This window comes from Saccopteryx bilineata, chromosome 11, assembly GCF_036850765.1.
Source record: "Saccopteryx bilineata isolate mSacBil1 chromosome 11, mSacBil1_pri_phased_curated, whole genome shotgun sequence".
In the NCBI taxonomy this organism is placed as follows: Eukaryota; Metazoa; Chordata; class Mammalia; order Chiroptera; family Emballonuridae; genus Saccopteryx; species Saccopteryx bilineata.
The window spans coordinates 79,490,463-79,620,324 of NC_089500.1; the positions used below are offsets into that span (position 1 = coordinate 79,490,463).

Here is a 129,862-nt window from a genome sequence, read left to right on the forward strand (position 1 = left end):
ACACAGCGTGCTCTGATTGTTTCCTGTTCTCTGCAGTCCTTTGTCCTTCCTGTTCTGTGTCACTCCTTCCACATTGCCACCTACCCCTGGATTTTATCCTTATCCTTGACGGGATGTGGCCCATCCCCCCTGCACGTCCCCCACAGGGATGCTCTGCTCGGGGATTCTCAGCAGTTGTCAGCAGTGACGGGGAAACAGCAAGACTGGACAAGGAGAACGTGGCCAGAGGCAGGTGAGCAGAGGAAGGTCCACTCAGGTGGACAGAAGGACAGAGGACATTGTGTCCTATGCTCTGGGCCACCGGGACGAGCCGTCCAGTTTGGGGGAAGCACCCAGGACACATATCCCTTGACCTGTTACTGGCTGGACTGGGGAAGAGTTGCCAGTTTGTGTATCACGGGCTTCGTGCGTGTTTAGGGACCCCCCAACAGGGAGGGAACACCCTGAGTCAACTTAGGTGAAGACCAGGGGACCGGAGGTCAAGGTGACTCCTCCCGGGGACAGTGGAGAGGGACTCTTGTCCTTTCACCTGTGGCCCGTCTCCCCCGACAGCTGGGCTGCTATTTTAATTCTGAAGTTCAGCTGTGTCCCTGCCAGGCCTCGCTCAGCCTCTCCGGCGTGTTCCGGAGCGTGACTCATGCTCCTTGCCCTGCGCCGGCAGAACCAGTCCAGGTCCAGCACCGCTTCCCGGGGTCACGGGGTGTTCTGGGACCGAGCGGGAGGCCCGGACCGCGGGCGATCTGAGAAGGCTGGCACTGCGGCCAATGCGCTTGGCAGGAGCCACCGAGACCACACGAGAGGCCCGGGGCACGGAGGGAGGGGGCGAGACACGTAACTGCCCAAGTCTCACCCGGTCTGAAAGGGCCTATTGATCACACTGCACCATTCTGTCCACCAGCAAGCAGGGCTGAAGCGTGGGCTGTGCCTGCGGTCCAGGCCGGGGGCTCTGGACAAAGGAGGGAGGGGAGGGAGAGGGGAGGAGGGGGAGGGGAAGGACAAGGGAGAGGGGAGGAGGGGGAGGGGAATGAGGGAGGGGGAGGGGAGGGGGAGGAGGAGGGAGCAGGGAGAGGGGAGGAGGGGGAGGGGAAGGAGGGAGGGGGAGGGGAGGGGGAGGGAGCAGGGAGAGGGGAGGAGGGGGAGGGGAAGGAGGGAGGGGGAGGGGGAGGGAGCAGGGAGAGGGGAGGAGGGGGAGGGGAAGGAGGGAGGGGGAGGGGAGGGGGAGGGAGCAGGGAGAGGGGAGGAGGGGGAGGGGAAGGAGGGAAGGGGAGGGGAGGGGGAGGGGGAGGGAGCAGGGAGAGGGGAGGAGGGGGAGGGGAAGCAAGGGAGGGGGAGGGGAGGAGGAAGTGAAGAAGAGAGGAGGCAGGAGAGGGGAGGGGGCAGACAGGCTCTAACACTCTTTTTTTCCTTTTTTGTTGTTGTTGTATTTTTCCTAAGTGAGAAGCAGGCAGACAGACTCCTGCACGTGCCCCACCAGGATCCACCTGGCATGCCCACCAGGAGGCAATGCTCTGCCCATCTGGGACATTGTTCTGTTGTGGCCAGAGCCATTCTAGTGCCTGAGGCAGAGGCCATGGAGCCGTTCTCAGTGCCCGGGGCCAACTTTGCTCCAATGGAGCCTTGGCTGTGGAAGGGGAAGAGAGAGACAGAGAGGAAGGAGAAGGGGAGGGGTGGAGAAGCAGATGGGCGCTTCTCCTGTGTGCCCTGGCCGGGAATCGAACCCAGGACTTCCACACGCCGGGCCAATGTTCTATCACTGAGCCAACCAGCCAGGTCTCTAACGCTCTTTAAGAAGAAACCTTAACTTTAGGGTTCAGGTGCTATGAAAGCATAGGATTTGAGGAAAGTAATTTTTATCATCAATCGATGCATGAATTACTATTAAAATGTGCACCATGCAGACTCAAACTTTTGCATGCTAAACACGGTGATTTGATTTGATTTTTTGACAAAGTGCAAGCTTTGCACCATATGAGTGTTCTAACACAGTAAAACTCCAAGGTCCTCATTGGGCAGAGGGGCGATTTAGGTAGAGGATATTGATTTCATACACATTCTTCATATGAATGTGAAGTAGGGTTGCCATGACAAAGCAATGCCGACCTTGTCTAACAACACGCAGTTGAGTACTCTGAGCTTGTGTGTCCTTTAAAACGGCACACGTACCAACAGAGAATACAAACATCTCAAAACATGGAGGGAATTACCTAAAGGTCTCTCTTCACCCCCTTCCCATAAAGGACAACCAGAAACCAAAATAAAGCAAAATGTCACATTGCTGCTTTAATTGCTCATAAATCTGAGCAACATTGATTTCTAAAATACCAAGGCTCGCATTCTTATAAAGAAAGCAGAAGTACTTCAGCCTTCTGGAACTCAAGTAAAAGGTGTGGGCCTCAAAAACGTTCCATTTAATTTGAAAGACTTCCAAAATCTTTATGACAATTAAATATTAACATCATATAAGTCTCAGGGCGGGGTGGGTGGGGGGTAGTCAATCCATCACTCCAGCTATCGCATTGACTTGCAGTTCTTACGTAACTTTTTCAAATGAAACCCTTGCCTAAAATTATTACAAATTCTAATCATCGCCCCGAAATGTCATACCTCATCCTAGTTATAAGTTAGTAAGGGTATTATTATTGGTGCAAAGAAGTTTCCTTCAATGAACAAGTAGACGTCATCAAACTAGGAGCCAACCGAGAGCAAGACATGGAAACAGAGAAGAGCACACTTTATTCAGTTACATTTCCCAGGCTCCATTGCCCAAGACATAAAAAATAAGCTTAACGCACACTTCACTACAATAAGGGATGGCGTAAACATGTCGAGCCATAGATAGATGACAGTAACGAGTTTTCAGCCGGGGGTATTTGTATCTTTTGCGGTTCAGACCTATTCCCCAGGGGTTTTGGTCTTAAACACAGGGACCTGATGTCAAAGCAGCCCAGCCCTCCGAGGACCTCGGTGTCAACATTTTCCACGCAGACCCCCCCCCCCCATCCTCAGCTGCTGCCCCCAGTTCCCCACCTCCATCCAACATGTCTCCAGTGCAGGGTCGACCTCCTCACAACGCTGGGAGAGGCGGTTTTGAGGGCTGGGCTGGGAAGGGCCCGGGCTCACATCGGTGGCCGGGGTACTTTGAAAAGCCCAGGTAAGCCGTTGTGCCGGTGAACAGGAGTGAGTCGGAGGCAGATGAAAAAGCAGGGCTCCCTAACGTGGGTGGGCGCCCACCGGCACCTGTCCTGTCCACACCACACCCTCAGCACCCCAACATGCCCCGGGGGTCCCTGGGTTCCAAGGGAAGGCACGCAGGCAGGTCACTTACAGGCCACGTCCAATGGCTCCCCGGGGAGGCGTGCCACCACGCTCTTATTGCTAAACCAGTTTAAGAACAAAGAGCAGCCATGGGTGTCTCGCTCACGCCGTGACGTTATTAGCTGTGCTTGGGTGTTGTCGACAAGCATTATTACACGCTACACGGCTTCCTACAGCCTCTTAGTAAGTGGTGGTTTGTCTGATCCCTGTTTGAATTCCCTGTTCTTTTCCCTCCAAGGAAAGAACTGTACTTGGAAACTTTCATTTTGCCGCAGGAGGTGGGGGAGATTCAGGGTACGGGGAAGCTCTCTAAAGTTGGCACAGAAAGGTGCTGGTGTCCGGGCGGGCGGTCCTGGTGGCATCGTCAGCCTATCAGGAGGGTGAGGTGGAGGGCGAGAAAGACCCAGAGGAGCGACTCCCAGATCGAGGAAGCAGCATCATCATGGCTTTGGGGGGGGGGGGTGCAGCCACCATGTCTCCCCCAGCTCCAGGGCTCGCCGCCTCGTCACGCTCCTCACACACGTTTCGCGTGGGAATGCACTTTCCGTGGCTCCCGCATGGCCGTGGCTGACCCGGCGTGGCAAAGGCTGTGCTGGCCTGAGGGCCCCGGGGGCCTCCTGACACAGGGGGCCTGCCCCCCCGCACTGGCGGGGACCTGCTGGGAGACACTGCTCCTCAGCTCTGAGGTGCACCTGAGGGCTTCCCGTGGGAGGCAAACACAGACACACGTCCATTGCCTTCCAAGAAGTGTTGCGGGAGGTCAGCAACCACGCGGGCTTTTCAGAGCCGTCCGACGGACGACAGACGAGAGCACTCAAGGCCAGTTCAAGGCCTGTTTGTCCACCCGCGAAGGGAGGAGGAGCCTTGAGACCAAAACCTGTGCAAACATTCATTTTAATCGTGTCTTTTGGGACGTTTGTTGCCCTTAAAAATGAATATACAGGCCCTGGCTGGTTGGCTCAGCGGTAGAGCGTCGGCCTGGCGTGCGGGGGACCCGGGTTCGATTCCCGGCCAGGGCACACAGGAGAAGCGCCCATCTGCTTCTCCACCCCTCCCCCTCTCCTTCCTCTCTGTCTCTCTCTTCCCCTCCCGCAGCCGAGGCTCCATTGGAGCAAAGATGGCCCGGGCGCTGGGGATGGCTCCTTGGCCTCTGCCCCAGGCGCTAGAGTGGCTCTGGTCTCGGCAGAGCGACGCCCCGGAGGGGCAGAGCATCGCCCCCTGGTGGGCAGAGTGTCGCCCCTGGTGGGCGTGCCGGGTGGATCCCGGTCGGGCGCATGCGGGAGTCTGTCTGACTATCTCTCCCCGTTTCCAGCTTCAGAGAAAATACAAAAAAAAAAAAAAAAATGAATATACAAACATGATCTATTATAGCAGTGGTGGTCAACCCGGTTCCTCCCGCCCACTAGGGGGTGCTCCAGCTTTCATGGTGGGCGGTAGCAGAGCAACCAAAGTATAAATAAAAAGATACATTAACTATATAGCAAGTTGTTTTATAAAGATTTATTCTGCCAAACTTAGTGAAAATCTGACATAAAGTACTTGGTAAGTAATTATTATTATATGCTTTAACTTGCTGTAACTCTGCTTTATAAATTTTATAAAGCAAAGTGACTTCTCTACTTTATAAATCACCATGAGTGTGGAACCAGTGGGTGGTCAGAAAATTTTACTAACAGAGATACAGAAGTGGGCGGGAGGTATAAAAAGGTTGACGACCCCTGTATTACAGCAGGCTTTAATATTAATATTGCAGCACGCATCTCCAGGAGAAGATGGTTTCTGAACACGTGACAATGAACGGCATGACCCACATTCAGGCTGGGCCCCCATCCCAGAGAGGAATGGTTCTCTAGAGCAAGTGTAGAACTGGGGGCTAGCCCGTGAAAAATAAAACCCAACAGCAGGAATCAAAATTGCATTTCAACTTACTCTAAGACAGGGGTCCCCAAACTACGGCCCGCGGGCCGCATGCAGCCCCATGAGGCCATTTATCTGGCCCCCGCCACACTTTTGGAAGAGGCACCTCTTTCTTGGTGGTCAGTTAGAGAAGCACACTGACCATCTCATTAGCCAAAAGCAGGCCCATAGTTCCCATTGAAATACTGGTCAGTTTGTTGATTTAAATTTACTTGTTCTTTATTTTAAATATTGTATTTGTTCCCGTTTTGTTTACTTTAAAATAAGATATGTGCAGTGTGCACAGGGATTTGTTCATAGTTTTTTTTTTTTATAGTCCGACCCTCCAACAGTCTGAGGGACAGTGAACTGGCCCCCTGTGTAAAAAGTTTGGGGACCCCTGCTCTAAGGTATCAAGACACGACTTAGGGAGAAGTTAATGTCTATGCGCTGATCTAAGACTCCATTCTGTGTCTTAAATAAATGCAAACAGTACTTATCAAAAGAGACCTTTTTGGACACCAGAATGCAAACCCTAGAAGCTTAGGCTCCCGATGTATCATCTCTCCCAAATAAAATAAAGCCACTAACACGGAATCTATGGTTTCGCATGCCATTCAGGTCATTTTCAACGTTTGGTAAGAATTTTTTTATTTTCTCGACGCCGACACATTCGAAAAGGCTGTGACTCACTCTTTTTCTACAAAAAAAGAAAAAAGAAAAAAATAGAGCCTCTTAAAAACATATACCAATGGGCTTTTATTTTCTATAAATATTTTAACAGAGTTGTGAAAATCAGAATGCCAAATAGAACTGCTGAAGTGCACATCCATGTCGTCAAAATACTTCACAGGTAAAATTCTAGCCGAAGAAAGTCTGTCCCTCCAAAAATGAGAAAAATTCACTGTGTAGCAAATGACATGCTCTTGTGTCTGAGGTGGGTGGACACAGAGAACAGAACTATACCGTTCCGGGGTGGGGTTCAGCGGGCACGGCGGCAGGGGGTGGGTCCTGACTTTAGATATCACAGCAGTCTGTAGCGTTTCTTCTGGTTTGTTCTCTAAAGGGATACATAGAATCCATTTTGGATACAGCACAAATACCAGCTGCCTACTCAGGGAATAACAAACTTGAGTTCAAAGTGTCTATATCTTAACCACACTTATGTAGCAAGTGGCTGTCCTAATAAAAAAAGAGGTCCGGAAACTGAGACTGCTGTCTGGGGACTCACTGGAGCTCATTTGGGGGGTGGGTTGAAAAAAAATCTGTATTCAGGAACTATAGAAATCTTTCTGTATTTCTATATATTTCTCTCTATATTATTGATATATGTATATATGGATTTCTCTGTTGTAGAAAGAGAGTCAAAAATATTTATTTCAAGTTTTGTTTCTTGTTAAAGGGACAAAATTTCCAAAATAGTTCTCTAATATAAATGTTTTCCTTTGAAAAAGGCCGGTTTTCCTGCAAAAGAGCAAGAGAAGAACAAGATAAAACCCCGCTTCCGCGCCCGCTCCGAACGCCCCGTCCGTACCTGAGCACCCACAATGTGAACGGCACGGAGTTTAGCAACAGATTTTCTGTGGGATACGGGCAACTTTAAAAACAAGTTACCTGTATTGTACATGAGTTATAATACGATGACATTGTGAGTCTTTCAAAAATAAGTACACCCAGGATAAGTCAAACCATCCCGTTTCATCACAGGGTCATTGTACGAGGTTCCAGTGACTGTCTCTCAACGTTCTCACACTCGAGCAGGCTCTATCTGCATCAGATAACCACATCGAATCCAATCACGTCAGAGCAGGAGTCTGGAACTAGCCGGCCAGCCTCCCTCCGACCTCATCACATGAGCAGAGAAAATGAGTCAGACTGGGAAAGGGGGGGAGGAGATCTTCTGGTTTGAGTTCAATTAAGTTCAAGTATTTACCACCGTTTAAATCAAATTTCTGTTTTTCTTAAGTAAAGACACTCGTTAAAAGTCAAGTATTGACAGAAATAATAATAATAGTAACTTTTTTTAAAAAGGCAACCGCAGCTAACTGTAGCACCCCGTATCTGGACGGCTAGGGCTAGAGTCAGAGCAGGCGTGTGCCCACAGAGACCCCGCAGCGGTCACCGAGTCCCCAGCCACGGGCCTTCCTGCGGACAGCCGTCTCGGTCCTCAGAACCCTTGGAGTAGATGATCACTGCTCCCCTGTACTTCAGGGGAGACAGAAATTTCAAAGCCCTTAAAATACTAGCTAAGCGAATATGGGTGTGAATTAAACTCTGAGGGAAACGGGAACACTGATTTTTTTTTTTTGTAGTGTTTCACATCAAAATGAGGCTCACCGTAGGAGTAGGATAAATACGTATTATATTAGACTTCGGTGCCCATGGTGCTGGTTCTGAACTCGGGGCAAACAGAAAGAATACATTTTTCATAGAAAAACTGCCGGGGAAGCAGCAACAGGGCAGGTCCACACCGTCCCCAGGGGTCCCCTCCCACCGGGCACAGGGGCCACCGACCATATGCAGCCACATGCGGGTCTCGGAGGAGGAGGGACGCGTCTGTCAGGGAGCTCTCTGAGACCCGTCCGAACCTCAGGACGCGACAGAAAGGCAATAATCTGATAAAATGCTAAAACGAGAAAGAACGTGCAGCCGTTGTCTTCCGGGGCTGAACTGGCCTCACGCGCCCAGGGCGAGAAGCTTCACCGGTTCAGGTGATGGCGCACCTCGGTGGAGGGCACGACACTTGTCACCACCTCCGGAAAAGGGACGTCTCAGCAGCTCAGGAGTCCACCCCGTCCAACACGGCGCTGCGGGCCCCTGACAGGAGCAGTTCCGTTCTTCCCGCAGAACCGCCTCGGTTGACGTGAGCGTGCACACGGCCGGGCATAGGCACCTCCTCCGCTGCAGGCTCCCGGGCTTCCGAAACGATTCACCATGACATTCACAACTTTTTATTTCAACTGTTAAGCTCTTTTGTCCATGCTTATAATGCAGAAGAAAATCAGAAAGGAAATCTTGGGGAAGAAAAGCAAAATTTTAGTTTCTCTTGTCTAAAGATAAAAGTTAAAAAAGAGAGAGAGAGAGAGAGACACTGAAACCCTGGGTAACACGTGTAATTCACAAGGAAGTGGAAGAACATGCCGGAATTCACCGATCGGTCGGCAGACAGGCAGACGGACAGACAGGCAGACGGACAGAGCGCAGCAGGAGCGGGCGGGCCAGCCGGCCGCGCCCCTCAGTCCAGCTTCCCGTTCTGCAGGCTGCCGCGGGGCTTCCCCTCCCGTCTGAGCAGCGAGACGACCTTGAGGCAGCCCTTGGAGATCTTCACCATCCACATGACGTTCAGCACGTCCAGCATCACGCAGGAGCCCAGCCACGTGACCTGGACCACGCGCCCCAGCCGCTCGTAGGGCTCGGTCCCGAGCACGGACAGCATGAAGTAGTACAGGGGCGGGATGGTGGCGATGCGCACCAGGAAGAACACGGCCGTCATCAGCACGCCGTTGGCCACGTTCGCCCGGGAGAACTTGGGGTACCTCAGAGCTTCCAGGAACCACCTGCGGAGAAGTCAAGAGATGCTCTGGTTACTCTGCGCCTCGAACGCCGTTCTCCGACACGAGGAGCCGGGCCCCTCGGCCGGGATGGACAGGACAGGAAGGGACACAAGCCAAAACAGTCCCCAGAGGTAGAAACTGACCACCTCAGCCACCAGCAGACCCCACGGTGTTGACTGGACTCACGGACCCAGAGCCCGGCCCGGCCTCCCCACGCCTCCGCAGACACTGTGGCCCGAGCGCTCCGGGCGAGTTTCTCCTGCCAGCTCAAATCCTGCTGCCCTTCACCCACGCTCCGGGCTCCATCCATCACCCGAGCGCCCCTCCCCTGGCCCCCCCAGCGCCCCCTCACCGGCCCTCCCTCTTCCCTTACCAACAGGCTCAGTCCTTCCTCACTCAGAAATCCCCGCCCTGCTCACGGACACTCCTGCCATGGTCCACCCTGTCCAACACGGCTGCTGTCCCCTCCAGAAGGAGCCCGTCCCCCGTGGCTTCCCCAGAACAAGGTCGGTGGGCTCCTCTCCGCCCACGTCCCAGGTGGCCTTTCTAGAGCACGTGACACTGCCCGTCCCCGACTTCCCTCCGTCCTCCCGGTTTCCTAACTACCTCTCAGTCCCGGCCGCCTCTGCTCGTCCCTGAAACATCGGTGCCTCTCGGGGACCAGTTCCGTCCACAAGCTCAACACCAAGGCCATCCCTCCATGCTCAGGGGCTCAGCACCCTACAGACGTCCGGCTTCACATCCTCTCCTAAGCTCTATGTCTCTATCCATATTTCTTCACCTGACTCGTCACTGACTCTCCAATGTGCCCGACACCGTGCCCGACCCCATGTGGGACCTTCCCTCCCCCACAGCTACACCCACGGAAAACCCCGTTTCTCTTCCGACCCTCCCCACCTCACCCTGTGGGATCACAGTGGACTCCACGTCCAGGTCAGAAACTGAGGGTATCCTGGGCTGCTCCCACAGTCTGGGCCCAGCCCCGTCCGCCACACCTCCTAAAATCCCTCCTAACCCCTCCCTGCCGGCCATGTCCCTGCCGCCATTAGGATTGGGGGTCCTCAGCCTGTCTCCCTCAACAACGGTAAGCCAGCTGGTCTCCCTTGACTGGCTCTTCTCTCCGATGCCACTTGCCCGACACCGTCTTTAGCCCATTCTCCAAGCACCTGACACCCTTTCCCGATCTCTGGCTGTCTGCAGAGGTGGTGATCTACACACCCAGACGTAATGACCGTGGCCTGTCGTGTGCTGTCACCAAGTTCATCCTCTGCCAGCTGCCCCGTGCCCAGGGCCTGGTCCCTTCTGAAGGAGAGACCTCACAGACCAGTGGTTCTCAACCTTTCTAATGCCGTGACCCCGCAATACAGTTCCTCATGTTACGGTGACCCCAAACCAAAAAATAATTTTGGTGGCTACTTCATAACTGTAATTTTGCTACAGTTATGATTCGGAATGTAAACACCTGATATGCATTATGTATTTTCCAATGGCTTTAGGCGACCCCACTGGGGTCGCGACCCACAGGTTGAGAACCACTGTCATAGATCAATCCCAGCTGAAATAACAGTTCTGTCCCTGTCCTGACTCCTCCTCCCATGGCAGAAGGACCCCCTGTTGTATTGGGGTCCGTGTCTTCTCCCCGAACTGGGACACCCTTTCATTCTAACAGAGGCTGACAGCTGGGGCTTTCGGAGCACTGAGGCGGAGAAGGACACACTGCCTGTCCCCCCGCCCCCGTCACCCGGGGCTGGGTACAGAGGGAGGGCGGCAGAGAACGTGTCCGTCACCTCCCTCGCCCCGTGGAGGACTACCCGCCCTGGGTCCCTTCAGCCTTCCTTCCCCTGCTGCCCCCTAAAGGGACTCGGACCTTGCAGTTAGGTTTCCTGGGCGGCGATCTCAGTGTGGCACTCACTGGGCGAAATGATAGAAACACATTTGGGGTTTTTGTTTTGTATTATGCCGTCTACTTTGTTGCTATTATGTTAACTCACATTCGCCAAGCGGTGAGGGCTTCCTTGCAGAAAGAAAAAGTGAGGGGGGAGGCGGGAGAAGGAAACACCCCGCAGGGAGCCTGGGAGCTGGGCAGGGGGGTCAGAGACCCAGCCCCGCCCGGGACGCGGCAGGGCCAAGGGACACTGCAAGCTCCCGAGGAATGAAGAGAATTTTAACAAGTGTCGCTGCGAGCAACAAACCGGACCTTTGTTGACAGCCTTGGAAAAACCCCAGTGAGAATGTGGAGGCTGGGCTGCTCCTGGGCTCCACGAAGAGCCTGGCCGCACCCTGACCCGAGCTTATCTCGGGGGCCAGGGAGAGGCTCCGGGCATGGAAACATTCCTCTTTAATGAACATCAACTCTGGGAATTTAGGAGCTCAGGACCTTGATCTTAGAGAAGTTGCCTTCCACCACAACGTTACTGGTTGAAATGCAGAGACAAATGTGAAACAGAAAAAGAGGGACAGGACTTGACAATGAAACACATTCATCCTAAGGGCTGCCCGTTGCCACCATGGAAACACAGGTGAGGGACCCAGCCCAGCCCGGAAGAGCTGCTTTTCAAACGTGATGGACACAGTCCCCGGGGTGAGGCTTGAAAAACAACTCCGGAGCCAGGAGGCCTTTCCGGCACTCGGGCAAGTTCACGAGAGAAGGGGTTTGGGGGGACATGTGGCAGAGGAGACGAGATGGCCTCCGTGGAAAGCCCCCGAGCGCCCCGTCAGAACAGGGGCCGCGGGAGGACGCCAGCAGGCGCTGTGCCCGGCCCCTCCATGCTCAGGGGCGGCCACGTGGAAGACGACAGAGGAGAGGTGGTGGACGGCTCTCCCACGCTCAGCCAGGGCACGGGGCAGGGGCTCTGGTAGCGCTATGGTCACTGCCCGTAAGTGGCACAACTGTAGCACAGGCATGTTCAATGACGTGCCCAGGGTCACAGCAAGCAAGCGGCCTGGTTGAAGTGCACCTTGAGTTGACCTGCGATTCTAAAGTTCCTGCGAAGTCCAGGACGCCAAAATGAGCAGAGAGCTGAGACCCTGCAAGTGCAGCTCGCCAGGGAGAAGTACGAGGTCAGGGGGCCGGAAGAGCCCGGGAGCCCCGTCCTCCAAGAAGATGCCCCTGACACAGAGGACAGAGGTGGTCAGAGGAAGTCAGGAGGCTGTGGTGTGAAGCAAAGGGGCTCGGGCACGAGGAGGAGGAGGTGACCAACCACGAGTTCACAGACGAACAACACGGACACCGACCAGGAGTACACAGACACTGACCACAAGTACACAGACACACAACGACACGGACACTGACCACGAGTACACAGACACACAACGACACGGACACCGACCAGGAGTACACAGACACTGACCACGAGTACACAGACACACAACGACACGGACACCGACCACGAGTACACAGACACACAACGACACGGACACCGACCACGAGTACACAGACACACAACACAGACACCGACCACGAGTACACAGACACACAACAACACGGACACCGACCACGAGTACACAGACACACAACAACACGGACACCGACCACGAGTACACAGACACACAACAACACGGACACCGACCACGAGTACACAGACACACAACAACACGGACACCGACCACGAGTACACAGACACACAACAACACGGACACCGACCACGAGTACACAGACACACAACGACACGGACACCGACCACGAGTACACAGACACACAACAACACCGACACCGACCACGAGTACACAGACACACAACAACACGGACACCGACCACGAGTACACAGACACACAACACGGACACCGACCACGAGTACACAGACACACAACAACACGGACACCGACCACGAGTACACAGACACACAACAACACGGACACCGACCACGAGTACACAGACACACAACAACACCGACACCGACCACGAGTACACAGACACACAACAACACGGACACCGACCACGAGTACACAGACACACAACGACACGGACCCCGACCACGAGTACACAGACACACAACGACACGGACACTGACCACGAGTACACAGACACACAACACAGACACTGACCACAAGTACACAGACACACAACGACACGGACACCGACCACGAGTACACAGACACACAACGACACGGACCCCGACCACGAGTACACAGACACACAACGACACGGACACCGACCACGAGTACACAGACACACAACGACACGGACCCCGACCACGAGTACACAGACACACAACGACACGGACCCCGACCACGAGTACACAGACACACAACGACACGGACACTGACCACGAGTACACAGACACACAACGACACGGACACCGACCACGAGTACACAGACATACAACGACACGGACACCGACCACGAGTACACAGACACACAACAACACGGACACTGACCACGAGTACACAGACACACAACGACACGGACACCGACCACGAGTACACAGACACACAACAACACGGACACTGACCACGAGTACACAGACACACAACAACATGGACACCGACCACGAGTACACAGACACACAACGACACGGACACCGACCACGAGTACACAGACACACAACGACACGGACACTGACCACGAGTACACAGACACACAACGACACGGACACCGACCACGAGTACACAGACACACAACGACACGGACACTGACCACGAGTACACAGACACACAACGACACGGACACCGACCACGAGTACACAGACACACAACGACACGGACACTGACCACGAGTACACAGACACACAACGACACGGACCCCGACCACGAGTACACAGACACACAACGACACGGACCCCGACCACGAGTACACAGACATACAACGACACGGACACTGACCACGAGTACACAGACACACAACAACACGGACACCGACCACGAGTACACAGACACACAACAACACGGACACCGACCACAAGTACACAGACACACAACAACACGGACCCCGACCACGAGTACACAGACACACAACGACACGGACACTGACCACGAGTACACAGACACACAACAACACGGACACCGACCACGAGTACACAGACATACAACGACACGGACACTGACCACGAGTACACAGACACACAACAACATGGACACCGACCACGAGTACACAGACACACAACAACACGGACACCGACCACGAGTACACAGACACACAACAACACGGACACCGACCACGAGTACACAGACACACAACGACACGGACACCGACCACGAGTACACAGACATACAACAACACGGACACTGACCACGAGTACACAGACACACAACAACACGGACACTGACCACGAGTACACAGACACACAACAACACGGACACCGACCACGAGTACACAGACACACAACACGGACACCGACCACGAGTACACAGACACACAACGACACGGACACTGACCACGAGTACACAGACACACAACAACACGGACATTGACCACGAGTACACAGACACACAACAACATGGACACCGACCACGAGTACACAGACACACAACGACACGGACACTGACCACGAGTACACAGACACACAACAACATGGACACCGACCACGAGTACACAGACACACAACGACACGGACATTGACCACGAGTACACAGACACACAACGACACGGACACCGACCACGAGTACACAGACACACAACAACACGGACACCGACCACGAGTACACAGACACACAACAACACGGACCCCGACCACGAGTACACAGACACACAACAACACGGACACTGACCACGAGTACACAGACACACAACAACACGGACACCGACCACGAGTACACAGACACACAACAACACGGACCCCGACCACGAGTACACAGACACACAACGACACGGACACCGACCACGAGTACACAGACACACAACAACACGGACACTGACCACGAGTACACAGACACACAACAACACGGACATTGACCACGAGTACACAGACACACAACAACACGGACCCCGACCACGAGTACACAGACACACAACACGGACCCCGACCACGAGTACACAGACACACAACAACACGGACACCGACCACGAGTACACAGACACACAACAACACGGACCCCGACCACGAGTACACAGACACACAACGACACGGACACCGACCACGAGTACACAGACACACAACAACACGGACACCGACCACGAGTACACAGACACACAACAACACGGACCCCGACCACGAGTACACAGACACACAACGACACGGACACCGACCACAAGTACACAGACACACAACAACACGGACATTGACCACGAGTACACAGACACACAACAACACGGACCCCGACCACGAGTACACAGACACACAACACGGACCCCGACCACGAGTACACAGACACACAACAACACGGACACCGACCACGAGTACACAGACACACAACAACACGGACCCCGACCACGAGTACACAGACACACAACGACACGGACACCGACCACGAGTACACAGACACACAACAACACGGACACCGACCACGAGTACACAGACACACAACAACACGGACCCCGACCACGAGTACACAGACACACAACGACACGGACACCGACCACGAGTACACAGACACACAACAACACGGACATTGACCACGAGTACACAGACACACAACAACACGGACCCCGACCACGAGTACACAGACACAAAACACGGACCCCGACCACGAGTACACAGACACACAACACGGACCCCGACCACGAGTACACAGACACACAACAACATGGACACCGACCACGAGTACACAGACACACAACGACACGGACACCGACCACGAGTACACACACATGCACAGTGAACCTCTCAGGGAACAACTGCAGCGAGTCGACCGAGGAGGAAGCTGAGGCGAATGCATGGAAGGGCCGGAAGGACACACAGAAGTGGAGAGCACACACCGCCGTGCAGGCTGTATTCACAGCGCTGTGCATGGCGACTGCCACCCCACCACACATGCTCGTCCTGTAGAGCTCCTACTCTCGGGAAAAGATTGTCCCTAGGCTACAAACGGTCCACGTTTACAATAACAAATGACCCGTAACCTACCGCTGGTTCACGAAGGGGCTGGACAGCTCTGCAAGCAGGCGGAAGTTCCCGACGTACGCCAGCTTGCCTTCCACCTGGGGATGGACACGAGACACCATGTCAGGGTGACGCCCTCATCACAACCTCCAAACACCGAGAACAGAGCCGACAGCCCCTCTGTGTAAAATAACCAACATCAAAACAGACCCCGTCCGCAGGGTTGATTTCTTCTTGACGAGAACGCAGAAACGTCATTAGAACGTCAAATTATTTTTAAAAGACAAAGCGTATTGGACGCTTACGTCCCCTTGTGTATATATTAGTCCCGTGTGAGAACAGACTGCAAGCAGCCGCCTCAGTCTCAATGCAAAGGGCCACTAGTGACCTGTAGCACCTTCAGGAGTGTACAAGTCCCGTTCATCGTTCTCTTGGGAGAGTCAGACCTGGAAACCATTATACTTACCAAGCCCTGTACTTCTCTACAAACTCAGATTTCTTTTGTACAAATATCCATATTCAGATCAACAAAATTAATCGAAAGTAACAGTCCCCTTTCCATTCCCTAAATTGTCACAGCATTCCTGACTCAGCACGGGGTGACAGGGGCACTCCTGGCTCAGCACGGGGTGACAGGGGCACTCCTGGCTCAGCACGGGGTGGCAGGGGCACTCCTGGCTCAGCACGGGGTGACAGGGGCATTCCTGACTCACCAAAGGGTGACAGGGGCACTCCTGGCTCAGCACAGGGCAACGTCTGCGTGGACTGTGTGTGTAACAGGCTCCTGCAGGCTGTCACAACCTTCTCCCTTCCCCCACCTCCCAGCGCGCCACATGCCTAAGACCTGAGCTGCGTGGTCTTGCGGCCTGTAGGTCAGTGACTCGTTGCCTGTTCAATCCCGTACGCCTGAGAGTGAGCCTCAGGTGTGGCACACGCTTCCACGGGCACAGGAAGCGGGCCATGTGATGACCTTCGGGTTCTGTGATTCCTCATTATCGTACCCCCCCCCTCAGAAAACCCACTGAAATATCAGTGAGAGAGGTCCTATCACAGGGGTAGGTTTCAGTGGCTGTTATTTTTAAGTAAACACATTATAAACCACGATACTTGACGGTTAGTCACGGCAGAAGCCACGGTTCACCTCCGGTCCCTGTGGTGTCTGCGCACCGGCCGCCTGCCTAGAGGAAGAGTCCCACTTGCTGTGGCGAGGTCTAGTTTCATCGGAAATGCCTCTAGGAAGGCGGCTATCAGTAGTTACACGGTGCAAAAGGTTTCATGGGAGAATTCAAGAAATCTTAGCCGTCTGCCTTCTCAAAGGTGACGAATCCAAACAGAGACCTAACCCAGACACCTGAGGGAAGTCCCTGCGTCTATTAACAGGATGGCCCCGCACCACAGGGACCAAGGGCGCGTCCGGAGCTGGCCAGCATGGACTGAGAACTAAGTGCCCGTCGGCATGTCTGTCCGCCCGCCCGCCCCCGGGTCAGGCCGCTGCGAGTCCGGCGCTCACCAGTATGTAGTAGAAGGCGAGCAGTGAAGCGCAGTGGTGAACAACGAAGTACTTGTCCCCGATCACTCTCCAGTACAGAACGAGGATCAGCAGATCTGTCGGGAGGAGAAGTGGGCGTGAGATTACTACACAGGAGGGAAGCCACACTGTCTTCAAGTGCAGGCACGGCTCCCAGTGGCTCGTCACAATCGGCTCCAAGCCCACAGCGCTTCGCTTGGGCGGCTCAGGGCCCCCTGAGCCGCTTTCCCGTGAACACCGGCTTCTGGAACCCTGTGTCCCTCCCTCCGCTGGGGCAGCCTCAGGCGGAGCCTCCGCGTGGGCATCAAGCCCACGGCAAGATGGACGGCTCAAAGCACAAACAAAAAACGTGTTCCCAGGGTCAGGGTGAAAAGACTATTACTGAGTAAAAAATAACTTCAAAGAGGTTTAAATGACTGATCTCTATCCAGCACAATAACTCAAACAGATGAGACGGCCTCCGAAAAGGTAAAAAGTGACCAACTCATCTGTAACACAAACTCAACAGAACATTTTAAAAATTAACAAAGGATACACACTTGGGCTGTTTCCAGATCTTTGCTATTGTGAACAATGCTGCCATAAACGTGGGGGTGCATTTTTTTTTCAGTTGGTGATATGGTGTCCTTGGGATATAAGTGGGATAGCTGGGTCAAAGGGCAGTTCCATTTCTAATTTTTTGAGGAATCTCCATACTGTTTTCCACAGTGGCTGCACCAGTCTGCATTCCCACCAGCAGTGCAGGAGGGTTCCCTTTTCTCCACATCCTCGCCAGCACTTATTCTGTGTTGTTTTGTTGATGAGTGCCATTCTGACAGGTGTGAGGTGATATCTCATTGTGGTTTTAATTTGCATTTCTCTAATGATTAGTGATATTGAACATTTTTTCATATGTCTATTGGCCATCTGTATGTCCTCTTTGGAGAAGTGTCTATTCATTTCTTGTGTCCATTTTTTGATTGGAATGTTAGTCTTCCTGGTGTTGAGTTTTACAAGTTCTTTATAAATTTTGGTTATTAATCCCTTATCAGATGTATTGTTAAATATGCTCTTCCATTGTGTGGTTTGTCTTTTTATTCTGTTCATATTATCTTTAGTTGTGCAAAAGCTTTTTAGTTTGATATAGTCCCATTTGTTTATCCTGCCTTTTATTTCATTTGCCCATGGAGATAAATCAGCAAATATATTGCTGCGATAAATGTCGGTGAGCTTACTGCCTATGTTTTCTTCTAGGGTGCTTATGGATTAAAAAGCTGTGGTACATATATACAATGGAATACTATGGGGCTATGAAAAAGAAGGAAATATTACCTTTTTGCAACAATATGGAGGGACCTGGAAACTATTATGTTGAGTGAAATAAGCCAGGCAGAGAAAGAAAAATATCATATAACCTCACTCATTTGAGAAATCCAAGGAACAGTGAGAACTGAGGAACGGAATTGAGACAGAGGAGGGATCAAAGGAACCAGAGGAAAAGAGAACAGAGGGAAAGGGGATGAGATGATGGATAAACCTGAAGGGAAGGGGGGAGGGCGCTGTAGGGAGGGGGGCAACGGGGATGTTGAGAGGAATATGGGGGAGGGGGAGGCATTCGGGGTGACCCTAGAATCTATGTAAACACAATTAATTAAATAAAAAAAAACAAAGGATGCAATTAAATATGAACTCAAAACAGCAAAAGGCCACAAATACAGAGGGTCAAGGCATCAATTTTTCTTCAAAACGGTGCTGAATCCCAACACCAGGGTTCAGAAAACAGCGTCCGGTGACGAAACAGAAACTTCCGAGAACGTTGGCAGGACCGTTTCCTTTTCCCGCTGGGCAAACGTCACTCTGAGACGGGGACAAGCGGCTCTCGGGGTGGAAACCGGGGACGGACTCAGGTCCTCCGGGGTCGCAGCTTATACCCTATGGGGACCTCCTTCTGTTACAAGTTCAAGATCCCTAACACCACCTGACGTGGATGCTGATGCAGAGAAGAGAAGCCATCACATGACACGTTTTAAAGGAGGACATCAACGCCGCAGACGCAGAAACACAGCGTGAGTGACCGGCTGCCTGCCTGCCCTCTCCAGAACCCCTGCCCACTCTTTGGTCGCCAGTTCCCAAGACAACGATCTTGTCATATTTTCTATAGGAAGAATAAAAAGAGCTCACTTTTCATTCAGTTTGGTCTGGGAAAGTTTGTTTTGGTTTCTGACTCTTCTTATTTTGTGTTTTGGAGTGTGACCTGCTTTGGGAAAACCCTCACAGAGTTCACTCCATTTGAGACCTCCCAGGCAGGGCTGGCCCTCTGAGTGGACAACACCCATGAACAGCATGCAGGGCACAGGCACGGACGTCATCTTCGCCGGTGACGGCACTTTTGTCCCAAAAGAGCGTAATTATTTTTCACTGGGTTCACTTGGCTCACTCCTCTTTACTTATTTATTTGGTGAGAAGGCAGACAGACTCCTACATGCGTCTGACCGGGATCACCCGGCATGCCCACCAGGAGGTGATGCTTTGCCCATCTGGGACGTTGCTCTGTTGTGACTGGAGCCATTCTAGTGCCTGAGGCAGAGGCCACAGAGCCATCCTCAGCACCCGGGCAAACGCTGCTCCAATGGAGCCTTGGCTGCGGGAGGGGAAGAGAGAGACAGAGAGGAAGGAGAGGGGGAGGGGTGGAGAAGAAGATGGGTGCTTTTCCTGTGTGCCCTGGCCAGGAATCGAACCTGGGACTTCCACACGCCGGGCCAATGCTTTACCACTGAGCCAACCGGCCAGCCTGGCTCACTCTTCTTTTAATTGGGCCATCTGATCACCCAACAGCCTTGCCACTGCATCCGCCGCAGGTTTATGCCTTCCTCTCGAGGACTCACCACTTCGATGGCAAGAAGCCATTGAACCCGCCACTCCCGCCACCATGCCTGCTTCCTGTTCCATTGTTCCTACTTGGGTTTTCTTTCCATTGTTTTTTAAATTTGAAAAGTACAAAATCGGGCTCCCTCTGTAAATGCTCAAACCACGGGTCTGTGATCTCTCTCCTGTTTAATGGGGGCAGCCCAACCTGTCTTTCTACAAAGCAGCTTAAACGGCATAGGCTCGACTTAAGGCCCCCGTCCCCTGCAACCTGTCTCACTGTATCAAAGGCTGCCCCCCCAACACGAGGGCAAATACGACACGGGAAGAGGTGGAGTGGGAAGGTTCTGTGGTCTGAAACAGCTTACTTTTGCAAACTCCCACGAAACAATACGCCAGGGCCGTGGGCACACACTTCCAGGGCCACGCCGAGAGACACCGAGGCTCAGCCTGCAGGAGCTCCTCAGTACCTCTGCCTGAGTGGCTCTTTTGGCCCAAAGGAAGTGAGGAGGGTCCCGGCCGCACCCCGGAGCATGGGCCGTCCACAGGAACCGTGGGGCCGACAGGGAAGCGTGTCCCGTTCTGCCAGCAGGCTCTACTCTCCTGTGTGGGCCCTAAAGTCCACTTCCCAGGTCAGTAAACCAGAGGCACACGTGCCTTCCCCGCAGAAGTGACGAGCTACTTTAGAGGCAAGCGGGAGGAGCCAATCACGTACCAGAAATGAGGTAGCCGGAAGCTATGGCGATGTTTACCTTCACGAGCGATGGGTCACCCCTGTGAACATTTTTGAAAGAAACGTTTTAGATGGGTTACAGACGACAGCTGTTTCTTTTTCTACGGAGATTTAAACGTCATTACAATGCTTTCTGCAGATTCTCGACAGTGAATTGTCACCCACACCGAGCTGTGATGATACTTCCAGCCACATGAATCACTGTAACTTCTTATCCTGATTCGCTAAGAGTTCTAGGAAAATCGTTTTACCAAAAGAAACCTTTTCAAACAATGTGCTCTTATGTGATTTGAGAAAAGATTCAAATGGAATTCAGACGCCCATTTTTTTTTTATTTTTTGATTCCTAATTCTGAATCAGAGATTCAAAACAACCTCAAGAAATCGTCCAGCCGGCCCTGACCCAAGACAGCTCACTGTCGTCATCATCATCACAATTACTGGGGACGGAGGGACCCGCCTGCCATCACACGTGAGGACCGGTCAGGGCAGGACAGTTTAACCCTGCTGTTTCGACCCCTCCACATATTAAGATCCTCCGTGTTTCCCTGTGGATGCTTCTCACTCTGAGGAACAAACACAATGACCAGCCCTCGTCGTCTGAGCGACGCCATGACCCACCCGCTATGTGAGCACGGGTGGGAATGAGAACAGCTAACCCGCCCTCGGGGGAGGACCCGCCACAGTCACGTCCTCTTCCCACACCCGACCTGCAAACACGCGCCCGGAAAGCCACGCCCGGGAGCAGTCAGGGCGTGGGGGAAAGTGCAGAAATACCAAAAACTATAACGGGAAGAGTTTGATAAGGACAAAGATGGACCAACAAATCAAATCTCTGTTATAAAATCCACTTCCCAAAAGAGCTGGCTCTGTGGACCATCGTGTTTGTAAAATAAAAATTTGAGAGGAATGGGGCTAGAAATGGTTTGGGTCAATTACATAAAAACCTGGTCCGGAATGGAAATTTCACTGAAAGGGTTCCCTTTGAAAAAATACCTTCCCGATGAAAATTTATCAAGGGTGGTGTAATTCTGATGGGCATGACTTCATATGGATGAGCAGAAAACAAGGGGTCACACAGAGACGGTCCAGAGGCCGGGCTCGGTCACCACGGTCCTTCGCAGACCTTCCCCAAACACACCTGATCTCCCACACCGAGCCTCAAGAACGTCTTCTCACCAAACGCCAGGAGCCACGGTCTGTGAGGTTTCTGACACTGGCATGACATTTAAATTTTTCAGAAGAAGAGCCGCCTCACGCATGACCGCGGACCCCTGCTGAGCACAGTCACTGCTGGCGCCTCCCAACCCCTGTGGGACTCCCTTCCTCCCACGCGGACATCTGTAGTTCTCATTTTCCTGTCTTTGGTAGCAAATGACGGCTCAAACATACATCGGAAGACTGAGTCTCAAAGCTGACTGTCCTGCCTCAATAATGACTCACTGCTGCTCAGGACAGTGGTTTTACGCATTAGCTCGGTACAGATGCTCACGCCACCGTATTCCGCTTTGGATGCCAGGGGCCATGCTAAGGCGGGTGGTACTCATTATCTGCATTCAGGTCTGAAATGCACCATTCTAATGCACCTTGCTGACGTAAGGCTGCACACAAGCATTTTAATACACCACACACCACCAATTTGTTTTCTGTTTCAAAGCCAAGTTAAGAGATGTCCCGATTGATAACTGATATAAAAAACGCAGATCGCACTGAACTGGAAAGGAATGTCTTACCAAAGCGGGTCTCTGATGGTCGGCTCGTCGTAGAAGTAGTTGTACACGCTGAAGCCCCCCACCACCAGCGAATGGAGAGTAGACACCACCCTGGAGTGGAAGGAAGCACACAGGGAGACTTCAGACTCCTCGAGGGAATGCTAATTCTGGAGAGACGTCTAACATCCTGGGCCAGTCGAGTCTGGAGCCACCTAAGTGCAGGCATGAGCTTCTCTGAGAGTTTGCAGAATAAACGAGACTGTCATTTAGAAATCCCAGGGCTGCGCTTCACCTGGGAATTCGTGAGGGGTCCACAGTCTCCCGCTGGACACCTGGTGACTCGCCTGTTGGTTAGAAGCTCTGTGCAGCAGCACATCTGGGGACGCAGTTGACACTCTTGTGAAAACAGGTGGTGACTGGCGAGCCCCCCACCCCCCACCCCCGGCATTGCTGTGGGGTCCGGCTTCCATCCTTGCACCGAACAGCTAGAAATGAGCTCCACATCTACTGGCCTCAACCACCAGACCCTTGAATCAGAGTGCGAACGGTGTGTGAAATACACATTCACATGCATGACCGCATTCGATTCTCGTAACGTCTGTGAGGAGCAAGCGACCCTCGATATTCTCAACAGTGTACCAAGGATTGTAAACTGACACAGAAAACCCGTTTTTGAAAGAAACACTCAAGTGAAAGCAAAGTGCTCACAAGATCAAGGTTTTCTCTGATGGGAGGAACGAGGTTTAGATGAAAAACAACAGTTCCTATGAGCATATCTCACGAATAATGGAATGACTCAACCAATCTCCAAGCTCTATGATATGCTGATAAATAATAAATTATGTTTTTCTCCTCATTAGAATAAAGAATATAAGGAATAGAAAGTTTTTACCTTAGAAGTAAATGTGCAATAAATTTCTTTCTACAAATATTTAAAAGTGAAAATAATATATCAACCAATATCAATCTTGATATTAGAAAATACTCTTCTAATTTGAAAATCAATATACTTGATCTAAGAGATAATTTAACACACCGCATTCAATGCAATCATATTTTCAATGCTCAAAGATTCACACCAACTTAAGGACAGTGACAAAGAACCCTCTACAATACCAGAGGGCCATTCTGAAGTGAATAACCCAATTTATCTGGTTTACAAGGCAGAATTTTCATGCCAACCACCCCTGTATTCCATTCGAACACAGCAGGACAAACATGTTAAGATTCTTGATGTCAAATGAAACACTCCATCTAAGTAAGCATAAACCCAGCTTTCTGTTACCATTGGAAAACTCTATGGAAAGAAACTAAACAAAACGTAACCTCTCAGAAACCTGTTTTAGTGTTGAGTAACCTTATATTAAAATTTTTCTTTCAGGCCTGACCAGATAGTGGTGCAGTGGATAGAGCGTCAGACTGGGATGCAGAGGACCCAGGTTCCAAATCCTGAGGTCTCCGGCTTGAGTGCGGGCTCATCTGGTTTGAGCAAAGCTCACCGGCTTGGACCCAAGGTCGCTGGCTTGAGCAAGGGGTCACTTGCTCTGCTGTAGCCCCCACACACACACACACAGTCAAGGCACATATGAGAGAGAGAGAGAGAGAGAGAGAGAGAGAGAGAGAGAACCCATCTGAATAGTGTGATGAATCGCATATCGTCCCAGACTCCTCCTTCCGTGGGAACTCACAGGTAAGGAGAAGCGGTTCTCAGTTTCGTCTCCACTGCTGTCTCCCTGTCCCTTCCCTATTCCTTGATTCAAATGCCTCTCACTCCTCCAACCGTGATGACAAGGAAATGGAAACAGTTCGCTATTTACCCCCCCCCCATAACATTCGCCCCCGGCCCCTTCTTTCTCCTTCACCCTAGTCTATCTTCACGTTAGGAAGGGTTTGAAAAGTAATGGCTAATACCTTTTGCATCCCACATTTGGACAGTATCTTTGTGCTGTTCTTAAAGACAAATCATAGCTCTTGTTCTTCAAAACGACATGGAGCAGGAATTCCCACGTTTTGGGTGGACCCGGCGGACCACACATGCTCTGCTTCCCATCCAAAACGTGAGAATTCTCTCTTCACGTATTTTTGGTGATAATCGTGGCAATTTTAGAGACCTGCTGAATTCATTTTTTTAGTTGTTTTTTGTAATATGTGCATATAGTAGTCATTTTAAAGAGCGAGCAAATAACTTATTTACATTTTTAAAATTGATTTTAGAGAAAGGAGAGAGCGAGAGAGAGAGAGAGAGAGAGAGAGAGAGAGGTCAATTTATTTTTCCACATGTTGATGCAGTCTGTTGATTACTGTACGTGCCCTGAGTGGAGATCAAACCCACAGCACTGGCACAGACGGATGACTCTGTAACCTACCGAGACACCCGGCCAGGGCCTGAATTCATTGTATACTTAGCATTAACTGCAACTAAACAACAGTATCAGAAAGTGTCCCTATAGCACACACAAGAAAACTGCAACTAATTAAAACTAACACAACGTCCTGTAGTCTTACAAGCCTTATTCTCTTTCCACTATTCTTGTTAAAAAAAAAAAAATCAACAAAAGCAATTTTTACTTTAGAATTACATAACAAAAAGAATGGATTCTGGAGGGCTCTGAATTGTGATGGAAAGTTCATTGAGACAGAGACACCCTGTCCTCCGTGTGGGGCGGTCAGCTGCCCTGCTCGGGCTAAGCGGCCAATACTATATATAGGCTCCTCACTGCCCAGCTCATGTTTGCCTCTGCTATCATTTCCAGAGAGCATGTGCTGCTTATCATAAATGTTTCAGAGAAGAACGCAGAACAGTCCTCTTCCACAACTGGCTGCAGGCTTCACCTCCCCACACTTCCCCGGGAAGCTGAATACATTCTTCCCACCACTTTCAATTTAAGATCATCTAAAAAGTTTCTTGTATGAGAGCTATCTACTCGTCTTTTATTCCTAAGATCAAATGAAAAACTTTTTCGTGAGCTTAGATTTTTCTTAGATTCCAAATAAAAGACTTTTTGGAAATAGTTAAAATAATTTTATTTCGCCCTCACCGGTTGGCTCAGTGGTAGTGCGTCGGCCCCGTGTGGGGAAGTCCCGGGTTCTATTCCTGGTCAGGGCACACGGGAAAAGCGATCATCTGCTTCTCCACACCTCTGCCTTCTCTCTCTCTCTCTCTCTCCTTTCCTCTCCTGCAGCCAACCTCGATTGATTCAAGCACACTGGCCCCAAGCACTGAAGATGGCTCTGTGGAGACTTGCCTCAGGTGCTAAACATAGCTCAGTTGTGAGCACTGGCCCCAGATGGGCAGAGCATTGGCCCCAGACAGGGTTCATTGGGTAGATCCTGGGTGAGGCGCATGCGGGAGTATCTATCTTCCCTCCTCTCACTTAAAATAATTTCCTTTCCTAAAACTAGCTTTTAAAAAACATCCATTACATTTTCACACGCTTTACCTTGAGTTCCATTCGATCTTCTTCTCGAAGCTGAGACTTTTGAAACCCGGAGAGACTCTTGCTGACAGCCAGTGACTCACGAAGTGGAAGAGAAGCTGGAAGGTGCAGAAGCTGACCAGAATCGTGCCGATGACCACTGAGGCGTTGGTGTCCATAGTGCCCGGCCTGTGAGGGGAGCAAGGGCTGTGACCGGCTCGCAGTGCTCGTGGTAAAGCTAAGTTAAAGGTGGTTTTTTTTTTTAAATTATGTGACTGGGTTTTTAACCACCTATTTTAACATAACACAAATGCAAGACCACAAAGACACTAAGAATTTTAAGCCTGAACCGGCGATCTGGCATGTAGCTTACATTTAAAATAAAGAGGGGGACACCTCTTATCTTAAAGACCTCGATATGACCAACTTGAGGAGACAAATTTAACATCGTGATGTTCAAAATTATCTACGTCTTAGGGTTTAACGTTAAGAAGAAATTTCATGTGCTATACCTGAAGTATTCCTTCAGTAATAGTTTATCTTAAACGTAGGGCAAATTACCTGATTTCTCTACTCCCTAATCTCCTCACTTATAAAATGAAAGCTGGTTAGATAATTCCTCCGAAACAAACCAAAAATCATAATAGAACTAACATTATCTGCAAGAGCGAAACAAAAATAATCACATATTAAGGCCTGATTTTACAATATGACAAATATTTAAAACAAAATTTAAATCTTTTTTTATTTTTCCGAAGTGAGAAAGTGGGAGGCAGACAAACTCCTGCGTGTGCCCGACCGGGATCCACCCGGCATGCCCACCGGAAGCAATGCTCTGCCCATCTGGGGTGTTGCTCCGCTGCTACTGGAGCCATTCTAGCACCTGAGGTGGAGGCCATGGAGCCGTCCTCAGAGCCTGGGGCCAACTTTGCTCCAATGGAGCCTTGGCTGTGGGAGGGGAAGAGAGAGACAGAGAGGAAGGAGAGGGGGAGGGGTGGAGAAGCAGATGGGCGTTTCTCCTGTGTGCCCTGGCCGGGAATTGAACCTGGGATTTCCATTCACCAGGCTGACGCTCAACCGCTGAGCCAACCAGCCAGGGCCTAAAACAAAATTTAAATCTTAAGGAGAATGATACCTTCTGGGAAAGCAACCATAACATTGTTACTGCTTATATTAGTATTTAACTTACAAAAAAAACAAACAAAACTGCAGTCACGCATATCCCTGGACCCGAAATCCTCCATGGCTTTTCATCTCTAAAATAAAAGGAGTTTTTGTTTGTTTGTTTTAAGTGAAAGGGGGGAGATGGAGACTCCCGCATGTCCCCTGACCCGGGATCCACGTGGTGACCCCATCTGGGACCCATGCTCGATGCTCCAATCACCTGAGCTAACTTGAGCACCTGAGGCTGATGCACTCCAACAGAGCTATCCTTAGTGCCCGGGGCCAACGCTCCAACCAATCAAGCCACTGGCTGCAGGAGGAGACAGGGAGAGAAGGGGGAGAGAAGCAGATGGGCGCTTCTCCTGTGTGCCCTGACCTAACCGGGAATTGAACTCAGGACATCCATAAGCCAGGCAGATGCTCTATCCACTCAGCCAATCGGCCACGGCCTAACAAAGAATATTTTTATAAAAGCGCTTCAGGTTTTGAGAACAGTTAGTAAAAAGAATAGCTATGCACAGACACACTTTCAAAGTATGTTTCCTGTCTCGTTGAGCTGAACTTTTTGGTTTCTAAAACTCTTAGGAGCATTGAGACCAGAAAAGGACACTGAAGTGTTTGCAAGCACAGCATCTCCCCAGCTCCTGCGTTGACAGCGGTGACCCTCACTCCTTCCCCTTCCAACCAGGACGTCATCGTGAGAACCAGCCCCTGCAGGCCTTCTGACAGAATTCACGTATCAGTAATGAAGTCTTCCCTCCTTTGTTTGGTGTGCGTTTGGCAAAAATACGGGAGTTACAATTCTTCTCACTGAGACCCATTACGTTATTGCTCATTTAGCTTTTTTTTTCTTTTTTAAATGTGTTTATTGGGCATTAAAGTTTTCATGTGTGGGCTTTTGGTTGAATATGAACCAAATAATACAAAAAAGGCCACGTGAGTAGATAAATAAGACAATGAAACCAGGGACCAGAAGGGAGTGGAGCATCTAACCTTCAGTACGATTAACGTGAACATGAGTTCGGTATGAGTAACGTGAACAGCCTTAAACCTGGGGAAGGTCTGTCCCAGAGTGTCGCTGGTCCTGGACGTGGCAGGGCACTGGATAGTCACTCACTTTGGTTAAAATTCAGCATACGCAACAAGCATGTATTTCATGAGCAGTTGATAAAAGTTGTGCTATAAAACACAGTAGCAATCATGCGACCTTATGCGTTTTATGAATTGATAACTGCACCAGTTCCGTTTTAAACAGCCCTCCATGAAGAAATTCATCATTCCTTTCAAAGCCTGTTGTACTGAATGTGTGTCCCACTGGAGAGCTGGTGTCCTCAGTGGGCCCACCCTCCGCTCACGGGGTCTGCAGGTCACATCTCTGTCGAGTCCCCTTGCAAAACGTGTCTGACTAAAAACAGAGACACTGCGTCCCGTGCACGTGTGGCTCCCACTGGAGGCGGGACAGCACACGTGTGTGAGGTCACGCTGCGTCCCGTCCACGTGTGGCTCCCACTGGAGGCTGAACCGCACACATGTGTGAGGTCACACTGTGTCCGTCCATGTGTGGCTCCCACTGGAGGCGGGACAGCACACGTGTGTGAGGTCACGCTGCGTCCCGTCCACGTGTGGCTCCCACTGGAGGCGGGACAGCACACGTGTGTGAGGTCACGCTGCGTCCCGTCCACGTGTGGCTCCCACTGGAGGCGGGACAGCACACATGTGTGAGGTCACGCTGCGTCTGTCCACGTGTGGCTCCCACTGGAGGTGGACAGCACATGTGTGTGAGGTCACGCTGCGTCCCGTCCACGTGTGGCTCCCACTGGAGGCGGGACAGCACACGTGTGTGAGGTCACGCTCCGGCTCTGCTCCACGTGAGCAGTGCTCGCTTCGCTGCGTGTGCCTCTCAAGGACCGGGACAGGGTGTCTCACATATTTCCCCAGAACTCCCAGGCTCTGGCAGGAAGTGACTGCCCCGTCCACCCACAGGGTCAGGCAAGAACAAACGGACACAACCAAACAGCGCTCAGGACTCAGAGCCCGGCCCTCGGGAGTCTAGTGGTTATCAGGCAGAGGAACACACCGCAGAGGCAGCAACGCGGGAGACGTCACTCACACACCGCCCCGTGGGGGGGGCCTGCAGAAGGTGGGGGACAGAGGGGGGGTGTCTGGGCATGGCCTTCACAACAGAATTAGCCCTCCTCGGCCAGGAGCTGGGTCACCAAAGAGTCTTCCAGAGCCTCCTGGACACAGTGAGGTTTGCATTTTTCCCCCAAGATGGTTTCCACAGACTTGACTTTGAGCTGTTTTCTTAGTACTGAGCGTGACAAGCTTTGAATGACACCTGCCCACCATCGGCTGGTGAGGTGGGCGTACCACCCTCTCCCTGTCCTCACTGGTACCACACTCCAACCTCCCAACACCCAGAGCAACCTCAAGCTGAAATACGTCCCAGATCTCTCCTCTGAGCTCCGGACACAGACAGCCAATGCCAGCTTGTCAGCCCCACTCAGCACTGCAGTGGCTAAAACCACGTTCCTGGAATGCCCCCTGCACCTGACCCCTACACCTGACCCCTGACCCCTACACCTGACCCCTGCACCTGACCGCTGCCCCCTGACCCCTGCACCTGACCCCTGCACCTGACCGCTGCCCCCTGACCCCTGCACCTGACCCCTGTACTTGGTCCCTGCTTGCTGAACTCCAGCTAATGCCTCTCCCTGCTCCTTAGAGGTGCCGTGTTCCCTCCCTCCACGCGGTATCATCTCTTCCTCTTCCATGCCAGCCCCTCCACTCCCGAGGGCCCCTCCACTCCTGAGAGCCCCTCAGGCCCCTTCAGCCCGGAGTCAACCCTCGCTTCCTGGGAGGCCTTCCCTGAGCTCCCACAACAGACAACAGGTCAACCCCCCATCTGCTCACAGGGTCAGTTCAGACGTCTCCTTCCCCCTGTGGAGTGTGAGCCCCACGAGGGTGGGGGACGTGAACACTGCTGTCCCCAGGATGTCCCCAGACCTAACAGAGGGCCTGCCCTCCAGCACGCGCTCAGCACGCGTCTAGTCAGTAAAACAGGACAACAGACTCTCCTGCTCCTCAGTGTGCGTTCCACTTGGCTGGCGTCTCATCCGTGACAGGTCCCAGGTCTGACCCGTATCATCAACGTGTCGGAAAAAAAGAACTTTCTAAGTGGACCATCCTAGCATTACAGTGCTGTGGACAAGAAGGGGTTCCACAGAGAACGACCTCAGAGGGTGGTCTGGTCGTGGTGGGCAGTCACACCCCAGACCGGACCTTCTCTAGTAAAAGGCTACCTTTGCCCTAAGCCAGCCCTGCCACTGTTCTGGGGCACCCAGGTGAGCAGACCTTTGCAGTGAGTGTAACCGGCCCGCACAGAGCACATAACTGGCCTCTCCTGTAAGCCAGGCCCCACCTGCCCTCTCGGGCCCTCAGGGAAGCTCCCTTACTGCCCGTCCGCATTTTAAATGCACGAAAGAAAGTGCAAAGCTGCTATTCCCAGGGTCAAGTTGGCTCAAATAAAATCTTTAAGAAACATGTCAGCAGCAGAAACACAAACTGACTTCAAAAATACTCTCACCTCCAGCGTCCTAAAGCGAAGAGTACTGATGTTATAAACGAACGAGTCCCGAGTGTGTGTCTCAGGCCGACTGTGCTGCTGTAACAAAACACCACAGCCTGGGTGGCAGCGGAGCATAGGAAATCTACTGCCCAGGTCACCACATGGCAGAGGGCTGGGGCGCTCTGTGGGGTCCCTTTTACAAGAGGCACTAGCCCCACTCACGAGCGATCCACCTCATGATGCAGTCACCTCCCAAAGGCCTCACCAACTAATGTCACCACCTCTGGGGGTTAGGAACTCAACACACGAAATTTGAGGGGGGGGTAGTGGGGGCACAAACACCCAAATCACAGCAATGTGATCTATGGTTTGTGGACGAAAAAGGGGTCACATGGTAACCCTGACAAGCTCAGGGGAATCCTGCATGGTGGCCTTACAAACTCAGAGACCTCAAGTAACCACACGGGGTGCTGGGGAATTAAGACTTCCTAACCTAAAGCATTCATGGCAGGTAGTCACATCCCAGGGCGGCATATTTCCCCGACAAAGGTCAGCCTTCACCTTCACTAAGCCTGACTCTTGTCCTTTATGCACCTAAGACAATGGGTCTCAAAGTGTGTGCCAGGGCGCACTGGTGCACCCCAGATTTCCAGGTGCACCCTATGGTATTCCAGAGAAATATGTGCCTGTTAGCCAAAAAACCAACAGGGTTTTTGGAGTTTAGATTTTTAGGGGACAGAGGTGTGGGGAATTAGCTATAAGCTGACAGTCTGCCCAACCCCCCACTTCACTTGCCTGATTAGGTCGCAAAAGGCTGTTGAACTGTGGTGCTGGATTGTTTACACTACCCCCCATGTTCCCTGGAAAGATTGGAGGCAAGTTTCTTCTATCCTTTGTTTGGTGTCAAGTTAAGATGATATGTATGGTGGGGGTTTTCTGCACTCAACACAATTAAGAGTAAAAAGAGAGGAATTCTTCAATGTATTTATTGAGGAAATGAGAGTTTGCCTTCAAATAGATGCCCAAACATTGCAGAAATCACTGGGACACATCAGGCTCATGTTTCTCATAAACACAAGAATGGAGAAACTTAACACATTCATGGTGGGACCTGCTGAATTTACTAAATCTTACTAAGAATGTATCTATAAATATATATATATATAAATAACTTTTTTGTCATTTTTTTTACTTTTTAACTCCTCTTTTTTACAAATTCTAAAAAGCATAACTCAAAAAATGTAACATAAAAATGTTTTTTAACATCAGAATAAATTTAATCTTGTATTTACTTCATCTAATTACTATATATAAAAGTACGCTTAGACTTTATATTATTTTTCTTTAATATTTGACTTAATCGTTATAACATATTTCTCAGAAATTTGTATAGAGTGCACCTACGATTATTTGTAGGATTTTAAATGCACCCCAACTTCAAAGAGTTGGAGAACCACTGACCTAAGATAACAACAGTCCCTGACAGCACACCTCTGGAACATCCAAGCGCAACCGGCTTCAGCCGCGACCACAGGAAAGCCCCTCATTGTTACTATCGTGTTCCGTTACATGGTAACTATCCTCCACCCGGCAATGGAAAAAAAGTATCCATCTGTCACTTGTTACCCAGCCCCAGGGCCCTCCCCTGCTTTGCTCCCTCAACCGCCCCAATCCACCGCCCCAATCCACCGCCACGGGGCTACATGGGACCCCTTAAACCTCTGCCGTGGACTGGGGTGTACAGAATACGGGACCAAACAGTCGCTCCCTGGAGCCTTTTCTCAGTCCATTGAGGTTCTGCTTCCTGGCAAGTGTCGTCGGTTCAGCTCAAATAATCTCTTAAAAATCCCGACAGGTCTGGACGTTTCTCGTGGTGACAGTTCAACTTGTCCAAACTCTTACGACACACCACGCATCCACTCCGTGTTCTCCATACTCTCCTGGCGACAGGAGTATTGATTTCTCTACCACACCCGTAGCCCAAATGCGTGTCCTAAAAATCTCTATTTGAAACTGTAAATCATTTGTAACTGAGCACATGACCGCAGTAGATACTTACCACACACACACACACACACACACACACACACACAAATTCGACCTCCCCAAATGGCTCACCTGCCCACCCCTCATCCATTCTGAATTTTGTCTGCGGTTTTTTTTATATGAGTGGCACATTGCAACTCTTTGTCTGAATGCTCATAAAATGTCAATGATTAACCGGAAGATACTGAAACTTCTCAGTAAAGAATAACAGTCATACCACCCACTGAGGACTTTCCATTCATATAAAGACTGTGAGGCATCTCATCAAACGCAGGCAAAGCTCTTCGCTAGGCATGGTTTGTGTTGCTTTTAATTGTTGGGTGTGTTTTTTTTAATTTTGTATGGAGAGCTATAGTTTTTAAAAAGTTAGGAGAATTACATGCTGAAAATATCCTCTTTCCTTTCTGAGCCTCCAGTTCACAAACCGTTAGCATCAGTGTGGTCTATGGGAAGCCAGGTCCGGAGAAGTCCACCTTCCCTGTGGACACGCTCCAGCAGCCAGGGTGCTGCTTTTTAAAACGAGGCAAACGGGAGGAGAGGAAAGGCTGAACCAGGGGGGTAAGGAGCCCTGCACGAACATGACTGAGCTTCACGCGCTCTCTCTAACAGGGGCCCTCCTGGTGACAGAGAAGGCTTCTCTACAGCCCCTCCCTGTCAGGTAAGACCCTAAGCTTCCCACGTACCAAACTAATACACTATGTATGTCAACTATCATTGAAAAATAATTAATTAAAAAAACTTTAATAATTTATTTTCAATTACCACTGACTAAAAAAAAATTAATGAAAAATTTTTTCATGTCACCCAGCCCCCAGCAAGAGGTATCCATGCTCAGGAGCGGAGGGTGGCTCCTTGTTGCTGTCACACATTATCTTTTTTCTGTTTTCTTCACAACTGTCTTAACAGGGAATTGTACCACTATGGAACTCTTGAACCCAAGATTTCCCTTTTATCTGCCACAACTCGTCTGGCCCTTCATCTCCGATGTTAACTGCTCTCTCGGCATCTTTCTCTGACCCTCTAACTCTGTGCCCTTCTGGCCTGCATGTCCCAGAGCACCCGCCCCCCACCCCCCACACACGCGCCCTCCCCCACACACACACAATACCTGCTCACCACAGATTCTGCTCTTCCCTCTGAAGATGCCTTCCTATAGTCGTCTGATGGCGTGTGTGGGGGGAGGTGTCTTGATATATATTTTATCACTTAGCCCGGAGTCTCCACCACGACAGCCAAGGCGGGGCGATCCCATCTCTTTAACCTACCCCCGCCCCGAGAAGTCCTGTTCGTTCAGGAAACACCGCCCCCCCCCCCGCTGGTTTCTTTCCCAGGACCCCTGCTCAGTCTCCCCCCACTGCAGGCATCGTGAGAATCTGCATGAGACCGCCCCTCTTCCCACCTCCCCTCTAGTGACACATCCACGTGTCTAGCTATGAACTTGAAATACAGTGGAATCTCGTCGGGTTCCCTGGGCTGTGCACATTTTCAGTCTTACTTACAGCTGTTCCCTGCACCGCACGCGACTGTGTGAGCTGGGGCTGCCTGTGTCTGCCCCACGGGAGGCGGGAAGCGCCCCCCTCCCACCCAGCACTCCGTGATGCTCTGCAGGCGCCCCCAACCCCGACCCTCAGGCCAAGAAGATCCCGTCAGGAAAGCAGGAGCTGGTTTCCTGGGACCATGCAGCTCAGTGTACAGAGGACACATTCTATGTCCTTGATAAAAATGTTGCTTCCTAGCTCCTCGCCCCCCCCGAAAACTTTTATAAAGAAGTCTTTGTTTGTGAAACCCCTGAGTTCCCAGGACAGCCAGTGGGTGCTGGATAAACCGGACGCCCTGAGCCGGGGGCGCAGGCACTGGAAGGCCACGTGAAGGCAGAGCCTGGCACAGCGAGAGGTGAGGGCTGGAAGCTGACAGGGCGTGAGAGCCCATCTCCAAGAGAATCCGCGTGTCCGGTTCAGTCCCCGGCCCCGGGGCCTCGGCAGCTCTGCGTCTGTGTGAGCGAGGCCCTGGCCGAGGCACAGTGGGGCCAGGGGACCGGTGGCACCTGGGGAGAGGAGTGAGGACCTGCCACCAGCCTCTCCCGACGCCCGGCGGACTCACGCCCGCACCCTGCTCGGCCCCGGCCGGGGGTCACGCAAGGAGGCGCTCGGCTTGGAACACCCTCTGACTTTGCGCCAACACTGGGAGATCAAGGAAAAACTGGACAGAGCAAGATGTTTCCAAAAGAGGTTTTGTTCTTTTTTTTAAAGGAATCACTGGGACACCTGCCAAGCCACCTGGGAAGTCAGGATCTCAGGGGACAAAGAGGCCTTCTCACCTCCACACTGCCGATCGGACCACCCCCGGGGAAGTCCAGCCGCAGCGACGCGGCTGAGGGCGGGCTCTGCAGACCGCCTCTGTGTGAGTCTCGTCTGCCTCTCCCCCACGGAGCCAGAGGCAGGACTCGTGGGTTCCAGGGACTGAAGAACAGCTGAGCAGATATCCCCTTCCTGTTGGGCTCTTAAGACAAATGCCGTTCAGCCAGAGACCTAGAATCGAACCCTAGTCCCGGTCCTTATCAAGCGACCTTGAGCAGAAGGACGCGGGAGTGAGATGGCCGCCATGCAAGACGGCTGCAAGCTGGAGTGAGATGAGGCCCCTAGCACAGCGGCCGCCGCGATGAGTCATGTAACGGCCACGTCCTTGCAAGAGGACAGTGGCCCCGTGTCACCCACAGGTGAGGTCTATGTCTCTGTCCTCCGGCGTGTGGGCTGGCCCTGACCCCAGCGGACAGTTTGCACACCAGAAGAGAGGCTGGGAGCATTCCGGAGCCCAGGTGGGCCTCGAAAGACCTTTGGCACCTGCCTTTCGCTCCCCTGGGGGTTGCCGGGGAGACTGCCATCTGTCTCGTCCACTGGAGGACGAGAGGCCACGTGGAGAAGGAGGTGGCCCAGCTGACAGGCGACACTCAACACCAACCCCCAGCCCTGCTAACAAGTCATCAGGGCCAACTGCCCAGCTGCCCCTCGCTCCAGCTGGACGCAGCCCCAGCAGCGAGCCCACAACCGGCTGAGGAGCTGCCCAACCCTCCGGAGAGTCATGAGAAATACGAAATCACTATCGTAAGCCTCTAGACTTTGGGGGTGTTTTGCTACTGAGCAAACAGATAGATCAAAACACCACTCAATAGCGGACAGTGCTGATTATTATGCCTTTTCCTGACCAAGAAATGGTCCCTCTCTCCGACAGCACCACTTCTTAGAGGGGTCAGGGGTCAGGTCCGCAGTGACACAATCACTTCTCCCACCTCTTGCTGCGGCCTGGGGCCCACAGCTCTTCTGCGCCCCTGTGCTGCCTGAGGAACCCGATGGCTTCAAGCGCGGATCCCGCCCGACCTCACACCACCTCCAGCGGCACCGTGTCCCCCGCACGCAGGGCCCCTGTACCTGACTCGGCACCGGATCTGACACCCTCAGAGAGCCCCGAAATCTAAACGCACGGCCCGCTTCCTCCAGCCACTCACAGGCTGGCGCGACGTGGGCGATCCCGAGCTGCGTCTTGACTCGAGTCTGTTTCAGGTCCAGGGCGGGGCCGTAACAGCCCCTGAGCCTGGCCCTCAGGCGCGGTCACAGGCACTGTCCACGGCCCGTTCCCGAGGCCAGACGCAAGACTGAGCAACGCGGTCCTGGAGGCTCCGCCCCATGGGGCTCGCTTCCCCGACTTCCCGAAATCGGGCCAAGCTACCCAGCCTGTGGACGGATCCGAGATCTGCGGACACGCTCACGCCCACAGCCTAGGGACACGCTCATGCCCACAGCCTAGGGACACGCTCACGCCTACAGCCTAGGGACACGCTCACGCCCACAGCCTAGGGACACGCTCATGCCCGCAGCCTAGGGACAGCTCACGCCCGCAGCCTAGGGACAGCTCACGCCCGCAGCCTAGGGACACGCTCACGCCTACAACCTAGGGACACGCTCACGCCCACAGCCTAGGGTCACGCTCACGCCCACAGCCTAGGGTCACGCTCACGCCCGCAGCCTAGGGTCATGCTCACGCCTACAGCCTAGGGACAGCTCACGCCCGCAGCCTAGGGACACGCTCACGCCTGCAGCCTAGGGACACGCTCACGCAGGTGCTCTGGACACTCCCGGGAAGGGCAGCTCTGGTCCCTTCCTGATTTGCAGAGTTGACCCCTGTGAACAAGTGCCACGCTTTCTGCAGGACCAAGCGTGGAAGTGTTTTATTCTTTTAAAAGGAGAGTATTTCCTTCAGTCATGCACCCGTGCCAGCCAGAGCACCCCCACTTCCAGGTGTGCTAGTTGCAAGCCTGGTGTTCTTGGGTGAGTGATTCTACTCACAGACGTCCCCCTAGAACGGTGCGTTCTGTACGACCTGCTGGAGAGTGTGTCCGGGTACAGTATCAGATGGCTGCTGTCCCCGCTCGTGTCCCTGCAGGTCCTCGTAGAGTCGTGTCTGGGTGAAGCCCATGGGCTCACACTTCCGCCTGGGACCTCTCGGTGAGCGGCCGAGGCCGGCACCGGGTGAGCAGCAGGGAGCACGTGATGTGAGGGTCCCGGGAGCAGCAGCACCAGGTGTCACCGCACGGCGTGGGGGGTGTCACCGGGAGCGCTGGCCCTTGCAAATGCAGTGTTTTCTCGATGAAAACGCCAAGGAATACTTCTCTCACCTCCTTGGAATCGGGTCCAGACAGGCCCCTCTAATTGGGCTTCTCCCCGGGGTTGCGTGAGCCAGCGATGGCCGCCGGCCTCCCTCCGCCCCATGGCTGCTGGGGGGCTGAGCGCAGCGCTCCCGGGATGCAGCCGGTGCCCTGACCAGCCCCACGCTGCCCCATCTTCTTCTCCTGGGACGTACTTTCCTCCTTCTTACCCAGGTTCACGATCGTGCGGGGGTCTTTGTGAGGCGTGCCGACCCGGCTCTGGAACGAGGCAGGCTGTCAATAAAACTGAAGGCGGGTGGTCGGCACGGATGCCCCGCCCCTGCTCTGAAAGGGGCCCCCTTACACGCAAGGACTGCACAGGGCCCGCTCTGAAGTCCCCGAGTCTCTCACTGCGCTCATCCCTGTCAGGCGAATACTCGGGGACTTCAATGGCAGAAGATGCGAATTTTGATAGCACTAAGTTACCCGAATTATGAAACACGCAGTATTCCTGTTTTACCTCTTGCCCCCAAAACGGAGTCACGTCAGCGCGGCAGGATGAACGTGCCCATGCCAGGAGCTTCCGACCGCATTACTGGACACCGCCACGGAGGAATGGTGAAAGTTGTGGGTGGGGCCACGCTGCCCTGGTGAGCAGGGCACAGGACGCCCGCCACTGGGACAGGCAGCGAAATGTTACGTGTTTCATTAACGCCTAACTGGGCACGTTTTGGCCTGAGCAGAGAGAAAAATCGGGACCCCTGCCCCCCACACTGGCACCTGGTCGTGACTGGGAGTGAAAACAGCGGTGGGCGCTGGGGAAATGCGTTTTCTATAATGAGCAAGTTTCACTTCTGTAATTTAAAACTGAAAACCAGTCAAGGAAACATTCAGAGGCTGGAGGCGATAAAGCATCGTCAGTCCTGGTCCTCTTAAACGCCTACTGCCTTCAGGGTCTGGTTTGAAGACAGGGAACCGGGAGGCTCCAGGCACCTTGCCTCTGCACAGGTGACAGGCCTTCCCGGCCCCCAGCCCCCCCCCCAGGACCGGGCTCCTGTCCCCCCCCCCCACCCCCTCGGGCAGCTCTCTCCTCCCCGGTCCTTCCTGCAAGGCGGTGTAAAAGACCGATCTGCTCAGTAACACTCGTGCAGGTTTTTACATTGGAAAAGGTCAAGAATCTTTCTCAAACGGAGCACAGCTGTAGTCTTTGTAAGTCCTTAAAATAGCATGTGGCAAGTCACAAAGCATCTCAATTCCTACTCGTCCACTATTTTTACACGTCTCCGAGCAAACCATGTTAACTGAGCGGGACTCGTTTGGGGGAATTATGTCCCTAAAATGGAACATTTTGTCAAGAGGGTTTATTAATTTGTTCTAAATGTTTCATCAAATGAAAATTCCTCCTTCCTCCTATCCCACTAAGTAAATATATACCAACTAGGGAGACGTTTTCTATGCCTTCAAACTAGATTCTCTCAGGGTTTCCAAAGCCTGTCTGGAGAAAGCTAATTCAATTACCTTGACAAGATCGTTTCTCCATGTCATCAAAATTAAAAAGTTAGATAAAAACCGACAGATAAACCCATCAGTGTATGTTTATTTCCAGGGTGGCCACGGCAGGACACAGCAGACACCAGCACAGTGCAGGCCAGGACCCACGCCAGGCCTCCCTGGGGCTAGACAGGTGGACGCCGTGAGTCCAGGGCTCGATAACATCAGAGAAACTCGACAGACACTAGACAGCTGAGGAGAGCTGAAGTCAAACTCCGAGAACATATCAACTCAGGAAAGACAACGGGACCAGGCAGGGACGGGCCAGGGGGAGGAGCCAGTGGGGTGGCTCTGGGTGGCAGAAGCAGGCAGTAACCAAGCAACCGGGGACCTCTGGTAACCTGCACATCTTCGGCCGGCTTGGCTGCTCTTGCCCACTGGTGAGCGTGCTCAGTGTGGGAGTTGACGTGGACTGTTATGAGAAGGAAATCAGAGGCCCGCAGAGGCACTCTGCCATTGATTAATAAGCCCTGTGAGCAGACATCACAACCCGCTCGGGGCTGCTGGGTGCCGGCCACCTCGTCTGTTTCTCCAAAAAGCTTTTTTGGCAACCCCACAGACTGAGCGATGATTCCCGTTTGATTGTCAATCTCAAGACGGATGTCTAAGGAAGTCTTGATCGCCCAGCCCTTGTATAAAGTGCAATGAGGATGCTTTTCCAATGCTCGGCGAGGCAAGCAGCCAACTTCCTAATGAGTTTGATCAGCAAATGGGCTTTGGAAACCACACCTTCCATCAGCGTCTCCTGCGCTAACTTCTCAAAGCTGGAGGGGAGGTGCGGGCCACCCGCCACCACTCCGCTCCCGATCTGATGACTCGCCTGTGAGGGTGCTTGGGGCCTCCAGCCACCAGCCACCTGGTTCTGGACGGACCATCTGCACGCTCACGGGGCGGACAGGAAAAGCCTGCTCTCTGAAGAGCTGCTTTCCATTCCGAGTGTGCTGCTTCTGACCTCCTCTTCCCTTCACACGACGGCTTTGCTTTGGAGTGGAGGCGACCGGTAGGAGGTCCCCTTTCTGCACCTGTTGGGCGCTACTGCCTTTCACAAATGTGGGTCCTGCACCTCCAGACACCAGATGAAACTCACCCACGGGGGGTGCAGGCAACTCCCGACCAATCCACACTTTCCCTACGCCCCCCAGAACCCCTGGCCGCCACGCCCAAGCCTGCTCCCCACAACCTGGGGTTCCATCCACTGGACACATGGTCTCCAGCTAACGGGCTGCAGCCCCTAAACAGCTTGGTGAGTCTTCAGAACACAGAAGAGAAGGGGACACAGCAAGGACACGCCCCACCTCCTGAGACGCGTGAGCCGATTCCTGCCCTGGGCCCCACGTCAGGACGCACGGACCCAGAACGCCTGCCACACTACTCCGCCCACCGCCCAGCCCACCGGCCCCGGGCCAGGCCTCCCGCTGCTCAGACGCCCTTCGTCTGATCCGACATCAGCTGTCTTCACAGGCCGCGGCCCTTTATCAGCGGTTCACAGGCTTCATGTGGCCGCGGACGAAGCCCCCTCCTGGAACAGAGCACTGTTCTAAGCTAAAGAGAAAAACCAAAGCTCTGCCACTCCGGCCTCCTGTCCAGGTTGGGACCGCGGGAAGCACACCGCCTGTCTGCGAGAGTCCTCAGAACAGGAGGACTCGGTTCCCTGTGAGTTGGCTGCCTTTCATCTGCAACCAGGAAAAACACCAGCCAGGTGCCTCTGCAGACACCTCGGACTTCCTTACGGAATTCAGCTCCCTCGCCCGATGTAACATGTTCTTGGCGTGGCACAGGGGGTGCCCGACCCCAGGCCAGCTGGACACAGCTCAGCCGTTCCCTCCCCGGCCCTGAGACAGATGGCCTCTCCGCCTCCACACGGCTACCTCTTCCTCTCACGATGTACATGGAACGGGGTCAGTGCCGCAGTGACCCCGCGAGCCCTCCTGAGGCCGTGGGCACACGGGCACATGCTTCCAGGGCAGCCCTGCCCGGCCCTGACCTCCTGTCCATAGCCCACAGGTCTCACCCAGACAATTAATTCATTATCTTCTGCTGCACAAACACTAGTTTTCTGTATCCTCTTGTAGCCTGTGCAGTGGACTTTTTTCCCAGCTGAGCTGAAGATATCAGACGAAATGAATCCTTCATCTGCAGGTTGGAGACAGTCATTTGAGAAGAGGGTGTGAGGAGACACCGAGGTCTGAAGGTTTCTTAGGTCAGCTGCTCAGCTTCCTCTCCTTCAGGGAAGGTGGCCTTGGGGGGAGGCGCAACACTAGGTTCCTTGTGAGCCCCAGGGAGGAGGTGGGCAGGTCTAGAATGTAGGCCAGCTGCACGAGGCTCTGAAGGGCAGGTCACACCAGGGCACCCTGCTCCGCAATGCCCAGGGGTCTTCACTGCCCCTCTGGTCACTCGTCTGGTCACCTGGTCACTGGGAGGCCCTCCCTCCATCCCCTCCCAAGTCACACTTGCTCATCCCCACCCCTATGCGGGGGCCACTCCTAATTAGTCCAGCACTGAGCCACACACAGCCCCTTGCTCACAAGGCCTCTGTTAACCTTGGTAAGCAAAGGAACTAAACCTCTCTGCAATGGAGATTCCAGAGAACGGACGAAAAAGCAGGCTTAGCTCTTGCATCCATATTCTGGGGGGGGGGGGATTCAGAAGACCCCGCTTCTTTGGAGTTTGCTATAAAGTTTCAGCCCCATGACCACAGCCATCCCTAGGCACCTCCGAGTCTACGGCACTAGTTACATAGAGCACTTATTCTTCCCAACGCGGTAAAGAAGGCTTAGAGAGAAAGGAATGCCTCACAGCATAAACAGTTGTGACGGGCTGAGCAGCTGGGGTGACCGCACTCTGGACAGGTCAAACACGTGCCAGGCCACACGGGACAGATTCGAACTCTGGAGGGAGGGAGCGTGGCCAATGGAGACGCAGGGGTGGGAGAAAGCGCCCTCCACAGAGAGTCCTCAGATCGTCTGAGGGCAAATACACTAAATCCGTGGCTCCGATTCTCTAGCACGGCAGGAACACACTTCCCCAGTTTGGTGGCACCCACACAACTGAAGGAAAAGACAAACAAGGAGGAAATGCTCTACTTCACACACAGCACCCTCCAAAAAGAAACGGGAGTTTTCAACACGTCACCTTGACGACCTACTCACGGAGGAAGCCGCACTCTGACCATAGCTGTCACTTGAAGACATACAGAGCTCGAGACCCATGGCTACGTATGGCTGAGCGGAGCGTCCACTAAAATCACAGTTCTCTTACTACTTCACACATCAACTCCTCACGTCCACACAAACTTTTCTGTCTCGTCCCCCAACAGGTCTCTGACTCACTCACACACTGTCACAGACCATCCTGACGCAAGCACTCTGTAATCCACATGAAAACGTGCACCGTGTCCACGCTCCGGTGTGTGTAAGACAACCCTGGTCAGCACAGCGACCCTTTCCTGAACTTGGCCAACAACTGGGTGTTCTCCCTGAGGCGACCCCAGGGCCAAGGGCCGGCAGGGAAAGGCTGGCATTGTGGACCCCATTTCTCAACTGGGAAAACCGAGGGGCTCAGCTTAACTAACCTACCTGCCAGGCTAGCAATGGTGGAGCTGCAAACAGAAGCCCGGGGTCTGCCTCTGGCTCTGCGTCCAGCCCCTCCACAGGCACTAGATCCTCCAGGCTGGGTGGCTGAAGACCCGACCCACCTGAGCGCCACCAGGGTGAGCAGCAGCTTCTGGTTTCCTTTAGTGGGGTCTGCAGGGGGGCACTTACCCACTTGATGCGCCCGACATGTGCCAGCCTCCAACAAGGCTTTCCCTGATGCCCAAAGCGCCCGTCCCTGCCTCTGAGACCCCAGGGCACCCAGGCAGCCCCGGGAGCGTGAGCGTGAGCGGGAGGCGTGGGGACGGGGCCCGCGGGCCGGGATGTTGTGCCGCTCACACGCACCTGCTGGAGCCGCCGCCTGGCTCCCGGGACGCCCGGCCTCTGGAGTCCTGGCCACCCTCCCCCCCACCCTCCGCGAGCCCTGCAAACCACGTCACCTGTGCCGCGTCCGGAGTCACTCGCGTCGCGCGGCGTCTGCGCGCGGCTGGGTTCCGGACGCCGGGAGCTCCGGCGCGGCCCCGGGCTGGCGCCGGCCACAGCGGCCCGCAAGATGCTCGGCTGCCCCGGGAGCCGTCCCCGGGGTGCAGCTGCCGCCGCCGCCTCCCGCCCGCCTGGACTGCGGGCTCGGGTTACCGCAGCGCCGCTCCTTAAAGGGGCCGCGGCCGCGCGCGCCGCGCTCCGCTCCCCGCGGTCCGACCACGGGCACAGGGGGCGGGGCCGACCTCCGCGGGCTGGAACCCGGGTCCCGGGAAGGGCTCAGGAGCAGGAGCCGCCGGGGCGGGCACGGCGTCTGCCTGTCCAAGGCGAGGAACCGAGCCCGCCAGTGGGGACCAGCGCGAGTCCGCTTCCGCAGCGGCCGTACCTGGGCTCGCCACGTCACCAAAATTCCGCTCAGGTTATGAGTTTACATTCTGCCTCCAATGCCCAAATTCTGCCCAAATGAAGCGCTGGGGTTCACCATCAGGGCGCAGAGGACAGCTCATGGATGGATTTTCAGGCCACGTCAGCCTCGGGGCTCCAGCCCGGGGCTGCAGGTACCCCGGTAGTGGCATGTGCGCCACAAGCACTGTCTCTCCTCCAGGGAAACACCCCACAAGCGCACTCCACCCGCGCCCTGACCCCGAGGATTGCAGAGAGGGGGCTGGGGGCGAGACGGGAATTGGCGGTGCTCGCTCAGGATTCCAAGCTGCCCAGTGAGTCAAGTTTGCCCTTAAAGTAGCTCTCCTGACCTGCTACATGTATACTCAGAAAGTTCCGAGTGTTCCTGATATCCAGAGGGAGTCCCTTTGAATAAAACAAAACAGAGGTACACTTAGGCTGTGATAAATCGCAAAAGACAGTTACAAGTCCTTCTTGGAAAGAAGTAAGTTCTAAAGTAATTAGTAAACACCACCGTGAATAACGTCAGAAAGTTCCTGGTAAGAAATGTCTACCCACAAAACCGTGCGCGCGCACACACACACACACACACACACAGAGGGCAACAAGCTGGACCTCGCTGGGCTCAATTTTGTCATCTGTAAAATGGAGAGGCTAATGAGTCTTGACTTCTGAAGACCCCAGTCCTGGCAGATGGACCTCAGAGCGACTTAGAAAAGGCGACACCTGCCCCACCCACCCTGAAAGGACAGAAGCAGCCTGCGCTCAAGCAGGGAGGAAGACTCTGTAGCCCCACCCCCCCAAAGGCATCTCCCAAGATGCTCCCCAAGATGCTCAGGACACCGCAGGGCGCCCCGTGCCCCTGGAGCACACGCTTCACCATGTGCAGAGCCCTCGACAACTCTGGCTGGCCCCATGCCTGCCTTATGCTCTCAGGTGGCAGGGCGGTTGTACGGGCTCACGTGGGGTCAGCCCTGCACATGGGACCTCGGGACTCTGCATCAAAACCACCTCCTCCAGACAGACTCACTGCTGTGCTTGACCCGGGGCCGACTGTACCAGCATTATTTTATCTGACACGCGTGTTCTTAACACCCACAGCCGTGGCCTAGGCCCAGTGAACCCACAGAAATCCACTGTGCTCTAGGTCCTTCAGGCTGGGGCCCCGGGAAATGTACCACCAGACCCTCAGATTGTACAGAACAGGCGTGTGAAGGACAGGAGGACCCCAGGGACAGGAGAGGAATCCAGTCTGTGTTAGTAGAACCTTAAAACTTTTAAGTGAATCAAAACTCAGTGACCTTAGGAGGCAGAACATATCAAGTGCGTATTTTCCCTCAACATTTTAAGGCAGCTTAATTTCTTTAAAAATATCTATTTCACTCTTCACATTCTGAATCTTTCGTTAGTCTTAACCTTCCACTTAACCAGTACTGCCTTTCCAAGGACGGTCGCCACCCCCCCTCCCCCACCCCCCGCCGCCCCGTGCTGTACTTACTGTCTGAAGCTTTTCTGCATTTTAAATATGAAGTACCCCAATGAACTGCACTTTTTATATTTTTTGTTCAGGAAAACAGTTCAAAGGAACAATTCATAGAAAATGAAATTATTCATCCAGACTTAAAAAGAAAAAAACCCATGAAAAGTCAAAAATTTTTCTGATAAATTTTGGTTTCCACAAACTCCTAAACTTCTCAACAGTGTCAATTGTTCGGAAAGCTGAGACCAAAAGCTGCTTCTTTCTAAAATAACAAGATAAATGAAGCGAAACTATTCTGGAAAACCGCCTTAATTATCCACTGTTGTCTGTCCATCAGTGAAGGTATCTCATCAAAATGACAACAAACATTTTGATAAGAAAGGCCGATTCAGTCAAAAACTCAGGCACAACTCTTTTATTTATGGGTTGTTTCAGTGTATCAATAATTGCAAGGTATTCTGAGTATTTAAAAGTACTATCATTTGTTTTTCAGAATTTTCAAGAAGAAACTATTTTGAGATATTAACAGTGACTGTCTCTGGGCAGATGAGATTCTAGTCTTGTGTTCTTTTTGCTTATTTTATGTGATTTTTCCTATAATACAATTTACTATAAATTATAAATAAATCACAATCATGATTAATAAAAATTATGATAATGTGAATCATAATTGACATAAATTTAAAACATAATTTTTATTTATTTATTTTTTTAGTGACAGGGAGAAAGAAAGAAAGAAACAGGGACAGACAGGAAGGGAGAGCAACGAGGAGCATCAACTCATAGCTGCAGCACCGTAGTTGCTCATTGACTGCTTTCTCGTGTGTGCCTGACTGGGGGGACAAGGGGGCCTCCAGCTGAGCCAGTAACCCCTTGCTCAAAGCAGCGACCTTGGGCTTCAAGCCAGGGACCTTTGGGCTCAAGCCAGCAACCATGGAGTCATGTCTTATCTATGAACCCGTAATCAAGCTGGTGACCTCGGGGTTTCAAACTTGGGTCCTCAGCATCCCAAGTCAACACTCTATTCATTGCACCATTGCCTAGTCAGGCATATAATTTTTAATTTTTTTAAAGACTTTATTCATTTTAGACAGGAGAGAGAGAGAGAGAAAATGAGAGAGAGAGAGAGAGAGAAAATGAGAGAGAGAGAGAGAGAGAAGGGAGGAGCAGGAAGCATCAACTCCCATATGTGCCTTGACCAGGCAAGCCCAGGGTTTTGAACTGGCGACCTCAGCATTCCAGGTCGACGCTTTATCCACTGCGCCATCACAGGTCTAATTTTTAATTTTTAATAAAAGTAATACATATGAGTGAAAATTCAAATGGGCATATGAACTAATTTAGAATAACTTTTAAAAAAGTAATTTTTTATATTTCTTTCATATGCAAATATATTATCTCTCTAACATTCTCCAATCACACTGATCCGCTAACGTCATTACAACTATTGTTCATGCAACAGTGTTACTATAATCAACCCTCTCCGTCTCAATCATGTGCATCACCAACTGAAGTTCCCGTTGGAGACACTCTATATGGGAAGTCATAAGCATCAAAAATTTTAAGAATTATTCATATAGAAGTAATAAGTTGTTAGCATTATTTATATAGAAAATGCATATGCTGCCTCCAGATCTCCTACTTAAGACCTGTATTCTTGCATTTTAGTAAAAACAAAATATTTTTCCCTCCAGAAAGTAAGTTTTGAAAAAGTTCCCATTGCCATCTCGTCAATGTATTTTTGTTACATTTTTACAATATTCTAAGACGTTTTTATTTTAAAAAGAAGTCAACCTAGTTTTAATTTTTAAAAATCATCTGGTGAGGATTTGCTTTCCACAAGGAAAAGTATGGTTCTCCTCTAAGACTTTAAAATTCTCCTTGATAGAAAATACCAGGTTAAAAAAAAAAAAAAAAGTTTGAAAGACTGTTACAATTAAATGCCTTCAAGCTTTGTCAAATAAATATATTCCATATTAAACTGTGAAGTATCTCAAAATGCTAACAATGCGTAATAGCCAAGAACTAGGGAGAAAGGGAGTGTGGGATAAAGAAAATTTTAACTATTAATACTATATGTACATAACATATTAAAAACTATAACACTGCAATATCCAAGACGAAAAGATCATCGGAATAAGTAAATTTAACTTAATCTATGAAGTCTTCCTGCAATCAAATACAAATTCAGCATTTCACAAAAAACAATATATACCAAATTAAAATAAAATGTCAGAACTTTTTTTAGCACAGCATTCCTTTTCTTTGGATGTAGATAGGAAACTCACTTGTCCTCTAAACATTTAGAGACAGACGCTCTGGTCTTCAGAGTCTGGATGTTTGGCGATACCCAGCGTGTGGATGAAACATTTTCTGCGGTGGCTCTCTCTCTGCAAGGCTGCAGGTCCCCTGGGCCCCTGCGAGGACTGGAGCCGCCTGGGATCCCGCTGCCCCACAGTGGCACTCGCATTGCATCAGAGCCACCGCCCCCAGCCAGTCTTCTCTGTCCCGTCTTGTTCTCCCGCCTTCTAATTTACCTCTCTGATGCCGTTGGTTAGAAAACAGTACAGAGTTTCTGAATTCAGAAATAAATGAGATACATGGTCAGCCAAAGTCCAGCTTTCTGGGACAAGGGATGGGCTCACTATCAAAGCCCATCACCGGCGGAAGAGGCAGCATTATGGTCCCTCAGAGGCACCGCTGAGAGGCCCACAACCATGTCCTGGGAGCGTGACCTCTGACCGTGACGGTGTTCAGTTGCTGGGGACAAGGCTGCTGTCACACACACCGCTGCACCTCGCCCTGCACCGTGCAAGGGGGTGCTCTGCGGGGGTTCTCCCCACACAGTCTTCCCACTCCTCCGGCTTGCCAAGGAACCCATGCAGGAGATCAAGATTCTACGGCCGGGGGCGAATCCCAACTGATGACCTACGTGCTAGCCAGGAAAAGGGCGAAAGAAGGAAGCTTCCCTCATGTTGGACCCTGGGCTCCGACCTGACGTTAATAAAAGGGAACAAGTGATAGAAAAGACGGCCTTGCCTTCCTTGCAGAGCTCCGAGAGGGAACCCGCCCCGGTCGGGACAGAACAGCTGCAGCAGGTGAGGCTGTAACAGATTACTGCACCCAGCGTTCCCCTGGTACAGAGAGGGAAAGCGGTCCTAACAGTGAGGTTTCATTCACTCTTACTCCGAATGATTAACTCTTTCCACAAAGAATGCAAATTATGCCCTGGCCAGTTGGCTCAGCTGTAAAGCATCGGCCTGGCCTGTGAAAGTCCTGGGTTCAATTCCCGACCCAGGGCACACAGGAGAAACATCCATCTGCTTCTCCACCCCCCCCCCTCCTTCTTCTCTGTCTCTCTCTTCCCCTCCTGCAGCCAAGGCTCCACTGGAGCAAAGTTGGCCTGGGCACTGAGGATGGCTCTATGGCCTCTGCCTCAGGTGCTAGAATGGCTCTGGTTGCAACAGAGCGATGCCTCAGATGGGCAGAGCATCACCCCCTGGTGGGCATGCCGGGTGGATCTCGGTCAGGCGCATGCAGGAGTCTGTCTCTCGGCCTCCCCGCTTCGCAGTTCAGAAAAATACAAAAAACAGAAAAAAAAAAAAGGAATGCAAATTTAAAAGTGTTGTGGGAAACTTGGAAGGCAATTGTGTAAATTCTGGTGGAGAGCCATACAAGTTGTTCTTGGAAAATAAGTAACCATAACCAACAGCTACAAACACCAACTGTCTGGGTTCTGCATCCATTATATTGACGTGTAAAGGGGGGGGCAGATAAACACGTATAGTACCCCCCCATCTTCCCTCCATTTCAGTTACCCACAGTCACCGTGGTCCAAAGTTATCAAATGAAAAGCTCCAGAAATAGACAATTCAGAGGTTATAAGTCGCATGTCACTCTGAGGAGCCTGATGAGACCCGCTGGCGGCCCACTCTGCCCCGCCTCTGGGTGGACACACTGCCCACCTGTCGGTCACTGGGTCTCAGCTGCTCTGTTGAGGTTTCACGGTGCTTGTGTCCCAGTGACCCTTATTCTGCCTGCTCGTGTCTCTCTCACTTCACGTCACCCTGCAGACACCGTGTCCTCTCACGTCATCCTGGGAAGGAGGGTGAGTCCAGTGCGGTCATATTTTGAGGGAGAGACTACATTCACTAACTTCTATGCCAGCCTATTGTTATAACGGTTCTATTTTATTATCATTGTTGTTCATCTCCTCTGGGCCTCATTTATAAATTAAGCTCTAGCACAGGTGTGCACATACAGGAAAAGAACATAGTATTTATAGGGTTCAGTGCTACCTGTGGCTTCAGGTATGCCCTGGGGGCCCTTCAAATGTACCCCCATGAATAAGGGGGCAGCTACAGAGCTCAGGGGGCCCTTCAAATGTAACCCCGTGAATAAGGGAGCAGCTACAGAGCTCAGGGGGCTCTTCAAATGTATCCCCGTGAATAAGGGGGCAGCCACAGAGCTCAAGTTCAAAACCCCACGTTTCCTGAACAGTTCAGGTGGCTCTTCTTTGTAGATCTGCCCTGCACAGGTGGGTCGTGACCACCGCAACAATCAAAACCAGTCTCGGGATTGGGAAATTCGTATAAAAATACTGAGCTACCTCGCAGACACCATTACTGTGTCCTCACCCTGACCCAGACTCCTCCCTTCCTCTGCTTTCCACAGAGACATTATCTGCAAGCACTTCATGGTGTTCCCCTGCTCAACGTGGCATCAAAGGGTCCCTGAGGCGTGGGCCGGCCTCCCACCAGCCCTGTGTTCTCTCTCTCTTCCTCCCTGCATGGGAGCGCACGGGCGGCTTCCGTCACTTCATGTCCTCGGGGTCTCAGCGCTCGCCCACGCTCGTCCTTGCAGACAGGCACGGCGCTGGCTCTCACGGACGTCCTAGGGAAGGGTCCTTGCACGGGACCTGCGTCCTCTGCTCTCCTTTCTCAACAAGCTCTTGCGTCCTCCTATCCTTGATCTCTCCGCCTCTGAGCCTGGTGATGGCTCGCACCCAGTAACACAGGGGACTTCCTGCTTCCACTGGGACCTCTGCCTTCTTTAGTGTTCCGCCCACTCCAGCCGATGCCCTCGTCCAATCTGGACCGGATCTCAGCCATGGCTTACCTCTGTCCTCCCTACCACCCCGATCCGCGGAGGTGTATCTGATGTCAACGCCTCTTACGCAACAGCGGCCTGAACCTCCTGATCTCGAGCTCTAGGGCTCTACTCCGAACATCCTATGGTGTGCTCCCGGGTTCTCCGAATGCAGTTAACTACGACTCATCACCTGCACACACTCTTCCCTCTCCTTTTTCTCCGTGTGGGGTGTCTCCTGCCCCTAATCACCCAGCTGGGAAACCTCTATTTTCCCAGGCGCCTCCCTTTCGCTTGGCCCTCAGTATCCAAGTAGACATGAAATTCCATCAGTTCTGCTCCCTAAAGGTCTTCCGCCTATTTTCCTCCTGTCCTTCCTCCCTCCAAGCTTAGGCCCACAGACCTGCCCTCACCTCTGCTATCTCTCCTGCATCTTCCCTCTTTGAGGCTTTTTTTTAAAGTGAGAGGAGGGGAGATAGAGACTCCGCATGCGCCCCAACCAGGATCCACCCGACAACCCCATCTGGGGCCACTGCTCACAATGGAGCCATTTTTAGTGCTTGAGGCAAAGGCTTCAGGGAGCCATCCTCAGCCCCGGGGCTGACGTGCTCAAATCAATTGAGCCATGCTGGCAGGAGGAGAAGAGGGAGAGAGAGAGAGAGAGAGAAGGGAGAGGGGGAGGGGTACAGAAGCAGATGGGTCATCTCTCCTGTGTGCCCTGACCAGGAATCAAACCTGGGACATCCACACAATGGGCTAACACACTACCACTGAGCAACCAGCCAGGGTCATGCTCTTTGCGTCTCCATACATAGTCTACGAGGCTACCAAGTCCGTCCCACCTTCCAAAGCACAGGACCATGTCTCATAATAAACACTCATTCATTACAGAAGAAACTGCAAATCCTTGCGACCACACGTGTTTCTTTCCTGGTCATCCATGGACTGCCTCTCCCCTCAGCCTCACATTTCTCAGCGGGCTTCTACCTACCTCTGACCCTCCCTCCTCTGACAGAAGCTGCATGCCTGCCTCCTAGCTCAGACTGACCTTTCCGGTTTTACCATTTCCTCTCCTCTCAGGTTCTTCGCCGGATCCAGCCAAATCCAAGCATGAGTCTCTCCCGAGAAACGCTAACGCGCCTTCCTGCCTCCCCGCTTCTGCCCGTGCCGCTTCCAAAGCACAGCTCGTCTTCCCTGCACATCTCCCTGTCCAAAGCCCTCCTGTCTGGAGGCCCAGATCAAACGCCACGTTCTTGCATGGGTCACACAGTCCACCAGACAGACTATCTCTCTTCTTCTTCTCTCCTTCTTTGAGACTGACTTCCTAACTTGCTCCGTGGCAAGTGTTTTCCTTCTCCTACTGAAAGAGCAGAGGCATTGAGTCGTTCACAGCGGTGCTTCTCAGACCACCTGCTACAGAACAGCTGCAGCCCCGTCCAACACAGGACAGAGCCCCCTGGACCAGTGTCTAGAGGCGGTGTGCAGATCTCCGCAGTGGAAAAGCCAGCTTCCCATGAGGTGCACAGGAAGCCAGAGACCTGGGCGGGGGGCGGCGGGGCCTCAAGTTAGACCAGGAGCAGCATTTCGGTTCTGTCCGTTAAAAGATAATGTTCAGAAAGAGCTAAAATCGGGACTCTGATACAGATAGAAGACAAGAGAAAGTCAAGTTTTGTTTCACTCATTCAACGAGGGAGGCAGGCAGATGTTACGACCTGATCGAAAGAGAATCTGGAAAAGGCAGTGACATCGAGTTGTAAAGTAGCTGAAAGATGGTGAGAGGTGACAATCAGACCCAGACGGTGAGAGGTGACAATCAGACAATCCAGAGGATGCAGGGTGGCTCAGAGAGAGTGAGAGGCCGGAGCCAGGTGACCTGGAAGGCGTCCTCGAGGCAACCTGGAGTTTTCTACTAAAGCACGAATATCTTCCTACGCCTCTTACGAGCTGTGTGACTTGGAGCACGTTACTTAACTTCTCTGAGCCTCAATTACTTTATATGGAAAACGGTAACAAGATTTCATAAAGTTTAAAAAGTTTTCAGGGGGATACTATTCGCCTAGCAGAGCTCTTGTGACAACTAAGTGAGGTCACAAGTGCCAGGAGCTGGGGACAGTGCTAAGCCCGTGATCCTTGCTGAACCACGAACTATATATAAGCGCCCGACGCTGCATTCTCGTTTACTAATGAGCGTGTTCATTCCATCAGCCAGCCAGTGTGTGTTGAAGACCTACTCGTGCCCGGTGTAGGTGGGTCACGGAGCAGCCCTGTCCCCTCCTCCCGGAGCCCAGGCTCGCAGAGGGGATGCGGACTGGGGCTCCACTCCACTCTCCCTGTGACGCCCCTCTGCCCCGGGTGTAAGTGGGGAGCCTGTAAACAGTGAGTCCTCGCGGAGGGCAGGGACAGGTGGGGTGGGGACACGGCCATCCACCCTTGTCTCGCTGCTACAAGGCATAGGCCAGGGTCCTAGAATTCTCCCCTTCTGACCCAGAGAAGCAGGCGCTCTCGGCAGGGAACGGAGCCACACGCTGGATGCCAGAGGTCTTTTCACTGTCTTCATTTTATTTTTCCTGTTACTTAACTACAGGCTGTAGGTCTCTTCGTTCTCACAGAATTTCCATCATTTTAAACTGACTTGTATGTTAAAAAAAAAAGGTAAGAAAAAAAAGAAAGATCTTCGAGTAGCCTGTCTCGTGCTGTTGCTCCCAGACCTTCTTCTGTGATGAGTAATACCTTCGACTGTTCGAGATTTGTTTTCAAAGAAAGTAGCACTTGACTTAATAAAAGAAATATTATCCCAGAGTGGGGGGGACAGGGGTGAAAACAGAGGGGTGTGAGCCCAGGGTCAGGTGGCTCACCACGCGCAGGACGCAGAGGGCAGCGCTGTGCTGGCGAGCCCGGCTGAATCCTCAGGTGAGCAAGAACTCACGCAGGACGCGGAGGGCAGCGCTGTGCTGGCGAGCCCGGCTGAATCCTCAGGTGAGCAAGAACTCACGCAGGACGCGGAGGGCAGCGCTGTGCCGGGCCTCACGCGTGTTCATCTCACGCAACACGCACAAGGGCTGTGCAATCAGCACCTGCACTTCCTGTGCTGTCAGGCGCTATGTTAAATAAGCACTATTGTCTTATTTTATGAAGAAAATATCATCGCTTGGAGAAGCCGAGTGACCCTCCCAAGACGACACAGCCAGCGAGGGGCACAGGCACACCTCACCCCACGTAACCGCTTCCCAAAGTACCGGACATTCCATCTCACGTGAGGAACAGGAGACTCAGGACCCAGAGAGATGACGGGACCTCCTGGGAAAGAACAGCTAGGAATGGGTCCCGGGATCCCACGCCCAGGCAGACAGGGAGGAAAGAGAGAGCACTCCAGGAAAAAAGCATGACAAACCCAGGAGCAGGGAGTAGCTTGGCGTGTCCCCAGGAACTGGTAACGCTCCAAACACCATAGGCATTTATGCAAATGGAAGACCGGGCCGCTGAAGTCGGCAGGAATTGTGAAAAGTAAGTTGTGCAAACTGAATACTGCGGAGTGCGCAGGAGGAGATGAGAACAGAGGCCCGGCTTGAGCAAGGGAAGGAGATGAAAGGTTTAGGAGCCAGGGGCCAAGGCCGGCGTGGTTGAGATGGAGAGTCTGGGAGTCAGACAACCTGCCACTTATGGCAACCTAAGGAAAGAGCCTCCCTAAGCCAGAGCCTTCTCGTCTATAAAGTGGATATAATAACATGGTCATGGTGAGGCTTAAAGGAAGCAGGTCTGCAGGTGCCTCCTCCTGAGCGTCGGGTCCAGGAGGCACTCAGTCAAGGACGGTGCCAGTGTTAACAGTGGCATGTTGCAATTATGGTCGTGATGCGAGTACACTGAGACCCAGTTTGGGTCCTTTCGAAGGACGAGGGCGTTAAATACACTGACTGGTGCCTTTCTTGCCAAGGTTGTTTAGAAATAAGCAAGGCTGCTCTATCTGTTCAGACGCAGAGAACGGAGCAGTGTGAGAATGGCCCAGGCCCGGACCCCAGGGGGAAGCAGGTGTCAGGAACACGGTGAGGCTGAGGCTTCCTCCGATGTTTCCTGTGTCCCCGCCACCCCCGTGTCTGACACTGAGCTACAGGGTACATATTCCAAAGTAATGGGGGCCCAGCCTCCTTTCACGAGGAGTCCAGTTCTTGCGGATGATCCTGGCTGGTCCGGACCCCCGGCCTCCTCTCCTAGGTATGGCTTCACGCTTGCCCTCGGTCTGACGCTGACACTGCTCCTGCGGAAGTGACCTTGGCCTCCCGGCTCCATTCCCTGTGCCCCCGAGCTCCTCCCCCTTGCCTCTGGATGACTTCCTTCTCTGGCCGCTGGAGCCCCCATGAAACAGATGATACCCTGTTCGATCCAAGCCTATCCTTGGTACCCTAGCCAGGTCCCAACCCCCCTTGCTGCTCTAGTGAAGTTCCACCGACCCCGTCCACAGCTGGTGGTGCTGGTGTGCTTGAGAAACTCGGTCAGCAAGAAGCGGGATAAGGAGAGACTGCCCCACGTTAGAAACCTACCTGGGCTGTGGAAGGAGGCGGTGTGGGGGAGGGGGAAAGAAGAGGCAGGGCCCCTCACAGCACACCTGAACGCCTGTATGAGGTATGACTCGCCAAGTTATCTGCGTTTCTTCAGCTCCCTCCTGTCTTCCACCTCCCCGGTGAGCCTCACTCCCACTGACCCGGTCCAGAACACACGCAGTGTGAGTGGAGGTGGGGGGCACGTGACCTCAGGCAGCCAGGTCCCGAGTGGAGGTGGGGAGCACGTGACCTCAGGCAGCCAGGTCCCGCTGTGAGCAAGGACAGAGACAGCACGCCCAGGACGGGGAGACAGTCCAGAAACTGAGGCCATCGGGCAGAGCAGGGCCCCAGGTCATGCCCAAACCAAGGCCATCCAGGAAACTGGCAGACACTCGGGACGCACTGAACTCTTGAGTTGTGCAACAGGGGCTTGCACAAACAACCTTATCTAGATGAAAACAAACCCGTGATCCCCACCTACACGTGGGGCGGCACAAACCCTACAGGTCTCTTTCCAGTGCTCCGAACTTGGCCCGGCTGTCTTGCCCTAGGTCACTGCCACAGCCTCTTCATGGTGGACCAACTTGTTCTTGCAGGGCCAGAGGATAAGTGCTTCGGGCCCTGTGGGTCAGGGGGTCACTCACTCACCTCTGCACTCAGGCCTGGAAGCAGCTATAAACAACACGAAAGTGAACGGGCAAGTTTGTTTATAACATCGGGGGCTGGGCTTGTGCTCTGCTCCTGGAACTGTCCACGTTCTAGTCGAGTACACTTTCTAAACACCACTCTCCTGTCTGATCACCGAATGGCTTCCCACCGGGCTCAGGATAAAGTCCAAATTCCTTACCGGAGCGAACAGGTTTCATCCCTGTGGCCTCCTCTCTGGTCATCTTTGCTCCGGGCTCAATTTCTCAGCACTGCTGGCTTGCTTTAAATCACCCAGGCCCCCGTTCTCTCTTCCTCCCACGCATCTGCGTGTGTCATTGGAATAGCCCCCTCCCCACCCCCAGCCTCTGCGCCTACTCATCTATATTTCAAGTTTCCCATCAAATGCCACCTCCTCCAGGAAGCGTTCCCTGAGCCCTAAGGTCTCACACATGTTGAGGTTGCTGACTTAATTGTCCGCCTGACGCTCTGTGGGGAGAGGAAACTGGTCCGAGGGCTCCACAGTCCTCAATAAAGAACCAGTGAGTAAATGGGTTCCTGAAGACAGGAACCGATTCCAAAATGGAGGGACCCTCACAGGCTAACTGGTAGAGAACGGGCTGAGGCTTGTTTGAGCCGTGCCCTCTCACCCAGGTCTGCTCCTGCCCCGTGCGCTGCAGCGTGCAGACAGGCTGAAACACACAGCTCCCACCCCCCCACCCAGCAGCCAAAGTCCCGAGTGCTTTCTGTCTGCCTCGGTCTCGAAACCCAGCGTGCTCACCCCCTCGGGCTCCCGATCGCTCAGCTCACGTCCCGTCTACCATCCTGCATAGCCTGTCCCTCGCAGTCGGTCACGTCCACTCGGGGTGACCCGGCGTGCCTTTCTGCACAGCCTGTCCCTCGCAGTCGGTCACGTCCACTCGGGGTGACCCGGCGTGCCTTTCTGCACAGCCTGTCCCTCACAGTCGGTGATGTCCACTCGGGGTGACCCGGCGTGCCTTTCTGTACAGCCTGTCCCTCGCAGTCGGTGATGTCCACTCAGGGTGACCCGGCGTGCCTTTCTGTACAGCCTGTCCCTCGCAGTCAGTGATGTCCACTCGGGGTGACCCGGCGTGCCTTTCTGTACAGCCTGTCCCTCGCAGTCGGTCATGTCCACTCGGGGTGACCCGGCGTGCCTTTCTGTACAGCCTGTCCCTCGCAGTCGGTCATGTCCACTCGGGGTGACCCGGCGTGCCTTTCTGTACAGCCTGTCCCTCGCAGTCGGTCATGTCCACTCGGGGTGACCGGCGTGCCTTTCTGCACAGCCTGTCCCTCACAGTCGGTCATGTCTACTCGGGGTGACCGGCGTGCCTTTCTGCACAGCCTGTCCCTCACAGTCGGTAATGTCCACTCGGGGTGACCGGCGTGCCTTTCTGGCCCGTGCTCAGCACACTGCCTGCGCCATGTGGCGGCGGGCCTGCTCCACACACCAGGCTCACGGGACTTACCGTTAGCCTGGCCTGCGGGACTTAATCGCTTTGTCTGCGTTCAAACCTCACCAACAACGTCGTGAGAGGTTTCCTTCCATTCTTCCCACTGGACGGTTAAGGAAATGACCTAACGGAGTGAAGCCATGTGCCTAAGAAACAGAGCCAACGGCAGAGCCGAGCTGACAGGGACGAGGGTCCGACTCCCAGCTCTGCAGTCTCTCTGGGGCTGGGCTGGACCTGCCCCTCCCACGACTGTTCCCTTGTGCGCACGTGGAAGCCCCCCTCAGCCCCCGCGGCCTGCCCGCCAGGTGCGTCCTGGGTCAGCCACAGGAGGGCTGAGTCCAAGGAGGTCCCAGTGGCAGCCCCCGCGAGGGCAGGCGCCATGCTCAGCGCTGCTGGTGTGCTCCCTCCCGTAACGCCCCTGCCCCCTCCCCCGCCCGCCACACGGGAACAGAGGCACGAGGAGGTGCGCCAGGCCGCAGTGCGGGGTTGGGAACCTAAACCTAAGCTGCTCCGGGGAAGAAGAGGCCACCCCGGGACGCGGAAGGCGTTGTGGACTTCCTCAGGCCTCGTGGGACGGGGTGGGAAGCGTGGGTGAGGTTCCGTGATGTGATCGCCACCGCCCGGGACAGGAGATTACAGCTACGCGATGTGGTGGCTGCTCACTGCCGCTGAATGGTCACAAAGCTTCGTGTCTTCACACAGCCGTTGCTCCCCAGCTGCCGATCCTGCGCTTGGCTGTTCGGCCTGAACTCGGCTGGGAGGTTCTGCTGGTTTTTCTCGGTCGTTTCTTGTGTGCTGCTATTTCTGTCTTGAAATCCTTAATATCAATAGTTATGAAACGCGGGGCCTGGGGCCACGCGGGCTGGTGACAGGTGCTGTCGCCGCGTGTCATTCTCCACCCGCCTCTCATCCACCCGGAGGCTGGGCCGGGCTGCTGCACGCGACGAGAGAGGCTCCCAGCCTCCTGAGGCCGAGGCTCCTCACCCCGCTCATCACTCGGGCTGCGTGTTCCTGACCAAAGCAAGTCCCGAGGCAAGCGCAGATACGAGGAGGCCGAGTTCTGAAGTTCACCACCCGGCGTGAGGAAGAGGAGGAGGAAGTCACCGGGCAAAGACGTACGTGGCGGGGGGGGGGTGTAGGATGAGTTTGTGACCCTTTATTGCAACCTGTCACAGAGGACAAACGTGTTTAGGGGGGACATGAAACCGTTTCCGTCTGGGACACGTTGGGATTAAGGTTTCTCCCAGGGTCAATCCATGCAAAGGGACCCGGTACCTGCACACGGCTGGTCTAGAACATAAAAGCAGACCCCGCTGGACATACAAATCTGAGAGCTGTCAGCATGCAGGCAGCAGGGTTCTGAACAAATGCATCAAGTTTATTCCAGAGGTGACAGTGACCCAGGAGATCCCGTCAACTCCAGACCACCGCACTCGCGAAGGACCGCCCCACCACGCTCACTGTCAGCGACCGCCCCACCACGCCCGTCCACCACGCTCACTGTCAGCGACCGCCCCACCACACTCGCTGTCAGCGACCGCCCCACCACGCCCGCCCACCACGCTCACTGTCCGCGACAGCCCCTTCTACATGAGATGGACAGCGCGTCCCCTGAACAGGCGGGTGACCCAAGCTGGGTGCAGGTATGAAGCAGGGGCCAAGGTACCTCCGGCACCGTGAGTTCGGGCAGAGCCCCCCCTTTAGAATCTCAGTGGTGGGCGGGGCCATCCGTGTGAACAGAGAAGAGGGATGTGACTCCAACAGAGAAACAGGCACCTCAGGCACTCTGCTTGGCAGACTTTTAACTGGAAACAGGACCCCTTTCCATCCCACACCCCCAAAAAGAAGAGACCCAGGATCCACAAATTCCAAACTAAAATGGGTGCTTGTTTCTTCAAAGTGTCCGAGAAAGCAGCAACCTCTCGTTCTTGCACAAAATGGCCAAAAGTCCTTTAAGAAGCCGAGTCACTCCGTGGAGGTGGGACTGAACTGTGTCTTCTCCAAGGGAAACCAATGCTTCTTACTGACACCTGTGCTTATGTTCTGGGCGACACAGATCACTGTGGTGGAGTGTCACCTTCTGCCTCGCTCGTGAGACTGGAACCCCTTAACCCCTGGAGTCCCCCCCCAAGAAAGAGAATGCCCACTCCCTCAAACGAGGCCTGAGGCACTGCGATATGGAGGAAGAGACCGAAGGGGACACCCTGGAAGGACGGACGAGGCCACCAGTGGGAGAGGTTTGGAAGAAAGGTAAGAGGGTGGGTGGGAGGAGGCACTCGTGAGGTGTTCTCCTCACGAGTCTCAGTCTGAGGGCTCCCTGTTGGGTGGTTTGTGAGACCCTTTCAGATGGGTTCTTGGAGAGACGTGTGGTGGAGGCCGACTGGGAAGGTTCGCTAAGACGGGACAAACCTAGCAGCCCATTCATCTGCCAGCTTTGCCTGAGAAAGGGTCTGTTTGTATTTGCAGAAGCAAGTTGGGTCAGCATGAACTCAACCACGCTCCTGGACGCTCCACCCAGAGCGTCAGCACAGAGTCAGCCCAGGGCAAGGCCTGTGCCCACCAATCCTGACCCTTACAGCTCGGACAGGGCCATGCCCCTCTCCCATATGCCCACAGACCTCCCCGTGTACCTGGTCACATGTTCAGGACGACCACCTCGTCACGTCTGAAATGTCACTATGCTCTGTGCTCAGCAGAAGCCTTCAGTTCCATGGCACAGCCCGATGGCATAAAAACATCCTCGGAGTGGAAAAACACCCTGGCACAGGGACAAAGGTGTGGTTCAAGACCGGAGTGCATTTCTCTGCGGCCGGGCTGAGCCTGGCTGGGCGCTGACAGGCATTATGCTGAGCCAGACCGACTGAGGGAGGTCTCATCGCTCTCCTTACTACTTTCTTTTTTTTTTTTTTTTTTTTTTTTTTTAACGGGGAGACCAGAGCTTTACAGGCTGAGGGTAAAGACACAAGAGGAGTCTGTGATTCAAGATTCAGAAAGAGGGGCCAGGACTGACGGAGGAAACTGACCATGAAAGGTTTTGTGGAGTTTATAGCACCTCTCAGAAAGGGATATTTAGAGATTCTTTTATATTTCTAAGTTAAAAACAGGTATTTTGCCGTGGCCGTACAGCTCGGTTGGTTAGGGCATCGTCCCGAAGCACAGAGGTTGCCGGTTTGATCCCCAAAACAGATCGATGCTCCTGTCTCTCTCCCTCCCTTCCTCTCTCACTAAAATCAATAAATAAAAATATTTAACAAACACAGCTCTTTCACAGCCCCCTGGTAAATACTAATCCAGAATTACAGTGTTGCCTTGCTCAGGGTCTTTTCAGCGGGCTTTTAACTCACTCCAAAACCCACGCTAGGAGCAAAGGCCCCCGGAGCTCTAGACAAAGGACGACTTGCAAGTTGGGCTGTCTCCCCTGAGATCTCCAGCAAACGCGCTCGTCAGTGAGCGAGCAAGCCTGTGTGTGGGTCACACACCGCGACAGGGCTAGCGATGAACAGAGGGCGCCTCGTGACGAGCGGGACGTGAACTAGACCGCGGAGACACCGAGAAGAAACCAGGTGTCGGGCAGGGCAAGAGCTCCAGGCCCGCGGCCAGACCCTGCGCTCCCGGGCGGGTCGCCCACCCCTCCCGCAGACGCAGACCCTGCGCTCCCATGCGGGTCGCCCACTCCTCCCACAGACGCAGACCCTGCGCTCCCAGGTGGGTCGCCCACTCCTCCCGCAGACGCAGACCCTGCGCTCCCATGCGGGTCGCCCACCCCTCCCGCAGACGCAGACCCTGCGCTCCCGGGCGGGTCGCCCACCCCTCCCCCACCCCTCCCGCAGACGCAGACCCTGCGCTCCCGGGTGGGTCGCCCAGACCTCCCGCAGACGCAGACCCTGCGCTCCCGGGCGGGTCGCCCAGACCTCCCGCAGACGCAGACCCTGCGCTCCCGGGTGGGTCGCCCACCCCTCCCGCCCACCCCTCCCGCAGACGCAGACCCTGCACTCCCGGGTGGGTCGCCCAGACCTCCCGCAGACGCAGACCCTGCGCTCCCGGGTGGGTCGCCCACCCCTCCCGCAGACACAGACCCTGCGCTCCCGGGCGCGTCACCCACCCCTCTCGCAGACGCAGACCCTGCGCTCCCGGGCAGGTCGCCCACCCCTCCCGCAGACGCAGACGTGGGCACTGACCTGGAGGTGGCTCATCCACAAGCGTCCCCTCTCTCGTCCCCTCCTTCTCGCTGTCTTTTCCACGTGAAGTTCCTTCTTCCCGAAGTAACATCACCAGGCCCCCAACGCCACGAGACGGCCACAGTGCGTCCACGGGGTGTCCCGTCAGAGCCCCAGCGGCGTGGCGTGAGCGCAGCAAAGCCTCAGTCTCCTCGCCTGCAAGACGGGGACGATGACAGCACGTAAGTCCGCCGGACGGTGGTGGAAGCAGTCCAGAAAGGACCCGAACGTCCCCTGAGTGGCGGACGGGGCGCGTTCCCACGCACGCGAATTTCACAGGCGGTTTGCCACGTCCTCTCATCATGTCAAGCCAAGGAATCACGTCGAGTCGGAGAAGGGTGACAACACCATTTCTGTGTCTCTGTCGAGGACAGAAAGCTCTGAGGCAGCCGCCAAGGGACCAAGGGACAAAGAGGAAGAACGGGGACAAAGAGGAAGAACGGACAGACTTGATGGACGTTCTGGGCAGGGGCTTCGGGGGCGGGGGGCTGGGATGAGAAGGAAATCAACCCAGTGGATTTCAAAGACATGCAGTTTTAGTGTGGAAACGGAGTTGTTTCTTACTTTGTTCACAGGTCTAACACTGAAAACACAGAACAATCCCTGTGAAAGTAGAGGGGCGACGACTGGTGTGGGTCACTAACCAGCAGGGTGACGGGCTGTGACACTTGCCACCAGGATCTGGGAATCTTTTCCAATAAGACTTGAACATCTCGGCCCTGGCTGGTTGGCTCAGCGGTAGAGCGTCAGCCTGGCGTGCGGGGGACCCGGGTTCGATTCCCGGCCAGGGCACATAGGAGAAGCGCCCATTTGCTTCTCCACCCCTCCCCCTCTCCTTCCTCTCTGTCTCTCTCTTCCCCTCCCGCAGCCGAGGCTCCATTGGAGCAAAGATGGCCCGGGCACTGGGGATGGCTCCTTGGCCTCTGCCCCAGGCGCTAGAGTGGCTCTGGTCGCGGCAGAGCGACCCCCCGGAGGGGCAGAGCATGCCCCCTGGTGGGCAGAGCATCGCCCCTGGTGGGCGTGCCGGGTGGATCCCGGTCGGGCGCATGCGGGAGTCTGTCTGACTGTCTCTCCCCGTTTCCAGCTTCAGAAAAATACAAAAAAAAAAAAAAAAGACTTGAACGTCTCGTTCAAGCAGAAAATGATAAGGTATTTGTAGTTTACTGGTCTGGGACGAGGCGTCTGGACACATGTCTGAAAAGGTGTAGCTGAGACAAATGGACATGAAGTGAAAATAAAATTTGTATCTAGTAATTTCACTGTACACTCATCTCACGCAAGGCTTGACTCAAGACGGTTACGTGTATATATATATAGAGAGAGAGAGAGACACGCACATGCGTATGTCCGCCTACGTATCTAGACCAGTAAGTATCCTTTTTGAGTGCACTTGGAGGAAAAAGTTAGAAAACAGAAAAAGCCGTTCTTGACTAGCATGGGGGAAAAGTCACTTTTTCAAAATCCCTTCCCTCCTATTTGGTTTTAGTGTTTATAAATAAAACGTCAGGAAGTGACTATGACATCACTGTCTTGCTTCCGTTACACACACAGCGTGGTAGCCCACGTCCATGTACACTCTATTAGCACTTTTAATGATACCGTAGACGGTGAGAATGGGAACGTCTCCGAGTCCTGACTCCCGTTCCCTGGCCTTGTGACCAGAGCAAACGACCTCTCTGCGTCTTCCTGTTTTCATTTATGAAATGCGGGTCAGTCCAACGCCTCCCTCCCAGGTTGCTGTCAGAATTAAGTGACTTAATTCGTGTTCTGAGCGCCTGGCGCACAGTAAACACACAGTAAACGCCAGTTGCGTAGTCAACAGCTGCCTCAGCCTTCAGGGTTCGCGCTCCGAGTCCTAGGACGTGGCTGCACCCAGGGTCAGGCTGCGACTGACGCACACATCAGTGCCTCTGACAAGGAAGGAAGAAGTCTCGGCTGTCACGACGAGGGCTTCCTGGCACCCACCCTGCCCAGCCCTGAGCAGTGCTGAGGGACACACGGGCAGTCCTGGGGGCCACGGCTTCCGTCTCTGGCCGAAGAACCCCTTTCAGCTTTCCCTACCTGGTCAGCGGCGATCATGATGCTGACCGGAGGGCGTGGCCTCCTGGGCTCTGGCAGAAAGTCTTCCGTCTCCCTTGGTCATAGGTCACCACCCTCATGAAGACCGAAGATTGCTGGGGTCCGGTGGGAAGGGGCCCGGCTGTCGGGACCCCCAAGCAGCTCCCACTCCAAGGCTGCTCCCCAAGGTGAGGCTGGGTGCTCTCCTCTAGGAGGCCTGGCTGAGAGGCTCATTGTTAAGTCACTGTCTGGGTGGGAGCCGCCTCACCCTGCCCCCAGGGCCCAGCCCAGCAGGACTGAATGCTCGGCGGGTAGAACTGAAGGGAAATGAATGGATGGACGTTTCAGTTGCAGCCGTTCCTGGATAGAGCCACGTCCTAGGACTCCTGGAACGCTAACCCTCATCCTAGCGCTTCAGTCCCCAGCAGCCGGCAGACCAGCCATTATCGCCCCGACTCTTATCTCTGTAGTGACTGGTAACCACCCCCCCAGTCTGGCCCAACTCCCATCCTCCCCACCCCTCACCCGCTTCCACTGCGCTCCCTGGACCTCCCGCTCCGTGACCTATGACCTTCCCTGCGTCCTCAGTTTTGAACTTCTCTCCACTTCCCTGCACGAGCTGGAGCCTCTTGATCCTTATCACTGTGTCCAGACCGTTTCTTTTTCTTTCCAAAAAACCCTCCAGCTCCTCGGCAGGTCCTGCCGTGTGGCGGTGCCACTCTGCACCAGCGTCCCAACAGGACACAGACGGCACGCACGCTCGTGTTAGGTTAACTAGACAGACTACTTTCGAGGGTGTGAATGGGGCAGGACAGGCAGGAGGGCAGTGTGGTAACTCAGGGCCCGTTATTGTGGAACTGTCACACCACCCCCGGGCCTGACAGAACCAGGACCAGGAGCCCCAGGACCCAGGGGAAGAGAGACACATAGAGAAGGCCACGTAGAGGAGCAGGGACCTTCCTTTCAGGGATACAGCCTCCCTCCAGAGGATCTGCTGAGGGTCCTCATTGGCCAAACTCAACTAGAACCAGCGAGCAAGGAGACCTGTCGGTTTCATCTGCAGGTGTCGGCTCCCACGGCACCGAGTGGGGCTGAGGAGCGTGGACCAGGGGACGGTGTCGGCCCCCACGGCACCGAGTGGGGCAGAGGAGCGTGGACCAGGGGACGGTGTCGGCCCCCACGGCACCGAGTGGGGCAGAGGAGTGTGGACCAGGGGACGGTGTCGGCCCCCACGGCACCGAGTGGGGCAGAGGAGCGTGGACCAGGGGACGGTGTCAGCCCCCACGGCACCGAGTGGGGCAGAGGAGCGTGGCCCAGGGGACGGTGTCGGCCCCCACGGCACCGAGTGGGGCTGAGGAGCGTGGACCAGGGGACGGTGTCGGCCCCCACGGCACCGAGTGGGGCAGAGGAGCGTGGCCCAGGGGACGGTGTCGGCCCCCACGGCACTGAGTGGGGCTGAGGAGCGTGGCCCAGGGGACGGTGTCGGCCCCCATGGCACCGAGTGGGGCTGAGGAGCGTGGCCCAGGGGACGGTGTCGGCCCCCACGGCACCGAGTGGGGCTGAGGAGCGTGGCCCAGGGGACGGTGTCGGCCCCCACGGCACCGAGTGGGGCTGAGGAGCGTGGACCAGGGGACGGTGTCGGCTCCCACGGCACCGAGTGGGGCAGAGGAGCGTGGCCCAGGAGACGGTGTCGGCCCCCACGGCACCGAAGTGGGGCAGAGGAGCGTGGACCAGGGGACGGTGTCGGCCCCCACGGCACCGAGTGGGGCTGAGGAGCGTGGACCAGGGGACGGTGTCGGCCCCCACGGCACCGAGTGGGGCAGAGGAGCGTGGACCAGGGGACGAACGATGCCCAGCCGTACCCAGCGCCCTTTCAGGCTGCTGTCACCTCCCACCCTCTGGCTCTGGGCAGACTAGGGCTCCTGGCTCACTACCTCCCTCTGGATACCCTCTAGCTTGAACATCCACGTGTTTGCCCTGCCCCTCTGTGACCGTTTCATCCCTTCTTCTCACTCCTAACGACTATCAGCAACAACACAACGTTGGCTTCAAGCATCCCACTCTGAGTACGTCTCTTTTCATTTTTTCTTCATTTATTGATTTTAGAAAAAGAGAGAGAGAGAAGCATCAACTCATTGTTCCACTTAGTTGTTCCACTTAGTCTTGTACTCGTTGATTGCTTCGGGGTATGTGCCTGACCGGGGACTGAACCAGGGACCTCGCTGCACCTAGCTGACGCTTTATCCACGGAGCCACCAGCCAGCGCTGAGCACATCTTTTATCTCTGTAGTTCACTGACTAATTTTTTCACTGCATTTTTTTCAACCTTCTTCAGACCTCCAGTCCACTGACCCCACACTCTTCCACTCTCCCCTCTCCACCCCTCTCCCACCTCCTCTCTCCTGTCTCCACTTGCCACAACGTCCAGAGGAAACTCCACGGACCCCACTCCCTTAAAAACAACCATCTCTTTCTAACATATCCACCTGTCAAACGTCTAACTCTGCTTAAAGCCAATTATCTATCTGCCTTTTCCTGTGGAGGGAAAAGATACAAAATTCTACTGACAGGTTTTCGCTCCATATCTGTTACCACAGGTCAGATGGGCATTCCAGCCTACGCTGCTCCTGGATTTTACGCCAATCCCTCTTCCAGATGACTGGAAGATCCCTCCCTGCTCCTCGGGCACCTGCTCTCTGTCCTGTCAGCCCATCTCGTCCGCCCACCAGCAACTCTGCAACCTTCCTGGGATCTGCTCCCAAACCTCTCCCCGGGGTCTGCTCCCGGACCTCTCCCTCCCCGGGGTCTGCTCCCGGACCTCTCCCTCCCCGGGGTCTGCTCCCGGACCTCTCCCTCCCCGGGGTCTGCTCCCGGACCTCTCCCTCCCCGGGGTCTGCTCCCGGACCTCTCTCTCCCCGGGGTCTGCTCCCGGACCTCTCTCTCCGGGATCTGCTCCCAGACCTCTCCCCGGGATCTGCTCCCAGACCTCTCCCTTCCATCCTCTCACCACAGAACAGGGGCCCCTCCTCCTATCAGAGCCCACCTGACCCACCTGGGCCCTTGATTCCAAACCTTTCCAGTTTTTGAAGAGATGTGTCCTGTTCTCGTCCCCTTTCTCCCCTGCATCAACCTCCCTCTACTGGATCACTTTTAACATCAAACAATGATCTGAAATGACTCACCTCTTAAAAAAATAGGTTTCCTCAATTCCAAATTCCCCCTCCCTCATTTCCCACCTAATTCATCCATTTGCCTTGGAAGGAACACTTGCAATGACTATCTGTACAGACGGCTTTCTCTCTTTCCTGTTCTCTCCCTGCCTGTTTCCACCCCTTCCCACAACCACCCTCCCATAGAAATATTGCTTTTATTAGGTCCCCCCCTGTGACGTATCTGTCCCCAAGTCACCTGCTCCCACCCTGCCGGCAGCATGTGACGCAGCTGACTGCACCCCCGCTCTTGAGTCGTGCTCCTCTCTGGGTTTCTAGGGACCCCATTCCTTCCCGGTTTCCCTCTTATTATTTCCCTGGCTTTTCCTTCTCCAACTTCTTTGCTGGCTCAACCTTTAAATGTTGATGACCCCAACATATTCTCTATCCTGAGCTGTCCAACACAGTAGCCAACAGGTGCCGTCTAAATTGAAAATAATTTAAACGGAATAACATTTAAAATCCGGTTCCTCACTCTCACTAGTCACGTTCCAAGTGCTCAGCAGGCACAGGCGGAGGCCTGGCCACACGGACCTAAAACATTCCCCTCATTGCACAACACAGATCTAGAACATTCCCACCGCAGAAAGTTCTATTGGACAGAACTGACTTAGACTCCCTCCCCAGGTGACCTCACCCCAGTGCCCTGGCTTTAAATACCGTCTATATGCTGAGATCTAAATCTATACCTCCAGCTCTGACCCACGCTTCAGCTTCGGACATGAAACTCCCTATTGGACATGACCACCTGGCTGTCTAACAGACTATTCAAACTAATTTCCGAAACAGAATGCTTCGTTTTCATCCTCTCCTCCCCTTTCTCGACCAACAAGAGCTTGTTTTCCTTCCTATCTGTCTGTTCTTAGCAAATTTAACATCATCCAACCAGTTTTGAAGCCAAAAATCTAGGCACCATCTTGACTCCCAAAACCTAACCCATCCATAAGTCTTATTGACTGTGAATATAAAATGCAGCTCAAAGTCCCCCTTCTACCATCACTGTCCTCTTCCTCATGTGAGGTCCTTGTCTGGGCGGCTGACCTCCTCACAGGACACCCTGCGTCCACACCTAGCACACGGTGGGTACTCATTCTATGCACGGGCTAAATTAAGAACCACAATCTTACTGAATAGCGTCAAATCATCTTACCTTTAAAATATTCATGAGATATATATATATATATATATATATGCCATAGAAGCTTTAAGAAATAGGTTTTAAAAGATAAAAATCACTTCCCAGACAGACTTTACTTATGACTGGCTATGGATTCAATACCATTATTCATCTTTTCAGTTGTTAATTCACTTTTCATGCATTTCACAGCAAGACCCTCAACCCCCGCGCGCGTATGACCTGCATGGCCAGCGACACTTACCTCCCCAGGGGAAGCTGGAGTCCTTGCTTCTTCCCACTCAGTCTTCCTTGCCTTTCCAGTATAGCTTCTTGACCTCTTGATCAGCCAGAGCCCAGGGCTCGGCTCACCTCCTCGGCATGTATCTTGCTCAGGAGTTTCCCAGCTCTGTTCCTGCCCCTGACTGCCTGCCACCTCCCTCCTCCCTGTAGTCCTCAACTTCCTTGTCAGAGCACTGAACAGTTTGACCCCAAGCCGAATCCAAAACAACTCAGTCCATAAGTGCAAACATCGCCTGCTACTCCACCCTCTCTGACTCCCCGGGTTCACGGGCAGGCAGCCTCTAGACGGAGGCTTGGTTGGTCCCAGCCACGTGCAGGCCACGTCTGGTCCAACTGATCTTCCGTACACACACAGGTAATGACGGTGGTAAGGGGATGGGGCAACGGAGAACGCCACGCAAGGTGTCTTCCGGAACCTGGAGCCTAGTCATTTCTAATATGCCTGTCATCGGTATTGCCTGTGCTAGTTTACGAAGCCATCTCTGACACATCGTCTCCACAGCTATCCAAACACTATTATTTGCCTACCCAGCAATCATCTCTCCTCCACCCTCCTCAACTTCCTCCTCTCTGAGAGGAGGAAACGACCAGATACAACAGGTGGGTGGTAGGTCATCCTCCACCCCACCCCAGCCAGTCCTGAGATCTCATTGCTGTATGACCGGGAGGGGGAGGGGGACAAAACAAAAATGACCCAGTGACATGTTAACCTCTTTTTTGGCTCCTGAGATGGCCCTGTCTGGGTGTCACTTCTGAGGTCACTAACATCTTCCTTTAAGTTTGAGGGGAGAAAGTCTTAGGTTGAAGCCACTGCTGGGAACGGCGGAGTGGCTAGATGAAAACTACACCCTGTGTAATGTTATTTCTCTTGTTGTGCCCGAGACCCTACCTCTGAACGTGCAACTATGCTTTTGTAAGCCCAGGGGATTCTGAGTCCACCGAGATCTCATCTGTAAAGAGGGGGACAAGTTTTACCTTACGGCCTTATTGCGAGGAGGTAGGGTTAGAGGATTCATGACGGAAGACCGAGTAGGGGCGTGCTGGAAAAGGATACGTCCTCTCTAACCTCCGGGTCCATACGGGACTGAAGGCAAACTACTACAGTTTGGGGTGAAAGGGGCTTCTCCGATCTTATTTTTACATTGCTGCCGTGGGGAGTAACCAGACAGAGATAAGCCAAAGTGGGGTGGGGGGAGGTGTTGGCTTTGTGGGAAGTTTAACTGAATATCCATTGCGGGCCGAGGCCTTCTCGATCCCTCCAGCTTCCGCTCCTCACAGGACCAGGGCACAACTGGAGCAGATCACCCTCAGTCGGCCCGTGAACACTCCTCCAAAAGCCAAAAGCACGCGTGTTGGGAAAGACAAGGTTTGGGTTGCTGACTGTGAGAAGGACTATACCTGCCAAGAAGGGCTCCTTGTGGTCACCTGGGCCCCAATTCATCATCGGAGTCTCGCAGCCATGGTTTTCACCGGCCTAGCGCGCAGGATGCACATCAGGGGAACCATCCCCCAGACTGAGAGCAGCAGCCTCCCGCACTGAGTTCCCGGGAGTTGAAGCGGAACCTTATGAAGGAGTTCCTGGAATCCTACTTCGACCAATGAATGGGCTGAGGGGCCTGCCCCAACCAATCAGAGCTACAGAGATACATCCACATTTGCATCTTTAGGACCAAACCAATCGAGGGGCAGCTGCATAGCAACCAATCAGGACTCGTGATTCTGACCAATCAGGTCAGTGCTATTTTGCCCAATCACACCAGGCAACTTTGAGTTCCTTATTTGCATAAAAATGGACCAATCAGGAACCAGGCGAGTACTTTCTCTTTATATAAGTATAAAAGGTAGCTGTGTCTCCTGGAGCTCGCTCTAATGGTTTCCCTTGGAGGTTGTTTCCCCTGGTTTGCAATAATGTTGACCTGCATCGAGTCCTTTTACTGCACCCCGGATTGGGGACTTCTGTTGGCATCGGATTGGTGACAGCGGCCTTGTGTTGACAGGATGAGAGCCCTGAGTTCCATCCTTTGTACCAAGGTACCTTTCGTTGGCAATCGCTTTCAGTGAATGTCTGTCCCCGAAACAAAAACACTTCCCTTGGCTTTTTTTCTTTTAAATAAAACAAGCGTTGTATGCCAGGGGGGACTCAGATGTAATCCACAAAGATGGTAGGGCCCGAACACGTGCTAACTTGGGAGATCTAAGGCCTTTCCGGAGCAACGGCGTTCTGACCTCTTCACGGCCGGAAATCCCACTTCCCCGAACTTAACTTCCGGTGCTTGAGCTTCCGCTTGGGCGGTAGCGGCGCAGAATCCAACGTCTTCATTGGCCTGATTTCCCAGCCCTGAACCACGCTCAGTGCAAACCAGCCCCGCCCAGCAAGATACTGGCGGACACTACGAGTTTGAGTCTCCTCGGCGTCCGTAGTTCCCGCACTTTGGACCACTTCTCAGGGCTGGCACGCATGCGTCGTTCCTCTCCATGGAGTGCATCCTTATCCTGGCGGCGGCGGCAGGAGCGGTGGCAGCGGTCCTGGCGCTGCGGCTGTGGCTCGTGCTTCATTCACAGGTCGTGGTGCCCCGGAAGTCTGTCCGTCTCTTGGCGGTGGCCGGGTCTGGTACGTATGGGGCGGTGACAGTGAGTCGGGACTACAAATCCCAGAGTGCAGCACGACGCGGCCCCCCGGTCTCCTTAGCGCTTTGTGCGCGTGGCATGCTGGGAGTTATAGTTTCCTTGCTGCGTCACCGGAACCCCCCACCCCCGTGCGCCAGGCGCAATGCGGGTGGGCTTGAATGCCAAATGAGGACCTGGCGCTTGTCTGTAATTAAGCCTGTCCACAGCGTAGCGTTTACTAATAAAGTATTCGGTGAACAGAGAGGACGCCGAAGCCTTGTGGTTCTGACACGCGGTGTCCCTGCGTAATAAACTGCCGAACGGCATGACTCATATTTGGTTTGGATGTCCCGATCCATCGGCGAGGTGACTGGTCATATTTGTAAATACACAAAAGCCACCAGGATGAGTCCTTTTACGCAAACCCCTGGAGGACAGCCGCCCTGACAGAGAGCATCAGGCTGCCCGCCAGGTGCCACCGTGTCCGAGAGGGTCCCGGTCACCAAGTGGGCGAGGGGAGTGGGGGTGTGGGTGGAAGTAATTTGATTTGGGATATCCTTAAAGGTAGAACTGATAAGGGTTCATTCCCAAAGAATGCATCTTAATAAAAAATAATATAGGAAACAAAGCCCATCATTTTGATGACTCCATTCAGTTAGGAAGGTTACATTTGCAAAGTATGTATTCAGCTGTTTCCTTTATTAAAATAAATAGATAAAATAAAAGACGGTTGAAGCAAGTTTAATGAAGTTTTAACTGCAGTGAAAGATGTGGATATCGGGTTTTATCCTTAATTGTTCGAGCTGTGAAAACAAGTACCGGCATGTCAAGGCTAAAAACAAAAAATAGTAAAATGAGGATAAATCGGATGTGTAAATTGCTTGCCCTGGACGAGAAAGAGGGTGACCAGCTGTCACGTTCAAGTTTGGGCCTGGTTCCTGAAACACACACTTACTCTCTGCTGACTGAATTTTGTATCTAATTCCTTCCGGAACCCAGACAGTAATCCTTACCTTCCTCATACAAGGCGGCACGTGCATTGGGAGGAAGCACATGCTCAATTTGTCTGATTTTTCCCTCTGCTTTGTTCACTGTCACTGTTGAGAGCTTGTCCTTACAACCCTGAGGGAAGTGATGGGGACGGGACAGGGTGGGGGACAGTGCGACTGGAGAGGAGGAGGAGGCAGAGAAGAGGAGTGCAGAGACTGGCAGGACGTGTTTTGTCCCGTCGTCCCCCCCCCCCCCCCCGCCCCGTCCCGTCCTGTCCCGTCCCGTCCCCCCCGCCCCCACCCCCGGCTGAGGCCCACAGGCTCTGAATGTAAGTTAGCAGGTGTGACACGTAGTTAGGGCGGCTGGTAGTTGTTCCTTTGGGTGTTCCGTGAAGGAAACCTCAACACAGCTGAGTTTTTTGTTTTTGTTTTACTTTATGGTTGTTAAATTAAAAGTTAAAATTTTGGAGATTGTATGATTTCAGAAACGGAACGTGCAGTGCTTGGGCGGAGCTGGTAAATACCGGAGGACCAGCTGCGTGCTGACTCCATTTGGGGCGAGGGGTACAGGGACCAGCGCCCACACCTCCCCATGTGACTTCTCAACACAGAAACCCTGGGCTACTGTCTCCTCATTTTCAGCCTCCTCTCCTGACCTTACTCACCCTTGTCCACCTTCCTGCATCTCATGTCCTGATAACCCCACCCCGCCCAGTGGTCTCTCTACTCCTCTTTAATAAGGTGACCAATCGTCCTTTAGGGAAGACAGTCCTTCTTTAGCAAGTTCCGTCCTCCCTCGAAAAGTGTCCTCCTACATGTCCCCCTTTTTGATACTGGAAGACTCGTCTGTCAATGTCCGTCTTCGATGGATGCACAGTCGATCCATTGCGTGAGATGTGATGTATTTGGGTCTAAATGAGTACTTTTTTCTTACAATTATTATTAAAAATTAATAGGCATGTAAGCATAAGTGCAATAGAAAATATTATAAATATTTTATTATGCGTTTATCATATTCTAGTGTATTGTTGTTGCAATGAATGAAATGTTTCTTTTATTTATGATACTGTTTTCTTCCATTTATTTTTGTCCTCCTTTTCATTGTAAAAAGTTGGCCACCTTCCCCAGCGATCTCCCCCTTCCCGTCACCATCGCTTTGGTTTTACAGAACCATTTGCTCTCTGTCCCCCATCACCACCCCCTACCCAGCCGCTGCCATGTTGAAATTTTCTTGCTGGTTTGCTTTGCTCTGTGTCTCTGTGTCTCTCTGTGCGTCTCCCCTCCCCCTCAAACTTCCTGATAACAGGAGCTGCATCTTACACTTCTCTGTGCCCGCCGCAGCACCTGCCGCTGGCACTGATTTTACTTTTATACACTTGTTATTCTCTTACCCACATAAAAGGACTATTCATGCGAGGCACAGGTGACTGCCTCTAATTCTTCTGTCTGCTTTGGAGAAACGCGTGGAATGTAACATCTGTATACCGAAGTCAAGTAGCTACGACGCCCATGGTGGTCTCTGGATCTAAGACCTTCCCCTGTTTTTTCCCAGGTGGGCACACCACTGAGCTCCTGAGGCTGATGGGGCACTTGTCCAGCGCCTACTCCCCTAGACACTACGTCATCGCTGACACGGATGAGCTCAGTGCCCAGAAAATACACTCTTTCGAGCGAAACCGAGCTGATAGAGACCCCGGGACCATGGTAAGTAACCTTCGCCGTCTGAGCCAGTTTCAGTGTGGCAGCGCGCTGTGGACGCCAGAGCATGTGCCAGCAGGGATAGGAGTCCGGGGCAGATCCTGGCTATTTTTTTTGGAAAATAGAGTTAACAGAGAATTTCCAGACAGATTGGATGTGGGGTGTGAAAAAGAGAAGTCAAGTGGAACGTCAAAACCTTTGGTCAGAGCAGCTGTAAGAAGGGAGTTGCCATCCCTGACCCAGGGAGGTCCTGCAGTCTCTCCCCCCTTTTTTTTCTGCTCTTCGAACCCTGGAAGGTCCTTCTGGCGGGTGTGGAAGGCCTCCTGTTACTGTAACTCTGCTCTCCGGGTGTGTAAGGCCTCCTGTTACTGTAACTGCTCTCCCGGTTGTGTAAGACCTCCTGTTACTGTAACTGCTCTCCCGGTGTGGAAGGCCTCCTGTTACTGTAACTCTGCTCTGGTGCCAACCCAGCCCCGTCCCTGTCATCCCCGCGTGTTGCCACCAGATGGCAGTGACGAGCTGAGCGTGGAGGCAGGAGGGGGACCTGCGCTTGGGGAACAGACTGGGAATCCTTGTGACATCCTTGTGCTCTGGAGTGGAAAGATAGGGGGTTGTCTCTAGTTGTTTTTAGAAACAGCGTCTGGCCTTGCAGGGGGGTTGGTGTTCCTCTCCTGAGTTTGAGAGGCTCTCTGTGGCTGGAACACCCCCCCACCCCCACCCCCACCCCCATCCCCCTGGGAGCGTGATTTATATCAAGACTTGATTGCCGGACGCCCTGCTGAGGCGGTGGTGCCTCTGTCTTGTTTCACCTGCTGGCTCCTGTCTGCAATGGGAGAACAGCTCCTTAGAAGCTCCGCCTTCCCAAAAGTGAAATCATTCCTGAAAATCCAAAGTGGACCGGAGCAGTCTGTGTGTGAAAACTTGGGCTAAGTTTTATAGAGAATACCAGTAAGGAAGGGGCCTGCCCGTTTGCCTCGGGAGTTTGGGGTGCAGTGGGAGGGACAGAGCCTGACTCCCGGGAGCCTCGGGGCCTCCCTGATGACAGCTCTCTGGGCCGCACGAGGGGATGGACAGTAACCTGGAGCGCTAGGGGGTGGACAGCAACCTGGAGCACTAGGGGTGGACAGCAACCTGGAGCATGAGGGGGTGGACAGTAACCTGGAGCGCTAGGGGGTGGACAGTAACCTGGAGCACTAGGGGGTGGACAGCAACCTGGAGCATGAGGGGGTGGACAGTAACCTGGAGCGCTAGGGGGTGGACAGCAACCTGGAGCGCTAGGGGGTGGACAGCAACCTGGAGCATGAGGGGGTGGACAGCAACCTGGAGCGCTAGGGGGTGGACAGCAACCTGGAGCGCTAGGGGGTGGACAGCAACCTGGAGCGCTAGGGGGTGGACAGCGACCTGGAGCGCTAGGGGGTGGACAGCGACCTGGAGCGCGAGGGGGTGGACAGCAACCTGGAGCGCTAGGGGGTGGACAGCAACCTGGAGCGCTAGGGGGTGGACAGCAACCTGGAGCACTAGGGGTGGACAGCAACCTGGAGCATGAGGGGGTGGACAGTAACCTGGAGCGCTAGGGGGTGGACAGTAACCTGGAGCACTAGGGGGTGGACAGCAACCTGGAGCATGAGGGGGTGGACAGTGACCTGGAGCGCTAGGGGGTGGACAGCGACCTGGAGCGCTAGGGGGTGGACAGTAACCTGGAGCATGAGGGGGTGGACAGTGACCTGGAGCGCAGGGGGTGGACAGCAACCTGGAGCGCTAGGGAGTGGACAGCAACCTGGAGCACGAGGGGGTGGACAGTGACCTGGAGCGCGAGGGGGTGGACAGCGACCTGGAGCGCAGGGGGTGGACAGCAACCTGGAGCGCGAGGGGGTGGACAGCAACCTGGAGCGCTAGGGGGTGGACAGCAACCTGGAGCGCTAGGGGGTGGACAGTGACCTGGAGCGCGAGGGGGTGGACAGCGACCTGGAGCGCTAGGGGGTGGACAGCAACCTGGAGCACGAGGGGGTGGACAGTGACCTGGAGCGCGAGGGGGTGGACAGCGACCTGGAGCGCAGGGGGTGGACAGCAACCTGGAGCGCTAGGGAGTGGACAGCAACCTGGAGCACGAGGGGGTGGACAGTGACCTGGAGCGCGAGGGGGTGGACAGCGACCTGGAGCGCTAGGGAGTGGACAGCAACCTGGAGCACGAGGGGGTGGACAGTGACCTGGAGCGCGAGGGGGTGGACAGCGACCTGGAGCGCAGGGGGTGGACAGCAACCTGGAGCGCTAGGGAGTGGACAGCGACCTGGAGCACGAGGGGGTGGACAGTGACCTGGAGCGCGAGGGGGTGGACAGCGACCTGGAGCGCGAGGGGGTGGACAGCAACCTGGAGCGCGAGGGGGTGGACAGTGACCTGGAGCGCGAGGGGGTGGACAGTGACCTGGAGCGCTAGGGGGTGGACAGCGACCTGGAGCGCTAGGGAGTGGACAGCAACCTGGAGCGCTAGGGAGTGGACAGCAACCTGGAGCGCGAGGGGGTGGACAGTGACCTGGAGCGCTAGGGGGTGGACAGCGACCTGGAGCGCTAGGGAGTGGACAGCAACCTGGAGCGCTAGGGAGTGGACAGCAACCTGGAGCACGAGGGGGTGGACAGCGACCTGGAGCGCGAGGGGGTGGACAGCGACCTGGAGCGCAGGGGGTGGACAGCAACCTGGAGCGCTAGGGAGTGGACAGCAACCTGGAGCACGAGGGGGTGGACAGTGACCTGGAGCGCGAGGGGGTGGACAGCGACCTGGAGCGCGAGGGGGTGGACAGCGACCTGGAGCGCTAGGGGGTGGACAGCAACCTGGAGCGCGAGGGGGTGGACAGTGACCTGGAGCGCGAGGGGGTGGACAGTGACCTGGAGCGCTAGGGGGTGGACAGCAACCTGGAGCGCGAGGGGGTGGACAGTGACCTGGAGCACAGGGGCTGAAAGGAAGCCTCGTGGCTGAGGTCTGCCTGTGGGCCCTCCGCCCTGCCGGGTAGAAAGCGCAGGATTACCCACCGAGAGGTTGGACTAGAGAGGTTTTGGCTTTGGGGACAGGAAACCAAACGGGAGGGGTAAAGACGCTGCCCGCCCGGCAAGCAAGGCGGAAGGGGAGTGAACAGCCGTCCTTGTCCCCCACGCGTCCCTGGGCCTGCTTCCTGTTCAGCTCCCGCAGTGCCGCACTTGGGTTCGCTCCGGAGAAGCTGGTTTGCCCAGGCGCACGGCCCTGCAGGGGCTGCCCTCTACCTCCCCAGTGAGATGTCAGGTCCTGACCACCCACCCCTCCTGCCCTTGGCAACCACCCAGACGTTCAGAGTGACAGGGGCGGTGTCCTCAGACTGACCCCACACACCCTCTCTGAGGGGCCAGAGGACAAAGGGGACCCAGGGAAGAGGAAGACTCCAGGCCCAGCCCCCGGGGGAGGCCCGGGAAACACCCAGCAGGTCAGTTCTGGGTGACACCCCCCTGCCCCTCCCACAGCAGGCCTTGAGAGAACCAGTCGGGAGTGGAGGAGGGGACAGAGCCTCCAGAAGACAGGGCACCCGAGAGCCACGGGCACCCGAGAGCCACGGTGGTGACCACTGACCTCCACATTTGCACCTGTGACTTTCATTTTTTTTCTAAAAAAAGAGAGAAGTGCTTTGCCTGCAGGGGGGAGATCCTGGGCTAGCATGCTGGGTGGGGGTGTCTTCTTCAGAAAGGTGGGGGATATATACGGCCCAGGGAAGGCAGCATGGGGAGGAGGGGGGAGCGGAGCGTGCAGGACACGCGCAGCGTGTGTTTGGACAAGAATCGTGACAGGAAACTGGGGAAGAGGTTAGCTAAGTTACAAGACAAGTCACATCCATTTTAGAAACCGGAGGCTGTCTTGGGATGTTTGCGGTGGCAGGACGGAGTCAAGGGACCCAATCTGTCTGAGGGTTGTCTCCTCTCCACGGTGTGGATACGGGTTCCGTCTTTGAACATTTTCTAGGATGACAGTTAGAAAACAGTGGAAGTTACTATTTCAGAAGCAAAGCTGAAAAGAGCTAAAAGCCCCAATGGAAGTAATCACTGGTTAGTATCAAAAGTTATTTTCTTTCTTTTTTTTTTTTCATTTTTCCGAAGCTGGAAACGGGGAGGCAGTCAGACAGACTCCCGCATGCGCCCGACCGGGTTCCACCCGGCATGCCCACCAGGGGGCGATGCTCTGCCCATCTGGGGCGTCGCTCTGTTGCAACCAGAGCCATTCTAGCGCCTGAGGCAGAGGCCACGGAGCCATCCTCAGTGCCCGGGCAAACTTTGCTCCAGTGGAGCCTCGGCTGCGGTAGGGGAAGAGAGAGACAGAGAGGAAGGAGAGGGAGAGGGGTGGAGAAGCAGATGGGCCCTTCTCCTGTGTGCCCTGGCCGGGAATTGAACCTAGGACTCCTGCACGCCTGGCCGACGCTCTACCACTGAGCCAACCGGCCAGGGCCAAAAGTTATTTTCTAAAGGACCCAAACGCTCGTGATAAGCACCCGCGGTTTGGGACTGGGCCCCTGTGTTTCGGAGGCGCATCTGTTTTCTGTTGCTTAGTAAACAGACCCTCCTTGGGTTTGTCTCTGCCAGCCGTGTGTGTCTCTGGCAGTGACGCTTGGTGACTGCAGGACTCGTCCGCCAGTGGCCCTGGGACTACCAGGACGTGCCTCTGTCCGAGGAGACCCGCTGTCCTCCACAGGGTGGAGGTGCCGTTCCCCCGTGGACAGGCTGGTCCCACACCGACACGCCCAGCTCGAATGCCTGCGGTATCTCTCCTCCATAATCGCCAAGCAGTTCTAAAAGGAACGAGTTTGCAAACGATGTCATCGCAGCTGTGGGGTTTTGCTTCAGTTTCTGAGTCACGTGTTACCACCCAGGGTTTAACATCGTTTCATTTTTAGAGTGTGGCTGATACATATAGATGCATTTTTCCTCTTTATAACAAACCTTAACTGCATTCAATTATAGGCCAAGGTAAAACAAACAAACAAAAAAAAAAACCCTCGAATTTGGAAGCTCATTCTAAAGTGAGTGACTTTTGGAATAAGAAAACTTCCGTAATTTATTGCAAACAGATCCCAATGTGGCCATTTTGGCGAATAAATAAATGATTATTTTCCAAACAGTGCATGGTTCTAAAGTATTTTAACCCTTTGAGCAGTACGAACGTTCATGTATGTCCTGGTACCCCCTGACCATCCAGAGGACGAGCATACAAAAATATTTATTTTAAAAATGTGTAAGGCAGCATTTTAAAAAAAAGGCAAATGTATGTTTTTCTTGTGTCCATAAATTGTTTATGAAACAAACATGATTTTAAGTTAATAAAACAAACTGGAACACATTTCATTTTTTGAAGGAAAAAAAACCTCACTCTCGGGGGTCAGCGAGCATGAAAAACACTCGCCACTCAAAGGGTTCAAGGACGAGTCCTGTCTCCAGTGCCTCCCCAGAGGGGAGACCCCTGGGCTAGCGTGCTGGGTGGGGGTGTCTTCTTCAGAAAGGTGGGGGAGATATATGGCCCCGGGAAGGCAGCGTGGGGAGGAGGGGGGAGCAGAGCGTGCAGGACACGCGCAGCCTGTGTTTGGACAAGAATTGCCACAGGAAACTGGGGAAGAGGTTAGTAAGTTACAAGACAAGTCACATCCATTTTAGAAACTGGAGGCTGTCTTGGGATGTTTCACCCTCCCGTCTCCAGAGAGGCCAGTCAGGTTGGGGTCAGATTCCCGGTCGACCGAAGTGAAGTGAATGAGTGACACGCTGCACTCGCTCCGGCCTTCCGGGACTGCAGCGTCCCTGTGTTGGTGACATGAGGGTGAGGTTCTTACCACGCACCGTGCTCCCGCAAGGCAAGCCGTGCCCCCCGAACGCTGGCTTCTGGCTTCATGGTGCCGCCCAGGCTGGGGAGGAAGGAGACAGACAGTCTGTGATGCGACAGGAGAGACACGAGCTTCTCCTCCCGGGAGCCCCAGCTGACATCTGCCCGACCGTCTGGGGGCGTCTGTCCCGTCCAGTGACACCGCGGTGCTGACATTCTGTCCTGTCCGTCCAGTGACACCGCGGTGCTGACATTCTGTCCTGTCCGTCCAGTGACACCACGGTGCTGACATTCTGTCCTGTCCGTCCAGTGACACCACGGTGCTGACATTCTGTCCCGTCCAGTGACACCGCGGTGCTGACATTCTGTCCTGTCCGTCCAGTGACACCGCGGTGCTGACATTCTGTCCCGTCCAGTGACACCGCGGTGCTGACATTCTGTCCTGTCCGTCCAGTGACACCGCGGTGCTGACATTCTGTCCCGTCCAGTGACACCGCGGTGCTGACATTCTGTCCCGTCCAGTGACACCGCGGTGCTGACATTCTGTCCCGTCCAGTGACACCACGGTGCTGACATTCTGTCCCGTCCAGTGACACCGCGGTGCTGACATTCTGTCCTGTCCGTCCAGTGACACCGCGGTGCTGACATTCTGTCCCGTCCAGTGACACCGCGGTGCTGAGGCCGTTGGGGTCTCCTCTTGGAGCTGGAGGTCGGGGGTGAGGGAGACGAGCTGAAATCCACACACACCGTCCAGCTGAGACAGGGAGGAGTGACTTACCCAGAGGAGGATTGGGTGACTGTGGGCAGAGAGGGGAGTAAAGGCTGGGAGGGGCCCCGTGTTCCCGAGAAGGACCTTTGACCCTTTTGGACTGCAGTCCCATAACCATCTCAAGAACAAACGACCTTTTTTCTTTTCCTGAGCCTGAGCCTGAGCCCTCCAGGTGAGACGGCTCCTTGGGTAGAGCTTGGGGGTGGGGGTGGGGGCGGGGGCGGGGGGCGTGGGGGCAGCAGCCCCGGGTCTCCCTCGAGCCAGACCTGCAAGCCTGCCGTGGAGCCGCTCCGGCTGGTCGAGAGTCCCTGGTCTCACAGGACCTCCCAGCTTCACAGCGAGAGGCCGAGGTCCTGGGAGCCAGGCTCCCCAGGGCGATGGGTGCCTGTCACAGGCAGGACCTTCTCTGGGACCCCCCCCCCTGTGGTGTCTCCCCACCTCGTGGCGTCTCCCTTGCTCCCAGCAGGCGGGCAGTGGCCACGGCGTCTCCCTTGCTCCCAGCAGGCGGGCAGTGGCCACGGCGTCTCCCTAGCTCCCAGCAGGCGGGCAGTGGCCACGTGTTAGGAAGCCATGCGGATGAAGACATCTTTCTGGCGTGGTTAGCTCCAGTCCTCCTGATTTCAGGATGCCCGGTGAGCCGAGCCAGCCAGCCTCCTTCCAGTGTGCGCTATACTTTGTGCCAGTGAAGACCAGTTAGGAAGGAAAGCTGAAACCACTTGTGGTCAGATGAGAGCTGACCACTTCAGTGCTGTCTGGTTTCCAAGGCCCTGCACAGGGTGCTCAGCGTTGCACGTCCCAGTGTGTGCGAACAGCGAGAGTGACCTCACGGACCGCTGCCTCTCTGTTGTGGTTTGTGATGCCATCTGGATGCCTTGGTGGAATGATTTCCATCTAAATCACTGGAAACCTCCATTTAGTTTGTCACAAATCTAAAACCAGACATGGCTGTGGTTTTTAGCGGTGATGTAATTCTGGAAGATGCTTTGAGAGTTACAAGTTGTCACACACGCTTCGCCTTTGACATCATCTCAGAGAAAGTAGGAGCCTGAAAAAAATCATTCCTCTGCTTCATTTTCTGTTTTATTTTTAAGCATTCTACCTTTCTTGTCTACCTCACCACACTGCACAGTTACCTCTGTACAAACAAGGGTGGGAGGGGGGCCCTGGGAGGCGCCGGGGGGTGCACAGCGCTGTGGGACGTGGTCCTGGCCCCTTCCTCACCAGGAAGCTTAGGTGGTGGGTGGGTAGATGGGTGATGGATGGATGGATGGATGGATGGGTGGATGCGTGGATGGATGGATGGATGGGTGGGTGGATGCGTGGATGGATGGATGGATGGATGGGTGGATGGGTGGATGCGTGGATGGATGGATGGGTGGGTGGGTGGATGGGTGGATGCGTGGATGGATAGGTGGATGGATGGGTGATGGATGGATGGATGGATGGATGGATAAATGGATGGGTGGGTGGATGGATGGATGGATGGATGGTTAGGTGGATGGGTGGATGGATGGATGATGGATGGATGGGTGGGTGGGTGCGTGGATGGGTGGATGGGTGGGTGGGTGGATGGGTGGATGGATGGATGGATAGATTGTTAGGTGGATGTGTGGATGGATAGTTAGGTGGATGAGTGGATGGATGGATGGATGGATGGATGGACGGACGGACAGAAAAATGGTAGAAAGAAAGGGTATTTCACTAAATATATGGAGGAGAATGAGTCTTACCTTTGTGTTACTCTTTTCTACTCTTTCTCGATGGTGCCCACTGTGGGTAAGAGGTCGGGTTGTATTGCTGGACGTTCACTTCTGCTCTAGGACTCTGTCACCAGTTGGCTGGCAGGTAGGGGCAGCGGTGAAACAGGCGAACTTGCCAGAAGGCCCGTGGCAGCAGAGGCGTCGACTGTTCCTGAGGCACTGTGTTTTCATTCTGGTTTCCCCAGAAAGGCTCTTGGGCCGGTGTGCACACTCCAGTGTGGAGCAGGGCACGGGGACAGAGGTGCGAGGAGGCGGGGCTCAGGTCCCCTCGAGTCAGGGAAGGGGCGCTAGCTGTGGGTTGGGAGGCTGCAGGTGCTGACACAGACAAGGAGAGGGAACAGCCTGGGTGGGCGGGTGCCCTGTGGGAGCAGCAGGAGGTGGGGGCTCAGCTCCATGGACGCTGGTCATCTGGTTGTGTGTCAGGGACCGTGGGCCACAGAGGGGTCAGCAGCACATGCTGGGACACTTGGGGGACCTGGTCAGGTCCTGGCTCTGGCACTTGCAGGCTGTCCCCGTGGGAAAGGTCAGAGCCCCCATCTGTGGTGTGAGCAGATGGGATTCGTTGCTCTTTTCCAGTCCTGAGACGTTCAGAGGTAAAGGGTCAGCATCTTCCCAGCACGGACCACACCCTGACCTTCCAGAAGCCATGGCCACAGGGACTTACCTGCTGAGGGGGCCGTGACTGAGCATTCTTTACGCCCTGCTTCCCACTGCAGGACAGAACAGAGGGTCAGCGGTCCCCGCACGGAGAGGTGCAGATGAACAGAGGGTCAGCGGTCCCCGCACGGAGAGGTGCAGATGAACAGAGGGTCAGCGGTCCCCGCATGGAGAGGTGCAGATGAACAGAGGGTCAGCAGTCCCCGCATGGAGAGGTGCAGATGAACAGAGGGTCAGCGGTCCCCGCATGGAGAGGTGCAGATGAACAGAGGGTCAGCGGTCCCCGCATGGAGAGGTGCAGATGAACAGAGGGTCAGCAGTCCCCGCATGGAGAGGTGCAGATGAACAGAGGGTCAGCGGTCCCCTCCCCACTGCAGGACAGAACAGAGGGTCAGCGGTCCCCTCTGCACTGCAGGATAGAACAGAGGGTCAGCGGTCCCCGCACGGAGAGGTGCAGACGAACAGGAACCGTGTCTGTGTCGTGCCCTCAGCTGGGTCCCTCCAGATGCCAAGGTCATGGCCAGGCCCGAGGGCAGCGCTGGGACTCTCTTCCATCCTTGGCCTTCAAAGGAACTTTTGTTAAGACCAAGACACAAGCCGTCCATTGATAACTTTTTTTCCATTGCCCTTTTTTATATATTCAGTCATTTTCTAAAACCACATAAAGGAATAAAAACTCTCCTTAGAGGTTGCCACAGCCCGGCCCTCCCTGTTTCCTCCAGGTGACACGGGACACCAGGCACCCTGGCACCAGCTCCTGCGTGCCAGGCACGGCCCACTGAGGTGACCCCGGGTCCCCGCTCCATTACCGCCGCCCTGCCCTCTGGAGTGTGGGAGCTTCGGCATCACTTCTGGGGCAGCACGCCGCCTTCCTCCCTCGCCCTGGAAGGCGGAGCTGGTCATCGTGACAGTGGTGGCTCCATGCAGAGCCCAGGTGTGACGTGGGGGCGGACAGCATCGGCAGCGGCGTGTGCGGATCGGGGCAGCCGAACGTGCAGGCTGTACAGGAAACGCCTCAGGCCCAGCCTCGCGCCTTCTTCTAACTGCCGGGAGCTCAGTGTGGCCCTGTGTGTTCTGCAGCTCACAGAAGGCTTTCTCTTCCTGCTCAAGGACAGAGGCGGGCTGCTGAGTCCTGGATCCTACCCTCCTGACTTGCCCTGAGTGGGAGCCAGGCTCCGAGATGCCCCCACGCTCCACCGTCTGTCGCCCCTGCTGTACTAGAAGGGGTACCCTGGCAACCAGCAGGACTTGGTGGAAATGACAGGTGTGACTTTTGAGAGTAGCTCTCGCCCTCTCTTGGATCATTGCTTCTGGGAGGCTCGCGTCTGTGTTGTGAGAACACGCCCGTCGCCCCGTGGAAAGGTCCATGTGGCAAAGAGGGAAGGCATTCTGCCGACGCCCCGCGCTGACCTGCCAGCCACGTGAGCCGGCCACCTCGGCAGTGGTTCCTGTGGCCCCAGCCAGCACCCTCTTCAGTTTCATGAGAAAGCCCACCCGGGACAGCCCAGCTGAGCCACATCTGTCCCCAACCCCCAGAACTGAGCCACATCTGTCCCCAACCCCCAGAACTGAGCCACATCTGTCCCAATCCCCAGAACTGAGCCACATCTGTCCCAACCCCTAGAAACTGAGCCACATCTGTCCCCAACCCCCAGAAACTGAGCCACATCTGTCCCCAACCTCCAGAAACTGAGCCACATCTGTCCCTAACCCCCAGAAACTGAGCCACATCTGTCCCCAACCCCCAGAAACTGAAAACCCCAAATACCGCTTGTTCTAAGCTGCCGAGTGATGGGTAATCTGTCACTCAGCAAAAGATAGCGACCCCCCCCCAGGACTGTGATTCGGGGAAGAAACGTTGGTTTCTGTGATGTTGAAAGTAATAATACATGCTTGTTGCACACTTCAGATGCAGGTTTGTATGACCTGGAAAATGGAAACATCCTATCATATCACCCCCTCTGTGTACCAAACAGGTCCCAGTTTTCTCTATGCAGACAGCATGTGTGCACACGGACAATGCGTGTGACTTGTTAAGGCACACTGGACCGCAGCAAACACACTGACCTGGCTTGCGGTTCGCTTGAACCCCATGTGTCGGCCCACCTTTCGGTTACGGTTCACGTAAATCTGTGTCACTTGTTAACACGTAGCTCCACGTGACTGATTGTACGGACTCCTCCGCTCTCCGTAGGAGGGTCCTCGGGCTGTTGGCGATTTCCACGAATGCACATGGTGATTCTGGGGTAACCTGTGGACGGATGTGGGGGGACATATTTCTGGAAGCAGAAACGCTGGGTCAGAAGTAGACACCCTTAAACTGCTGACGGGTACCTCCCGATCGCCGTCCCCAGAGCCCCGCAGTCCCTGCGTCGGCCGGGTCCTCAGCGGCTCAGCGTGTGCGCGGTCTGTGCGGGCGGCTCAGCGGGGTGACTGTTTCATCGTTAACCATCTCCCACCTGTGGACTGTTTCCTCCGTTTGGAATTGTCAGTCCATCTGCGTTGCCCGTCTGAACACTGGGTTACATGTCCCGTACTGTGTATCGATCAGTAAGAGCTCTTTGTATTTCAGCACATTACGCTCTTTGCCTAAAGACATTTTTTTTGTGTGTGTATTTTTCTGAAGTTGGAAATGGGGAGGCAGTCAGACAGACTCCCGCATGCTCCCGACCAGGATCCACCCAGCATGCCCACCAGGGGGCGACGCTCTGCCCATCTGGGGCATCGCTCTGTTGCAACCAGAGCCATTCTAGCACCTGGGACAGAGGCCATGGAGCCATCCTCAGTACCCGGGCCAACTTTGCTCCAATGGAGCCTCGCTGCGGGAGGGGGAGAGAGAGACAGAGAGGAAGGAGAGTGGGAGGGGTGCAAAAGCAGATGGGCGCTTCTCCTGTGTGCCCTGGCCAGGAATCGAACCTGGGACTCCTGCACGCCAGGCTGATGCTCTACCACTGAGCCAACCGGCCAGGGCCTAAAGACATTTTTATAGGACATTTTCCCCAACATATGGTTAAAACTGAGTTGAACGTTTTTGAATCATATTTGGAATGTGTGTTGTATGAAGCACCCACACAGAAAGGCTTGTCGAGTTAAGTTGAAAGCAGCTGGAGTGGGAACGAAGGATGCAGGAGAGCGCATGGGCAGTGTGAACTGGACGGATGTGAACTGGATGGATGTGAACTGGACGGATGTGAACTGTGGATGGATGTGAACTGGACGGATGTGAACTGGACGGATGTGAACTGTGGACGGATGTGAACTGTGGGCGGATGTGAACTGTGGGCGGTGTGAACTGGACGGATGTGAACTGGACGGATGTGAACTGTGGACGGATGTGAACTGTGGGCGGATGTGAACTGGACGGATGTGAACTGTGGGCGGATGTGAACTGTGGGTGGTGTAAACTGGATGGATGTGAACTGTGGGCAGTGTGAACTGGACGGATGTGAACTGGACGGATGTGAACTGGACGGATGTGAACTGTGGGCGGATGTGAACTGTGGGCGGATGTCAACTGGACGGGTGTGAACTGTGGACGGATGTGAACTGGACGGATGTGAACTGTGGGCGGATGTGAACTGGACGGATGTGAACTGGACGGATGTGAACTGTGGGTGGATGTGAACTGTGGGCGGTGTGAACTGGACGGATGTGAACTGGACGGATGTGAACTGTGGACGGATGTGAACTGTGGGCGGATGTGAACTGTGGGCGGATGTGAACTGGATGGGTGTGAACTGTGGACGGGTGTGAACTGTGGGCGGATGTGAACTGTGGGCAAATGTGAACTGTGGGTGGTGTGAACTGGATGGATGTGAACTGTGGGCGGTGTGAACTGGACGGGTGTGAACTGTGGGCGGTGTGAACTGGACGGATGTGAACTGGACAGATGTGAACTGTGGACGGATGTGAACTGTGGGCGGATGTGAACTGTGGGCGGATGTGAACTGGATGGGTGTGAACTGTGGACGGGTGTGAACTGTGGGCGGATGTGAACTGTGGGTGGTGTGAACTGGACGGATGTGAACTGTGGGCAGTGTGAACTGGACGGATGTGAACTGTGGACGGATGTGAACTGTGGGCGGATGTGAACTGTGGGCGGATGTCAACTGGACGGGTGTGAACTGTGGACGGATGTGAACTGTGGGCGGATGTGAACTGTGGGCAGATGTGAACTGGACGGATGTGAACTGGATGGATGTGAACTGTGGACGGATGTGAACTGGACGGATGTGAACTGTGGATGGGTGTGAACTGTGGGCGGGTGTGAACTGTGGGCGGGTGTGAACTGGACGCGGGTGTGAACTGGACGGATGTGAACTGTGGCGGTGTGAATTGTGGACGGGTGTGAACTGGACGGGTGTGAACTGGACGGATGTGAACTGTGGGCGGATGTGAGCTGTGGGCGGATGTGAACTGGATAGATGTGAGCTGTGGACGGATGTGAACTGTGGACGGATGTGAACTGTGGACGGATGTGAACTGGACAGATGTGAACTGTGGACGGATGTGAACTGTGGACGGATGTGAACTGGACGGATGTGAACTGTGGACGGGTGTGAACTGTACGCAGGTGTGAACTGGACGCGGGTGTGAACTGTGGCGGTGTGAACTGGACGGGTGTGAACTGGACGGATGTGAACTGTGGGCGGATGTGAGCTGTGGGCGGATGTGAACTGGATGGATGTGAGCTGTGGACGGATGTGAACTGTGGACGGATGTGAGCTGTGGACGGATGTGAGCTGTGGGCGGATGTGAACTGGACGGATGTGAACTGTGGACGGATGTGAACTGTGGACGGATGTGAACTGGACGGATGTGAACTGTGGACGGATGTGAACTGTGGGCGGTGTGAACTGGACAGGTGTGAACTGTGTGTGGTGTGAACTGGACGGATGTGAACTGGACGGATGTGAACTGTGGACGGATGTGAACTGGATGGATGTGAACTGTGGGCGGTGTGAACTGTGGACGGGGGTGAACTGGACAGGTGTGAACTGTGGTGGTGTGAACTGGACGGATGTGAACTGGACGGGTGTGAACTGGACGGATGTGAACGGTGGACGGATGTGAACTGGACGGATGTGAACTGGACGGATGTGAACGGTGGACGCCGCTGCCTGCTGCCTGCTGACTTCCGTCCCCGCCCTGTCCTTCCAGGCCCCCGAGCACCACATTCACCGCATCCCCAGGAGCCGTGAGGTCCAGCAGCCCTGGCTGTCCACGGTGCTCACCACCCTGCACGCAGCCTGGCTGTCCTTCCCGCTGACCTACCGCGTGAGGCCTGATGTGGTACGTAGCGCCGTTCTCTCCTGCAGCTCCTGAGTTCAGTGGCCAGACGTGTCCCTGACCTCTGCTGGCCGGGGCTGAGCTGCCCCTGGAGGGCCCTTGGCCGACAGTGGCAGGGATGCGTCTCCCTGTCCAGCCAGGCATGCACCCCGCGCCCTGTCCTCCTGTGTCCCATGGCAGCGACAGTGGTGTCTCCAGCCAGGCGTGCACTCCGCGCCCTGTCCTCCCGTGTCCCGTGTCCCCAACAGCGGTGTCTCCAGCCAAGCGTGCACTCCGCACCCTGTCCTCCTGTGTCCCGTGTCCCCGACAGCGGTATCTCCAGCCAGCTGTGCACTCCGCGCCCTGTCCTCCCGTGTCCCGTGTCCCCGACAGCGGTATCTCCAGCCAGGCGTGCACTCCGCGCCGTCCTCCCGTGTCCCGTGTCCCCGACAGCGGTGTCTCCAGCCAGGCGTGCACTTCGCGCCCTGTCCCCCCGTGTCCCGTGGCACCGACGGCGGTATCTCCAGCCAGCCCGCGCTGCCGCCCGTTTTTCCCAAGCCTGCGTCCCGTGCTTGCCGCGACGGGAGAGCCCGTGTCCATGCCTTTCCAACCATCTTGTTGTCGAGAGGGTCACCAGCCGTGGTCTGCAGTGGGCGGAAGGTCAGGCAGGAAAGCAGTACAGGAGACAGACCCAGGACGGCTTAGGGAGTGCTGTGTGAGCCTCGCTGTCCCCATCCCCATCGGTGCGGGTAAGAAGCACTCTGTGGTCTCTGGGAGGCGGCACTGGTGACCTGGAACTCCACGCAGGGCAGGGCAGAGCCAGGGTACCTGTGCCCAGGAGAGCACACAATGCCCACTCACACTCTTCCCGCATGGGGCAGAATCCACTCGTCCGTGCCGCCCGAAAGGAAGCCCTCTCCTTGTCCCGAGGACGTGCGTTCTGGCCCAGGGACGCTCCTCTCGTGCCCAGGGTGCCCCGAGTGGCAGGGGTGCTGAGAGCTCCTCTCATGCCCAGGGTGCCCCGAGTGAGCGGCAAGGGCTGAGAGCTCTCCCCGCCCGGCTCCTGCTGGGGGTGGCTCCCATCCCTCCCTCGCAGGACAGCTTTAAAATCTGCGTTTTCCTACACAAGGAGTTTAGATTGATTTAGAAATACTATTTCTTTGCAATGAAATGCACAAACCTTAAGTGTGACACTCGATCACGTCCCCGTGAGGGTCTGGAACGCTCCCCCCACCCCAGAAAGTGTTCTCCGGTCCCTTCCCGTCAGCCGCCGGCCCCAGGGGGGCCACCTTCCAGCTTCTGTGAAGGGGGGGATCCACTCATATCTACTTGTAAGTTGTCACAAAATAAGTTTCTCTCCCATCTAACTCCCACGGGCGTCTCTCGTGTGTGGAACTCAGGGCAGCGATTGCCTGCCTTCATTTCGGGCACATTTGGACTAATAATTGCTGAAATTCTGTGGCTCACCAAAAATGTGTATTTTTTGCCAATCTGACGAAAACGTAGGTGTAAGTTTGATTCATTCACACCAGACGGATGTTGTGTTGTGTCATGTTTTTATTTTTTATATGACAGTCTAAGGGAAGAGAGGCCGTTGCCCCTGGGTAAACAGGTACCGCGTGTTGTAAACATTCTCGTGACGCGCTGGTTGAAAATCGCTGCCCAAAAGGATCGTTATTGCCCCGAAAGGTTTAATTTGTTTCTAAAACCCAAGGGACAAAATGAAAGAGAGGAAAAGAGTCTCCACGTTGTAAGCTGGAAATTTGGGGTTCACGTTTCATAACTCCCTGGAGGCGTGGCCACGGTCACCGGCCTCAGCTCCACTGAGCACGGGGACAGCCACCCTCAGCAGTTGTTCGGGCTCAGAGGGCGCAGTGACATGGTGGCTGCCGCCTGCGGGGGACACATAGGTCCCTGGGGATGGCCTGGCCTGGGTCTCTGACCCCCTCGGAGTGGGAAGAGTGACCCAGGGGCCCTCACTGGCCTTCATCGTGTTTTGGACGGTTCCTTCTGCACTCTTTCTTTGCCTTCAAACGGAAGGATTGGAACGGATGGCCTCTCACTTCCTTCTAACGTAGCCTAAAGTTTTACGAGCGCTGTTAAACCGCCGTGCAAACGTGGAAAGGTGTTCTGTAAGGCCAAGGGGGGAAAGGGAGAATATGAAATACTTATTTCCATCTTCAACTAGTTTGTTTAAAAAATGGTTTCAAACCTGAGCACGAAACGACCAGCTGCCCTGACACGGCTCACTTCCCAGGGGGGGTCCCAGGCAGGGAAGCCCCTCTTACTGAGAATGACGGTCACGGCTGAGGGCCTTCCTACCACACCAGGGGCCCAACCACCACACGCAAAGGTCCCGTATGCGCCTGGCTTCCCTGTGACCTCTGCCACAAAGCACTGCTTCTTTCTTATGTCCTTGACACCCGGAAAGGAAACCTCTTTCTGCCAGGATAGTGGCCTCAGCTCTCACTGGACAGAGTGTCTGACCGGCCAGGGACCACTTGGCTTCGCTTCACTGTGTGTCCCTGAGCTCACAGGTCTGTGGCCCCATTTGTGCCTCTGGGTCTCACCCTGTCCCTGTCCTTGTTCTAGAGTGAGTCTGGGACATAGCGCACTTTAATGCTTTTGAATGGAAATCCCTCCCGTCCGGTACACAGCAGCCGACATTGTCCTGAGCACTGGCGCTGCTCAAGGACAGGCCCGAGGGTGGGGCCACCAGCATCAGCACCACAGACAAGTCACAGGCCTGAGGGTGGGGCCACCAGCATCAGCACCACAGACAAGTCAGGGCCCTCTCTCCTGTGAGGCCTGACGGCTGGTCCCAGGGAAGGGCGTGGTGAGGTTTGTTTTGTGATCCAGGACACGGTCCCCCCCAGGAATGTCCCCGGGGCACCTGACGAGAGTGCCCGCTGCTGTTGTGTGTGTGGTATGTGCTCATCCATTAGCTTCTGGTGGCTGAGGCTGTGCTGACTTCTGCATCTTGGCTGACCTCTCTCTAGTAGTCTCCTGATAGTGGGGGAGACACGGGGCACGTGGCCAGCCCTTCCATGGCCGTGTCCCTGCTGTGACCTGGATGGGGGCCCCTCGTGTCCCGTCTCTGCTCCTTCTCCCCCAGGACGATGTGCATGCCAACCCCACAGGGAGCTGGATTTTAAACCCTCCCTGTAGCTCACTCGCTGTGTTGCATCTCAGAACTCAGGTGTCTTCTTTACTTTCGCCTCCAAGTCGGCGTTAGTTAGTCGTCCTTGAGTTAGTCTTTGAGTGAGTGTGTAGGCTGAGCTCACACTCTCAGGAAAGTATCCGTACTCCTGCCGAGAAAAAGGCTCATTTCAAGGAAGAGAAGGGGAGTGTACTCTGTAAGGTTGCTGATCGATCGTTGCGCTCCCACACGGGGCTGCACATGCTAGAGGGACGGTCTGGGGGTTCAGGGGGAAGGGCTGCTGCTTTCGTGTTTCCCACGGCCCTTCTGGGAAAGGCGCCCTTTCCCACATGCGTGGGCTGACTTGAAAATGAATGAGTGATCACTGGAGGGTGTGAGTCATTGCGGGAACAGGGACACCCACTCCCTGCACGGGCGGGCACTCCCCTCGGGCCGTGGGATGGGCTTCCGAGTCCGCGGTGCCAACGCCTGGCCTCTCTCGTGCCAGCTGGGCCCCTGTGGAATGAAACACTCAAGCAAAGGGCTCTGCACACGGAAACGAAAGCTGATTTAGTTCCCAGTCAGGTAAAAAGGACATTTCAGATTCTACACGTACAACAGATTGGGGAGAAACAGACCATTTTGCTGTAACACTCCTCCGCCTTCCCCGGGAGCCAAAGCTGGTTTAATTCGCCGAGACGAGTCTCCCTGCGCTCGTAACCTGGACGCCGTCCCGCGTGTGAAAGGAGGCCATTCTCTTCCTCGGTCATTTTCCCTGTGGGTCAGCCCCGGTTTGAGCTATGAAATAAATGTCTAGGTTCACGGCAGCAGTCCGCTGACGATGTAGATAGTGGGTTATTGTCTGTAAGTGGGAGACTGTGATTTTTTTTTTTAATTAGACATTTTCTAATAGTGAGCCACAAACTGAGTGGCAGCAGTGACCACTGTTAGCGCAGTAGATCCCGTTTTTATTGGCCTGTTGGCTGACACGTTGTTTGAAACATTAACAAGAAGAGTCCGTTAACGTCTTGTCGTTGAGCCAGGAACCTTTAAGGAACTCTGTTCTCCTCTTCACTGCCATTGCTTTGATTTCCTCTGTAAAACGACCTTCAAATGGAATGATATTTTCTGGTGATCAGAAACCTTTCTGGCGTGTTCCAAGGAAACGTAGCTAGACAGGAGAAAAGGCCGCCGACCCAAGATGACAATCTGTAAGCGGCATTAGCGGGAGTCGGCTTCTCGAGCCAAGTCCAATAAGGAACAATTAGACCACAGCCGTCGGCTGCTCATGTTTTCCAGGGTTGATGAAGTCATACTTGGGAGCCATCTGTTAACCGTGTGCGGTTCCCGTCCTCTGCTGACCAGCCCTGGAGGACTCGGAGGTCGGGCCCGCATGGCGTCCCCGAGTGCAGGTCCCCAGGAGGACCAGGGCCGTGTGGAACAGGCCCCCAGAGCGTCTGGGGGTGCCCAGCGGTGACGGGGGGGGGGGGCGTGGTGCTGCAGAAGGCCTTTCCCGGCTCTGGCTGCGTGGGGCTGACAGGCCGCTTTCCTGGCTGGGTGGCGCAGTGGCCGGCGGCGCCCTGACACGTGGGGTGGTGACAACGTGCGGCAACTGATTCCCATGGCGAGCGCCCTCGGGACAAACTCTGTGTCAGAGTTAAGTGGTATTTTATCATTATCAGCTGGGGCCTGCTTTGAGTTATTACAGGTTTTCTCCGTCTGGGGGACTCGCCAAAGCTTGAAAGTGGTTTTTCTCTCCTTTCCAAGTTGAACCTTTTCCACTTGGCAGGGGTTATAGGTTTCCTCCTAAAGAAGCCAGGGGGCACTGCCTACCCTCCCCCTGCCCTCCCCCCTTCCCCCTCCCTCTGCCCCTCCCCCTCCCCTCCCCTTGCCCTTCCCTTCCCCCTCCTTCTGCCCTCTTTCTGTCCCTCCCCTGCCCTCCCCCTGCCCCCCCTCCCCTGCCCTGCCCTCTGCCCTCTCCCTGCCCTCCCCTTCCCCCTCCTCTGCCCTCCCCCTCCCCTCCCACTCCCCTCTCCTGCTCCCTCTGCTCTCCCCCTGCCCCTGCCCTCCTCATCCCCTCTCCCTGCCCTCCCCCACTCTCCCTTTCCCCCCTCTGTTCTCCCTCTGCCCTCCCCCTGCCCCCTCTGCTCTCCCCCTGCCCCTTGCCTCCTCATCCCCTCTCCCTGCCCTCCCCCCACCCTCCTCCTGCCTCCCCTCTGCTCTCCCTCTCCCTTCCCCCTCCCTTTGCCCTCCCCCTGCCCCTCCCTCTGCCCTCACTTCCTTGGCATCATCCCTGAGCTGCCACTGCTGCCGCCCGTCCAGGGGCCTCTCCCTTCCAGGGCAGAGCCTGCGTGTTCCACCAAGGGTGGCAGTGCCCTCCGGCACTCCCTGTGAGCACAGCGCAGGGCGAAGGTGGCCCCGGCAGACAAGGCTGCTTTCAAAGGAAGGACTGCTGTGTGGTCAGCGGTGGTGAACAGTGAACATGGAGACCCGGCCTTGTGGGCGAGCTGGGGCTCAGCGGAGCAGAGTGGGGAGAGAAGGGAGTCTTTGAAGTGGTCGGGAGTTCAGAGGCACAGTGCTCCTCACCCCAGGACCAGCCCCAGTTTCTGAGGCTTTCAGCCTCTGTGACTCGGTACAGCTCTATTTTTGTAGCCCCTGAAAATCAATCAAATGACATTTGTTCGCATTTTTCAAGTCTGCCTCCAGTCTGAGGGCAAAAAGAGAAGAAGGGAGCACAGACCAAACCAGATGCGAGGGCACAAGGGCAGGGCAGCAGCCCGTTGAGTGTGGGGGGTCCGTAGGTGGGCAACAGTGTGGGGGCTGGGCAGCTGGGTGCCGCCTGTGACCCCTGAGGACTCCTCCCGCAGCCTGGCACCGGACAGCACTGGGGGCCTGGAGGAGTTCAGGAAACCCCCAGGGAGGGAGGTCAGGTGGGGGGCGGGAAGGAGGCCTCCAGATGCTATTAAAGCTATTAAAGCTCCGTGGTGGCCGCCCAGAGCTTTGAAGTGGAAAATAGAATAGGAAAACACATTGCATAACTGACCGCTCTCAGTTAACTTTTGCACCCTCCAAATTAATCCCTGGAATTCATCTAGGCATGTTTTTGACAACACGTGTCTGAAGTGTTAAATATTGTCTCTGTCAAAGCAATCAAGAGAAAACGACAGAAGTTTCTTATTCACCTTAAGCAGAACGAGCTGCTTTATTTTTTCTTGAGGTGAAATTTACGTAACATGAAATGAACACTTTCAAGGGCTCAGCGCAATGACATTTGGTCCATTCTCCCCTGAACTGGGCTCCAGAACACGACCACCTGCAGTGCCTTTACTTTAATGCCTGGCTGTCACGGAACCACTCAGGGTTCTTTTTTACTTTATTTTTTTTAAAAAAAGAAAAGATTACAGCATTGTGTTTTCAAACAGCCTCTGGGCTGTTACAAAATACCATCTTCTTGACAGTCTGTCTCTTAAATTTCTCATTTCCCTGCCCATGAGTCATTGGGTTAAATGTACCTTTCTAGGCGAGGGTTTCCTCTTTGGGAGTTTGCTGCGTGGTAATTTCTGCCTCTCCTGGCTCCTGGCATGACTCTTGTTTTTGTCAGCCGGCGGGCTGGCCGTGGGCTTCTCTTTCTGGTATTAGATGCAAATGAAGCTAAACCAGCTGCAGAGAGACGGGACCCCTCTCTGGGGAGCGCTGGGGTGTGAGGCTCCTCTTGTGTCTGGACAGCCTCCCACATGCACCTGCCCCCTGCCCCCCAGCAGGGCCGGCTCCCGTGGGCTCTGAGACACAGGAGTGGTGCCTGGCAAAACCGGCAACCAGGGACGGGAAACGGTGCAGCATAGGGTTACTACGTAACCAGCGAACACCTGGCAGACCTCAAACTTCCTGTGGCTTCCAGGATAAGACGTTTCAGCGTGGTTGTTTAGAGGAGTCAGAAGGTTTCCCTGGAGACACTGTCAGAGCTTGGACCGTGGTTGCACACCCTGAAAACAGCAGGAAGCCCCCTGCGGAAAGGACTGCCCATTACAAAGAGAGCGTGCTGTGACTGGAAGTCCAAAAGTCTAACGCTGTCCAGGGGGTGGGGGTCAGTGGTGGGGCGTGCAAAGGGCAGCACATTCGCGTGTGAGGGAGTGAGAGCCCGTTCTGCGTTCTTGCTCTTCCTGGTTCACGTGTGTTGAAGCCGTTCGTATGACTCTTTGACAAAGCATTTTCATTTTTGAAAAACGTTTACAGTCAACAGTTTGTGGAAACAGGGTTGCTCTTATGGGCTAAACAATCACCTTTCTCTGAAGCCAGGTGTCCCCGGCTCAGGCCGGTTGTGTCCACACCCTCCAAGCACAGGTGCTGTTTTCCCAGAGGCTTGCTCACACAGCGCGGTGTTTTGTGGACGGGCACGGCCGTGGCGGCCGTGGAGGCCGGGCCCGGGGCTCAGGGGCCTGGGCAGTTGCTGCGTCATCGTCATCGTCCCCAGGCCGGCCTTCCTGTGCCGCTCCGCCCGGGCAGGAGCCACGCTGTGCAGTCCCCCAGGGGAGGACAGAGTTGGGCGGCGGGCGGGGGCTGGGCGTGAGTGGGGGTGCGACGTCCCTCCCTCTGCGGGCACTGGGTGAGGCTGGTGTCCAGCAGCCTTCCAACCTTCTGGTCACAGTGCTAGAGATGCCACCAAGAACTCACCCTCCTTGTCTGACATTCTTGCTTAAAATTCTCCTCGTATTGTTGCCTCCGCTTCGCACCCATGGCGCCTCAGCCTGGCACAGGGGGGGAAGAGGCCATGCCCTCCCAGCTCTGTCACTGACCAGCTGTGTGACTCCCAAGCCGTCACTGATTCCCTCTGAGCTTGGCTTCTCCTCCCGGTCACCTGGGGGTGACGAGGAGCCTGAGTTGGAGGAGGTGGGAGGGCACCTGGTTTTGAGCTGGCCACTCCCTCTGCCGGTCATCCCGTAGCCCTGCTCCCTCCCGCCTGAAGGACTGCTCCTGGGAGTCCCTGCACCTCAGTGTCCTAGACGTGGTCATGCCCCCGAAAACCTCTCTAAGTTGCCACGGGACCTAGCCCTCAGCCCCGCCGGGGTTCCGCTTGGCCCGCCGCGCTCAGTGGGGAAGCCTGGCCCTGCCCTGGGCACTCTTGGTGCCTCTGCTGGTTTGTCACGCCTTGTCCTCCCCTCCTCCTCCTCCCCGCTCACGCCCCTCCCCCTCCATCAGGACCCGGGAAAGCCCCGTTCTCATCCCCTCCTGACACCTTCCTCGCCCACCTTTCTTCACGGGGACCCAGGGTGTGCCCCCGACCCCTGCTCCGGTCCAGCTGCCTTGGTCAGCCTCTGCCAGGGCTCTTTCCCTGCGCTCTGCCGGGAAATGGAACTGTGTCCTCCCCTCCTGTCCCGAGCCAGGCAGCCACCTTTGCTGTAAGGGCTCTCTGACTGTGGGCTGCAGGGAGCAAACGCCGTAAGTGTCCGGCAGTTACGCGTGAGCGCCCACGGACTGCCGAGGGACCTGGTTCGGCCCGAGTGGGGTGAGGGCTTCCTGGTGTCCTTCTCTGTCCCTGACAACAGGCTGTTCCTACTGCTGAGACCAGCGCTCACCGGGCCTCTGCCTTCCCTTCCTGTCAGCTGACTCTGTGGCGGGCGGTGGCCCTGGGCCGCTGGGTGCAGACATGTCCCGTCTGAGCCACATGGGGGGGGTCAGTGTTTGGACTCCATGCTTCAGGTATTTTACTAACACCCATATTTCTGGCTCCTTCTGACAAATTGGAAGGGCAGTGGACGGGGCAGATAAGAGCCAGCACTGAGCCGTGGCTGCCCGGTCCGGGGACACGCCCTGGGCCACCTCCTACCTCCAGCTGTTTCATCCATGAAGGTCCCTGAGTGGCCATGCTGTGTCCGACCCTCACCTTCTCCCCAGGACCGTAGTGGGCAGTGCAGGGCACTGGGGCTCATGGCCTCACCCACGTCCTGGAGGACTGAATGCAGGCTGTGGAGGGGGGACGGAGGGCTTGCTGGGCACAGTCGCCGACCTCCCTGACCGGTGCTTCTCTTGAAGGGCCTGCAGCCGCCACTGCTTTGGAGCAGACGGCACATTTCTTGGGGGTTTCTGTCCGGGTGGGTTTCCAGATACAAAGATCATGTATGTCCTCACACCTCCCTTCCCCTTCTGAGGACAGCGGTCACAGCGGTCCTGCCTGGTGAGGACCCCTGGAGAGGAGCTGAGCCATAAGACACTTCCACGTCCTGTCTGGGAGGTTAGACAACAGGGCCGAGAGGGGGTGTCCGGTCCAGGGTCTGAGAACTCACACCCAGGATGGACGAGGACCCAGCTCTCCTCACTCAGCCCCAGCTCCGTGCCGGGCCACTCTGCAGTGCGACATCGTCCGGCTCTGTCCTCCCACAGGTGACCGGGTGCCCTGTCCACGTGGCAGGCATCGTCCGGCTCTGTCCTCCCACAGGTGACCGGGTGCCCTGTCCACGTGGCAGGCATCGTCCGGCTCTGTCCTCTCACAGGTGACCGGGTGCCCTGTCCACGTGGCAGGCATCGTCCGGCTCTGTCCTCCCACAGGTGACCGGGTGCCCTGTCCACGTGGCAGGCATCGTCCGGCTCTGTCCTCTCACAGGTGACCGGGTGCCCTGTCCACGTGGCAGGCATCGTCCGGCTCTGTCCTCTCACAGGTGACCGGGTGCCCTGTCCACGTGGCAGGCAGGGAGCGGGCTTGGGCAGCATGCACGCCGGTCAGAGTCTAGGTCTGCCGTCCTAACGTTGGGGCGCGCTGCCCTGAGCAGTTTCAGCTCCACACCCTCCCCCTCCCCTGCAGAGTGGGGACCGAGATCCCCACTTCCTGGTCGTAAGAACGAAACCATGTCCACACCAGGAGACTCCGTGGTGGGCTCCTGGGGCCTCCCTGCCTCCCGTCAAGAGATGGAAGTGACGGGCTCACCAGGAGTAAAGAAGTTTTCAAACCGAGGCCGAGGCATGTCTGCCCTGTGCCAGCCCAGAGGATGTGTGTCCAAGTGTTCCTGTCCAGTCTCGTGTTGCGCTGAGCCCCTTGGGCGTGGAAACAACCAGGGTCACGTGACCCCTATCACGTGATCACTGACCCCTCCCTTTGGCCCTCTCGTTGTGGTTTTGTCCCGGACTCCAGTCCTTCCAAAAGCATTCCATCGGGGCCGCCCGAGTCTCAGCCCCGTCCAGCGGGGCCACCGCTCAGGGTCGTCCTGCTGAGCCTGCCCCTCCCCCGTGTCCTGGGCCCGAGTCTCAGCCCCGTCCAGCGGGGCCACCGCTCAGGGACGTCCTGCTGAGCCTGCCCCTCCCCCGTGTCCTGGGCCCCAGTCTCAGCCCCGTCCAGCGGGGCCACCGTCCAGGGACGTCCTGCTGAGCCTGCCCCTCCCCCGTGTCCTGGGCCCCAGTCTCAGCCCCGTCCAGCGGGGCCACCGTCCAGGGACATCCTGCTGAGCCTACCCCTCCCCCGTGTCCTGGGCCCCAGTCTCAGCCCCGTCCAGCGGGGCCACCGTCCAGGGACATCCTGCTGAGCCTGCCCCTCCCGTGTCCTGGGCCCGAGTCTCAGCCCCGTCCAGCGGGGCCACCGTCCAGGGACGTCCTGCTGAGCCTGCCCCTCCCCCGTGTCCTGGGCCCGAGTCTCAGCCCCGTCCAGCGGGGCCACCGTCCAGGGACGTCCTGAGTCTCAGCCCCGTCCAGCGGGGCCACCATTCAGGGATGTCCTGCTGAGCCTGCCCCTCCCCCGTGTCCTGGGCCCAAGTCTCAGCCCCGTCCAGCGGGGCCACCGCTCAGGGACGTCCTGCTGAGCCTGCCCCTCCCCCGTGTCCTGGGCCCAAGTCTCAGCCCCGTCCAGCGGGGCCACCGTTCAGGGACGTCCTGCTGAGCCTGCCCCTCCCCCGTGTCCTGGGCCCGAGTCTCAGCCCCGTCCAGCGGGGCCACCATTCAGGGACGTCCTGCTGAGCCTGCCCCTCCCCCGTGTCCTGGGCCCGAGTCTCAGCCCCGTCCAGCGGGGCCACCGTCCAGGGACGTCCTGAGTCTCAGCCCCGTCCAGCGGGGCCACCATTCAGGGATGTCCTGCTGAGCCTGCCCCTCCCCCGTGTCCTGGGCCCAAGTCTCAGCCCCGTCCAGCGGGGCCACCGCTCAGGGACGTCCTGCTGAGCCTGCCCCTCCCCCGTGTCCTGGGCCCAAGTCTCAGCCCCGTCCAGCGGGGCCACCGTTCAGGGACGTCCTGCTGAGCCTGCCCCTCCCCCGTGTCCTGGGCCCGAGTCTCAGCCCCGTCCAGCGGGGCCACCATCCAGGGACGTCCTGCTGAGCCTGCCCCTCCCCCGTGTCCTGGGCCCGAGTCTCAGCCCCGTCCAGCGGGGCCACCGTCCAGGGACGTCCTGAGTCTCAGCCCCGTCCAGCGGGGCCACCATTCAGGGATGTCCTGCTGAGCCTGCCCCTCCCCCGTGTCCTGGGCCCCAGTCTCAGCCCCGTCCAGCGGGGCCACCGTCCAGGGACGTCCTGCTGAGCCTGCCCCTCCCCCGTGTCCTGGGCCCCAGTCTCAGCCCCGTCCAGCGGGGCCACCGCTCAGGGACGTCCTGCTGAGCCTGCCCCTCCCCCGTGTCCTGGGCCCGAGTCTCAGTCACAGGACCCATCTTCTCATTTCCGGAAGCCTCCGGGAGCCTTGTCTGCAGGACCGTGCCATCCAGAACTCTTTCTCCTGTGAACTCCCCTTGACCTTGCTGGCTGGCCCGCCCCGTGGTCATCCTCCTTCCGTGTTCTCCCCTCCGGGGGACACGTGAGCACTGTGAGGGCGCACTGCTCAGTGTCCAGCTCCGTGATTGTCACCCACACCGCTCAGGATGCACAGTGTCAGGTGCTCAGTGACTGCGGTGTGAGGAGGGGTCCTGCCGTGACAATCGTTAGAACCCCTGGTCCGGCTCCCCAGGTGCTGCCCGCCTCCTCCCCTCCGCCCTCCTGGAGCCCCGGGGGCCTGCCTCCTGCATCTGCTGTCACCGTGGCCGCCCTCCCACGAGCCGGCGCACCCTGTCCTCCTGGCTACAAGGAGCGTGGGCACGTGGGCTCCGTCCTCAGAGAGCCACGCACGCGCACAGCTGTCCCCAGCTCTTCAGACGGAGAGGGACCCCGAAACAGCCGCGTCTCGGGGGCTCCGTCCTCAGAGAGCCACGCATGCGCACAGCTGTCCCCAGCTCTTCAGACTGAGAGGGACCCTGAAACAGCCGTGTCACGGGGGCTCCGGGCCCCAAAGAAATGCCGCTTCATTCACAAGGAAAACACTGAATTATTTCATTTTGTAAGAGGACCAGCAACCATCAACGTGGAATTGCTTTCTGATGCCTCTTCCGGGAATTATAAAACCTAGACGTCAGCAAGACCTTACAGGTTATCCTCTGAATCTCTCGCCTTTGAAGTTATTTATTCCTGGACTTGTTATTATTTCCTGAACTTACTATCGACAAAGAAAATTATTTGTATGTAAACAGATCACGCACAAATGTGTCGCTGCGTTGCATTGAACAGCTGCTGTGGACCGAGACCTGGCTGAGCCTGGGGGGACGGGGGATGCTGGGGCTCACAGCGCCAGGAGCCGGGCAGGGCCCCCAGTGCAGGCCAGGGAGCAGGGCCACGTGGACAGACAGGAGCTGGGCCCCCAGTGCAGGCTAGGGGGCAGGGCCACGCGGACAGATGGGAGCTGGGCCCCCAGTGCGGGCCAGGGAGCAGGGCCACGCGGAGGGACGGGAGCTGGGCCCCCAGTGCAGGCCAGGGAGCAGGGCCACGCGGACAGACGGGAGCTGGGCCCCCAGTGCGGGCCAGGGAGCAGGGCCACACGGAGGGACGGGAGCTGGCCCCCCAGTGCGGGCCAGGGAGCAGGGCCACGCGGACGGACGGGAGCTGGGCCACGCGGACAGATGGGAGCTGGGCACCCAGTGCGGGCCAGGGAACAGGGCCACGCAGACGGACGGGAGCTGGGCCCCCAGTGCGGGCCAGGGAGCAGGGCCACACGGAGGGACGGGAGCTGGGCCCCCAGTGCGGGCCAGGGAGCAGGGCCACACGGAGGGACGGGAGCTGGGCCCCCAGTGCGGGCCAGGGAGCAGGGCCACGCGGACGGACGGGAGCTGGGCCACGCGGACAGATGGGAGCTGGGCACCCAGTGCGGGCCAGGGAGCAGGGCCACGTGGACAGACGGGAGCTGGGCCCCCAGTGCGGGCCAGGGAGCAGGGCCACGCGGAGGGACGGGAGCTGGGCCCCCAGTGCGGGCCAGGGAGCAGGGCCACGCGGACAGACGGGAGCTGGGCCCCCAGTGCGGGCCAGGGAGCAGGGCCACGCGGACAGACGGGAGCTGGGCCCCCAGTGCGGGCCAGGGAGCAGGGCCACGCGGACGGACGGGAGCTGGGCCCCCAGTGCAGGCCAGGGAGCAGGGCCACGCGGAGGGACGGGAGCTGGGCCCCCAGTGCGGGCCAGGGAGCAGGGCCACACGGAGGGACGGGAGCTGGGCCCCCAGTGCAGGCCAGGGAGCAGGGCCACGCGGAGGGACGGGAGCTGGGCCCCCAGTGCGGGCCAGGGAGCAGGGCCACGCGGACAGACGGGAGCTGGGCCCCCAGTGCAGGCCAGGGGGCAGGGCCACACGGAGGGACGGGAGCTGGGCCCCCAGTGCGGGCCAGGGAGCAGGGCCACACGGACGGACGGGAGCTGGGCCACGCGGACGGACGGGAGCTGGGCCCCCAGTGCGGGCCAGGGAGCAGGGCCACACGGACGGACGGGAGCTGGGCCACGCGGACGGACGGGAGCTGGGCCCCCAGTGCGGGCCAGGGAGCAGGGCCACACGGAGGGACGGGAGCTGGGCCCCCAGTGCGGGCCAGGGAGCAGGGCCACGCAGACGGACGGGAGCTGGGCCCCCAGTGCAGGCCAGGGGGCAGGGCCACGCGGACGGACGGGAGCTGGGCCCCCAGTGCAGGCCAGGGGGCAGGGCCACGCGGACGGACGGGAGCTGGGCTGACCCACCCCGGGGCGCAGGGCAGAAGCACCGCTGTGAGTGCTCGGAGGTGTTGTAAATCCCAGGCTCTCGCTTGGAGGGGAGTGCAGTCAGCAAGCCGCCATCGTCCCCACGGTTCCCAGCCGCAGGGGCCGGCCGCACAGTGAGGAGTGGCCTGAGGCTCCGGTGTCCGACAGGGCCGGCCCAGAAGGCAGGGGCAGCGAATGGACTTTGCAGAGCCCGGAACAAACAGCCCTTTCGGTCGGCTCTCACTCAAGAGCAGCTCAGGCGCTCTGAGAGGAAGCCTGCTGTCCAGCCAAACAGTGGACACTGCGGAAAGCCGGCCCCCGCCGTCTCGGGAGCAATTAGAACTCGCTCAGGAACCCGCCAATCTGGATTTCGGAGAATGATTCCAAGCACAAAATGATAAAACTTGGGCAAAGTAAACGAAGCCGTTGCTTCAGAATGGAATTGCATAATTCAGTTAGAGAATCTGGAAGTTAGGAATGGCTGGAGACGTTCTTTTTGTTTGTTTGTTTTTTTGTATTTTTTTAAGGAAAAAATTATTTAAAGGCAATTCTATCCAAATGAAAATAACTCACAGCTAGAAATATATATGCTGAAGCGTTTTATCTCCCCGGGGACCTGAAAATGGTGAAACATCCAAGTGGGAGTCTAGTGGCTGTTGGACCCGTGAATTCGTTTGAAACTCTGAAGTAATTGTTTGCTTTCTCCTGTGTACGTAGCTGTCAGATTTGGGGGGTTGTTCGTGTCAGTGGTTGGCCAAACACTGAAAAGGGGCGATGAGAGGAGACCTCTCTGCCTTGTTGCCTATCTCAGAGGAGAGCTCCCACCTGGCCATTGCGGGGGACGTTAGCCGTAGGGGGTTTGGAGATGGTCTCTAGGTATTCCTCCAGCACGGGAAACTCCCCTCTCCTCCCAGCTCGAGAGGTTCTGTCAAGAATGGGTGTTGGATTTCACCCAGGGCTTTTCTCCATCTATCTGGGTGACCGTGAGGTCCTGCTCAGCGTCCTGATGTGATGGATAACAGTAGCCGATGTGTGGAGGGGCCAGCCTGGCACACCGGGGATAAATCCCACGTGACTGCTCTACGGCTTTCCCTGTTCTCCGTACCGGGTGTAACTGGAATTACACGGTGTTTTTCCTCTTTTGTCTGGCTTGTTTCCTGTAGCATAATGTCTTCAAGAGTTGTAGATGTTGTGTCGTGTATCTGTTTAAAGGCAAGGGCCAGTCCGGCTGCTGCAGGGTCTCAGCCCAGGTCACCGTGGGACGAGGACGTGGGCGCGTAGGGCGGGTCGGGAGCCTCCCAGGACAAGCAGAGGCGTCCTGGCTTCCCGCACGCAGCTGGGACCCACGCTGGAGGCGGCAGCTCCGGTCCAGTGACAGGCCCGGCCCTGTGGAGGGCGCTGTGCCTGGCAGCCTAGGTCAGCCTGGCTGGGGGCGTGGGCCGTCCAGGCCGTCAGGGGAAGAACTGTCTTCAGACAAGAAGCGCTGTAGGATGGCAGTAAACAGCCGCCCAGCGAGTAGAAATCGTCGTTCGTGTCTGTTAGCCAGACCACATCTTCATCTAATCCTCAAAGCAAAGTCGGACTAGGGGGGAAATCTCTCTGAGGTCAGAACTCCAGTTGCAAGTATTAAAAATTCATCTTTCACTACGTTAAACAAAGTAATAAAACTGTTCAGTACTGGCACCCCGGTGATGGTGGAGACAGACCCCCGCCGCCCTGGTTTCTCCGTGTGGAGCAACCCCATCTCCCCCGTGGGGGTGTTAGGAAATGCAGTCATCCGGCTCAGTTCTGGAAACTGTGCAGTTCTGAGCGCCGCACTTTTAAAGGACCATTGGCAGACTGGAGCAGTGACCCAGGTGGTGAGGGACTAGGAAACCGTGTTGTGCGAGAAGCAGTTGGAGGAAGTACGGAGATTTAGCTGAAAGAAGATTACCGAGATGTCTGACGGAGGCCTCAGCTCTCCTGTTCTGGGAGAGACGTCGCAGGCTCTGCTCTGGGGAGCCTCCCAGGACAAGGCCACCGTGGGGACGTCCACGAAGACCATGGACAGTCCCTGGCGGAAGTCAGAGCTGTCCCAGGAGACGTGGGCACAGTGGAGACGGAGATCAGCCCCACACGGGGGCTCTCCTCACAGAGAGTGTCACCAGGGCTCACACCCTTCCCCCTGCCCTCCCCACCCATGGCCCCGCCTCTCCTCCCGTTTTCCCTTCATACCTGACCCCTCTGGGGTACTTCCATGGTCCCCCTGCTGTGTCAGGTTCATTGACACGTGGACGTCTGTCTCCCAGTGATTCGCAACCTACCCTTTCAACCTACTGTACCCTTTTTATAACAAACATTTTGTAACACGCCCTTCCCTATTCTGAACTGAAGACCCTAGTTCATATCAACTGCCTCTGCAGCACAAAAATCCGAAAAATGCCATACACTGTCCAGGCTATAAGAAGAAGAAAGCAATCTGTGATCAGATGACGAGGCTGACAATACCTCCAGGCGTGAGCGCCCCAGGAGACGCAGTTGAGGCGACAGATTTGAAATGGGATGTCATCGTGGTGGTCAGACTGACAGCTCAGAGACTAGGCCTGTGATGTCAGTGTCTTTTCCCTACATTTTTCAATTTGTAAATTATTGATTTTTAAAATAGATATAACATAAGATTTGCCGTTCAGCCCCTTTTAAGTGTTCGGTTCTGTGGCATTCAGTCCGTCTGCATTGTTGTCCAACTGCCCCCCCCCCCTTGCAGGTCCAGAGCTTTTCACCTCCCCCAACTCGTCATTTTCTTAAAAGCTGCACATCTCTCCGTCAAGGTCCAAACCAAACAAAGCACAGCCTTCCCTCCATTTCCCTGGTAGCTCTGTCTGGGGAAAAACAGTGTGTACATAAAATATGGCAAAATATTTGGTCTTTTTGTGTAAAACAGAATTAGGTTTAAGCTCATGTAATTATAAACGGATTATCGGCCACGTGGATGTCCGGTGGGACGCTGGGCAGTACTTTGTTGCATTAGATAGCCCAAATAGTGCAGGCTGTCTGTGTCCCCGGCACCTGTCCACTGAGCCCAGAGAGCACCTCAGTCTCCACGACAACCAGGAACGATCCTATTTGTCCCCGAGACATGGCCACCACTGAGAGCAGACCTCCGGGAGGCCGGACCCTTGCACTCCGTTAGCGTCCCCGGGGCTTGGCACTGAGGCTCCCAGGCTCGTGATGTGAAGAGCGCAGCAGGGGCACTCCCAGAGAGCTGCAGCGTCCATGACTCAGCTCCCCTAGTCCTCGTTGTGGCATCCTGCCCGGTCATCAGGACAGGCTAAGAGGTGGGCAGCTGTGGGCTTGTTGCCTGTGGGTCACCAGGCCGTGTGGCTCTGCCTCTCCCAGCCCTGTTCTCTGTCTCCTCTCTGGCCTCCGCTTGTGCCTCCACCCGGGCTGGTGTGATGCCTTCTCTCCGTGCCGGGGTGTGGCTCCTCTGCCCGGAGGTCCCTTCACCTTCTCCTCCCAAAAGCCCCTCCTGTGCGTCCATGCCCAGCTTACACGTCCCCTCCTCAGTTCCCAGGCCTGGCCCAGAGCTGCTCAGCCTGTGTCTCTGTTTGTACCCTGTGGGGGTCTTGCATTGAACCGCACCGGTGCACTTGCCTGTGGGTTCTGCCGGACGGAGAGTCCCTGGCGTGGAAGGTGACTGCTCAGGCCCCAGAGTCCAGGACTACAGTTTGAGCCTGTGTGATTTGACCGTCCTGTGATCTGGGCAAAGTCCTTCACTCCTTCAAGCCCCCAATTTCTTCTCCTGTAAAACAGACGTCCTGTCGCACTCAGAAAGGGTTGACAGCAGTTTGAAATGTCAGCCATCATCGTTGGCGCTGTGTCCACCCCATCTCTCCCAGGAAGCAGAGTAGACACGTGGTGAGCAGCAGTTCTGAAGGGAGGAAGGACAGCAGATATTGTCAAATCCCGAGATGTTACTATGCAGTCACAAGAACATACGCTACATGTGGCAGTGCCAGCCCATTTTGTCACGAGTAAATTTAACTGTGGACAATAATCTTACAACGAAAAGAGGTCTGTGTTTTCCTCTAACTTTCCTAGGTGCTAAGAAGCACTCATTCTGAAACAGTCATGTGACATCTGGGGACCTGGAAGGCCCAGCCCACTGTGGAAGTCTGTGCTGGAAACTCCTGTGTTTGGGAATTGTTGGTCTGTGGGCTTCCCAGTGTGGTGGGCAGGGAGTATTAGCTTGCTGTCACCAATCTGGGGTGGTGATGACACAGCTGCCCCAGAATGTGAGGCTGGTCTCAGTGACTGTGGAGCAGGTGACCCCTGCTCTTCCCACCTAGTCTGATTCAGCGAGGTCTCCTGCTGTGTGTCCCGAGGGCCGTGTGCACCGTCAGCTACATCCGGAATGTTAAGGACCTTCATGGTTAACACTGCTGAGTGTCCAAAGCCTGCTCTCGGGTCTCCACAGACCGGAGCTCTGGCTTCGCTGCTGCAGCTAGCCAGTGTCACTGTCCACTCTATGGCTGCCGCCACTCACACGACGAAGGCGCTCATCCGCAGTGGGCGCGGCCAGCAGAGAATTTTTGGTGTCCCTGCAGGGAGGGAGAGCCAGAGCCGGGCCTTTACTCAGGGAGGAGGCCGTGCGTCCCGCGGACAGGCAAGGACGTCCCTGCTTTAGGTGGCACCTCTGAGCACACAGCCCGAGTCTGCTAGACCCTCTGAAGATGCAACTGCATATGTCAGAGCAGGGTCCCTGCTGAGCTCCGACCAGTTCTGGCCTGGCCACGCCCCCTGCGCGACGGGGCGGGGCAGCGGCTGGCCAGGCCACGCCCTCTGTGCGATGGGGCGGGGCAGCGGCTGTCTAGGCCACGCCCTCTGGGCGACGGGGCAGCAGAGGCGCAGCAGATGTGGCCTTTTCTTCAGCTCCTGCGGGAGGAGTCTTGTCTCTGGCTCCCACCCGGTGTTTTCTTTCTCGCTCCTGCAGGCTGCTGGCATGAGCTTGTCTGTTCCCAGAAAAAGTGATTCAGGTGAGCCCTGAAACCACGTGGCAAAGAAAATCATTAGAGATAAGAGTGTGTTTTAGAAAAGTGATTTTAATTCAGGGTATTTGGATTTCTTTTTTTTTAATGAGAGAAGTGGAGGCAGACAGACAGACTCCCACTTGCGCCCCCACCAGGAACCACCCGACAAAGCCCTCTAGGGGCTGATGCTCCGCCCATCTGGGGCGTTGCTCTGCTGCTCAGCAACCAAGCTCTCTTAGCACCTGAGGCAGAGGCCATGGAGCCATTCTCAGTGCTGGGGACCAACTCGCTCCAATAGAGGCTTGGCTGTGGAGGAGAAGAGAGAGAGAAGCAAGAAGGGGAGGGTGGAGAAGCAGATAGGCGCTTCTCCTGTGTGCCCTGGCCAGAAATCAAATTCAGGACTTCCACATGCTGGGCCGACACTCTACCATTGAGCCAGGCTTTTTTTTTTTTTTCTTTTGAGAGCAGCAGGAAACCATTGACGATAAGTGATAAATGATAACATGATCAGATTTTTACATTAGGGTAAAGTCACGTCCCAGCTCTGTGGGCAGTGACCCCGAGGAGGGTCCAGGCTGGGCGGCAGGTGGGAAGCTCCAGGTGAGCCCATGAGAGACAGCAGGCTGCACCAGGTGGTGGAGGCCGAGAGCAGGACCCAGGTTTTGTTTTTTTGGGTTTTGTTTACAGAGACAGAGAGTCAGAGAGAGGGATAGATAGGGACAGACAGGAATGGAGAGAGATGAGAAGCATCAATCATGAGTTTTTCATTGCAACACTTTAGTTGTTCATTGATTGCTTTCTCATATGTGCCTTGACCGTGGGGCTACAGCAGACCGAGTAACCCCTTGCTTGAACCAGCGATCTTGGGTCCAAGCTGGTGAGCTTTTGCTCAAACCAGATGAGCCCATGCTCAAGCTGGCGACCTTGGGGGCTCGAACCTGGGTCCTCTGCATCCCAGTCTGACGCTCTATCCACTGTGCTACTGCCTGGTCAGGCCAGGACCCAAGTTTGATCTTTCAGAGTAGAACCAGCAGGTCTGGGTGAGAAGGGGGAGAGGGAAATGAACCAGACAAGAGGGCTGTTTGCTGGAGTTCAGAGAGTATGACTTTAAGTGCCGTGCAGCAGGGACCCTCCCAAGCCGGGCCAGGGACAGACCTGGGGGAGGGACCCCGCAGGTGGAAGCTAACACACAGCTGTGCCCCCCCCCCACTGACCAGAAGGACAAAGAGAAGGCCAGGGAGGACAGAGGAAGACGGAGCAGAGGTCAGGCTGTGTGCGGGTAGCCAGAGCGAGTCATCTCTGCGGCCAGTTGCACTTACACTCAGCTGAGCTTGAAGGCAATAAAAACCTCGAGAAAACACATGGCTTTGACAAGCCAAGCCGTCTTGCTTCTTCTGCAGGTCACCGGCGGGGTCAGCGCGCCCTCGCCGGGGTTCTGGTAAATGCGCGGTGGACACTGGCAGGGAAACAGCCTTGAAGGCCCGAGTGCACACAAGGAGAGCCGGGGCTCCCCCCGGGCAGCGTGTCCAAGGCTGGACGCCAGGCGGGCTCCAGGGGACACGTCCTTCAGCCACAAGGTCCAGGACTCAGCGTCTCCATTCGTTAAACTCCGTCATCATGCCTCGGCTCCCGTGCCTGTCTCTCTGACACACGCGTGTGTGCATGCACACACACACACACACACAACCAGAATCTCATGAAGTGTTATTGTGTAGCCTTCTGACCCAGAATCAGGAATCAGATAGTCCTCTAGAAAAATGCATCAGCCTTTGTTTACACAAAAACGGTATCTGAGCATACATTGTCTGAGGAGAGCTGCGGGCTGGCTATCAGTTCAGCGAGACGGGAACTCTGTGCGTCGGTGCTTGTGAACACGGGGGCCACGACGAAGGCGCCCCCACACAGCCAGAGCCGGCGAGGGCTGCGAATCCAGCCCGGTTCTTCCTGCTTGGAAAAGATGAGATGGGCCCTTTTTAGATATTAACCGCTTCCGTTTCCTCTGCTGAACATCTAAGCCCTCTCAGCCCAATGCCATGTTACAGTCTGCCACCGATTTCTCTGTTAAAGCATCAAGTGTTAATAACAGTTGCCAGAATTTCATCTTCAGTTAAACTAACTGCCCGTGTCTGGTTGGCCCTGGAGCCCGCTCCCACTAACGCTGGTCTGGTTGGTGGGGACAGGATGAGGACGGGGTCACGCCTGATGCCGGACAGGGGAGCGCAGGCCGTCTCCTGGGGCTGTGTGATCTCACAGGGTCAATGTCTCCGTGCCTGCGGCTCCCTGTCTGAAAACAAAGGTGGCGCCCACCTGGGATGAGGTACTCACGCAGAAGGCCACACGTGGGCTCTGTGCCTACATACGTCGTCCACACCCTGTAAACGGCAGGGTGCTCCCTTCCGCTCCAGGTGGGGGGGAAAGGGTGGACCCAGCGGCCCTGGGCGGTGAGCCCCGGAGCGGAGAGGAGGGCTCGGGGTAGGGGCCGAGGGGAGTCACCGCACTGCGGGGTTCAGAGGCCTCCCTGGAACCCTGCCCAGGTTGAGCATACCATGAAAACAATAGAAGACCGAGGAGGCAGGAAACCGACACCTTGACCGTTTGTCCCGAGGACAGGAAAACTGGAAGATTGGATTTCCTGCTCCGGACGCAGAAGCACCAGGAAGGTCAGGAAACAGCGTGTCCTCGGCCCGGCCGTGATCCTGACCGATGACGCAGAGCAGCCCTGGCCTCTCCATCCAGATAAAAGAAATGAGAGTGTTAGGTTTTCATTCGGTCTGTATTATCCGACAGGCCCTGGTCTGATCCGACGGCCCTGGGTCAGGGTGGGGTGGGGGCAACCAGGAGGAGCCCGCGGTCTGGTCACAGGCTCATGCTGACACTGCACTGGCATCGCCCAGGTGTGGAGGGGACGTTGGAGCCTCGTGCTGTGTCTCGGCCACCTGTCCAGGCCTGTGGCCCAGGCCCACACCAGCACGCCACGAGGCTGGGGAGCCTGGTTTCCCACACAGGGCCGGGCAGATAGCCCTTGTTCTAAAACGGAAAGTTCACTGGTCACGTCTTTGGGCCTGTTGGCCATGTGATGGCGTGGACTCCCGAGGCTGAGAAGCAGGGCAGGGGGGGCCAGGGAACCCTCATGCCCGCCATCCATACATCCAGGAATACTGCCCTGGGCACCCGGCCCCTGTGCCCTTGTTCATGCCGGCGTCACTCGGAGTGGGTCAGACAGGCAGATGGGCTGGTGGCTGGACGATAGAGTGGATCAGACAGACAGGCAGACGAGATGGTGGCTGGACGATGGAGTGGATCAGACAGACAGGCAGACGGGATGGTGGCTGGACGATGGAGTGGATCAGACAGACAGGCAGACGGGATGGTGGCTGGGCGATGGAGTGGATCAGACAGACAGGCAGACGGGATGGTGGCTGGACGATGGAGTGGATCAGACAGACAGGCAGACGGGATGGTGGCTGGACGATGGAGTGGATCAGACAGGCAGACAGGATGGTGGCTGGACGATGGAGTGGATCAGACAGACAGGCAGACGGGATGGTGGCTGGACGATGGAGTGGATCAGACAGGCAGACAGGATGGTGGCTGGACGATGGAGTGGATCAGACAGGCAGACAGGATGGTGGCTGGACGATGGAGTGGATCAGACAGACAGGCAGACGGGCTGGTGGCTGGACGATGGAGTGGATCAGACAGACAGGCAGACAGGATGGTGGCTGGGTGATGGAGTGGATCAGACAGACAGGCAGACGGGCTGGTGGCTGGGCGATGGAGTGGATCAGACAGGCAGACAGGATGGTGGCTGGACGATGGAGTGGATCAGACAGACAGGCAGACGGGATGGTGGCTGGGCGATGGAGTGGATCAGACAGACAGGCAGACGGGCTGGTGGCTGGGCGATGGAGTGGATCAGACAGACAGGCAGACGGGATGGTGGCTGGACGATGGAGTGGATCAGACAGACAGGCAGACGGGATGGTGGCTGGATGATGGAGTGGACCAGACAGACAGGGAGACAGGATGGTGGCTGGGCGATGGAGTGGATCAGACAGACAGGCAGACAGGATGGTGGCTGGACGATGGAGTGGATCAGACAGACAGGCAGACAGGATGGTGGCTGGGCGATGGAGTGGATCAGACAGACAGGCAGACGGGATGGTGGCTGGGCGATGGAGTGGATCAGACAGGCAGACAGGATGGTGGCTGGACGATGGAGTGGATCAGACAGACAGGCAGATGGGCTGGTGGCTGGACGATGGAGTGGATCAGACAGGCAGACGGGATGGTGGCTGGACGATGGAGTGGATCAGACAGACAGGCAGACGGGCTGGTGGCTGGACGATGGAGTGGATCAGACAGACAGGCAGACGGGATGGTGGCTGGACAATGGAGTGGATCAGACAGACAGGCAGACGGGATGGTGGCTGGGCGATGGAGTGGATCAGACAGACAGGCAGACGGGATGGTGGCTGGACAATGGAGTGGATCAGACAGACAGGCAGACGGGATGGTGGCTGGGCGATGGAGTGGATCAGACAGACAGGCAGACAGGATGGTGGCTGGGTGATGGAGTGGATCAGACAGACAGGCAGACGGGCTGGTGGCTGGGCGATGGAGTGGATCAGACAGGCAGACAGGATGGTGGCTGGGCGATGGAGTGGATCAGACAGACAGGCAGACGGGCTGGTGGCTGGGCGATGGAGTGGATCAGACAGGCAGACAGGATGGTGGCTGGACGATGGAGTGGATCAGACAGGCAGACAGGATGGTGGCTGGACAATGGAGTGGATCAGTCACACAGGCAGATGGGACAGTGGCTAGACGATGAAGAGACCGAGCGGAGGTGCTCTCTGAAGGACAGGCTGCGCCCAGCCCGACAGCGTGACTGTGACACCAGCGGAGTCTTCTGCTGACTGGGAGCAACGTGAGTGGGGTGTCGGGACAGGGAGCTTAGCAAGTGCACAAGGTCCTGCAGGGCCTGACGTTACTGCCCTTTATTTGATGACGTTGGCAACAGTTTGTTTTGTTTTGTTTTGTTTTTAGCAAGAGAGAGGGACAGATAGGAAGGAAGAGAGATGAGAAGCGTCAGCTCGTAGTTGCAGCTCCTTAGTTGTTCATTGATTGCTTTCTCATATGTGTCTTGACTGGGGGGCTCCAGCCTAGCCAGTGACCTTGGGCTTCAAGCCAGTGACCTTGGGATCATGTTGACGATTCCATGTTTAAGCCAGAGACCCTGCGCTCAAGCCGGCTACCTCAGGGTTTCGAACCTGGGACCTCAGCATCTCAGGTCAGTGCTCTGTCCACTGCGCCACCACGGGTCAGGCTGGTTTTTTATTTTGTTTTGGTTTGTTTTGTTTTTTGTCACCAAGCAAGTGCAAGCCAGTGGTCTTTGAGGACCCAGCAGTAAGCCCGGTGTTCTCACAGCATGAGTGCGCTGGTCTGGGTGCAGCGGCTCACGGCTCCATCGCTGTGGAGAAGGAGAGGGTGTGGAGAGCTGTGCTGGGCCGGGACGCGGGAGGCGCTGGCGGCTGTGGCCGGTTCCGGCAGTGACGCCAGCGTGGACACACGGCGTGGAGTCATGACATAATTTAAATGCCATGTGCAGAGGTGACAACCCTGGAAACCTCTGTGTTAGCAGTGAGGTCCGTAAGTGGTTGGTGATTGTAGTGTTTAGGTTCTCTTTGGTATTTCCTGTAGGTCTTGATACTTAGATATTTCTGCCTGTTACTGCTCAAGTGATGACGTAGGCGTAAAAAGGAAGAAAGGCCGTGTTCCCTAATGGGGGCCAAGCACGCACATCAGCCACCTGCCTCCTGCCCTGGCCTTCCTGCTGTCCACTGGCTACTCCGCTGACTGCTCCCTCTTCCTGTCCTGGGCCATTTGCCCTCTGGCTGCAGTCCCTTCCTTGCCCCTTGTCCCCTCAGACGCTGCTTCGTCCGGATCTCTGAGGCTCCGTCCCCGGCTCTCAGCGCCCCCACTTCCACTGCTCCTGGTCCACATGGTGCTCACCCAGGTGTGGCCCCATCAGCAGCCTGCACTTGCAGCCCAGGGCTCCTGCCCTACCTGAGGAAGTCCATCCCGTTCCAACTCAAAGTCTTTGTTCTGCCCGGAGCCCTCGGGATCTCAGTAACAAGCCCTGAAAGTCCACGCTGGCAGCTGAAACAGGGAGCGGGTTCCGTGGGAGGCGGCTGAGAGCTCTGCGAGTTAGTGGGAAGGCTGACGAGGTAGGGTTTGAAGATGTGGCCAAAACCCTGCGGGGGACACTGCTCCCACGTGGCTGGACAAGAGGGCGCTGCAGCTGGCACCCAGGTCCCGGACACGGAGCTCCGCCAGTGACGCCCGGACCACAGGAAAGTCTCCTCCACCTGCTGCCCACAGCACAGCCCCAGCGCAGACCTGGGCGGACCCACCTGCTCGAGGCTCCTGCCCACCCCCCAGCCGCAGATGGGGACCAGCAAAGAGTGTTGTCTCATTTATGCCGTGACTCACAGGCTCTACCTGCTGCCACAGCTCACACGGGGTCGTCACTCAAACCAGTTCCAGGCAGGGACAAAAAACCGACCATGTGGCCCATCCCCGATTTATGAGAGCTAGTCTTATTAAACTTTCTACAACTTCCTCAAATCCTCGGAGCTGTTTCTTCCAGCGGCTCACCCAGCAAGAATTCTGGAACCTAATTCGATGTACAGTTAAAGCCCTAGGGGTCACAGATTCATACACAAAGATAATTCATAACAGTATGATTTAGAATAGCAAAAAAAAAAAAAAAGAGTGAGCCTAAATTTCCAACAATAATGGGATAGTTACATGAATTATGAAATATTTATAGAACTAAGTATATGCAGTCATTAACATTTATGGGGGTTTTAAAAAACAACTTACAGCACACAGAAACTAGAACCGGAAAGAACTTTACAGTATCTATAGATAAGCCCCCAATCCTGCTCATATATGGCCACATTCTATAATAAAATGTCAGTGAATAGAGGAAGACAGACATGGGAAGGAAGCACTCCAAATGTTAACAGGTGGGTGCCGTCACGAAGATTACTTTCTTCTTCATGCTTTTCTGTAGTTCTCGCGTTGAACTGGAAAGTTAGTAATACTGAAGGGATACCCGCAGAGGGCAGACTTCCAGTGCCACCACCGTTGTCACCCTTTGTCATGTCCTCAGAAAGAACGGTTTTCCCCAAACCTGCTCCAGCTCAGCACTCTGCCTTCCTGCCCTTCCCTCCAGGCGTTGAAAGAACTGACTCTGTTCTTCCCTCACCACCCACTTGCTCCCACCACCCACTTGCTCCCACTGACCTGTTCTATAAGCTTTTCCCCAGCTGGCTCCGCCCACCCAGCAAGCTCCACCCACCCGCCCCTCCCCTCCCACGCAGCGAGCTCCAGCCCACTCCACCCACCCAGAAAGCTCCAGCAAGCTCTGCCCACCCGGCCCTGCTCCTCCCACTCCGCCTACCCAGGAAGCTCCGCCCACCCGGCCCTACCTGAGCGCCGCCCCCCACCCCTTAGCCCAGAGCAGGGGTCCCCAAACTACGGCCTGCGGGCCACATGCGGCCCCCTGAGGCCATTTATCTGGCCCCCACAGCACTTCCGGAAGGGGCACCTCTTTCATTGGTGGTCAGTGAGAGGAGCATAGTTCCCATTGAAATACTAGTCAGTTGGTTGATTTAAATTTACTCGTTCTTTATTTTAAATATTGTATTTGTTCCCGTTTTGTTTTTTTTACTTTAAAATAAGATCTGTGCAGTGTGTATAGGGATTTGTTCATAGTTTTTTTTATAGTCTGGCCCTCCAATGGTCTGAGGGACAGTGAACTGGCCCCCTGTGTAAAAAGTTTGGGGACCCCTGGCCCAGAGAGCCCTGAAGTAGCCGCCTGCGCGTTCCTCACTGTGAGGACCCCTTCTCCGTCTCTACCTTTGCAGCTTTGGTGGCTGCAGTCAACAGGATGGACTGTTTCATCATCATCTGCGGCTCACTGTGCAGCACAAGTTAGTCGATGGCCTTGCCCTTTCTCTAGTTTCTCCAAAATAAAAAGGTGCGTGCTGACGTCACCACCTTCCCTGACTTGGCTTCCTGTTCACCCTGCAGCCGAGTCCTTCTTCCTCCTGTGTCCCCAGGGTTCCGACCCTCAGGGCCTGCTCCTTCCTCGGCTCAGCACTGGCCTGTCCACACAGTGGGGGCAGCGTCCCGTGGACGGAAGTGTGGAGCGCGGCAGCACCGGTGCCCTCCACGGAGGCCCCGGCAGGACCAGCTCTGCTGGGACAGGCCCCAGTTCTCCAGCCCCCGCTGGGCCTGGGAGCGCAGGACACCCTTCCTGCCGCCCTGCTCCTGAGCTCTCCGGCCTCCACCTCCACCTCCACCAGCCGGACGTTGTTGAAAATCTCACCTTTGGGCCCGTGCCTCCGAGGCAGACTGCTTCTCTGTCTCTCCGCGGGGTGCGGCCCTCACTGGGCTGCCCGTCTGGCTCTCCGTCTCACCTCACGTGCTCTCCCTTGGATCGCCATCAACGTTATGGTCTCTGACCTTCAAACCAACCCGGGACCCCAAAGATCTGGGCCCACATTCTGTGTATGGGGTTCCTACCAGGCTAGGAGCTGAGCTCAGACCAGCCAAGTGCACCATCCTTTCATCCATGCCAACGTGACGTGCCAGCCAGCAGGCCGTGACCCATGGTGACCCCGCTCTGCAGAGCACAGTGCTCTGTAACCGCTCTTGGTCCTTGACGGGCTCATCTGCCCTCGTGACTTCGTGTTTACGTTAGCCCTGGCCTCTTTGTCTTCTAGGCCCACAACTGATGCTGTCTATAGTGCATCGCTTGGGTTTCCTGCTCTCAGACAAGTTTACTATTGATTTGCTCAATCACCTAGCAGGCGTGCATCAAACACCTACCAGTGGGCGCTGCCGATGGTCAGTGAGAGGGCAGTCAGGGAGGTGGGCAGAATGAAGGGCGGTGCTGGTTCGGGGGCTTCTGTGGCCGCTGACGGGTCCTTATTCAGACTGGCGTAAGCAAGATGGAATGTGCCTCCTCACTGACCTGCAGGTCTCCGCCTAGATCTGGTTTCCTTCAGGCATGGCTGCGTTTGTGACTCTTAAACGCCACCCGTGGGACCCGGCTTGTCTTCATCCCTCAGCCCTGCCTGGATCGGCTGTGTGGCGGCTTCATTCTCGAGCTCTCCCTCCTCGTGGGGGCAGGACAGGTTGTCAGTAGTGCCTGGCCCGCCTCCTCCAAGGTCCCGGCCCCGCAGAAGAGACGCTGTTCTCACAGCAGCCCCAGCAGGCGCTCCACTCCGCTCGTGGTCTCTCACGGGCCTGTGTTCTTCCCTGAACAGATGACTTTGCCAGGGAGTTGGGCGCTCCGACTGGTCTCGCCAGAGTCACGTGTCTTCTCCTATGGTTGGGTGTGGAGTCCGCTGAACTCAGGCACTTAAATCGAAAGCCAGGGACTCAGTGGTTCCCCTCAGGAAAGGCAAATGGATGTGGGATGGCTTAAAAAATTTGTTTAACTGTCAGTTACAGCTGTGATGTTCATGAGAAGCCTGTAGAATAGTTACAAGTAGGGAGGAGTCCGGCAGAGGGAGGATCGGCTGCAGGAGCGATAGAGAAGGAATCCCCACCCCTTCTCCCCTTCACACTTCCCTGAGTGACTGTTCTGCAGTGTATAGGTTGTCCTAGAAGTGGACACTGCCCATGGGGAGCTCACAAAGTAGTGAAGAAGAGAGAACGGGCAGTGTACCCACATTTACTGAGAACCTTCCTTTTAAAAGAGAGGTGTGTGCCCAGAGACAGATCCTGGCTTCTGTAGTCACTCTACAGCACAGACGTGAAGGCTGGGGGGGGGGGACCGTCTCGTCGGGAAGTGGAGTTGGAAGACTGCACAGACACATGCAAAGCAGCAACGCTGGACCACATTCTGACACCATGCAGGAAAAGAAACTCAAATGGAGTAAAGACTTAGATGTAAGACCTGAAACCATAAAACTCCCGGAAGAAAACATAGGCAGTCAACTCTCTGACATCAGTCTGAGAGCATCTTGAATATGTCTCTCCTTGAGCAATGGAAGCAAAAGAAAAAATAAACAAAGGGGACGACATCAAACTAAAAAGGGTTTTGCAACAGCGAAGGAAATCATTAACAAAATGATAAGACAACCGACTGAATGGGGGAAGATATTCACCAATAATACATCTGATAAGGGGGTTAATATCCAAAATTTATAAGGAATTCATACAACATAACACCCTCCCCCCCAAAAAAAACCATCTGATTAAAAATGGGCAGAGGACCTGAATAGACATTTCTCCAAAGAGGACAGACAGACATCCAGTAGACATATGAAAAGATGCTCCGTCGGCCTAGCGTGCGGAGGACCCAGGTTCGATTCCCGGCCAGGGCACACAGGAGAAGCACCCATTTGCTTCTCCACCCCTCCACCGCGCCTTCCTCTCTGTCTCTCTCTTCCCCTCCCGCAGCCAAGGCTCCATTGGAGCAAAGATGGCCCGGGCGCTGGGGATGGCTCTGTGGGCTCTGCCCCAGGCGCTAGAGTGGCTTTGGTCGCAACATGGCGACGCCCAGGATGGGCAGAGCATCGCCCCCTGGTGGGCAGAGCATCGCCCCATGGTGGGCATGCCGGGTGGATCCCGGTTGGGCGCATGTGGGAGTCTGACTGTCTCTCCCTGTTTCCAGCTTCAGAAAAATGCAAAAAAAAAAAAAAAAGATGCTCAACCTCACTACTCATCAGGGAAATGTAAATTAGAACCACAGTGAGAAATCACCTCACACCTGTCAGAATGGCTCTCATCAATAAATGCACAGATGACAGGTGCGGGTGGGGGTGCAGAGAACAGGGACCCTCATTCCCTGTGGACTGGATTATGAACTGGTGTAGCCACTGTGGAAACACAGTATGAAGGTCCCTCAAAAAACTAAAAATGGTCCCTGGCCAGTTGGCTCAGTGGTAGAGCGTCAGCCTGGCGTGTAGAAGTCCCGGGTTCGATTCCCGGCCAGGGCACACAGGAGAAGCGCCCATCTGCTTCTCCACCCCCTCTTCCTTCCTCTCTGTCTCTCTCTTCCCCTCCCGCAGCTGAGGCTCCACTGGAGCAAAGATGGCCCGGGCGCTGGGGATGGCTCCTCGGCCTTTGCCCCAGGTGCTAGAGTGGCTCTGGTCACAACAGAGCGATGCCCCGGAGGGGCAGAGCATTGTCCCCTGGTGGGCAGAGCGTAGCCCCTGGTGGGCGTGCCGGGTGGATCCCAGTCGGGTGCATGCGGGAATCTGTCTGACTGTCTCTCCCCGTTTCCGGCTTCAGAAAAATACAGAAAAAAAAAACAAAAAACTAAAAATGAAACTACATGATGACCCAGCAATTCCACATCTGGTCATTGAGCCAAGGAAATCCAAAACACTAATTTGAAAAAGATACATGTACCCCCATGTTCACTGAAACATTATTTACAATAGCCAATCCATGGAAGCAACCTAGGTTTTTATCCATAGACGACTGGATCAACAAGCAGTGGTCCCTATGTACAATGGAATATTACTTGGCCATGAAAAAGAAGGAAAGGTGTAGAGAAGAACAACACAGCTGTGCAGGGAGTGCTGGCCGGGCAGCAGGCACTGTGCTGACCCGCCCCACAGCAGAGGGCAGGCCGGCCAGGCACAGACGGGTGCACGGAGAGGCCACAGCACAGACACGCCGGGCTCCGGAGGGCGAGGTCAGCTGCATACTGCACCTTGACAAGGAATAATTCAGCACTTAGAAAAATGAAAAAAAAAAATTCCTTCTAATGCAGAAGGCCTTGTTTAGATGAGTGTTCTGTATTTTAATTTGCCCTTCAACCTTTTTTCTTTTTTTGTTTGTTTAAGGTGTTGTGTAACGGACCGGGAACATGTGTTCCTATCTGTGCGTCGGCCCTCCTCCTGGGGATCCTGGGCATAAAGAAGGTGACCATTGTCTACGTGGAGAGCGTCTGCCGGGTGGAACACCTGTCCCTGTCGGGGAGGATTCTCCTCCCCCTCTCCGATTACTTCCTGGTCCAGTGGCCGGCTCTGAAGAAGAAATACCCCAAGTCTGTGTACCTCGGGCGTCTCGTGTGACGAAAGATGGCGGACTCCTGTATCATTCTGCCGTCTCCAGTGTTAGTAGTGTCCACGCTCAGGCGGGGAGGTGCATTCATTGTAAAACAGAGGTCCCCAAACTTTTTACACAGGGGGCCAGTTCACTGTCCCTCAGACCGTTGGAGGGCCGGACTATAAAAAAACTATGAACAAATCCCTATGCACACTACACATATCTTATTTTAAAGTAAAAAAACAAAATGGGAACAAATACAATATTTAAAATAGAGAACAAGTAAATTTAAATCAACAAACTGACCAGTATTTCAATGGGAACTATGCTCCTCTCACTGACCACCAATGAAAGAGGTGCCCCTTCCGGGTGTGCGGCGGGGGCCGGATAAATGGCCTCAGGGAGCCGCATGCGGCCCGCGGGGCCGTAGTTTGGGGACCCCTGTTGTAAAATCTTCTAAAAATTCCCGAGAATTGTTGCTGCCCCGGAGGGGGAAGTGTGTGAACAGCCCAGTGAATAACTGAGGTGGCTGTTATCAAACAACCATTCTGTAACGCAACGCTGTTAGGTATGATATTTACACCTCTTTTCTACATCTGAGTATGGATCACGGCCTACAAGTTACCTTGCAGTAATTATTTTTTTTCTAGAACTGAATATCAAATCAGTGTACTTAGTAAAACTCCCTGTTCCACAGCTTTAAACAAAACAAAACAAAACAAAACAAAAAGCACAAAACAGTATTCTGCGTTGTAAGAAAGGAAAGAAAAGGAGAGGTATTGCTGCGTCTTTGTTCCAACAGAGCAGGCTTTATTTCCTGCGTGGCAGCCGCGAGTCCCCGGGGAGCCCTTCCAGCATAAAGGAAGCAGTTATGTGAAGCCTGCTTCCTGGCCGCACACACCCCACCGGCTTCCAGGACCTTGAGCATAAACCAGTATCTTTTTTTTTTTTTTTTTTTTTAAATTTTGTCCTTCAGTTTTGCTTTGTGAGTACTTGGCCTCAATCCCGAGTATCTTTTGAAATCTCTTGTTTAATTGCTAAGTTAAAAGACGACCATTGCCATAGTCATAAAAAACACGGTTCTGTTTACCAGGAATCCAGGCTCTCCAAACATTTTTCAAGGCTGTTTCGGTCAACTCAGAATGTCTCTGCCCCTTTGAGGCGGGGAGGCTCGGAAGGGTGTCTGCTTACAAAACGTTTTGTGTGCCTGGTTATTGGACGCCAGGTATTCCTCTGAGAACTTCTCAGGTACTGACTCATTTCATCCCGGTAACTGCGTGTTGAGGCAGGGACGCACACGAGTTAGCGGGTCCTGCTTGAGCACCTGTGCTCCTAACTAGGATGCCCCTGTCGCACCTGGAGCGGAACCTGGCCAGGTGCCTCCTCGGGAAACGGGAAGTCCCGTCCCCTCCCTCTAAGCCCCGCTCCTGAACCAAGGCAACACACAGCGAACAAGAAGGCCTTTCATAGTAGTTGAGGCTTTTAGTTTTTCCTCTTAAAATCTGTTTTGGAGCCCTGCCATTTGGTTCAGCGGTTGAGCGTCATCATGGCGAATGAAAGTCCCGGGTTCAATTCCTAACCAGGGCACATAGGAGAAGCGCCCATCTGCTTCTCCACCCCTCCCCCTCTCCTTCCTCTCTGTCTCTCTCTCTTCCCTTCCCACAGCCAGGGCTCCATTGGAGCAAAGTTGGCCCGGGTTCTGAGGATGGCTCCATGGCCTCTGCCTCAGGCACTAGAAAGGCTCTGGTTGCAGTGGAGCAACTGCCCAGATGGGCAGAGCATCACCCCCTGGTGGGCATGCTGGGTGGATCCCAGTTGGGTACATGTGGGAGTCTGTCTGCCTCCCTGCTTCTCACTTCAGAAAAGTACAAAAAAATAAATCTGTTTTGTTAATGTGATATAAACCTCACAAAGAAATGCTAAGAAATTACTGAAGAGATGGACTTTTAGTGGAAAGAACCCCAATCACCCAACACGATGTAAAATTAAAATGCCCCAAGTGACCCACCCAGCCTTCTCTGTTCATCTTTTAAAACTCTGCTCATCTGAATCAAGTCAGCTCCTCTGTCCGAGGACCCCGCCTGGGTCTTTGGCCAGAGACGCTCTGAACTGTCTGGCCTGAGCGGCCGGAGGGCAGCCAGGGGCAGGTCCCCGTGCCTGGACTGCTCACATCTCGGGCCCTGGCTCTGTTTCCACTGGCCAGCCCGGAGTCTGAACCGACGAGAAACCAGCCTCTCGCTCTCTGCAGGGGCGGGGACACTTGACGGACAGCCACACGTGCAGTGTGTTCACCTTCGGGTGCTCGCCGCTCTGTGCTTTGCTCTGAGGGGGCCCCAGGTGAGTGGTCGATCGTGACATTGACCGTCAGCTCCGGGGCAGCTCCCCGGCCCCCACGGGCCAGAGCCCACCGTGCTCAGGCCACAAGAGCTGCAGAAAAGACACCGTGGTTTTTTCCAGAAGCATATGTCCCAGATGTTCTGCAGAGCCGTGACCGAGACAGCAGCACGCCTGGAGCGTGGGAGAGAGCCCGGGAGTTAGATCACTGTGTGGGGAGACCCCTCTGGGTTCAGCCCGCGGTGCTGAGACACGTGTTCTCACGCCTTTGCCTTCGCGCCCGGCCTCAGATTGTTTGGTAAACAGTACACGTTCTGCTGTGTGTTGTTGCCATGGCTCATTGGAGTCCCCGGTGTCACTCCAGCAGAGGGGGCACGGTGTCTGCGCTGTGCCTGTCTGCCACACTGAGAGAGGTCTCTAGTCTCGGCGCAAACTGAGGAAGACCAAGAGCTAGCTTGTCCCTTCCCATTCCTCTCGAACCTCTCTGGGACCCAGCTCTTACTGGAAGAGCCTGCTCGTAAAACAATTAATTGCATCAGTCTGGGAATGGGAGGCAGGGAAACCACACATCCTGCCCGCACCTACTTCCCCGGAAGATCTTTATCTGCCGCTCAGCTGTCCTCCAGAGCCTGGGCAGCCGGCCAGCTCGGAGAGTCCTCGCTGCTCCCCGTCGGACGCCGGGAGCCGTCCCAGGAAGCTGAGCCGGGATCCAGGACTCGTGTGAGCCGCGTCCCCGCGAGGAAAGCTGTGTGGCTTCGCCGTGGAGGGTAGCGGCCCTGTCCTGGGCGGAGCTGAACCCTGCTTCCCTGCACACAGCAACTTAAACACGTTGTTTAGCTCCCAGACAGAGGTTAAAAGTGGGAAACGTACCCCCCCTCCAACTGCGGCTTCTTAGGTTGAATCACTGGTTTCTTTGCTGTTCTTTTAAATTTGTTACTTACATAGAAATTAAATGTAACAGGGTGACATGGATCAATAAGAGGACATAGGTGTCAGGTGAACATCTCTATAGCATCTGAACGGTTGACTGCGTTGTGTGCCCATCACCCAGAGTCAGATCATTTCCCGTCACCGTATATTTGTCCCTCTTGACTCCCCTCCCCAGACCCTCCCCCTGGTCACCACTTCACTTTTGTCTGTGTCCACAAGTCTCAGTTTTATGTCCCACCTAAGTGTGAAGTCATACAGTTCTTAGCTTTTTCTGGTTTACTTATTTCACTCAGTATAATGTTCTCAGGGTCCATCATGTTGTTGTAAATGGCCATACGTCATCATTCCTTATGGCTGAGTAGTAGTATTCCATAGTATATATGAACCACATCTTTTTTATCCAATCCTCTACTGAGGGACACTTTGGTTGTTTCCCTGTCTTGGCCACTGTGAACAATGCTGCGATGAACATGGGGCTGCATGTGTCTTTGTGTACCAATGTTGTCAAGTTTTTCAGGTAGATACCCAGTAGGGGGATTGCTGGGTCATATGATAGTTCTAGTCTTAATTTTTTGAGGAACCATCATACTTTCTTCCATAATAGCTGCACTGGTTAACAGTTCCACCAGCAGTGAATGAGGGTTCCTTTTTCTTTTTTTTTTTTTTTTTCTGAAGCTGGAAACGGGGAGGCAGTCAGACAGACTCCTGCATGCGCCCGACCAGGATCCACCCGGCACGCCCACCAGGGGGCGATGCTCTGCCCATCCGGGGCGTTGCTCTGTCACGACCAGAGCCACTCTAGCGCCTGGGGCAGAGGCCAAGGAGCCATCCCCAGCACCCAGGCCATCTTTGCTCCAATGGAGCCTCAGCTGCGGGAGGGGAAGAGAGAGACAGAGAGGAAGGAGGGGTGGGGGGGAGAAGCAAATGAGCACCTCTCCTGTGTGCCCTGGCCTGGAACCCGGGACTTCCGCATGCCAGGCCAAAGCTCTACCACTGAGCCAACCAGCCAGGGTCGAGGGTTCCTTTTTCTCCACAGCCTCTCCAACACTTGTTATTTATTACCTGTCTTGTTGATAATAGCCAACCTGTCAGGTGTGAGGTGGCATCTCATTGTAGTTTTGATTTGCATTTCTTGAATAGCGAGAGGAGATGAGCATCTTTTCATAAATTTATTTGTTGTTTGTATGTGTTCCTTTTTTTTAATTCAAATTTTATTTATTTATTATTTTATTATTTTTTTTTACAGGGTCAGAGAGAGAGTCAGAGAGAGGGATATACAGGAACAGACAGGAACGGAAAGAGATGAGAAGCATCAATCATTAGTTTTTCGTTGCGCGTTGCGACACCTTAGTTGTTCATTGATTGCTTTCTCATATGTGCCTTGACCGTGGGCCTTCAGCAGACCGAGTAACCCCTTGCTGGAGCCAGCGACCTTGGGTCCAAGCTGGTAGGCTTTTGCTCAAACCAGATGAGCCCGCGCTCAAGCTGGCGACCTCAGGGTCTCGAACCTGGGTCCTCCGCATCCCAGTCCGATGCTCTATCCACTGCGCCACCGCCTGGTCAGGCTGTATGTGTTCTTGGGAGAAGTGTCTGTCCAGGTCCTCTCCTCATTTTTTAATTGGATTGTTTGCTTGTTTGTAGTTGAGCTTTGTGAGTTCTTTATATTTTAGAGCTGTTGTTTGTGAATATCAACTTCCATTTGGTTGGCTGTCTTTTTGTTTCTTTTGCTGTGCAGAAGCTTTTTAGTTTGATACAGTTCCATTTGTTTATTTTTGCCTTTACTTTCCTTGCCTTTGGGATCAAATTCATAAATTATTCTCTATGGCCAAGGTACATGAGTTTAGTGTCTATGTTTTCTTCTGTATGATTTATTCTTTCAGATCTTGTATTTAGGCCTTTGATCCATTTTGAATTAATTTTTGTGCATGGGGGAAAAGCTGTAGTCAAGTTTTATTCTTTTGCATATGACTTTCCAATTTTCCCAGCACCATTTATTGAAGAGACTTTCTTTTCTCCATTGTGTGTTTCTGGCTTCTTTGTCAAAGGTTATTTGTCCATATAGATGTGGTTTTATTTCTGGGCTCTCAGTCTGTTCCATTGGTCTATATGTCCATTTTTCTGCCTATACCATGCTGTTTTGATTATCGTAGCTCTGTAGTATAATTTGAAGTCAGGTAGTAAGATACTTCTAGCTTCATTCTGTTTTCTCAGGATTTCTTTGGCTGTTCAAGGTCTTTTATGATTCCATACAAGTCTGGTGATTTTTTATTTTATTCCTTTAAAGAGTGACATTGGGATTTTAATGGAGATTGCATTAAATTTGTATATTGTTTTTGAGGTAATGTGGCCATTTTAACTACTGTATGTTGATTCTTCTGATCCATGAGCATGAAATATTTTTCCATTCCATTGTGTCTTTTTCAACTTCTTTCAGTAATGCTTTGTACTTTTCAGTATACACGTCCTTTACATCCTTTGTTACGTTTATTCCTAAGTATTCTTTGTTGTTGCTACTGTAAAGGACTTGTTTTTTTCAGTTTATTTTCTGACCTTTTGTCATTGGTATATAGGAAAGCGGTAGCCTTTTGTACATTGACTTTGTCATTATGTTGAGATACTTTGTATTGGTTTCTTATTTTTAATATTTTTCCAGTGGAGTCTTTGGGGTTTCTCTATACAGGATCAGATCATCTGCAGAAAGTGAAACCTTTACTTCTTCTTTCCTGATATGGATGCCTTTTATTTCTTTCTCTTGCCTGATTGCTCTGGCTAAAACTCCCAGTACTATGTTGAATAAGAGTGGAGAGAGAGTGGGCAACCTTGTCTTGTTCCTGATTGTAGAGGAAAAGTTTCAGTTTTTCACTATTTAGTATGATACTGGCTGAGGGTTTCTCATTATGTTGAGATACTTTCCTTCTATACCCGTTTTATTGAGTGTCTTAATCATAAAGGGACACTGTATCTTACCGAATGCCTTTTCTGCATCTGTTGATAGAATCATGATCTCTGCCCTCTGTTTTGTTGATGGGATGTATTACACTGACCTATGCGTGTATGTGGAACCCTCCTGTACTGAATCACTGCAGAAGGAGTTTGTAAGCTGAGTGTTAGCATCTTTTATCCACAGTAAGAACATCATTGTGAGTGGGAAAGACGATCGTCCTCCCCCACACGCTGAGCTTTCCGTCCTGTGGGCACCGCCTAAGCTAACCCTTCAATGCACGGCCCTTGTTTTATCAGCACAGTGTTTGCAAACCTGAGGCAGAGAGAGACTCAGTGATCGATCCAAGATTCTAGGGCTGGAAAGTGGCGGAGCTGGGATTTGAACCAAGGCCCGGACGGGGTGCCGGGAAGGAGGGTGAGGTGCTGGGATGGGAGACCGGGACGGGCCTCTAGGAGAGGACGTGCAGCTGAGACCCACAGGCTGTCGCCTTAAATATTTCCCTCCTCCGTCCGCTTTCCCTTCCCCCTTACCTCTCACCTTCCCCAGAAGTCTGCCTGGTTTCCCAGCTCCCTCCCTGGGCACCTCCGTGTCGGGGCGCCCACACCCTAGGCCAGTGCCGACTCAGCCGCCATCAGGTGCGAGGCCGTGTATGTAGGAACCCCTGAGGACGGAAGAAACGGCTTTACTGGCCACTTGGTGACAGTCGCCTCCCCCCCCCCCCCGTACTCTTGGTCACACCTCCCGCGTTTCTGGGGGACGCAGCATTAGACGTCCCTTCCTGTACTTCCCGATGTAGCTACGCTTCATCTAGACCGCTGGCTCTCCAACTTTCTGGTCTCAGGGCCTCGTGACACTCTTAAAAAGTATGGAAGCCTCCAACACGCTCCTGCTTGTGTGTCTGTGTCTGTCAGCAGTCACCACAGGAGGGACCCCAGCAACATTGTTTTAAGCTGACACAAAACGCACCTGATGAACCATGAAAGCAATGATGTCATCACATATCATACAGCCTCTAGAAACTGTAAAGTCACGAGAATGAGGGGGGAAAGGCAGACTGTATCTCAGCGTGACTGTGAACTCAGTGCTGACCTCACGGACCCGTGTCAGGATCGTGAGCCCGCAGGGTCCCTGGGCCAGTGTCTGGGAACGGGCGCCATGGCCTCCTCTCCTCTGGGGCCTCGTCGGCCAGGGGTCTGGGTCTTCCTTTTCTCTTGCTAGGCAGGACGGGCTCCCGTTCCACAGGCACAGACCCAGGCCGGCTGCCCTGGTTCTCCGCTCAGGGTCCTGCGAGGCTGGGACCGAGGCGGCGGCCAGGCTGGGCTCGGTCACGTGTCACGAGCAGACCCTCAGTTCCCGGCAGTGCTGGGACTCCGGGGCCTGCTTCCTTCAGGGCAGCAGCAGAGTCTGTACCCTCTGCCGTCTCTGCCAGGGACTCGCACGGCGGTGGCGGCAGGCACACCTGGGAAAGCCTCCCTGTTCATTAACTCAGTGTCGGCTGATTGTCTGTAAAATCCCTTTGGCCCCATGAATGGAAGACAATCAGGGGAGTGATGTCCCCTGTCCGCCTGCGTGATAGTCACAAGGGCACCCTTACTCGAGGAGGGGAAACTGTACAGGTGTGTACACCACAGGGGAGGGGCGTTGTCTGAGAACTCGGCCAACCACAGTATGCAGGGGTGTGGATTCTGTGTTGGGGGAAAGATTGTTTTTAACCTTTCCCTTAGACCAGCACCCTCCTGCCTTAGAACCCAAGTTCTCTAGTTCTCTGCGTCGGTTTGCTCACGGTCAGTGGGCACCATGCTGGCACGGCCTCTGGAGCTGTTGTGAGTGTCAGGCTGGAAGACACAGGTGCCACCACAGCTCAGGACCGGCTCACGGTCCGCCCTCAGCACCCTCACACCTCCACAGCTCAGGACTCGGCTCATGGTCCACCCTCAGGGTCCGCCCTCAGCACCCTCACGTCTCCACAGCTCAGAACCGGCTCATGGTCCGCCCTCAGCACCCTCACGTCTCCACAGCTCAGAACCGGCTCATGGTCCGCCCTCAGCACCCTCACGTCTCCACAGCTCAGAACCGGCTCATGGTCCGCCCTCAGCACCCTCACGTCTCCACAGCCCAGGACCCGGCTCATGGTCCGCCCTCAGCACCCTCACGTCTCCACAGCTCAGAACCGGCTCATGGTCCACCCTCAGCACCCTCACGTCTCCACAGCCCAGGACCCGGCTCATGGTCCGCCCTCAGCACCCTCACGTCTCCACAGCCCAGGACCCGGCTCATGGTCCGCCCTCAGCACCCTCACACCTCCACGGCTCAGGACCCGGCTCATGGTCCGCCCTCAGCACCCTCACACCTCCACGGCCCAGGACCCGGCTCACGGTCCGCCCTCAGCACCCTCACGTCTCCACAGCCCAGGACCCGGCTCACGGTCCGCCCTCAGCACCCTCACGTCTCCACAGCCCAGGACCCGGCTCACGGTCCGCCCTCAGCACCCTCACGTCTCCACGGCCCAGGACCCGGCTCACGGTCCGCCCTCAGCACCCTCACGTCTCCACGGCCCAGGACCCGGCTCACGGTCCGCCCTCAGCACCCTCACGTCTCCACAGCCCAGGACCCGGCTCACGGTCCGCCCTCAGCACCCTCACGTCTCCACGGCCCAGGACCCGGCTCATGGTCCGCCCTCAGCACCCTCACGTCTCCACGGCCCAGGACCCGGCTCATGGTCCGCCCTCAGCACCCTCACGTCTCCACGGCCCAGGACCCGGCTCACGGTCCGCCCTCAGCACCCTCACGTCTCCACAGCCCAGGACCCGGCTCATGGTCCGCCCTCAGCACCCTCACGTCTCCACAGCCCAGGACCCGGTTCATGGTCCACCCTCAGCACCCTCACGTCTCCACAGCCCAGGACCCGGCTCACGGTCCGCCCTCAGCACCCTCACGTCTCTACAGCTCAGAACCGGCTCATGGTCCGCCCTCAGCACCCTCACGTCTCCACGGCTCAGGACCCGGCTCATGGTCCGCCCTCAGCACCCTCACGTCTCCACAGCCCAGGACCCGGCTCATGGTCCGCCCTCAGCACCCTCACGTCTCCACGTCTCCAGTAACCAGGGGCGTCCTTGGTATGGAACGGATCCGAAGGACGAGTCTTCTTCGACTCAGCAGCCATTTCCACCTGTCGGATGGCGACAGTCACCAAAGTGGACAATAGCAAGTGTTGGCAAGAACGTGGAGCACGGAGCCCTCACCCATTGCTTCTGGGAGTAGCGTGGTTCGGCAGCTGTGGAAAGCACTCTGGAAATAACTCAGAGCATCCAACATAAACTTACCACGTGAACTAATTAACACTCCAACCCCAAGGTATATATACCCCCGGGATTTGAAAATGTGTTCATACAAAAAACGTGAGCACGACTGTTCGCACCAGCATTATTCACAACAGGCCAAAGGTGGGACCCGCCCAGATGCCACCGACTAAGGAATAAATGAACAGAAAGCGGTATCTTCACAAAGTGGAGTATTCATTTCAAAAAGGAACAGAGGCGTGACGTGTGACACGCTCTGACCCGGGTGAGTGACCCTTGGAAGCCTGCTAAGTGAAAGGAGCCCGGCACCAAAGACCAGCTGCCGTACGGTTCCACGGACCTGAAACGTCCACCACGGGCAAGCTCAGAGGAGAGAGAGTGGACTCGTCGTCACGGGGGCTGCGGGAGGCGGTGGGGGCTGGTCTCACAGCAGACACGGGACTTCCCTTTGAGCTGAGGAAGAAGGTTCTGGAATGAGACGGTGGTTATGGTTGCACAACTCCATGCGTATACTAAAAAACATCCCTGAGTTTGTACTCTGTACCCGGATGGAAGTACTCTATGTGAGTGAGCTCTCTACGAAGAAAACGTGTCAGCAGTAAAGGCGTCTCTCCACGGACACCCGAATGTATTTGTGGGCGCCCGTGCAGCTGAAAAAAAAGCAAAACATGACACTATGCACAGCAGCCGGGGAGCTGCTTGGGGACGTGTGTTCGCTGAGGCACCGTGTGCCCGTGCCAGGGACTGGCAGAGCCCGGGGCTGGAGCCCAAGCTGAGGAAGCCCGGGGCGCAGGGAGCCCAGTGAGGAGCCTGGGGGAGGAGACGGCCTTCGCACGAAACAAGTGCGCCCCACGCTCTCCGGAGATGCCCGCCTCGTTCAAAGGTCTGGCCCAGCGCGGAGCCGGCCAGCGGGCCGGGGGCTGTTCCTCAGAGTCAGCCGTGGTGCGTTCTTCTGCGGTGGGACCTGCCACTTCCCTGGCCGGGGTGTGACTTAGCAGCCAAAGGGGCGGGGACGTTCTGGCTCGGTCCCCTCTGCAGGCTGGCCTTTGGGACACCCCTGAGAACCTGGCCACCAGGCTGTGAGGAGCCCAGGCCACACAGAGAGGCCACATGGCTGCGCTCCGTCTGAGTACAGGCTTGAGTCACGGAGGTCCAGGTGATGGACAAGGGGAGGGGTGGAGCCTCCACATGGTTCCAGCCCTGTTGTGGGAGTCCATGCCAGCCTTCCTGGTCCCCCCGGGGGGGATGCTCTGACTCTGGGCCCCAGGGAGAGGGCCAGGCCCCTCTGCTGTGCCCAGGAATGCCCATTCACAGGGTCCATGGGCAGAAGTAATGGCCGCTGCTTCCCACCGCCAGGTTCTGGGGGATGTGGGACACAGCCGCAGGTAAGGAGAGCCATACCTTTCAGAAGGAGCCAGTCCCCGCAAAGCGTGGTCACCCCGGCTCAGTGCCAGGAGAGGACACGGTCTCTCGCCCCCAGGGCGAAGGGAAGGGAAGCGTTTCCACGCAAGGGGGAGGGGGCAGGCTCTCTGCTCCCGGCTATGATGTGGCAGTGAGACAGACACCAGTGGGTCCTCTTCGCTCTTAACCACACGCAGATGAATAAGCAAACGGCCGGACTGGAGGCCTGATCTCTTTTCCTTTCCTGTGTAATGGAGGGCTTTTTCCATCCTCATACACTTCAGCCTTTAAACAGAAGTCACGTGACCTACGTATGACGGTCCGCAGCAGGAATGCGGGTGAGGAGATAGCCACTGAGCAGAGACCTAACAGCCATGACAGCCACCCAGAGCGAGGGCCATGTTTCTGGCGAAGAAACGGGAAATCTTTTTTTTCCGTCTGGCTTGGAATTCTCCCCCCCCACCACCACCACTCCAGTCTATTTAGGAGAATGATTTGAAAGTCAATGGCTAGAAAGAGAACTCTTTCAAAGTTTTCAGCCGATGGAAGTACGGGACTCGGGGCCACCCTCCCCGTCCCCGGGGCCACCCTCCCCGTCCCCGGGTCCTCCTGTGGCTCGTCAAAGCCCAGAATGTGCA

The 129,862-nt window shown here is 55.2% G+C and overlaps 2 protein-coding genes across 10 annotated transcripts; one reads left to right on the forward strand and one right to left on the reverse strand.

The window, feature by feature from the left end:
• Window positions 1-5,946: 5,946 nt before the first annotated feature.
• Window positions 5,947-69,066, reverse strand: TLCD4 (TLC domain containing 4). Of its 9 annotated transcripts, none has more exons than XM_066247251.1 (7): window positions 68,934-69,066; window positions 25,999-26,163; window positions 22,580-22,669; window positions 20,830-20,888; window positions 17,253-17,347; window positions 15,767-15,840; window positions 5,947-8,768 (listed from the first exon to the last, which is right to left on the reverse strand). In XM_066247251.1, the coding sequence occupies exons 2-7, from the start codon at window positions 26,151-26,153 to the stop codon at window positions 8,447-8,449; spliced, it is 795 nt and encodes a 264-aa protein (XP_066103348.1). In that variant the 5' UTR covers window positions 26,154-26,163; window positions 68,934-69,066; the 3' UTR covers window positions 5,947-8,446. The 9 variants fall into 9 exon arrangements, with proteins under 9 accessions (XP_066103348.1, XP_066103346.1, XP_066103345.1 ...); XM_066247249.1 differs by lacking the exon at window positions 68,934-69,066 and adding an exon at window positions 67,498-67,801; XM_066247248.1 differs by lacking the exon at window positions 68,934-69,066 and adding an exon at window positions 60,813-60,949.
• Window positions 69,067-69,824: 758 nt separating this feature from the next.
• On the forward strand, window positions 69,825-121,579 carry ALG14 (ALG14 UDP-N-acetylglucosaminyltransferase subunit). The gene is made up of 4 exons (XM_066247253.1): window positions 69,825-70,146; window positions 72,684-72,835; window positions 86,997-87,128; window positions 118,112-121,579. Exons 1-4 carry the CDS (start codon window positions 70,011-70,013, stop codon window positions 118,340-118,342), a joined length of 651 nt encoding a protein of 216 aa, XP_066103350.1. The 5' UTR covers window positions 69,825-70,010; the 3' UTR covers window positions 118,343-121,579.
• Window positions 121,580-129,862: the final 8,283 nt, after the last annotated feature.

Excerpts from the sequence above, each read along its gene's own strand:
- TLCD4 (XM_066247243.1), bottom strand. The coding sequence starts at position 47,364 with ATGCGAGTGCCACTGTGGGGCAGCGGGATCCCAGGCGGCTCCAGTCCT. Across the intron at positions 22,670-25,998 it reads AAGATCGAATGGAACTCAAG|GGTGGTGTCTACTCTCCATT; the intron begins GTAAAGCGTGTG and ends CTTCCACTCCAG. Across the intron at positions 15,841-17,252 it reads TCGCCTTCTACTACATACTG|GTGGAAGGCAAGCTGGCGTA; the intron begins GTGAGCGCCGGA and ends GTCCATCCCCAG.
- ALG14 (XM_066247253.1), top strand. The coding sequence starts at position 70,011 with ATGGAGTGCATCCTTATCCTGGCGGCGGCGGCAGGAGCGGTGGCAGCG. Across the intron at positions 72,836-86,996 it reads ATAGAGACCCCGGGACCATG|GCCCCCGAGCACCACATTCA; the intron begins GTAAGTAACCTT and ends CTGTCCTTCCAG. Across the intron at positions 87,129-118,111 it reads ACCGCGTGAGGCCTGATGTG|GTGTTGTGTAACGGACCGGG; the intron begins GTACGTAGCGCC and ends TGTTTGTTTAAG.